At 37.4% G+C, this 133857-nt stretch overlaps 8 protein-coding genes across 12 annotated transcripts; 4 read left to right on the top strand and 4 right to left on the bottom strand.

The window, feature by feature from the left end:
• Positions 1-1904: 1904 nt before the first annotated feature.
• On the bottom strand, positions 1905-18226 carry LOC120112343 (endoribonuclease Dicer homolog 4-like). The gene is made up of 7 exons (XM_039131397.1): positions 18212-18226; positions 15306-15414; positions 9261-9401; positions 9109-9181; positions 2446-2510; positions 2181-2324; positions 1905-2092 (listed from the first exon to the last, which is right to left on the bottom strand). Exons 2-7 carry the CDS (start codon positions 15336-15338, stop codon positions 1928-1930), a joined length of 621 nt encoding a protein of 206 aa, XP_038987325.1. The 5' UTR covers positions 15339-15414; positions 18212-18226; the 3' UTR covers positions 1905-1927.
• Positions 18227-30859: 12633 nt separating this feature from the next.
• On the bottom strand, positions 30860-34394 carry LOC103706568 (probable receptor-like protein kinase At1g80640). Of its 2 annotated transcripts, none has more exons than XM_008790712.3 (10): positions 33970-34394; positions 33165-33323; positions 32802-33052; positions 32580-32712; positions 32428-32491; positions 32216-32312; positions 32002-32104; positions 31744-31862; positions 31546-31635; positions 30860-31460 (listed from the first exon to the last, which is right to left on the bottom strand). In XM_008790712.3, exons 1-10 carry the CDS (start codon positions 34163-34165, stop codon positions 31296-31298), a joined length of 1377 nt encoding a protein of 458 aa, XP_008788934.2. In that variant the 5' UTR covers positions 34166-34394; the 3' UTR covers positions 30860-31295. The 2 variants fall into 2 exon arrangements, with proteins under 2 accessions (XP_008788934.2, XP_008788933.2); XM_008790711.3 differs by having other exon boundaries at positions 33159-33323; positions 33970-34393.
• Positions 34395-48031: 13637 nt separating this feature from the next.
• LOC120112509 (DNA repair protein REV1-like) lies at positions 48032-49171 on the top strand. The gene is made up of 3 exons (XM_039132062.1): positions 48032-48277; positions 48438-48585; positions 49049-49171. The coding sequence occupies exons 1-3, from the start codon at positions 48111-48113 to the stop codon at positions 49169-49171; spliced, it is 438 nt and encodes a 145-aa protein (XP_038987990.1). The 5' UTR covers positions 48032-48110.
• An 85-nt stretch (positions 49172-49256) lies between these two features.
• On the top strand, positions 49257-86181 carry LOC120112342 (DNA repair protein REV1-like). Of its 4 annotated transcripts, XR_005513847.1 has the most exons (21): positions 49257-49324; positions 50092-50555; positions 54140-54277; positions 54446-54578; positions 54670-54758; positions 54884-54934; positions 55314-55517; positions 58556-58675; positions 61961-62053; positions 65471-65530; positions 65640-65726; positions 65881-65964; positions 66317-66389; positions 73390-73458; positions 76925-77026; positions 77932-78413; positions 79476-79511; positions 79590-80158; positions 82478-82538; positions 85662-85770; positions 85880-86181. XR_005513847.1 is itself a non-coding variant. In XM_039131395.1 (20 exons), the coding sequence occupies exons 1-20, from the start codon at positions 49291-49293 to the stop codon at positions 85701-85703; spliced, it is 2988 nt and encodes a 995-aa protein (XP_038987323.1). In that variant the 5' UTR covers positions 49257-49290; the 3' UTR covers positions 85704-86181. The 4 variants fall into 4 exon arrangements, 3 of the variants coding, with proteins under 3 accessions (XP_038987323.1, XP_038987322.1, XP_038987324.1); XM_039131395.1 differs by having other exon boundaries at positions 79593-80158; positions 85662-86181; XM_039131394.1 differs by having other exon boundaries at positions 85662-86181.
• A 2802-nt stretch (positions 86182-88983) lies between these two features.
• Positions 88984-92432, top strand: LOC120112341 (cinnamyl alcohol dehydrogenase 2-like). Its single transcript, XM_039131393.1, has 5 exons — positions 88984-89163; positions 89255-89368; positions 89624-89851; positions 90604-91043; positions 92019-92432. Exons 1-5 carry the CDS (start codon positions 89072-89074, stop codon positions 92213-92215), a joined length of 1071 nt encoding a protein of 356 aa, XP_038987321.1. The 5' UTR covers positions 88984-89071; the 3' UTR covers positions 92216-92432.
• A 4219-nt stretch (positions 92433-96651) lies between these two features.
• LOC103711951 (transcription factor MYB77-like) lies at positions 96652-98058 on the bottom strand. The gene has a single exon (XM_008798286.3). The coding sequence runs from the start codon at positions 97659-97661 to the stop codon at positions 96918-96920; it is 744 nt and encodes a 247-aa protein (XP_008796508.2). The 5' UTR covers positions 97662-98058; the 3' UTR covers positions 96652-96917.
• A 16542-nt stretch (positions 98059-114600) lies between these two features.
• On the top strand, positions 114601-125930 carry LOC103711950 (ADP-ribosylation factor 1-like). The gene is made up of 5 exons (XM_008798285.4): positions 114601-115075; positions 119868-119938; positions 123641-123760; positions 124425-124543; positions 125585-125930. Exons 1-5 carry the CDS (start codon positions 114616-114618, stop codon positions 125673-125675), a joined length of 861 nt encoding a protein of 286 aa, XP_008796507.2. The 5' UTR covers positions 114601-114615; the 3' UTR covers positions 125676-125930.
• A 957-nt stretch (positions 125931-126887) lies between these two features.
• LOC103711949 lies at positions 126888-132530 on the bottom strand. The gene is made up of 6 exons (XM_008798283.4): positions 132403-132530; positions 132108-132149; positions 129611-129681; positions 128365-128414; positions 127570-127715; positions 126888-127489 (listed from the first exon to the last, which is right to left on the bottom strand). Exons 2-6 carry the CDS (start codon positions 132125-132127, stop codon positions 127288-127290), a joined length of 489 nt encoding a protein of 162 aa, XP_008796505.2. The 5' UTR covers positions 132128-132149; positions 132403-132530; the 3' UTR covers positions 126888-127287.
• Between the last annotated feature and the right edge of the window lie 1327 nt (positions 132531-133857).

The following is a 133857-nucleotide window of genomic DNA, read 5'->3' as shown; positions in this document are numbered from 1 at the left end:
CAAGGAAGAGTTAGAAAGTATTTATCGCTTTGAAGTCGCTTTGCTCTTCTTTGTCAAGGATGCTTCACTCTTTAAAGGGATGGAGCTCTTGATGCCTCTTTGAATCTGCTCAATCCCTTTCTTTGATTCTTGAATGAAGCTCTTGATGAAGAAGATTAGGGCACTTTTGTATTCTTGGGTACTCTTTGATATTCAACTCAAAAGTTGTTCTCTCTGATGAATAGTGCCCCTTTAAATAGCTTCCCACCTCTCTTTGGTCAAGCCCCAATGGTTAGAATTCAAAAACTAGCCGTTACTGACCTTGGAAGGACAAAAAGTACATCTGCAGAACTAGCCGTTACTGTTCAGCCCGTGTTTGGGTCGGCTCAACCTGTCCTTGGGTCGACCCAACCTTCACTTGGGTCGACTCAAACATTCCTTGGGTCGACCCTCTCAGAAACCACAGAAACCTCAATTTCAGCCTTCCTTCCCATGGGTCGACCCAACCATTCTTTGGGTCGACTCAAAGTTCACTTGGGTCGACTCAACTTCTTCTTGGGTCGACCCTCTCAGTAATTCCAGAGAACCATTTTCTTCTGTCTTTCTGTCTTGCCTTTGGGTCGACCCTCTCAGGGTTTGGGTCGACTCAAGCTTGGGTCGACTCAACCACTGTTTGGGTCGACCCTCTCAATAAATCCAGAGAGCATTCTTCTGTTGTGTTTTGAGGTTCTTTGGAGGTTGGGTCGACTCATGCTTACCTTGGGTCGACCCAACTCACTGTTCATTTGTGCCATTTTTGCAGGAGTGTGCCAGATGACTTCTTGATGTGCCGGGGTCGACCCAATCAACCTATGGTCGACTCAAACCACACTTTGCTGCATTCTCAAGGTTAGATTCATCCAAATGAACAATGCCATTTATCCATTTTCAATTAAACAAATATACTGAGAGTAATGAACTTATAAATGAAGTATCAATTTAACTTATAGCATGCTCTAGATAATTGCTTGTTAATCATCAAAATAACACTATCATCCTCAATACCCATACAAATGTATGGTCCAACATATATATATAAGACCCAAAATGCAAAAAAAACCCTACAGAGAAGCTAATCTCACAAAGACCCTCAAAGATAACAAAATACCTAAATAAGCCCAAAGGCTATCAAATAACAAATTGCCTAAATAAGCCCAAAAGCTATCACATGACAAAATACCTAAATAAGCCCAAAAGGCTATCAAAATAAAATCACTCTAACCACAATGAAACTGGCTGGACCATCGTCCTGCGGCAATTGTAAATCCGAGTGATGGGTAATCTGGTACTGGTGCCCGCACCAACTATACTAAGCATACATGCGTTGTATCAGCATGGTACTGGTATGGAGTCCAATACCAATTGTCGAACCTTGCTCTAGACATTGAAGACTAAAGAACACCCCTCAAGATAGTATCTACGGATGCCCAAAAGAAATGTTTGATTTTCCAAGGGTCAATGGTTTATTGAAGACCAACGATGCACTTCTTTGTCAAACAAATAATTGAAAAACCCATAAATTTTTTTTTTTGTTGGAAAAACCATCCAAAAAAATGGTCATTAAAAATACCACAAGGTGACTCATGGGCATGGTGGAAGAGAGAGTTTTATCATGATCCTACTGGAAACATGTGGTAGGTAGTTGTATCATTCAAAATAAGGCTTTGAATCTCAAAGTCAAAACCCAAGATGATGGACTTGTACTCTAAAACCAGAAGTGTACACTGTAGAAATGTGACAATTTTGATAGCTTAAGTTTGATAACTCATGAGAATACCACAATCCACAAATATAAACACATTGAACAACTATACAAAATCATCTCTGATACATAAAAAATGAACATGAAAAGACATGAATTTTAAAAGTAAAAAGAAACTCTGATGTACTGCAAGTTGTAAAACATAACTCATAGGCAGTGTTGAGAGTAAATAAATAAACTCACTTGTCTTGCCCCACAAAGACCAATGTTTTCCAAACAGAAAACCAAATTATCATGCAACCTGCAAAGACCCTTTATATTCTTCTGGAGATTGTTGAAATCATGTACCTTCTCTCTTATCATTGAGATACACTACTCACAACACAAAGATATAAAATAAGTGATGCCTACTTTGAACAAAAAGAAGTTACTTCATGAACATGCATACTTAAAAATTCACCTGGAGTTTTAACTCCTCAAGCTTTTTCCTGGAAGTTCTTATAAGGCTAGAAGCACTATGATCAACGGGATCGTAGAAGTAAACCTTTATATTCGGAGAACCAACTACCTTTTGAAGTTCTAGAGTATCCTCAACAGAGCACACCTATAAAATCAAGGGAGAAAATGAGGCAAAGTGGCAAACTATTATGGGACGAAAGAAAGAAATAAGCAAAGAAAACTTTGTCCAAATCCTATCTCAATTTATGGTGGTATTCTGAACATACCTTGGCATCAAGTAATATTTCAAGACTGTTGATGTATTTGGTACAGTTCGATTGACTGGACCCACCTGGAAATTGCTTAGATGTTTAAATGCAAGAGAAGACATCTAAAAAGGCTCATATATTTAGAAAATAACAAGCACTTCCATTTTAGGCAGGACAAAAGATAAAAATGAAGATAACTGGAAAAAGGAAATTGTTCTGGATGAGACACAATCTTCATTACCAGTCAGCATTCAAACCTTCTCCTATCACATATTCATTAGTGGTGAGTGGAAAATTACAAAATAACAACATATAAGACCAAGCTATTTGACAATGCTTTTAATTTGAGCTTCAGAAATGAATTCATTTTCAGAATTCTTCCCAATAAAATAACAAGCATGCCTAAAGGTTGTATATACAAAAATTAAAAAAGTATAATATATAACTTTCCTAGAAAAAATAGAGAGAAACTGTAGATGACCACAAGTAACAAAAAAACACTGTAGTTCTCGTATGTTATAACTTGAATAACAACATAAGCAACAAAAACCTAGTCCTGCTAAGATGTCATCAGATAAAAAGAACAACTCAAAACATAAGGATTCCAAAAACAGATTCATTCACTTATACCAGTGGCAAAGTCCACTATGAAAAAAGAAGCCTCTTCATAATCATATTACTATACACCACATCAATTCATGTGATCTTAGGCCTAGAGCTCCACCCTTTTGCTTTGACTTGCAACTACATCCCTCTCCTATTAGGTGCCGCCTTCTCAATGATTTGTTTAACAGGGTCAAACCATCTGAAATTTACCTTCTATTTGGTAGGCTTTCTAAAGCCTTCCTTTAATCTCCTCACTATTAACCTTAGTATTCCAAATTATCATGCATCTGCCTCAATATTTTATTCTCAACTTTGTTCAACCCTTGCATGTGCACTTCCTTTATTGCCAAGCATTGTGATTTATATGGCATACCTGGCCATACATTCATATCCTTAAGCAATTTACACAAAACAATAAGAACACCCTATTGGTGAGATTCTGAAGCTTCCTATACCTGCCCTTGGCCTTCCCAAGTTTACCATGCACCTACACAACATTTTAACCTCCACTTTGTTCAGCCCATGAATGTGTGCTTTCTTTATAGACAAACACATTGATTTATACAGGATAAATGGCCTAACATCTATATACTTGGAAATTTACATGAAATATTAACAAAATCCAATCACAAATTTGGCCAAGCTATCTAAATGGAAAAAAACAGTCTCATGGAAGTTAAGGAGAGTATTTGTTCTTACACATACATGATAAATCACTTAGTACCAGATACACAAAAAATTTGTCCTTATGATACTCATCGAAGATGCAAAAAAAAAAAAAAAAATATGAACCAGTCAGTACATAGGATTGTCCTTATGTTTTACCCTTGTCTCTCTTTACCTTTTTTTCTCTCTTTTAGTTTTGTATTAGCTTGGAATCTGGCACCTATAGCTAGGCAAACCTTATTATCATCATGGTCTCAGATCAATGCTCTTATGGTGATTCATGAAGGACCTTGCAAATGATTTCTCTCTCTCCATTCATTTTTCCCCCTTCATTTTTCTTCAGGAGAAGATAAAACGATGGCACCTAAAGTGTGTTAAAAATAGCTTGTTTCAAGTCAAGCTGACCATTAAAATGGACAATGACAATAAGATAACCAGGAACCAACTATCATATGTCTGAATATTTCAATGATCGAGAAAGTTGAATTGTAGCTCTAAGAATACATTCATACATGAACAGCTATATTGTCTTTCATTCTCAAACACGATGAAGAATTTGGATTGTCAATGCTAAATTATGAACCAATCTCATCATTCAAGTCAAGCATGATGAAAAACATTAAGGGAGCAGCCTGCATGGCCAAGGGGAAAAAAGAATGTTAGGATGGTCAGATGTAGGTTTTAAATGGGAAACTGCAGTATAATTATGTACCATAACATATCATTCTAAAATCCAAATCAATCAGTACCAAAGCAACACATATATAGCCAGATCACATTAAAAAAGAAATCCTATTTAGTGCCAATAAGCAGCCGGCTAAATATGTATTGTAGGGACTGCATGCTCTGACTGGGCACTGCAATGTTCGTAGAAAGTTCTTTATATCATGACATGAAAGCACCATCATCATGTGTCAACTCCTAGGGCATCCAGCATGTGCCATGTTTTCCTATTCAAGTAAGATATATCCCTCAAAATGTAATTGTTCAACATCCACTTTTTTGACACCTTAAGTATCGGTACAGCCTATTACATTTAAACTAATTTTATGAGTGATTCTGTTAAAGGGGAAAAGAATATAGTGAGATCATTAAGCAAGCAAAAAAATATGGTGCACAAGGCTGCACATTTGTTCCCTTGAAAATACCACATTTATATGGACTAAAAAGGCAGCCTACCTAGCAATATGGGGCCACATCTTTGGCTTAATTAGCATTTTGTGACTGCACATGCAATCATGCGGCCAAATATGTGTCCTACTTATGTGGGCCTATGTGGATAAAGCATGTTCAAAGTTCAAACTAATGGTTACGGCAGATGTGGGTTTCAATTATGTTATGACTACCAATATTAGCATTAAGTATGAATAATAGGCACCAATTTTCAGTTATTACTGTTGTTACTTTTGATACTAATTATCCAAGAAATATTGACTATTGTTATTTTTTTTCACTCAAAATATTCTATTTATTTTCATATAGTGAAAATACACAAACTGCATATGCAGCCCATGCATTATGCAGTTCCTTGACTTCCCGATACCGCAAAGGCGCAAACCTTTTATAACACTTATTGGTAAGTCATTGATGATGAACTTATTCATCAAGAAACTTGGATATTTCTCACATATGTTCTTAATAAAAAAAACTCCTATGCAATTCCTTGGTTTGTAATTAAGAAAAATTTAAATTTAGCAAATACCAGTACACAATAATCCATTTAGTACTAGTTGCACCATCTAGATCCAGAGCATCCTAATGAATGACATATTGTTTAAATGGTTTATAATAGTACTTGTGATATTTCATGCCTTCTAAGACCATTTAAACAATATTCCACATGAAAGTAAATCATGACCTTTTGTGTTTCTTAAAAACCATTAACTATTCAATATAGCTGTGGGGCCAAAAACAGATTAGTTTATCATCTGACCATATCCTCTTCTTGGACATGGACGTGTATATCTATATAGACCTGGCTAAATTTTGATTTTTTTTATATTTTCCTGATATTTTTCGGAGAAATGGTCAGAGTTTGAACCCTACACCTCATGGAGGACAAGCTTAGGGATGAGGTGCCAACCAACTAGGCTTATATTTTCCTGACATCACATACAAACAGATAATAATGATTATTCGCGAAAACAAAAATGGGACATAGGCTTCAAAGGAGAAATTCAATGTTGAAGATTGAGAAAATGCAAATCTAATCTGTTTATGTGGTCTGCAAGGCATAGAGTGCCTATGTACAAAAAGCTGTCGAAAGCCTCTTGCCGGCCTTGCCTATGCATCAAGAGCTTCTTATATAGTTACAGTGGCAGGATAATGTGCGTTGAGTCATTGACTTTGGGTGACTTAATGCATCACCAACTGGTCTCTAACATATGTGATTTTGTGATTTCCACAAAACATTATAAACCTTGCAGATCACATCAAAAAGTCTAGGTTTGCAATTTTTAATCCTTCATGATGAGTTTTGTTATGGGCATCTAATTCCTCTCTTTACACCATATTTGTATTATAATTGCATCCTATAGATACATAATACATATTTATATTTAGCCACACAAAATAGTGCCTAATGGTATATCTTAGATTCACTTCTAGTTTCAAAGACTGAGATTTCTAATAAATTTACTTATTTATCCCATTATATTTATGTTTTTATTTAACACATTTGTGTTATGTTTGAAACACAGATGGATATTGTGAATATTTGATTTTATAACAATTATTTTGCTTACAGAGAATGTAGAAATCATATTTGACTCCTATCTTTTTATATTTCAAAAAAACAAAACTGACTAAAAGACCAGTCTATATCAATATTAATTTAGAAGAGCTATAAATATATTTGGGTAGTCCTATAGATATATGTATTCACTAACTAGAAATGGATATGACTATGGATATAATCTACTATATGACTATTTGACCAATAACTGATCCGTTACCAGCCACAAGGACTGCCCTTGCTTCTCTCTTTTTTCCCCAATACATGATGTAATACTAGCTCATTAAATAATTTGATCCTGCAGATTCACAACACCATGTTTATTCTAAGAATGGGTTTAATCAGTTTTTTTTCCTTTCAAATTTATGGTTTGCTTTTTAAATGCAGAGAAGTCAAAAACCATTCACAAGAATATAAATTCGCATGCAAATGTGTTGATCATTCACACAGATAAGTGTCTGCCGCAAGTTTTTTATGCGATGTCACAAGTACAAAAGAGTCATGTGGGTACTCTGTGATGGTTCCGATCCAAGCATACCTCAATGCACATTAACTATTAGCAATATTGGCTAGTTCCAAGCAGCCCTACATCCATAAAAACAGCCATCACTCAGGATTATTCACCCTGTCCTTGGTAACCTTACCATAGTTCTCCTCATTGTCTACTAATTCCAAGTCCAACAATTTCTATGAGGTTCTTCATCAATATCTTAAATTGCTGTGATAGCCTACACATCTCTTCGGCCAATTAATCTTCCAAATCAAGGTACAAACCATGGTCTGCTGAACCAACCTGTACCGGTCGGTTCAGCCCGTACCGGACCGGTACCGGGGTATAAAACGGTTCCGACCCAAACTGGGTCAGAATCGATTGGTTCTGTACCTGGACCGATACAGGGGTATAAAACGATTCCGACCCAAACTGGGGCATTTGACGCGTCCGCGGACGCGCGCGGATGCATTTTTTTTAATTGGGAAACGCGCGCGGACGCGCGAGCGGAGCGCGCGACCGCGCGCGTTTCCCCGCGTAGGAAACGCGCCCGAGCGCGGTTCCCCGCGCGGGGCACCGTGCCCACACGGGCTGGCAGCCCGCGTGGGGGCATTAAATGCCACAGAGTGGCATTAAATGCCACTCTGTGGGACGCGCGCGGACGCGTTTTGTTTTTTTTTTTTTTAATTTCCGCGCACGCGGCCACTCGGTACCGGTTCCAAGCCGGTACCGAACCGGAACCGTACCAGTGCCGGTGCTCACCGGTACGCCGGTACAATCGGTCCTGCGAATCTTGGTACAAACTTTGTTCCAAATTTAGCGACCTTCAAATTCACTAGTTTCAGCAAATCCAGAAGTTCCAACTCTAGTTTTGAAAACTTTAGACATTGTATAAAAGTTTGCTGTGTCATATCCAGCCTCTTGGGTGTATGGTGTTGTTACCTTAATTCTAAAGCACCTAAAGAATAATGATTTAAATTTTCAAAACTCATATTTCAGATCACTACAATATCCTTTTTTTGAAGAAAATTTAAGTGCTATATATCATTTTGTTATTTGACGAAAATTGAACACGTTATAATCATTATGGTTATGAGATTTAAGCTCTTGCATAGGTCTAAACTATATTAAAATTTACCTTTTTTTTTAGTTACACTGCAATACAAATTACAAAACTTCTTGAAACTTACAAAATCTAGATGAAAGCAAAACATTTCTGCCTTTGAAGTTTGCTGAAACTTCCAATCATGTTCCAACTATATTAGCACCTCCCTTACTGACAAAGCTTGATTAGGAATTGAACACCAAATTACAATAGTTAACTACGTCAGCCAAAAAAACTCAAAACTCTTCAGAGTTCAGACTCTAATTCAGTCCACAAAACTGAACCAAGATATAAAAGTGATCAGATCTGCAGGTTAAGGTCAATCTTAAGGAAATTTCTCCGTCTGAATCCTCCAACTTTCCAAATGATTGAAATATTCTGAAAGAACTGATTGCTGTATTAGAAGACTCTCTTTATCCTTAAAACTGTGGTGCTTGCAAAAAGCTTGTCAAATTGAAACCTGACCCTCAAGGTAGAACTGCTGAATCATAGATGGCCTGTTTAGGCAAGATTTCTTAACACTAGGATTTGCAGGCTCTAAAAATAACAAATGGAAATTGCACCTTAACATCATAATTATAAACGGAAAAGGATTGGTTTACAAATGATAACAATCAAGGTCCGCAATTTCGGTACCGGATACCGTATCGGCATCTTATCAGTTCAGTACCATACGGTACACTTCTGTGCCTAGCTCTCTTACTCATTTTCTCAATTTTTGACTCAGTATGGACCGGTACGCACCATGGTATGCCTCGGTACAGGTGGTACGGATCTTGTACTGACTTGAATGTATGTTTTGTACTGGTTTTCTTTCAGTACAGGGCGTACCCGATTACGGATCTTGTACTGACTTGAATGTGTGTTTCGTACCGATTTTCTCGTGGTACGATATGCCCCATACTAGGTGGTACGGAAGACCTTAATAACAATATATCAGAAAAATGATTTCATTTCAAAATATCATATAGGCTAGTAAAAGGCCTTACTAATAACTAAGAGTGAGATGCACCAATAAAAACATTAAAACAAAGAAAAAGAAACATCAAAGACTTAGACATGTATACGTAGTCCAATTACCTTTTCCAATGATTGGAGATGCAGTCATGCCAAAAATACGAGGAGATTTGACAGTGTCAGTCTTGTAGAACTCCTAGAGAATCATCGAAGGAAAATGTTATAATCTAGATATTCTGGTGCATAAAATAGTTGTCCATTAATAGTACAAACACCTTCATTATTTGTGCATATGGATGCTTTTTTTTTGCTTGTGCATGATGACACTCGTCAAAAATTAAAAGTGCAATTCGGTCCATCTTGATGAAACAATGTCGCAAATTGTGCAGCAATAATTGTGGGGTCATAACAAGCACCTGTAGTGAAGAAAGCATAGATATGTCAGTTACCACAAAATGGTCATACCAAATTATAATTTTTCTTTTTTTTTGGTGCCGAAGGGGAGGGGTCTGAACACACAATCATATCATAATCAGTGGTTTCTATTTGTAACACATCAAATCATCAAACTACCCAAATAATTTTCCTTCCACTCAAAAAATAAACAATAATAAGTGAGTTTTATAACTTTCCACAATCAACAGATATTAGGTTTCAAAAGTTGCCCTAAAAAGAAATTGTTCGTGAATAAGGATCCACAAAGCCGATCCCAAATGGTTGGGATTAAACATAATGGTTATACTTATGATAATGTAACCAATAGATCATTAGGTTGGTTAGGTTCCAATAACCAAGACATTCATACTTAAAACTCAAATTCTTCATTGAAAAAGATTGGTGTGACTCATGTGATTCACACGAAGATCTTTATGATTCTTTTTTTTTTTTTTTGGTATGTGTGTGCGTCAGTACATTGGATTTTCTGTTGCAAAGCAATTTAAAGAAAATTTAAAATCCCTCTGTCAATTAGAAATAGATAACTGCCATTTTACCAAATTATAAATATGTAAACTGTATTTGGAGGTCGGGCATATCATTAAGCTCATAAGACACAAGCGTATGGAAGTTGAACTAGTTAGCCATTAGTTGTTCATAAAGGATACCTCCACTTCACTGCTCTGTCATCATTATCTAAAGCAGAGAGAAGGCATCACTCATAATGATGATCTTTTCTTTACTAATTAACACTCATGATTATTGCAGATTTTTTACAAAGTAGGGTCGAATGTCAATATTTGAGCTTCCGCAGGAACATCCAGAGAACATTGTGTGCATATAGACGCCCCAGAAAGGTGCCATGGAGTTCATCACTAGATTATCTTTTCACCTACTTTGTCCAGCTAAGCTACTAATTAAAATATTTAATTATTTAATTTAGATTCCATGTAAAAAATGACTGAGATTGTAAAGATAAAAATTGGAAAACATTTTAAAGATGACTAAAAAATGTAGATGTAAAACAAAGCAAAATTACAATTCTCTCCCTATCTGCCTATAATATGCAGCCATAAAATAACATGCACCATGTCGAGATTGGCTGTAGCCACTTTTTTCACATGAACACAACGTTGATTAAACATGTCTGTTTGAATGGTAACACTAAATGAAATTTAAGACCCCACTATGCCCCACCCCTCCCTGAAAAAATATATATATTATTTTTGCGGAAAAAAAAATAGAAATTCTCAGATATCATCTTTACCATTGCAGACATCTATGGCAGTCTACAACTTCACATGCAAGATAGCATTCTTTTCTTTAGCGAAAAGGAAAAGAAAACAATTTGTTTTAGACCTCGCAAGTTTAGAATACTGTTATAACCAAGGTTTGTCGTATCGACCAATATCGATGAGTACTGACATGTACTGGTACTGAAGCGGTATACGGTACAGGGAGCGTACCAACCCTTGGTATGCAGAACCGGATACCATACTAGATATACCGATGCTATAAGAGATGGTACCATCATCGAAGCCGAGCTCGACTTTATTTGCCACTCAGGCACGACCATCATCATCTTGGCCGTTGTCTTCTACTCAGCCAAATCAGCGTGGACGACGTACTGCGCAGAGAAGTGCTCGCCCTCGTCCTCCCTCCCCTAGAGGATGATTTTGTATTAGCTGCATAGTGTATTTTATGTTGATTGTATGCATTTTATGTTTTTAACACTATGTATCTCTTTACTGTAGATGTACTTTCAGAACATCTTTTATGTATTCAAATTTACAGTGAATGAAAAAGCATATCCTTTTGTCTCATTTACTATGCTTCTTGTATGTTTTGACTCCTTGATACTTCACCTTTTTGCTACGATGACAAAAAGGGGGAGAAAATATGATATATTGTAAGTAAAGGGAATCACTAAACAAGAAAACATTTAAGCAAAATCGTCAGATTTTCCCTTCTATAATTAGGAACCTAAGTTCAAGTTTAGAACACTAAAAGAAAATCCAGAAAACTTGAACAAAGTTCAAACAAAATTGAATGCACATGTTGAGGAGGAGAATCTGAAATTCTAAGAAAGCAAACTCATTAAAGACAAATAAGCCAAACAATTGATTGCATGATTTGAAGGCTTATATAATTCCAAATGAAAGGAGGAGCTTTAATTTCAGAGTTTACTGACTCATACCTTTCAATTTTGGATATACTAAATGACTAAACATTTTAATTCATTTCAAAACTTTACCTTGAATCATTCCTTGAATGAGTAATTCACTTTACAAATACTCAATGTTTTGTCATCATCAAAAAGGGGGAGATTGTGGAGTGATTGAGTATTCCCTAATTGATTTTGATGAGCTCAAAGCATTTGAGTATGTCTATGTTGTTCTAATGAATTCAATCTAGTGTTTCAGGTAAATCTTTATGAATTTCTGTCTAAGTGCCTTGAGCTTTGGTTCAGACTATTTTGATTAAGTATTGAACTCTATTTGAACCAAAGTCTGCATCACGAGTCGACCCCAGGATACTTGAAGTTTCTGGCACAAGCTCTAGTCGACTCCGACTGAGAACAGACAGAAAGACGGAACGATGGATTTTCGACCCTGAGAACGAGTTGACTCCAAGAGATTGCGAGTCGACTATGGTGCTTGGCAGTCGACTTCAGACTAGTCCGAGTCGACTCCACTGAGAGAACAGATAGAAAGACAGAACGATGGATTTTCAACCCTGAGAACGAGTCGACTCCAAAAAGGTTGCGAGTCAACCCGTGTGCTGGTGGAGAGTCGACTCACAAGAGGTCTCCGAGTCGACTCCCAGAAGTAAAGACAGTGAGAAACGCATGAGAGTCAGTTTCGGAGGATCCTGTGAACGAGTCGACTCCAGCTGGTTCCAAAAGTACGTCCCAAGGTAGTCGAGTCGACTCCGCAAGCCCGAGTCGACTCGAAGGCCAAGATTAGTTAAAACGACGAAGAAGCAATTTTTCGATCTCTGAGAGCGAGATGTCTTCCGACAGATCTCGAGTCGCCTCTCAACGTCAGCCGAGCTGATGTTTTCCAAGTTAACCCGAGTCGACTCGAGGAAGAAAAAGTAGAAAATGGGTTCTCTGGATTCCTGAGAATGAGCCGACCCCTAAGGCCCTAGTCGTCTCCCAGCTGTTGGGGAGTCGACTCCAGGACAAGGCATGCCACTTTAATTCAACTTGGAGCAGTGGCCGAGTCGTCTCTGTCTAGTTAGCGCGAGTCGACTCCAGTAATAGCCGAATCGATCTACCAGATCGCGCGAGTCGACTCCGATCCCAACGGATACATTCCGATTGTGCAAACTCTCTAACGGCTATTTTTCAAAGGGGATCACATAAATAGCTAGAGTGAACAGTAGTAGACAACAAGAGAATTATTTCCATTTGAGCATTAAAGTTTCAACCACCAAAGCATCTTAAGAGCGAATCCAAGCAAAGGTGGAAGTGTGCATTCAACTCCAAACCAAAAGGCTTCCTTCGCATTCAAAGCTCTACCGACTGTTCCATACAGTCTCCTTCCGACTCATTCAAAGAGACCAGAAATCGCGAGAAGCCCACTTCCTCATCTCAAATTGTTTGAGGGCTTTCTAACTCAATCTTGTTATATTGTGTTCATATTTGCTTTCAGAAGCCTCCTTGTGAACTTTAAACTCTGGTTTTTGTACTTGATTCAATAGGGAATTGAATCAAGGATTGTAAGGTTTGTTTGGTGAGCCAAAGATAAAACCAACGATGTAAGGTTGTGGTTGGTCACCGAAAAAACCAACTAGGTTTGATTGTCACCCCGGGAAAAATAATCGTTTGGGTTCTAGTCGGTGAGCCTGTCAAAACCGACCGAGTTCGTTGTGAATCTCGTGAAAACAACAAGTTTGGTTGTGAGCTTGCAAAACAACCGGCTGTAATCCTAGGGATTATAGGAAACTCCCAAGTGCGGCTTGGGGAGTGACGTAGGAGCAAGTGTTGGCTCCGAACCACTATAACCTCTCTGTGTTTGTATTGGTCTGTCTCTTTCTTTCTCTTCACTCATTGCATCTAGTGATCTAACTAATCCACTTGCAATAGATTTAGTTAATCACTCACCTAATTTTAATTGGTCAATATTTAATCAAAACCCAATTCACCCCCCCCCCTCTTGGGTTGTCTCCTTGGGCAACAAAAATGTTAACTAGAAAAGACATAATGTGACCGCTTTAGTTAAAAACTATGCAGTATGAACCATATACAAATATTCCTTAACCATTAAAGAACTCCGAAAGGCAAATCAGAGCATAGGATTGACAAGTTCGTAAAGCATAAATAACATGACATAGTGGCAAATTCATTATGGAAGCGTTATGTAGATCAATTGCAGCTAAAACTAGAGAAGACAACTTAGCGCTCCTATAAACGAGTCGGCCAAACTTTGGGCTGGTCAAGCTCGGTCGTAAGCAATGTGTTCAAGCTAGATTGAAGCTCAAGCTCGGTATCAAGTTAAGCCTAAGCTTCCATTTTTGCAAGCTCGCCAACCTTTGTTTTTAAAATAGCTTATCAGGCCTAGCCCTAAAATGGAGCTTGATCTTGCCTTCTTTGCTAAAAAAAGCATTAACATTTAGGGGCAAAAAACATCGATAAGTCCACATCGAGTTGAGCCAAGTATTCATGAACCCACTTGGATGATTTACATATATCTTTGAGCTCTATCTACAAAAATGAGGAACAAAAGCTTTGGAACCATAGACTATTAGACACGCAAAGAAGGCCTGATGTCTCTAGGACTAAGTTTATGGAAAGTATGTTGAGGCATGATTAAGTCCAATGGCATTTTTACAAAATCAAACATTCAAGGCGTTGCAGCAATCAATCCTATGAGCTGTTTACCTAGTAAATTTGTTTTATCACATAAGCTAACCACCTCCAACATTGGATAATAATAGTTTCCAGGATATTCATTCAAGTATAACAATAAGTAATATCCTACGCCTAAAAATGAATTACATTAATATATAATTACTTTTAGTGTTTTTTACTGGAGAAATAAAAAGTATATGTTAGGTCCTATGGCTCATCATTTAATATCACTTATTATTCAACACCACACAATATTTTATATTTGTATATGTCAATTACCTTCCTCCACTATCCTCCATTGATTGTCATTAAATGTTCCCATGTTGGAACTCTAGAGTCCACCAATCTAGTCCAAAGCATCTTGGACACATTTTTTTTCTTCTTGCTCCTACTGAAAAAATCCAAACTAATAACTATGTAATCTAGTTAGAGTGGTCTCACATGGTAGCACATTGGTCCTCACATAATTTGTTAAATCATTTTATTTTAATGGTATATTGCAAGAACTCATATCCTCCAAGCATTGTGCCACCAGACCCTTGTACTTTAAGATTTTAGGTAACTAAGACAACGAATACTCTCACTCTGGTTCAACAACATGTTTAAATTATATCCAATGTGAATCCTTCTGATACAGCAAATATGAAGCAAGTAATTTCACAACAAAAATGTTCATGCATCAACTAACACTAATAAAAATGTAAGCTATCAATCTACCAGACGTCATAATTTGTTTAAATAATAATCACCTTAACATAGCACATAGTATGAAGCTCATGAAAACCCATCATCCAAATATAGATGTTGGTAAAGAAATCCAAATCAGTGATTTTAAAAATTATTTTTCTATTCATAGTTGATGCAACAATAAAAGATTTTGGTATGATTTATATTCAAGCTCATCTTTTAATGATGAGAGCCATCTCCGAGTGATCATCTATATAAGAAGCACTTAACATAAAAATAAATATATTGGGCTCTAATTTTGAGAGAAAGGAAAAATAAAAATAGTGACATAACATCAGCTTACTTCGCATTGGTCTATTGCCATTCCATTCATCATGATCCTTCAAATGCCTGAGGCCACCATAGTAGCATCGAACTTTAAAGTCAGTGGAGTTCTCAATGACCACGGCTTGCTACAAAAAAAAAAAAAATATGATGTTAGCTTTCCCAAAAATATCCATGCTGGTTAAGCTTAAATTGTATTAAGTTGAATGATATGCTCTTATTGTTCTACATATAGTATCAAGATTGCACCTCCAACCAAAAAACCAAACATTTTAAAATTTCTCTATGGACCAATTCATCAAGTTATGTTCAATCACATATTCAAGTAATATAATATGGAGATTAAAATATACGATCAGTTTCTGAAGAAGATGATTAAGTTGATTGTACATGGTTATGAAGAACAATAACAGATCCATAAGGTAATAAATTAGGCATCATCAAATTGGCATGATCATGTACTTATACAATAGTTCTTCTGGTGTCCAAGCTTGGATGTTGTTCCTTCCAAATTTACCAGGTGGACCTCAATGAAGTCATGGGTCAAGTCTTGAGTCCAAAAGAGGAAAAAAGAACTAATTTTCCAACCAGCTATGGTCCAAGTTTAGAAAACTGGACAGACACAAATAAACCCCTCCTGAGCTAATTATACCTAATAGAAGTAGTTTTAGGAATCAAGTATGGTTCACAAAAATTCAGTCTAAAGTTAGACCCAAAGGACTAAAGTGCCCGGTTATACTAAATTGTGTCAATGATGCATGCTATTTTTGCAAGTCATCAACATAGCGTAGTACATACCTCCACTGTAACATGTGCACAAGCTTGTTTTGATGCACATATTAGCCTGTGTTGATGCGCATCACTTTGCTACACATTGGCACAAGCCCATTCTTTGTGGTACAGGATCGTAACCTAATTTATTGCTTTAAATACGTAACTATCCATCTTGAATAACCTCTGTTTCAACTCTAGATGGTCTACGACTCTTCCCTGTTCACTTTTCTAAATACAAGGATTTGAAGCCTTGATCTATAATCAAGCCAAATAATGATAACAAATAATTTTTATATACCAGACTATAGGTTAAAAATTCATCCATGTAATATAAGCTTCCCATAATACTATTAGTATTCAAGCATCCCATTGCACCAATAGTAAATGAAAAAAAGGGCACCCCCCAATGCATTAGGCTCCCACCACTACGAGGTTTAGAGAGGGTCGGATGTATGCAGCCTTTCCCCTGCGTTAGAGAGGTTGTTTCCATGTTTTGAAACCATCACACCCAAGTCAAATGTATTGCACCAATAGCACATGTATAACACTTGAAATATGTGCTTATACACAAATGTTGCTTCTTATTCCCTCGTAGTTTTATACCAAATTTCAACATTATTTTCTCTTGATGTGTGTCAAAATGTAATGTAAAGCTAATTTTATGAAACATTACAAAGTTGTACAATGCACAAGTTAAACTAATGATATATCATATTTCTACGACGAATCTCATCCTCATTTTTTATAGATCAATGAAAATTTATATTTATTTGTTTAAACCAGGTGTACAAACAATATAAAGCAATTAAAATGGCTCTATTTTTAAGAAAGTTCCATGAAGGATAATATTATAGTCTGCCCATTGTGAATCTTTTTAAAAACTCGGATGCTTCAAAGCCAGTGATCCCAAGTGTTGACACGATATGAATGATATGCATGTTGCGTCAACCCAACCCCTGATTGATATGGGACACTCTAATTATTGGTTTTATACATGCTACATTCTGTTGCTTTCTTTCAGTAATAACTAGTAGATTTTTATGAATCATGACTTTTTCATGGTGGCATTGGAAGTTACAAAACACTCCAAGTAATGTACTGCACATAAGGAAGCAATCAGCAAGCAAAACTAGGATGATTATAGATAATAGGATAATATTTGTTTCCAGAAAACAATATTTAAAGTACCTAGAAGGAGGATGGACTTGCTATAAACCGGAAGATGAAAACTTAGATAGCTTATCTAGGCATGCTAAACAACTGAACTCCGTGCCACTTTGTGCCATGTGTCAAGATGTTATGGAACATGGGATGTACCAGCGATCAAGGCTAGCACTATCATGGCATGTGACAATTGAAACCTAGCTTATATTTCCATATACTCAAGAATTAATAACATATATTTTACCTTTAAACATAAAATTTAAATGTATATTATATATAAGTTTAAGTAAATTATATATTTATACCTTTAAATATTATCTATTTAACCATTAAAAAGAAAAAAAGATATTGGTTGTTAAGATTGTTCAATATACATGTACTCCTTCAAACTTTCCAACAAACTTAAGGATATTGGCAAAATAGTATTTTGCGAAGTTGTTTTGATACCTACACCCTTAACAAATCTTAAAAAAACAACTACCCCCTTCGAAGATCAAATCAAAGAGTCAAACTCATTGTTGGAACTTGGAAGAGTTCAACTCACTCATGGTTGGACAAGTTCAAAGCTCTTCCAATCTTTAAAAGTGGCTACCTAAGAACTTCATAAGTATCCAAGTATCTGGTGTGTATTTGAGTCAGATATATATCCCAATAACATGCTAATAAAAAACTTTATGGCATTACATGTACACATGGAAAACAGACTAACAGAGTTTTCAGTACGGTTTCAAGAATACCAAAGTTCCAACAACTAATATCTCAACGCCATCAACTCTGAGTATGTTGCGATGGATAATAAGTTCCAATCAACAGTATCAGAAACTAACACCTCTATAGAAAACGTCAAAAATTCGCAAAACCATCATAACACAAACACGACAACTACTAGCAAATCCTCAGAGTTATTCAGAGGGAACTGGCGTTCCCATGACTAAAAGAATAAAAGCTGTCAACCAAATGACCAATAATGCACAAAAAAGCACACACCTGCCGAACGAGGGGACGGTTGGAGCAAGAAACACGCATACATCCTTGCTCGGCTTCCTGAGGAGATGTCCGAGCTCGTACATGAGCAGCACCGCGATGTGGGTCTTCCCGCACCCCGTCCCCAGATACACAATGATGTTCTCCTCCACAGCCTTCTTGCATAGCTCCAACTGGTACCTAGAAATCAATAAAAAAAAATCCATAAACCCATTAAAACCCCCGATGAAATCAATAAAACCAGAAGAAGAGGACACAAATCCACAGAAAGACCCTAAAAGATCAAGAAAACAGGAAAAGGCCTAAATATTCACGGAAAAAAAAGAATCGAGAGAGATGATCGCGGGAAAATCCAGTGGGCATCGGAGTGAAATGGCTTACTCTCTTGCGATGGTTCTCGGATCTTTGACTTGAGGAGGAGCTTCCGATCTCCCGTCCATGGCGACGCTTCCGACAATTCTTCTCCTCCAAGAAAAACAGGGGAGCACGAAAGAACGAAGGAGAGGAGGGAATATAAAGAAGAAAAAGGACTAGGAGGACGTGGGCGCACGCTTCTAGTACCAATCTAAGAAGAAAAGGAGCGAACGTACGCTTTCGTTTTCGTCGCCAGAGATTCTTTAGAATCGCTTCCGGCTTAAGTAAGCGAATTTACTCGGGAAGACAGAGGGGTCGGTCAATGGAGTAATGCCGCCTATCAAGTTAGCTGCGCATAGTTATTTCTATGGAAATGTAAACGTCGGCCGTCGGATTAAAAAGTGAAAGGGTGGAGATGCTCCGCATAAAAATTATGTAGGAAAATAAAAAAAGCCCGTCAGCGGCTGACGGGTAGGAGCAGGTTGGGTTTTGTCTGAAATGACGAACGTGAAACGGGATACTACTAGTATCGCCATTTTGCCGCAGTACTCTGTAAGGTTACCTCTGCGTATCCCGGCCGTCCGATTTAGTGTAGACGGCTTTGATTTATCCACAGGCAACCGGTTGAAGCCGGTCATGCGCGTACCCCCACCACTCACCGGTCCTCCAAGAGTCCCGCAATGCCTCAAGGACTTCTTGGACTCCCGAACACTACGCCGATGACTCCCCCGAATGGGACGAGTTCAGCGACCCCGGGCCCGCCTCCGCTTCGAACAACGACCACGCCCCGGCTTTTGGCGCCGATCCTCGAGCCCTCCTCTTGCAAGGCCCTCTGCCTCTCGGCGTCCGCGCCATGATCTCCGTCGCCTCCTCCTGCGACCCCGCCGCCATGGATTCCGCAGCCTCCGACCTCGAGGCCGTCGTCTCCGCCGGCCACGCCAACGCCCAGTCCGCCCTCGCCTTGCTCTGCGACACCGGCCTCGCCCGCCCACAGAGCCGCCCCAAGTCCTACCTCTACCACCACTTCGCCGCCGAGGCCGGCAACACGCAGTCCAAGATGAGCCCAAAAATCGAGGTCTGCCTGAATCAGCTTAGAAACCCTAGCTGCGATAGCTATGTAGAGAGCCTGCCACCCCGTATGAGGCTGCCCTAAACCCCGCTCCAAGACTTGTCACAAATCACCGCCGATTTTGCTATCATTTTTCCGGTTTTGCCATTGATTTCTTGCCTATTGGCGTCCGTGTTCCTCGCAATTTCGCCCCCATCGGAGCCTCGCCGGAGCCAGGTACCATCGCCGCCACCTCGCCCGGACCTCGCCCTTCACTGGGCCACCTGTGCCGGCCAGAATCGCGGCCGGATTTCCAACCGTGCGTCAACCCTACTTTTGACCGCTTCCGCCTCCCCTGTTTTGGTTCCTAGAAGCTTGCGTTTGGCATGGATAGGTCCGAATCATATGGGTTCGACCTAACCTATTTATGAAGGAGACCAAATTCAGATTTAAAATCCTGGCTTATGTAATCTATTTTGATCTATTTAATAGTTAGATCGGTTCCCAAATCAATGGACAATTTAATAATTAGCATATTTAATATCCACATAATCTATTTAAAAATTATTTAATTTATTTAAGATCTGTTTAATATGTTTAATCTAATTAACTCATTCGCTAATAAATTATGTCGGATTGCATTACTTGTTTCATAAAAAAGTTAGAATTTATTTGGTTTTGATTTTTGACCTATTTAATCAATGAGTTAAGTTTAGATTGACAATTCGATCATAGGTAATCTGACCTGACTCATTTGCCACTATATTAATTCTTAGCTTCTATTGTTTATACATGCATGTTGGCTATGCATGTACAAATATGACATGCACACATGCATAAGAAGACCGACTTGTGTTCAATGTGTTTGAATACTTATAAACTCTAAAGTCTTCTGAACTCTTTCATAAGATCTTAATATTGCATCTTTTATCCCTTTGACGTGTCTTCTGATCTTCACCAACGCAAGCCATGCACACACAGTTTGATACCCTCGCATCTTTTATTTTCAGAAATAATTTCTTTTAATTATTTCAAAACTCGTAAGATAATTGATCTTTTCTATTGATCAGCTGTTAGACATCCTACAAAAGATTCGCCTTTTAAGTCCAAATCTTTTCCCAGACAAGAACAAAGGAAGGAGACCAATCTACAATACAATTATCCAGATCTATATTCTTTGATAAAGAAAGATTTTCCATGGTTAGCTTGGAGCTTTACTCATAGCAAATGGAAGCCAATCATTTCTACCAACTCAAGGATGCCTCAAATCAATGATCTATGGAGTGCCATGCATGATCTCCTCATGTGCTATTTTCTTATACGTCATGTTTCTATATCAGGACACATACCTACGCTCCATTTGGCCCATGGGCTTAGAACTGGAGTTTAACCGAATCAAGAAGAAAATAAATCGAAAATGCTGCATTTTCAGTGGCAACTTTTAGGCAACTGAGAAATTATATGGGATCCAGCTACGAGTGCGTTATAATCTTTCTGAGGTGAAAGATGGTTACGCATGGGCAAGATGAACAGAAGCACAAACATGGCCGTCCGAGAAATAACAGAGCTTTGAGAGAAAGCAGATGTGTAGGAAGGATTAGAGGTGGAGCTAGTAATCTGGATAATATGATCCAGAATGGGGTCAGCCAGAGAACGATTCAATATCCTTCTTGCTTTATCCCTATATATGTTACCTCACATGTTTGCTGACTCTATTCTCCTCGTGTTGGTGAATATAATGTTCTAACGTCTAGTTCATAATGTCTCAATTTTACTGTTGCAACCGATGCCCGCCCTCTTATCTCAAAACTTTATAGGTTGTAGAAATTGATCCTTTTGCAAGCAAGAAGTATTATGCATTGAGAACAAATTCGAAGCGGCCAATTACATTCTCTTCCCCTTATAGAATGTTGCTATATCATTTGCGTATTGGAGGCTTTTAACTGCACTTTCTGAAAGAGTAGATGCCCTACAAGCCAATCGCAATATGTATTGTGAAGGATTTTCTTTTGATTTTCCAAATCATGTACATGACATTTAATATAAATAAAGGCATTGTGTTTCATCATATGCTGTTGATTATATTGTGATGAACCCCTTAGATTAAGGCAATGATTTTGAGGCTATGATGAGATCATACTAGTGAGACCTAAAATCCTAAAACCCTAATCTTAAATATTCTCGCTCATTGGTACATTGAGTCGGGGATCAATGTTTACCGGAAAGACTGGCACATCTTATGTATGCTCGATGCAGAGGGTGATTGATCTCACAATCACTTGTGTGAAGATACTAATACAAAGATGTGGGTGCTCATTAGAGAAATGAGTTCACTGAATTGACCTACAAAGAGAAATCTTATGAAGTTTTACTTACATGTCAAAAGATGATTTTCTTAGTGGGAGTTGTGCAACTGATCCTTTGACCTGAGATCACCATAGTATCTTGTGCACATAAATCCATATTTGGTTTCCACTCATTCATGACAATAAGTTATGTACGAGGTTTTCTGGATATGGTGGATTGTGTACGAAGGTTATGAGTAGGTCAACAAGAAATTAATCACTTCTAGTAAGAGAAGATCGCATTCTATTTATTCTAATCATATGATAATTCAGGAAGCCTTTGATCAAAGCACAATGAAAATTAGAAAGAGTTTCTAATATTTCATTATTTGAATTATCATTAGAAGATTGAAAAATATATGAATATGAAATTGAGTTTGACATATATTCATACTCATATACATATTCGGGATGCAGTTTGTTTAAAGGATTGAATTGCACGGTAACTTGCCACTGAAGGGTATTTTTGGTATTTCAACCAAATTCCATATTTTTCGGATAGACATGACACGTTGCTAGACGTCAATCTTATCTTATAGGTTTGATCGAATTAAAGAGTTTAATCGATCACCAATTAGAAAGGATTCTAATTGTTAAGTTCGGGTTCGCGCAGTTTAGACTTAAATCGATTAGAAGAGTTCTAATCAAGTTGGGTCAACTCGCACTCACACCTATTGCTGGCTAAGTATGGAACCCAATGGGTCACACACAAGAAAACTTATTAAGGGTCTAATTGGATTAGATCATGTTTGCAAGATAGACATCCTAGCAGGTGTTACAAACCCTTAGCTCTTGATTCGAATTGGATTCGAATCCGATTCTTAATTGATCTAATTTGATTAGATCATGTTCTAATATGGGTTAGCCAAGAGTTGGCACCTAATTGGCTTGGTTTGAGTCTAATTGGATTAGATTTAATAAATCATTCAATCTAGACCGTTAGATCTTGATCTACCATTGGATGAAGACATAATGGAGAGTTGGTTTAACCCAATTGGATTGGGTTAGATGATGGCTATCATAATTGACCATTGGATCTTAATCCCACCATTGGATGAAGACATAATGGGTCAAGTGAATGGCGCCTTGCATTGGAGCCCTTAGATCATCATCATGAAAGATCAAGAGGTGAGGCGTGATGGACATGTGATTAGCATGTGATGTTGACTTGGTCAAAATATGGCACCACATGAAAGGACATATCATTTGATACACCTCCTCACTTGATCTGCATCTCCTCTTATTTGATATGGCCCTTTAGATGATGCCCTTTCATGAGAGGATGTGTGGATGGGATGCATCTCCAAGGATGCATCCCTACACCTATTATAAATAGGCTAGCACTTCATGGGTTTCATCATTCCAACTCCACCCCACTCCTCTCTTCTTTCTTTCTTACATTAGTTTCTTTCTTTCTAGCATTGCTTCTAGTGTGTCCTAAGCCAAGACAAGATGGTCTTCTTTAGGACAAAAGGATTAGAAGTGATTTTAGAAGGTTAAAGAAAAATAGAAAGAAAGGAAAGCAAGCCATTAGAGTTCTTTAGAAGAATTCTGCATTAAGTATCAAAGTCTTTGGAGCTTAAGACTTAAATCAAGTTTTCATGTGGATCAACATTGGAGGGTGAACACTTGGGCACCTAGTGAAAATTCTGCACATTGGATTAGCGTTAGAGGTATTCTTCTATTTTTGCATTTATATTATATTATTTGATTGCTTCCATTAAGGTGATCTTGGCTTATAAGGGTTTTATGTTAAGGAACTTTATCAAGAAATTTTTAAAATTCCTAACTTCCGCTGCCCATTATAGCGTGCTAGAACCCTTCACTTTCATCTCCTCAGGTCCTGTACTTTATTAAGAATTTTGTCTAGAGCATCAACCGCCATGACAGATTACAAAGCCGGATCACCTTATTTGAGACCTCTACTAAAGAGCATGCTTCTACTTCTCCTGTAACAACCGAGGACCTCCCCCAAAAAGACTAGCTGAAAGGTATTATTTGGGTTTCTTAGTCCTGTATAAGTACCTAAGATTTTCTCGACGAATAACCGATGGGAGACTAAACACACGCTCGCACGAGTCCTCATATACTTCCTCTATTTAAGTCCTGTCGTCCTCGTCAGGCTAAGGATTCAAATCCATTCAAATATAATCACATGTACAATGATAGGCCCGTGGTCAGCCTCCATTAACGCGTGTTGCAGTGTCCTCTGGTCCGCATAGGCTATGGACTGAGTTCGCTCTGATACCATTTGTACCAATCTAAAATTTCATCCAAAATGGCTAGCCGGAAGGTATTTGGGTTCTCTAGTCCTCACACCTCCCATTCACTAAAACATCAGAGTCACCCTGTAGAGTGGCAGAAATTCACCCTGGCCAAATCCTACCAAATCCCCTAGCTTCCAAAGAATCCAAAATGAAGTTCCAGTTCAGAGCATCATAAGCCTTTAGGAAATTCCAATTTGAGGTCAAACATTCTCAACCTTTGATTTATGACATTGATGGATGATTTCCTGTGCTGCCATTCAGCAATTACTCTCTCTCTCTCTCTCTCTCTCTCTCTCTCTCTCTCTCTCTCTCTCTCTCTGTGTGTGTGTGTGTGTGTGTGTGTGTGTGTGTGTGTGTGTGTGTGTGTGTGATGAAAGCTGTTTGCTCATTACTCACCAAGTGATCAATCACAGTTAAAAGTCTATTATTGCCGGAATTTTAGTGAAAATCTTACAAATCCCGTTCAAGAGTCTAATGGGTCTAAAGCTCCAGGACCCTGAGGATCATCTTTCTTCGGCAGCAACACTGGGTGCCAAATTGAAAAAGGTATATTAACCCTCACCTTTGAACCATGTATGACTTGATCTTTGTTGTTAATATGTTCCTCAGCCTTAGCCAGAAAGCGTAACTCATTTTTAGCCCTCTCTCGACTCTCTCTGATCACTAGCTAGCGGGGTAGATTCTTCTATAACATCCATTACATGTATTTCAGCTAGGCATGCAGTTTTTCTGGCTTGCAGGTCGCCTGATCTGTCACCATTACACTGCTCAAGGGACTGCTGCATGCCGTGGAAGTCCTCAACTTAATCCACTGTTCCAAGTCTCCTTCACAAAGCCGTGGAAGTCCTCAAATATGTTGTGCCACGTCTCATATCGAATAAGTTTAAAGCTACTTCAGGTTTGGGACATTACTTTGACCCAGCAGCATAGATTTACTTCGCCGGAGACATTTTTGAGACAGCTGAGAGACTCTGCTCGGAGATCTGACATAGCAAAGAGGGGAGTGGCATGGGCATATGTGGCATATCACATATGGCTAGACAGAAATGCGAGAATCTTCGAGAGCAGAGGATTCTATTCAAGATCAGTAGTGGACAAAGCCTTGGCACATGCATACGAGCTGGTGAGCGCTGCAGTTGTGAGTTCACCTGGAGGCGACAGGGACATCTGGGGTTCCTCTTTTCCTACAGCGTCTAGGTACGCGACAATACCGATGGTATCTTGGGAGCCCCCACCCCTTGGTTTCCTCAAGGTGAATTTTGATGGTAGCATCTCAGAGGGCGGTAGCAGATGTGGTGTGGGCTATGTGATCAGAGACCACGACTGCAGATTGATTGCGGCTGGAGGTCGGCGTATCTTTGATGAGTCTATCCCAGTGGCAGAGTTGCGAGCGGCATGGGAGGGCCTCGTTCAGGCCAGAGTGCACCTGGGCGCTCGGCGGGTCCTACTTGAGGGAGATTCGACTACAGTTATCGACTGGATTCGGAGTGGGCGTGTTAGGCCAGATCTGCACCCTCTTGTCTATGATATCTGCCATCTTGTGGGAGAGTTGGACTCCTTCAGAGCCACGCATGTCTTTCGAAAGGCGAACAGTGCGGCGGACTAGGTCACCTCATTCGCTGCACACCATTTTGGAGCCATGCTATGGAGGGGATTGGAGCGAGTGCCGGTGGCACTAGAGCATGTTTTGCTTTCTGACTATTCAGGGCATTCTCACGGTTTGTAATGGGATGCCGGTACACCAAAAAAAAAAAAAAAAACTACTGCCTGGGTTGAGAGATGCTACAAAATTTAGAAACAGGGGAGTGTGATCAGAGATTGGATTGGACATATTCATTTACCTAGACAGGAGAAATTTAGTAAGGAATTCATTTGCACTTACTGCCCTTTCCCTTGTATTGAGACAAGATATGGGGTTGAGAGGCCACCGCAGCTTGCAGTCCCTCCATGTAAGTAGGCGATGTGAAGCTCAAAACTTCACCAACGCACTCTTTTGGAGTTTGAATCATAAAGCAAGCAAGCAAGAGGAGTTCAGATTGATCAGAAATAGAGCTTGTTTGCAGCACTTTATAATGCAAAATATGCACCATAGAGGATTCCGACATAAATAAAAATTAGATTTAATTTACTTTTTCAGTCCTGGTTGATATGAAACCCGGACTCGAGTGAATTCCTCAAGGGTCATCTAACTGACCTTGGTGGGAGGATCCAGTCTCATCCTTACAACATTCTCCAATGTATAAAGCTCCATTTTCTTATGAGCAATAAAACAAGGTTAAACTAGATGCATTGCAATGGTCTCGAGAATAAACGAGAATGAATTTATACCACTCTCCTTGGAAAGCAATTTTATCTTTTTTTTTTCTTCTGATAAACAACAATGGACTAAGTAACAAGGGTACCTTGGTGAAGGTGAGATCTGATTACAATTCAATTGGTACACCTACCAAAGATTTTATCAATTTGGTAAGCTGACATCTTCAATTGTATCCAAGTCAAACTAGGTGACCTGGATCGATATGGGGGTTGATCGGCGAAAACAAACTCAGATACTCAAACAATCATTGTCGGTAGACAAATTCATGGTAACACTGGAAAAAAAATCCATAATATAAATTATTAATTTTTCCCCATGATGACGATGTAACTTGCAAAAGAAAGCTTTTTTTTTTTTTCTAAAAAGGGGTATTTCATATATTACGTGAATGAATACACCCAGTAGAATCAGCAAAAACAAAGTCACACAACGCTCTAGAAAATTCGCCCTTCCCTGCCCATAGGGTGTCTTCTGAGTGGCACGCCAAATACGCCGCCACCCAGTCCGCTACCCCGTTGGTCTCTCTAGCCTGAAAGACCACTCCATCACTCACCGTATCCCAAATATCTCGAAGTAAGGGATGTACCTCTCCCTCTCCGCTCAAGCCTTTTTGGACCAAACTAATCACAGTGGCTGAGTCACTGAGAAAGCTACTTCTACTGCTATATTTTCCTCCTATCAAATTAAATATACCAACTACCCACAATATGGTAACGTATGAAATAAATAAATACTACAGCGCATGGCCTCATGCATGCATGCAACACACCATCCTTATCAAACAGTTACTTTCGTTCCCGTGATTGTATTTATTTGAGTCCACCCACCATATGATTCATAGCCATCAAGCGTGTCATTTTCTCTACTGTCTAGGGTTGCCTTGTTCTACACATCTCACCAACTTGGCACCTGCCCTAACAGCAAAATGACTGATGGCTGGATATCCGGAAGAAAAGGACGTATCAACGTAGTATCCTTGGACCCACCTAAGTTGGGAAGTTGCTGGTGGTGAGATGGAAACCTAGATATCTCATCCAAATGTAAGCAGAAAGAATTAATCATAAACTAGGAAACATTTAAAAAAATTATGTTGCCTTTGCTCCATTTGTGAGGTGACTTTTGATTGAAAGTTCTGAAATGACCAGTTATTCTAAGCTATCATTTTAGCTCCCAACCTATGTTACCAAAGGCTATGTGAAATTGCAGAACATTCAGCTTCTTATGTAAGGATTAAAATGCATCCAAAAATAACCAAAGAGTAGCATCTTTTTATCAACAAGTCAAAACATTCATGCTGCAGAGAGAAATTACTAAGAGTTCCATAGAGCTAGTCTTTAGCACCAAACATCTGTCCTCCAAAAACATTGCTTCCACAGTTAAGAATCTGACTATTTAGTAACTCCTCGAAACACATATGTGCTTAACTTTAGGGCATCAGCTACATAGCCACCATTAAAGACACATATCAAGAAAGCCATATCCCATCTGATTCAGTCCATGAATCTTTCTTCTGCATCCAATGCCATCAACGACTGTAGCACAGCGAAAATAAGTTTTTCCTCATGCATCCTCCGACTTCCATCCACGCCTTTCAAAAGTCTCTCCTAATTAAAACTTCTATAAACATACCACGTTAATTGGTTCCATGTTGCCACTTTCACTGATAAACTACAAACCCTGTATAGCTCAACTTTAAGATGAAGGCAATATTGCTACATCTGTTGTCATCATCATTATTTTTTAGTGTCACTGGCACCATCACAAGAGAATTTTCTTTGTGCTTTATAATTTTCTTTTTCTGTTCTTGTCTGAAGCTCTGCCTCCTTGAACCGAAAAAATTGGCTGGAAAACTTAAACAGGATCTCTCACTTCATATGGTATTCCCAGTAAAAGTGCATTCGATAATATTTGTTGGAATAGTCTCCAGACATTCTCTACAACTAAGAGACTCATATATTCATCCCTCCTCTGATTTATCAATTGTCACATCAGTTCACAGATAATCGCCCCGAAAGAATGCATTTCAGATGAACTCTCTGAATTTATTCAAACATCTAAAATAAGTGCATTCTAGAATACTAACTGAGTTCTTGAAATATGACTGTGCACATGTAAGCTGGCATTGGAATTTGAACCAACAACAGAATCTATTCCAGTTCTCATTCTGCACATAATTCACTTTGACATAAAACACTATCATCACAAAAAAAAACAGACAAAACATTATCATTTTCACTTTAATTTATTGTCAATGAAGCAGTGGACAACTCTTTATTATGATCATCATAAGTACACCTGACGTTCTTTAAGAGATATGTAAAATTCTGGCGCATAGTGTGAGATCTGAGTAATATAAAGACAACTCCAAGAACGTAAATTTTGAAAAAATGTGAACTAAAACAAGAAGTATGCTCTCAATTCAGGGCCTTGAGAAGATCCTCCTTACCTATTTTACTATAATGGCACTGCACATTAGGGACATCTAGCACAGAATGTAATGATATTTATCAAGTGACATAATTCAACATATGCAAGAACGGATGTGATTGAGGTAGAAACCTCGAAACTTCAGAAGAAATCAAAAGCTATCCTGCAGTTTGTCAACATTTGAGGACCTCTTCCTTTCATCTTCTACAGAAATCCTTTTACAGAATGAAATCTGTATAACATTGTGAGTTCGTGATTCATGTCCACAATCTTCCCCAGATACCTTGAAGAGTATGCCAAGAAATCACAGCCATGGGAGCAACAGACTTACTTTCCAATTACCGCATAGACATGTTTGACCATACATGGTAAAACTATTGATAAGCCAAAAATGAGCTTAGATCTGCTGTTGCTACCAGATGAGTTTATTATATTTCCAGAAGCCAGTCTAGGTTAACAGAAAACCTAACTAGCCACTAAAATTCTACTGAATGTCAAGCAGGCCTTCTCCTGGCCAAGTTGCCATAGCTAGAAATTCAGCATCAAGTTCAAGCAGGCCTCTTTGAGGTTGCCCCCGCAAAGTTTTAAATCCTGTGGGATAGGGGTATCCCGGTTTCTCTATGAACAGGGCGCCCTACTGTCTCGCCCCATCGGTGGTAATCGTGGTCATGCATCCCGATAAATATCCTCTATCCCTCCTCCCTTCTTCTTTTCTTTCTTTCCTTCCTTCCATTCTTTTTTCTTCTACCTACCTTTCTTTCCTCTCCTTTTTCTTTCTTTTTCTTATCCCTTCCTCTATTTCTTTTTTCCTTTTTCTTCTTCTTTCTCCTTCCTTTCTTCCTTCTTCCCTTTCTTTCTTTCTTTTTCTTCTCCCTTTCTTTCTTCCCTTTTTCTTCTTCTTTCACTTCTCCCTTTTCTTCATATTTCCTTCTTGTCTTTCTTTCCTCTTTCTTTTTCTCTTCCTGCATGGATAGGTTTCAAGTCTCGACCCTGTCCCGCTCCTGTTTTCTCATAGGAACAGGATGGGACAGCCGGGACACCCCCATCCTACGGAGATTCAAAACCTTGCCTCCCAAAGACTTGTATGCCGACCAATAAGATGAAGTCCATAATTCCTCTCATAGCCATCAAAATCTCTTTTCAAAATTCAGGACTTCTAGATATCCAGTTAATTTTGTAAAATAACTTCTGATAGCATGCAGTACCTAAGCAATGACCTAGTGAGGTCACTTAGTTGCTGCAAATTTGCAGCAGCAGGTACTTCTTGCTAAAGCACGCTATTGAGGTTAAAAGGTATAGAACTAGCATAACATCTGAGAATACACTTACATTTCGTTTTTTATACTGGAAGAACAATATCTTTCAAACTTCCTTTGCTTCATATTTTACAAGTCAATTACAAATTTGATAGATCACGAGTATCAAATTAATTCAGTTCAAAACTGATAAGTCATGCTGGTGCCTAGGCATGATGAGTCTCAGAACAATCTAGAAATATGGAACCTTAGAATGGTTTTGGAATACGCTACAAAAGTCCAATTCTGTCTATCCACCAGGAAAGCATCCGTTTATAAAAAACCAGCAATTTTTTAACAAAGCTGTTGTGATACTTCAGTTTCCAGGTTTTGAGGGTGAGTCAATGAGTAGCGGCTGGTGGAGTTCAGAACTAACACCTAGCAGTGTCATTCATTTCACAATGTCTGTCACTAACCAAGCAGATTGAACTCATTCTTTATTTCACAGGAGTGCAGCCATATAGATCCAAAAAACAAAAAGCTGATTACTTATTATGATATCAAGAGATTCTGCTAATATAAAATCGAACAAAACAAAGATTAGACTAAACACAGGAGCACAGGAAGTAGAGTTCAGGTGAATTTTTTTGGACAGCACTTAGGTCAAAAAGCTCACTGAGTGGTTGTCCATTAATACCAGGAGTTTCACATGTTTTAATTGAAAATTATTTCTCATGAACTTCAGAATTAAGAACTCCAAGTGAAGAAGTTAAGTTTCTTCAAAATTATCTGCAAAATGATGTCAGACTAACTCATATCTGTACAAGCAAATTTTCTTCCCAAGTGCAAAAAAGCAACCTGAGTTGATCTTTACAACAGTGATGGAGGGAATGAGATTTTTCCTTCAAGTGAACCAGCCCCCATTTAGTGAACCAAAATGGAAAATGGAAGAAGTGGCTGCAAATGACTAGGGCCATATTGTAGGCAAGAAATGGGGCAGATATGAGTAAATTAACCTATGCGTCAATAATTGTAGACCTCGGTACTCCTTGCAGGCTTGCAACACTCATCAAGTATGTCACCCACGTGTATGCTTAGTGAGAAGAAGACTTATGGCTTGCACGAGGAGATGGCTCTGCAATTCTCAATGTCCCTCCAAGTTCTGTGGGCACCAGAGGAACGAGCGAGTGAAGTACATCAGTTATCAATGGCCTATAACTTGGTTCTGGCTGGACACACAGCACGGCAACGGCAGCAACCTGCACAATGACGTGATCGTTCTGGTTGGCAAGGACCGAAGTTTGTACTTACATAGATAAATAAGACTAGGTTCAGATAACAAACCTGGTATAAGTGTTTCAAATCCATTGTATTCCTAATCACCGGGTCCACTATGTTTGGAAGCTTTGTTCTGTCCGTGAGCTGGGGCATGGCCTACAGACAAGAAAATCTATGTCAAAAAATTGCTACGTTCATATTTGAGATCGGATACACTTAATGGTCCAATTGAAAATTGGGGATAGGCAACATTAAACCCAATACCCATGTGACAATAGATTGGCATTGAGATGGTGCCATTTTTTCAACCGGTTTCCTTCCCATCAGAAGCTCTAGCAGAACTACTCCAAATGCATAAACATCACTTTTCTCAGTAAGCTTGCCTGAAAATTCAGCAATGCATAAAACATGTGACTTTAATCCAAAAAAAAACCAGCTGCGCTGCATATATATATATAACAATTTAAATTCAGATTGGTCGGAGGAGAGAGAGAGAAACAGGATAAGAGGGATCTAGTATACCATCTAATAAGTACTCGGGAGCCACATAACCCAGAGTGCCCGAAAGGTTGACACTGCCTTTGTTATGGTTTCCACCAGTCACAGCAAGGCCAAAATCTGAAATCTGGACCCAAAGGCAATTCAAGAAAAGAGAATGAGAACTTGACTTTCTAACCAAGGAAGAGGAGAACATTGATTTGAAAACGATAAAAAGACAAAAAATATTTGCAGATACCTTGGCATTAAACTCTGAATCTAGAAGTATATTGGATGATTTTAGATCTCTATGAATCACAGGTGGATTGCAGTGCTCGTGGAGATATTCCAACCCTCTGTGTTGCATCAAAGTTATAACAGCAAAAGAGGCAACTGTAGTAGCTAAATAACTGTTAAAACTAAAAACTAAAAACCATAACCGGACAAGTGAAAGTCATTTAACATATAAACCTTGCTGTATCAAGTGCAATTTTCATGCGAATGTGCCAAGTTAAAGCTGACCCATGAGATGGCCCTACAAAAGTAGTAAAAAGAGAAAATAAGCCAAAATTCAAGCTTTCTTGCTTCATTTCGCTAGAAGGGAAAGATAAGTACAAGAATACCATGCAACTGTGTTTCCAGAGATCCATTTTGCATCAAGTCATAAACAAGAAGCCTTGTTTCTCCATGAATACAGTAACCCAAAAGGGAAACTATATTTGGATGCCGGATTCTTCCGAGCAAATCCAGCTCATTCTGATCATAAGAAAAGGGAAAACTTGAACGCGATGACATTAATCACAGGGAAGACAGAAACAAGCATGACTTGGATCTACAGATCTCACCTCAAACTCTCTTTCACAATCCTGGCCACCACCATCCAATTTCTTCACTGCAGCAAGAAGTCCCCCATCAAAGCAAGCTTTATATACACAGCCAAATCCTCCTTCTCCCAAGATATTGCTCTCACTGAATTTATTAGTTGACGATTCTAGCAATGAATACTCAACCATAGCCCACAATCCTTTCTTGCCAGTCATCTTCAACGAATTAAACTTGCTCAAGATTGGACCTAGTGTGAGCCCTCTAGCACCATCTACAATGTTTAATATTTTTGACATGTTAAGTTCGAATGAAACATAAAAGCACAATTTGGAGAATCATGACGGCAGATCCAAATGAAAGGCAAGAAGAGAATAAACCTGAACTTTGAATATTCTTTGAATCGAGAGTTTGGCGATTTCTTCGCCAAAAGAGACAGGCCCAACATGTTGATACAATGATCGCAGCCACGGCAACAGAGGCCAGAACGATTGCAATAATCAATTCTTTGTGCAAATGGTTGTGACGTACTATGATCTGCATCCCTGCATTCAGAAGATCACATGATAGATGGACTTCAGCAATGCTCCGAGAAAGAAGGAAAAAAAGTGCTGTTGTTTCCGAAGTATGTGATTATTCTATTTTCATCTTTAAAAAAACAAATCTTGGATCACTCGAGAAAATATAGAGCTTCAAAGAAAAAGAAAATCAAAACAAAATGCAAAACAAGTCATTATGAAAAAAAAAAAAAAAAAAAACAGTTAAGAAGATGATCAAAGGGGGAAAAACTGTTCCTTCCTGATGGCTTCCAAAAAGCTGCGATCTTTGAAATAGTACGATCTAAAAACACTGGATTTAGAGAAAAAACAAGCAGCCTTTTTTTTCCCTTAAACTTGCTGGCATTCTTTAGCCTTAAAAGAGAAGTTGCTCGTGGAGCAGCCATGGAATCAAAAAGCCATCTTTGCAACGCTCCACAGGATTAAAATAAAAAGGAGCGGCCTTTCTCCCCTAAACCAGCCAAACATGCTACCCAAAAAGACATGTTCAAAATGATGCCAAAACTTCAAGAAATTTTTAAAAAAAATACACTAAAAACAGGCAAAGATTCACAAGATGTGATAGTGTGGAAAGCTTAGAAATTTTGAATCCCCCAAAAGAAAACAGCGAAAAAACAGAGAGATCAGCGAGCACCTGCTAGATTATTCCCTATAGGAGATGGTGCCAGAGATGAAGGAGGTACAGAAATGGGTTGGATTTGAGGGGAGTGAAGGGGGGAGATGAAGGGAGAGAGCATGGGGGAGCCTCTGCCATGGGTTACAGCTGGGAAGAGCAAGGAGGAGTAGACCAGAATGCATGGAAGTAGAAGAGGTGATGGTGGCCTCTTCATGTCTCCGCCCCCCGCCGATAAAAAAGACAGCAAGAAAATTTAGGAAATCTCCAAAACCAGTTGAGGATATCAAGAGACCAAAGTGCGGAGGGAATCCAAATGATGAAACATAGCAACAGCCCAGTTTAAATCGCTTTGGTTTTTTCTGTTTTGAATTCCTCTCTCTCTCTCACATACACCTGGCCTTTTGAGTTGGATCTTTTGAGGCTTGTTTTCTTGGCTTTCTAAATGGCTCTTTTCCCTTTTTTTAAATAAAGGTGGGACAGGGACCTGGTGCACGGAAAACAGGAGACCACTTTTTATCTCCGTGGGGCCCAGATAAAGATGCAATCATGTGGCGGTTACCAAAGGCAAGTGGAAGATTGGGCGGGGGAGACATACGTACAAAATTATTAGACCATAATTTTATTAAGCAAATCATAAAAAATTCACTAAATTTTATTTTTATTATATTTATATTTAAAAAAGAAGAGAGAATACATGCATTTTCGGGGTAATGGTGAGTATATCACTTAAAATTATTTAATTATTTTTAAAAAAATCTGATATAGCATTTAAATCTCAATTAAAATTAATAATTTGACAACATTATGTTAAATTATAAATTAAACGAAGGCTACCGCACACGCCTTCCTAACTTTTTCGGATTCCAAGAGATGTAGAAAGATGGTGGATACATGGTTTCAAGCTCAATTGTGGGTGTTTCTCTCTTTAGAAAGCTGAACAAATAGATTTAAATAAATATAAAATCAAAATAAATGTTAAAAAAGTAATTATAATTTTTTAAAAAATATTGAATATAAATATAATTCACCTATGAAGAACTTTTGTGATTTATTTTATTTTATTTTTTTAAATTGCAGTTCGACTAATATGAGTTCACAATATGAGCTGAAATGTTATCCTAATACTTCTTTGGAGTGATGACCAGGGAGGAGTATTCTAATTATTAGGTCGTATTTTTAGGTATGCATTATAACTTAACAATAATATGGGTTTAGATAGCCACATCCTGATATGGATATCAATCCTATTTATTGTGCTAGGTAACGGATACAAAGAAGGATTAATGACAGCTGTCCAGGATATTGGACAAACAAGCTTTTAGTAGTATATCTTGAGTCATGAGTGACATTGCATCTGCCACCCATTTTTCTTCTATAATTGGATTTTCCATCATAGGGTGCCAAAAAAAGAGGATATAAGATCACCTGAATTTGTATTTGTTTTTTTTTTTTGTTGCGATAATATATGTATTCTTTCTTATGATGCATGTAGGTATTCTTTTTTTTTGTAGATGTATGTCTAGTCCCAAATTTAGTCCTTTTAAATCTTCAGATTATGTTCCTATTAGGCCACATCCCGGAGATATTAGAAAAAAGCTATTAGAAAAAAGCTATCACTACTGGGAATCAAATGCAATTAGTGCCACGTATCTCCATTCAAAAATTTTCAAACACTAGCACTCATATTTTCTGATAGGAGAAAAAATGGATCGTCTAATTCACAACTAAAAGGCCGCCCAGTTTCTGCCCAGAATCGTAAGCAAAGAAAGAAATGATCAGCATTTACTGAAACATGTGAAAATATTTGTCTCAATTTGGGACTAGCAGCACAAGCCCTTCTTCAATCCGTGATCTAGATTTTAGGTGTCCCCTAAAATTAAAGATACATCTCTTTTTCTTTTTATTTTTCTTTTTTTTTATAACTTTGATGTATTATATAATTCTTATATAGATACATCTATAAAAATTAGAGTACAATATATCCCTGGTAGACCCAATCAAGCAATGTTGGCTTTCTTACAAACCTATGCTGCTTCAAAAAAAAAACTTGTCTAGATAAATTGGCAATAATTTTCGACTATTTCTTTGCTTCAATTGATAATTTGAAGACTTGCGCATATCCAGCTACCCTTAAAAAATTTCTAAACATATTGTGGATCTCCTATTAATAAACATTGACCAACCCATTGCATCCATGACCCCATACATGAAGAGACAAGCTGCATCATGATGATGATCATAACTCAAACCATCAACGTTGGATCCCTAGCTTGTGCAGAAATTCCTATCTAAATAAACCATATATTTTTTATCCATTTGTTATCCAGGGGTTTGAGCTTGAAGGATTAAATTGCACTCACTGTTGACCACCAAAATTTGCACTCATTTGGCACCAAGGAAACGTTACTTTCTCCATTAGAAAAAAAAATAAATGTTGGCTAGAAGGCACAACACAACACAACACGGGCTACCGTCCCTCATGCAACATTAGTCATCAAGCTGTCGGTGCTGACTTGGAATGCGACGCTCTCGACCATGGCTCAAAGAAGCGGCTGGAAAAGCTAACAGAGTCGTAGACTCGGTTGCTGCTTATGTGGTCAATTACTTTGAAAGCACTTTGTAAGCTGTAGAGAAAGAAAGATGCTTTATGTATTTTAAAATTTATTATTTTTTTAATTTTATTGAATGTATTCGTATTTATATCGTATGACATATCTATTTTTAGAAAAAACGCGGCTTGGAACATGAGGAGTAGGAGAGGAGTGCAGGACGACAATAATCACAGCCATCCATATTAGAGGCGCACGTGGAAAGATTAGGTTCGCACGACCGGGGTTCTAGAATGTGGACCCACAGCACCATTTAAGCCCCCAAGGAGTTTCCAGTTCAAAACAAACCGACAAGGGTTATCACCCAGTGGTGGTAAAATATTGGGAAGCAGATGCTAATAGCCTGAGTTGATTATCTAATTCTCATAAAGAATCTTCGAACACTGTAATAAGAAATTTTACAAATCACATCTAATATTTAATTTTGTCGAAATGATATATAGTTTTTTTTCTTTCTATCGCTATTTACAAATTAATCCAAAAAATATCGGTCATGTTTTACGATGAATCATCATTGATCACTCTAAGATTTGTATAGATGGATGAATGATGGAGTCTGAAATGGTTTTAGATCGGTACGATAAGTGATCCAATGATAGAGTCTGAATGTATCCATCTCTGACTGGTAGTTAGTGTGGCGGAGAAAGTCACTTGGACTTGTTATTGATGATGTATTTTCCCGTCCTAGCTTCACCAAATTTTGGCCATTTTTTCTCTTCTTCCTTGAGTAGTTAAACCATAAAATAGAGGGAGATTGAAAATGTAGTTCACTATTTGATCCCCTTCAATCAACGATACATAGTTCAGCCCAATCAAATCCATGACTTAGATGGTTAGTTTTTGGATGAGATTTGGTTTAAGAACGCACGAACACATAACCAATTTTGATTGAATTGGCCGACCTAGGTCAAATTTGATTCAATTAAAGCCAGTCACCCTTATAAATAGATGCAACAATATTGCTCGCAAGACAATTATTTTAGTGTACTCAAATCCAAAACAATTGCCAAGTGATTGATTCACATGTGGCCCGCAAGCGCTCTGCGTACCGTGCATGCAACGCTGGAATCCTACTACTTGAAATATTAGAGAGATAAACGCCACCTTAGTCCCATGGAATAACAATGTATTTCCTCGTGACACCACCAACTTGAGAGGAAACTTACAATGTTGACTGTTTGCTTTAGTTTACTCAGGACCCAACATTTTCAAAGAGACTTAGGCTGGACCCCATGAGGGAACTATTTTAATTATAGGGGGCCAAAGGCAATTTGTCACCTTTAATTTCAAGTTCACACTAGCACGTATATAGCTATGGTACATGCTTGAGATTCTGCTAGTGATAGATGTATGATCATGGATGCATGCATGTGATGTTACTGTGTCTCGCTTGACTTCATCATGTTAGGCACACCAATCAGCATCTGAGATCACGTTTAGGTTTAAGTAGGTGCCGGGTCCAAAAGCAATTGTTTGCGTTTCTTTCTCTCTCTCTGTTGTTTTTTTTTGAGAAATAAGTGCTTGTAAAATTTTCTGAATCTGTTTTTGTTCCAGGCTACAAGAATACAGCGTCTCTCCATACCAATTGGTTTCATGGCCCAGCTTTATTTATTGAGCACATGATCATCCTCCCATATGTGGGTCAGACTTGTTAAGACTAGTGAAACAGAAGGAGAAAAGGAAAAAGGGGGAGGGGGGGGATTTGCTTTAAATACCAGTAACAAAATTCACATCATTTTTTATTGAAAGTATACTCATCAAAATAGAGAATTTAGTAATTTATAATGACCTAAAATCTTGCTTAATTTATAATATTATTTGAATTTTTTGGCCTTATACAAATATCCAAGATCTTTTAAGTACATAATTAATCTGGTACTAAATATACCCTAGACAAGTTCTCACATACTTTTCTCATTTGAGTTCTAATATCCTCGCTAAGTTAACCGTCTAACTCCATCAAATCCTAAAATTTAATCACAAATATCATAATTGGCTTATGATTTCATACTGCATCATCTTTCAGTCTACAAAGATCATGGACAGATTTGCTCTGATATCTTTTATAATAATCTAGGATCTTATCCAGAAAAGGCTTAGTCAGAAGATATTATTTGAATTTTTTTACTTGGTATGGATAATGAAGAGCTTCCCAGGAAACAATCTTTCTGGAACTAAAAATATGCATGCATGAGTCCTCACATGCCATCCATATGCACTAATATGATCAATATGCATCAGCATATTAGATTTTGGTATCCCAGCATCCATATTGATATTGTTTTGTATTCATCGAGTAACATTCGGGTAATCTTTCAATTCATATTTGATGTTTTTCTAATATAAAAACATATCTAAAAGTTTTCTTCGAAATAATATCCATTCGATAATATGAACTTCCTGAAAAAAACATAGTATAAAGAATTCAGTCTTAGGGTGAGGACAAGGACCTCCCACAAGTGCAAGCGCTCGGTTGGGGATGGAGGTGCTCACCATCCAACCGAGATAAAATTAGGTGGTTTGAGATTTTTCTTTTGGTGCACTCAACAAATCAATTGTCTTTTCTTTTCATTAGATAGATTTTTCTTTTGGTTTGAAGCATGCATACTCCAAATATTTAGCTCTCTCATCTATTGATCTACATGAGACCCGAGAACTCAATCATCAGGAGAAATTTCAAGTATAAAAGTAGTGATTTCAATATAGTATCATAAAATATATAAATAAATCTATCTCATTCTATCAGCTTAAACTTTTAGAAAAAATGGTGATTTCAACAACTAATGAATAATTGAAGTATGGCCAACATGGGAACTGCCGGTTAAGTTTTACTAAATTTTTAAGATATTGGAAGCATAAGAATTTTCTAAGTTCAAACATAAAAAGATATGATGCAAAGAATACTAGCGGGAGCAGTTGAGTAGTTGCTATCAAGTAGGTCGGACAAGTGTTTTGACCCTGCTTATGGATGCGTTGTGTGTTTGTGCTGGCCCAGCCGCCACGTCAAGGTGAAGGTGATTTTTTTTTTTTTTTGGCTAAGATGAAAAATTTACACTATTCTAGGCTTCTAGTATAAATTCATCAAAAAAATAAAATAAAAAAAATATTGTATCCTAGAAGACTCCTAGAGCAAATGTCAAGTTGGTTTAGAGCATATAATCCAAGTAGCGAGCACGAAGGATGCCACCTAGTCTGCAGCCCTATTAACTCTATGATCGATATACCTCGCAGCGAAGGAGATGCTCCATCTCACCAGACTCCAAATATATTGTACGGAAAGGTGCGCACTGACCTTTGGCCTACCTCTTGATCCAACCAATTATCGTAGCAAGGTGAAGGAGTTGTATCATTGTATGTGAGTATGTTGGCCAAGACTTCGATTTCCCAACAACAAAATCCAAAAGGTTCAGAGGTCTCTCTCTTTTGACATTGATGCAAATGATGTGCTGGATTTCGGGCATCACTTCATATTGTTTTGGGCCAGACTGTCGGACAACTTTTGTTTAAAAGTTGCCGATGCCAGCCATTTGCACAAATATATTCTTTCTATCTCATTGTTTGGGAAGTGATCCATGTCATTTGAAGGCTTGAAGCAGAATCATTTTGATCTTTAATCTTGTCAAAGTTTTTCTTCCTTTCTTTTTTCCAGTTTTCACTATTTACATAACTTTAATCTTTAATCTGGTCAGGGCGGAAATCATTTTGATCTTTAATCTCCGGCCATGACGGCCCCCACTAGTTTGTGATTATGGCTTGCTAATTGAGTACTAGTAATATGACTCGAATTGGTTGTTCTCTCTTGCTTCTCTTTCTTCAAAAATCTTATTACAATTGACTTCGAATTGAACACAGCAAGAGGGTGTACAAAATGCACAAGACCGACCGGACAGGGAAAAAGAAGAACGGCTAATAAATAAGCACGATGGAGAGGAGCAAAACCAACAGCTTGTCAGGCGGTGGGAGGAACTTTCTTGACGATTCCGCGTACCCTTTCCAACCCGTGGGTTTCCTTCATTGGGTGCCTCACCTATGTGTAAGTACGTTACTTCGGTGCCACCTCAGTACCAGCAGACTAGAAAGCACTTTCATCGTGTGTGTCCAAGCGGGGAGCATCCGGTTCCCATATTTAATGGACGTCCATGCGTTTTGAACCTCGACCACACCGGTAAAAATAAAGCTCTGTTTCATCTGTGCTATCACCTTGGTGACCCCCTTGGCCAGCTTATGCTCCTGCTCCGCCAACATCTCAATCTTTGCTAGCCAATGGGTTGGGCTTTGGGCAGACCCGGTCTAGGATGGATTCATGTGGAACAAACGTTATCTATTTTTAGCCTATCATGACCCAATCGTGTTATTTATAAATATATTTAAATGAATTCAGATTTTTAGCTCGACAAGGCTATCAAAAAGTTAAATAGAGGTGTGTTAGAACTCGTATTAGTATGTGTTTAGTCCTATAACAAATACTAGATAGATTTTAGATATTCATACAGTACTAAAAAAAATCTAGTAATATCTTTACATATCTTTTCTTAGACTTGTAAGGTCACATTTACTAATCCTACACTTCTTCCAATACCTTCTTGTCCTCGTTCTTCCTCTTTACCATCCTCTATAGCTATGTCCTCATCAGTAATCTCAGCAATACCCCGAGTAGACTCAACTATAACTTCTAACCCCACATCCAACCCAAAATCCTCCTTATCATATCATCATTATCTTCCTAGGTGGATGGAAGTGTAGGGTTGCTTTTACAAAGTGCAGGTCCATATCATCTATACTATGCTGCACATACATTGCCGCACTGTTCACCCTCTGATGGTAGCCAGCATGGCCAATATATCTTTGTCAGCTATCGACATCCTCAATCTATCAAGTAGCTGCCCTAAGATTAAGTAACAGAACTACTCAATTTTTTGACAACCCAACTTCTTGATCATGCTTTCGATTTCTATAATGTGTTGAAAAAATTAAAATGCGCATGCGGCCTGAGATTCGGCCGCGTGCGCATTTGAATTTCGCGACATGCCCGTTGGGGCATCCACGAAATCTCCACGGACGGCGTGAACGCATCCGCAAAAAGACCAAAATAGCCCTGCTTAAAACCTCTATAAATACCTTTTGATTTCATCTTGTTTAGGACACGAAAAATTAGAAAAAAATATCAAAAAAATTTGGAGAAAAGTTCTTCCTCTTAGCCACTTCTGATTTTTATTTTTGCAATTCTATTCAGTTTATTTTATTCTTTTTATTTCGTTTTTTGCTGCATCTGCAAGTCCGATCGAATTCGATTTGGCTTCTTTCGAGATGTACCGAAAAAGAAGTTTAAGATCGCCGTATCTCTGAGGAGGATTGCTAGGAGACCCGTATGTAGGGGCAAACACTTCTTTGGGACAGCGTGCGTCTACGCGCTTCGACTTGCCTTCAATCAAGCTATTTTTTTTTTTACTCTTGTTTTAAATTTAATATTAATAGATCGGTAGGATTTGCAACTTTATGATTTAAATATATTAAATGAATAGATTTATTTAGTGCTAGAATTATTTTTTTTTTGATAAAATAAATTTATTTTGATGCCGAAGAAATATATATATTTTTTCTTCTAAGAATTTCATTAATTGTGATTATAGATTTATCTGCTTATTTAGGTGATATATTGCTAACAATCCAAAGAAGTGTTTGGTTTATTTTTTTATTAGTAATATATAATTCAGTAAATTATTCTAAAAAGGTAATAATTTGTTTAACCTTCAAGAAATTTATCATACCTCCATTTGGACTCCTCAAAGAGTAATTTACAGATCCTATTCAAACGAAAAATTCGAAAATTGGTTAATACATAATAATTAATTCATTGAATTAACTTATTAGATCTTAATCAATTATTCTAATAAGATAATAAATTTTATAATTCATTGAATTGACATTTTAGATCTTAATTACAATAATTGATTTGTTATTATAAAATTAGTAATCAATTATTTTAATAAGATAATAAATCTTATAATTCATTAAATTGATATTTTAGATCTCAATTACAATAATTGATTTGCTGGCACAAAATTAGTAATCAATTATTCTAATAAGATAATAAATCTTATAATTCATTGAATTGACATTTTAGATCTCAATTACAATAATTGATTTGCTACCACAAAATTAGTAATCAATTATTCTAATAACGTCATAAATCTTATAATTCATTGAATTAATATTTTAGATCTCAATTACAATAATTGATTTGCTGGCATAAAACTAGTAATCAATTATTCTAATAAGATAATAAATCTTATAATTCATTGAATTGACATTTTAGATTTCAATTACAATAATTGATTTGCTAGCACAAAATTAGTAATCAATTATTCTAATAAGATAATAAATTATATAATTTATTAAATTGATATTTTAGATCTCAATTACAATAATTGATTTGCCAGCACAAAATTAGTAATCAATTATTCTAATAAAGTAATAAATCTTATAATTCATTGAATTGACATTTTAGATTTCAATTATAATAATTGATTTGCTAGCACAAAATTAGTAATCAATTATTCTAATAAGATAATAAATTATATAATTTATTAAATTAACATTTTAGATCTCAATTACAATAATTGATTTACCAGCACAAAATTAGTAATCAATTATTCTAATAAAGTAATAAATCTTATAATTTATTAAATTGATATTTTAGATCTTAATTACAATATTTGTTTTGTTAACACTAAATTAGTAATCAATTATTACTAATTCAAAAAATTCAAACAAAAAATTCAAATTTAAGTTTGCACTTAGGCTTTTTCTAAAAATTGAATTTGTGTAATTTCTAGTGACTATATCCACTAACTAATAGTGTCAAAGAAAAGCTTGTCAAAAAAGCATACATGCTTAAGAAAAGTTGGTACTTAAGTGAGCCTCGTGCTCCACCACCGATCTAGAGTTGATCTGGCTATTAGTTTTTAGATATATCAATTAGACATCCAAAGTTCAATATAAATATTAGTGCAATCTATTGACATAAACTTTTTACCTTTATTCAGGTGTGTCTCTTTTCTAACTTTGAACCTATGGCTTCTAACACTAGTGACCACCTTAGTGTCAAATCTGAAAAATTTGATGACCATAACTTTAGGAGGTGGCAGAACCAAATGCGGTTCTGGCTCACCATATTAGGGTTGATCTCAGCCATAGGTGAGAGCATTACTGAAATTGATAACGGGTCCAACCCAACTACTTCACGACCTACTACTCGCCAAAATCCAAACCCAAACTGGAGTTCGTCCTCCTCCCAAACTTAACCTTCTGCCTCCACCATTTATCTTCCCAGTGCTTCTATAAGAAGACTGCACCTCTTCAATCCAAGAAGAAGGGTCCACACACAACTAATGCTCAAATCATAGGCTCACTAGGATTCTTAGCAAACTATACCAGGCCAGACATAGCATATGCTGTGAATAGACTTAATAGATATACTTTTAATCCAAATAGAGATCACTGAACAGCATTAGAGAGAATCCTTAAGTATCTTAAGGATTCCAAGTCTTATAGTTTGTACTTTAGTAGGTTTCTTGCTGTTCTAGAAGGCTATAATGTTGCCAACTGGATCAGCGATATTTTAGATGTTAAATCCACCACAGGATATGTCTTTCTTCTAAAAGGTGCTGCTGTGTCTTGGAAATTTACTAAACAAATTTTGATATCTAGGAGTACCATGGAGTCTGAACTGAAAGCTTTAGGCACCACTAGCACTGAGGCTGAGTGGCTCAGAGATCTACTAATAGACATTTTTGTAGATGAGTCACCTTTACCACCTGTCTCCTTACATTGTGACTGTAAATCTGCAATAGATAAGTGCAACTAAGAAAATGCCAATGTAAAAATGAAGAGGCACTTAAAAGTGTGTCATAAATCATTAAGATACAAATTGAAAAATAATGTTATTGCTTTAAATTTTGTAAAATCAGAAAATAATTTGGCTGATCAGCTTATACAAGGTTTGTCTAGAACAGTAGTTCTAGAGTCGTCGAGGGGGATGAGGCTTAGCCCATAAAGATAGATCACCACGGTGGGAACCCAACCTTAAAAGGTTTAATGGGTAGAAACAAACCGGAGTGTGACTAAGAGGAGCATTGTTTTATATTTTCCTCATCCCTATGGTGCTAGTGCTTATAAAAGCAAGCGGTAGGATGAGTTTGTTTATATAACTCTTAATGAGTCCGAGACCCAAGAGGCATGAGCTTCCTTGCTAGCTTCCTTATTAGGACTCACCTATATGTGCAGTCGTGAGACCGCGATTATGAAAAATGGACGATTTTCTAAAAAGCATATGAAAGATACCTGCGCATGGCCATATTAGCACAACCCGCTTAGAACCCTGATCGGGCTATATTATGTGTGCTGTTGATTTAATCTGAGCCATGGACCAAGGTTCAAGGTTAAGACCACCTTGGCTCTACAGATGTAATCAATTGTTACTAAGTGAATGTTCAAATCGAAAGGTACCTACATCTATTACATAATATAAGATATATAGCATTTTATTTTGATTTTAAAATTATTTAAATTTTTGTGGAGGATTGTTAGAAACATTTAAATGCGCATACGGCCCGAGATTTGGCCGCGTGCGCGTTTGAATTTTGCGAAACACCCGTTGGGGCATTCGCGAAATCTTTGCGGGCGCATCCTCAAAAAGACCAAAATAGCCCCACTTAAAACTCTTATAAATACCCCTTGATTTCATCTTATTCGGGACACAAAAAATTAGAGAAAAATATCAAAAAAATTATGGAGAAAAGTTCTTTCTCTTAGCCACTTCTGATTTTTATTTTTGCAATTCTATTCAGTTTATTTTATTATTTTTATTTCATTCTTTGCTGGATCTGCAAGTCCGATCGGCTTCGATTTGGCTTCTTCCGAGACGTACCGAAGAAGAAGTTTAGCGTTGTCGTATCTTTGAGGAGGATTGCCGGGAGACCCGTACGTGGGGGCAAACATTTCTTTGGGACAACGTCTACGCGCTTTGACCTGCCTTCAATCAGACTATTTTCTCTTACTATTGTTTTAAATTTAATATTAGTAGATATGTAGGATTTACTATAATAGATTTCTTTTGATACTCACCCCATCAGAGACTAAGCACCTTGTGACTCTAGAAAAAATTGCAATAGAGTGGTATGAACTTTACAACCCAATAACAATCACATCCACATGAATATGATAACAGCTTTTAGCATATACATAACTGATGGTATAACAATAAGGTTCATATATCAATAATTTGGCAATTGAATGATTGCTTTAAAGATATATATAAAGCATGCTAGCCCGCACGCCGAGTATTACCAGTATAGCTGCTCAAATGCATGCATTATATCACCATAGTAGCAGTCTCGATATACCTATCATATATCACGACAGTTTTATTATACATATTATGTATCACTATAGTTCATTTTTTTTTTCATAGAGAAGCCCTATGGTTTCGCTTGAGTCCAGTGACCCTAGGACCCCTATCTCTGTTCAATCTGGAGAAGAATGTTTTAAACGGCCGGTCCATACCATCTAGGCTGGTCTAATGGATCGAACCTTACACAAACCCATAACATTAACCCCAACATGGTACATTTTGTGGCATGAATAATATTATAACACATAACTCTGATATGTAGAAGAAATAGGAAGGCAAAAAATATTAAGGAAATGCCAGTCACCCCATCATGTACATTAAACTTCTACATCCTATGATATATAAAATAATAATTGACTTAAAAGTACTTAATCAAGTCACGATTGATCCTAATATATACTATATCGAGCACCAAACCCTCAAAAAGGCCAAATTTTCAAAACCAAACCATAATGAAGGAAAAATTACAAAATCCTACAAAAAAAAAAAACTTATTTTCATTAGACTTGAAGTAGTGGTCTAGAACGTAGAGTACTGACTCAAAATAAAGTGTTCGGTATTTCCAATGATTGAATCTCTTTGCTTGAGCACGGTCGCACACCAGTCAGCGAATGAACCAAAGTTTGAACAAAATCGCATGACCTTGATTAGCGTTAAAATCAGGGTAAGATGGGAAGGAGATGCAGAGAAGGATAAAAATTTGAGCCTTTTTGATTTTGCCCTCAAGTAGTTAGTGGGAAATAATAAGTATCTCTCCATACTAACGGTAAAACGATATTGGCATAGTAAAATAATTTCAAAGGTTTAATTACAATTTTTTTAAAATTATAGAGGTAAAGTGTTTCTACAATAAAGATCAAAAAATATTGTTAAATAGATAAAAGTTTTTTTTGCATGCATATCCTCCAAATATATAAAATTATATAAATATCTTCATAAAATTATATGTAGGTATACCCTTGTAAAATACTTATTTTGTATGTATATTTTTCTTTTACTTTCTTTTTTATATATGTATCCATACTGAACACTGTTAAAAAATAAACGATTTTAAATTGAAATGATTGAAAGATCTTATTATGGGTAGATATGCAAAAAGAAAACTTTATATAAAAATACATGTAGATAGCAACTTTGCGAGGGTATTTATGTATTTACGCATATTTAGGAGGATATACACTTAAAAATTTTTAATAAAAATAATCAAAATCCAAAAGATAATTCATTAATGAAAAAAATATAACAAAAAGGACTATATCATGTTAATATCAACTCTTATGAAATCAATCACGTTGCTTTTACGAAATTCTCGCCTTAAAAACAAATAACAACTTAATTTTTACAAATTACTAAAAATATTTTACTAATCTAAGTATCTATAATTAATTTAAATTTAATATGTTTTAATCTTGTAAAAATAATGAAGAATATGTAGATGTTTTAGATTTAATAATGATAATTATATCAAAATCAAATTGGGAATAGCACTATCAAAATGATCACTTAATATTTCAACTTGACTGAGTCAAAATCTTAAAAAAAATTGACAATGTGACCTGATTTTTTTTTACTTATTGATCCAATTGAATCATAAAAGACTTGACAAATTTCAACTGAGTTTTGAATTTTTTAATAGAATATTTGAATATATACCTTTCTAAATATGAGAAATTGTATAAATACTCTCGTAAAGTTGCTATTTGCATATATACCCTTACAACTTTTTTTTTTTTCATATCTACCCATGAGGATATTTTCAGTCATTTTAATTTTAAGCCATTTATTTTTTAACGATATTAAATGGTATAGGTTTATATGTAAAAAAATATAAGTATAAATAATAATTTTATGAAAATATTTATATAATTTTGTATATTTAGGAGATATACATGTTAAAAATTTTTATAAATAAATAGTTTCTATGGTACGGGAACGAAAAATTTCCAGGACAAGCCGGGTAAGCGAAGTCCGTAGGTCGGTTTATTAAGTATTGGGTACGGGAACGAAAACTTTCCAAAATCCTCTTCGATTCTTTCGATTCTTTTGCCCGCTCTTTTTTCTTGTCCTTCTTGTTCCTTCTTCGGGAAGGCGACCCATTCCCCTCTCGGGCTCTCCCCCGCCCCCCAAAAATTCTCACCATGGCCTTCGAATCTCCCTCTCACACCGCCGCCTCCTCCTCCTCGTCGGCCTCCGGCAACGCCAAAAAGAGGAAAACCATGTCCGACTCCTCCGGCCCTTTTCCCCGAATCAGAAACCCTCGGAACTCTCTCCGCCCCAAGAATTCCCCCTTCGCCGATTTCGGAAGGTGCCTTCCCTTCTCCTAATCCCTCTCACTTGTTCCAAACTTCCATGGTCTCTCTCTCTCTCTCTCTCTCTCTCTCTCTCCCTCCCTCTCCTTTTTGGGTACAATCTCTCTTTCTTTTTCTCCGTCGTCATCTTTCCGTTGTGGATGATTTTTGCGACAGTTATATGGTGGAGAAGAATAAGAAGCTGCGAGAACAATTCGATTCGGCGGCTTCCACTTCATCCCTTCAAGATTCCGGTGATGGGAAGAAGGGCATCTTCCATGGGGTTTCTATTTTCGTCGATGGATTCACTGTTCCCTCCAGTCAGGTCTTTCCTTCTCCCCTTTCCGTTTTCTTTAAACGTGCAGTTTAATTTGATCCCATGCGAGGATAAAGTAATCTCAATTTTTATTCGATTCAAGGTGAATCATAACCTTCTAGCTCTTCAGATAATGAAGAATACCCAGAAACAAAGCCTCCTTTCATTCGTAGCAGGTAGCATGCCTATATGGCCTCCAGCAATGGCTATCATTTGTACAACAATTGCAGATCTGCAGTGACCACTTATAATTATACGTGAATAATATCACATTTTGTCCACTTAAAACCACAACACTCCTTGACTCACCACCACTGACCCGGATCTTCTTCTTCTTTTTTTTTGGGTGGGGCTGGGGGGTGGGTGGGGTGGGGTTTGTAATTCTAGTAATTTCTAATAAATGCACGTAATAGTTTGTTCGGCACTATTTGGAGACCGGGCACTGACTTTGATTGGGGTTACTGGTTGTCAGGAACTAAAGGCATATATGCTGAAGCATGGTGGGCGGTTTGAGAATTACTTCTCAACGCATACAGTGACTCATATCATTTGCAGTCACCTTCCTGATGGTAAAAAGAGGAACTTCAGGTATTAAGAACTCTGATGGTTAAATCTGCTTCATGTTGTTCATTTCCTTTCTTGATGCTTAACTTATAATTTTTTAATTTCAGGGCATTTAGCCGAGGTCTCCCTGTTGTGAAAACTGCATGGGTGATGGATTGTGTGGCAGCTAATAAACTTTTGAGTTGTAAATATTTTTTAATCCTCTTTAAAATGCATCCATCTCTTAAGTATCTCTTGCCATGCAGCTCTACATTTGATTCTCTCTCTATATCTATCTCTGAGATCATTTAAGTGAAAAGATTGGGGCTATTCATTTTTTTCTAAGACATGTTGAAGTCATGTTTTGTATTTGTTTTTGGCATTTTGCAGTGTATGTTCATGGTCATGAGTTCTAGTATTTTTTTTTTCTTTTTCCAAATCTTGGGACGAGGGTAGTCACTTGCCTTTAGTGGCTTCCAATTTTTTCCATTTTCTTCATGGATAGAAATAGGAAGGACCTGAATATTTATATGCTCGGTCCGGGGAACATGATACTAAGATTGAATTGATACCACCATGCCCATGGTCATGTCTATAATCTTGCTTATGATGGTATATGTTCTTTTTGAGATCTATATTACATAATGCTGTCAGTGTTGCATTATTATGTTTATGTGGATATGTGGTTCAAGCATGTTAGCAACCTGAAAATGGTTATTACCATTGCATATGATTAGGTTTAGTACATATGAGTTTGGGGTATGTATCCAGAACCCGCTGCATCTATTATGCAGACAATGCAATTTTGTTGGGCGTGTGGATGTGTTAGTGCATGAGTAAGGACGTTAAGCTGGAGTACATGTGCTATTAGATCTTTTTGCCATACGATTTAAAATACCATGTCTCACCCTGAGATGATTCAAAATTAGTTTCACCATGTTTTGGCTAATGACTTTTCTCTCTTCTTTTAAGGGGTTCCTTACCAACTAGAGGAGCTTGTGAATAAAACCTCTAAACAACAGAAGCTTTCTTCTTTCTTTTCTCACAAAGGCATCCTGAGTTTGAAAAATGCTGAAACTCCTGTAAATCAGAATGTGAAATTTGATGCTGAAGGCTCATTATCGAAGGACGAGGGACCTAAGGACACAGTATTATCTGCAGAGGACCAAGTTTCCGAATGTAGAGAGCTAGGTAGCAATGTGCATGACAAAACCTGTGAAGAGATAAGTACAGAGGCAAAATTTACTGATCTGGAAGATGAGCACAGTGTTGTCCAAGCATCTGATACAAGTGTGCATAGACCTTCGTACATGGATAGTAGCAGTTGCATGTATAGCAAAAATTGTAAGGAAGCTTCAGATATAAAATGTGCAAGAGCTTCCAATCAATCACACTCAACTCTCACAGATCCAAATTTTGTTGAGAATTATTTCAGGGTAATATGATAAAAGTAATATTTCTTCTTATATGATTATTGTCTTTTTATTTCTGCTTTTCCTAGATATTATTTTTGATAATTTGCTCTCATAATAGAGATGCCTCTGTTTCTTCGTCAATGCTTTCATAGACACATAGTCCTAATTTCAACATGGATTGCATTGATGGGACATTCATTCATATGTTCTAGGTGGTGACATATGCGTCTATATGGTTTGGCAATCCTCTGTTAAAGTAGTGTTGAACTTTCCTGATATTTTCTACTACTTCCCTGCCTCTGCTGTGTATCAGACTTATCTAATTTCAAATCTGTCATCTCGGATAACTTAATTAATTTGCTCATCATAATCAGAGACATCTTGAACTGTAAAAGAGGGGCCTTTGAGAAATATCCAGAGCTTCACCTTATAGTGTGGTAGCTGCTCTGCGAATCTTGTGGCATGTGAATGACAAATCAGTTCTTACTGGCCATGTGGTACAAATATTAATTAAAATCTAATAGAGAGGTGCAGTCATTTTTCCTGAGAACTGAATTTTAATGATGAAATATTCGTGCTAACCAATGTTGAGTAGATATCTGTAAGCTGTTCAATATTTTGCAGAGAGGTGAATGATATTTGTTTATGTCAAATTCCAGATTCCTAGAAGTAGGAGGTTGCATTATTTTTCATATTGTAGATCAGGCTATACTTGTCTGGACATTGAATACTACTTTAACATTTACTTCAATCTTTCCAATAAATTCTGCTTAATTTTGAAATATGTTAGCAATGCATTGATAAAGCTGGTCCTGCAGTTATATATGAAGAAGTTATGAGTAAGAAGGCATGCACGAGGGCTGCAGTCTGACTGTCTGAGCTAGGTTAAACTTTTGAATATCATCTTTTTAACCTCGTAAAATGAGTTTTTTGTTTACTGATGTGATCAACGTACTCAGACATGTAAAGATATGCTTTCCAGTGTCTATATGAGAGACACTAATTTCAGTCTGTGATGCATACAAGATAGAATTGTAGTCTAGCATTACCAGGATCTTTTGAATTTGTTCCTTGACTCATTAATATTTTTTAACTTAATATACTGAAAAATTTGGAAGGCCATGATCTAAATGCTCTTATGCATGATAAAAGTTGAGGTTGGCTAATATATGGTAAACAGTTACAGCAGTAGGCAGAAGTTCCACCTGCCCACTGCTGAATTATTGGCTTATTGCTTTTGATTCGATCTAAGTAGCAAAAGAAATTGATTATTTAGGAAAATTTTCAACCCAACAATTTACCACTGACCATGTCTTACCATATAATAAGATATGGAAAAAACTGTCAATATTTTGTATAGTTTGAGATGTTGATCAGTTAAGATTGAGGTAAGATGTGGAAGAAACTGCCAATATTTTGTATAGTTTTAGATACTGATCAGTTGAGATTGAGTCAAGATGTGGAAGAAACTGCCAATATATTGTATAGTTTGAGATGTTGATCATTTTTGTGGATCTAAGATTAGGTTAGCTTTAAACGGTCCATCCAATTGCTGATCAATTCCTTTGTCCTTAGAATTCAATAACTTATGTATGCTCGTTCTAGCCTTTTAACAAAATGTTAGTTTATGCTTAGTGCATATTATAAAATCTGTTGATGGATGGTTAGGGATTGAATGGAATATGACAACTATATAGGACTTGCAGTGTCTTTCTAAAGGTTCTCTATTTCTCAAGTACTTAATTTTTATTCCTCTAAAAAGAGTACTTTCATCTTTGTTTTTCGTTCCTTTTTCTTTTCCAATTCTCCATTATTCAAAGTTCGAAACATTAGAGAGAGGAGTTCCCCTGAGGGGAGATCTCAAGGAAGCAGTGATCCCAATAAACTCTTGCCAAACAAGCTTTAAATTATTACTAGCTAGATGAGCTAGCCAATCAACAATATGTTTGATTTTAAAACATTTCATCTTTTTCTCCGTATCACTTGTGTGCCTTAATAAGATGCATCCATGCCAAGATGATTATTTCAATTTTTGAGACTTGTCCTCAGAATATAACTGCCAGTACATGTGTATCCTTTAACCATTCTTTGATAAGCATGTCAATTGCTTGTCAAAAATGTTTAAAGCTTCAGAATCTAGGGCGTAGAAATTGTGGCAGTTTCTGTGTAAGCAAGCTTAGATTCAGGCCTTACATGCTCTCCTCCAACGACCGAGTTGTGATCACATTTCCATGATTTGTTCAGAAAACAGCATGGAACAATTACTTTCTCGGTGGATTAGTTGCAATTCCATGTGTTCGCCTCTGTTCCTTAGGTATTTGATGTCATAAATGTCCTATAGCTTTAGAAGTTCTTATTTTGGTTATAATGAACTAATCCAGTGCTTTCAGAGTTCAACAACTCAATAGCAAAGCTCAGGGCTTTCTTTACATTTAGCTGATAATACTGATTGGGCAATGTTGTCAAAGGCATGCCCAAGGCGCCACTTCATGCCTTGTATCGTGGCAATGTGCCTTGACAACTTCTGCAGTTGCTGCTGCTGCTGCTATGTTTCTGTCTGTCAGAAATAGGGGACAGAACTGATCATCCCATTGCTTTCTCCTTGACAGACCATATCCCTTCGTATATGCATAAATCTGAACTGTATTCATTTGTCTTGATTAATTGATAATATTAAATATGTTTAATATTATGTATTCGTTATTATTTTTGTTTATATTTTTGCACCTCTTTATACCAAGATGTGTGCCTTGTGGCTAGGCTTGGCATCTTAGTGTGCCTTGAACATTTGACAATTTTAACTAGGAATTGTGTTTTGATTTATCCCTTTTGCACTTTGATCCTCAAAATATAAATGCAATTCCCTATGTTATACCTGCTTGTTCCCCTCTTTGTCTAGATGCTTTCTGGGGCTAGCAAAATCTTGCTGGCTTCATACCCAGTTTTATGAGCTTAGACTATGTTGGTGACCTATAGGATTGTTCTTTACTCGCTAATTAGCTTTCTAGGTTTTGTGACAGGTTCTTGTCTTTCCCAAAATTGTCTTGGTTTGGAATTTGGCATCCATTTTGTGGGTTGAGGTCAAGTTTAGATTTAATTGTAAAATATCTTAATTCTTAAACCTTTTGGACCATACTTTGATCTCTTAAGTCAACTTATGGGAGATGGGTTGAAGCTTGTTGGTTTTACAATTTTAGCTGATAATTATATGGTTATTTAAGGCTTGTCATTGAGGCACAAGCAAACACTCATGCATGCAGGCATGCATATGGGCAAGTAGTTTCTAAAACTTATAATGCTTTGTTCGGAGACATTTTAATAGATCATATTCAATGGTTTCATTTTATATCTGCCACTCCGAATTCAACATTGGGTGTAAAAGTTTCCTTTTCTATTCTTTTTGCATTATAGATCTACCTTGTGTATCTGCATGTGCCTGTGCATGCATGCATGCATGCGAGTGTATGCCTGTGCGTATGTATGCATGGGTTTGTGAATGCATGACACTGTTTGCATGCGTAATGTGTTTGCAATTAATCTCTGAATTTTGTCATATAACTGCAGCGATTGTTGAGTAGTTTCAGCTTAAGCATTTGGTGCTGCAGAACTCTAGGCTGCATTTTATTGGAACCTGGAGGAATCGGTATCGCAAACGCTTTTCCAATATGCTGAGTGAAGTTAAAGGCGGCAAAGCTAATATTAACTCTGACATGCAGAAACATGCTATTATCCATATAGACATGGTAATCTGCTTTTTATCACTTTTGGAACATTTCATACATAACTTGTATATTGACTAATATTAGGTTTTTGAAATTTGTTTTGAATTCTTACCTCTGATGTTATTGTGCCTAGTGATGTCTTGAGCTATTTCGCTTTTATCCTGAAACATCCCCTTCCTTTTTTTATAGGACTGTTTCTTTGTGTCGGTGATCATTAGAAACTATCCTGAGTTGATTGACAAGCCTGTAGCGGTATGCCATTCAGACAATCCCAAAGGAACAGCAGAAATATCCTCTGCAAATTATCCTGCGCGAGACTATGGTGCCTAATTTGTTGCCAAATTACTTGCTAGAGATATGACTTCAACCATCATGGATTATGATGCCCATGTAATGTATGTGTTGGCTTTCAGGTGTGAGAGCTGGGATGTTTGTGAGAGATGCCAAGGCTCGCTGTCCTCACCTTGTCATTGTTCCTTACGACTTTGAGGCCTATGAGGAGGTAATGATTTAACAATTTTGATGCTGTTGTCATCTAATACATATTCTTCATTATATTGAAGCCGCATTATCATCAGATATTTTTTGTTATGCTTGCTTTAATGCTCTTATTTTGATTTGCTGCAGGTGGCTGACCAGTTTTATAGCATATTGCATAAGCATTGCAACAAAGTTCAGGTTTGTGATGCCACTCCAAATTAATTTACTCATCTAAGGCTTATAAACGTTGTCTTAATAATCATGATATCACATGTAGGTGTTTGAAAGCTAAGATAAACCATAACCATGGCTACCTAGCCTTATCCCAGATATCTTTGGGTTGTTTTTATGGACCCTCATGCAGCAACCATTCCTATTTAGCATTATGAATATCCATCTCGTAGTCTGACATGTTTCTTACCAACTAGCTGTCACCATAACATCGATCCCACCTTTTCTATCAAAGCTTTAGACCAGCACTGTTGCTTTGCTTCTGTATATGCAAGCTAAGATGTAAGTAAGTATTTTTCATTACTATTTTTGGCTTTTTTGCTGATAATCTGCTGGAAAAATGCAGGCACTAAGCTGTGATGAAGCGTTTCTAGATGTTACAGAATGTGGAAATAATAATCCTGAGCAAATAGCATCAATGATTAGGATGGAGATTGCTGGGACAACAAGGTGTACAGCAAGTGCGGGGATTGCTGAAAACTTACTCCTGGCTCGTCTGGCTACCAGATCAGCTAAACCAAATGGTCAATGTTTCATCCCATCTGAGAAGGTACGATTTTGCCTGCATGATAAATTAACTATTGAGTCATAAATTTTAAAATTGATCCACATCGTTAGGATAATAAAACGAATTATATTCTTAAAATCGAAATGCTTTATATAATAATCATCAATGAATCATAAAATAATCTTCAAACAAGTTCAAATATTTTATAGTCAATTATAAATTTTCATTTTCTAAGATCCTCAGCCTCGCTATTATGTTAAAAAGTTATCGTAAAATGAAAACTTAACTTATCGATTTGTTTATTAGGAAAAAACAGAAATCCATGCTTTCATACATAACAAATTGCTTATGAACTAAATATAATAAAGAATTTTTGTCAAAGATCTCTAAAAAAGCCAGAATTTTCAGTCAACCTTCTATCGTATTGCAGCTATTACATGTTTCCCATTCTTAAAATCGAAGTTACAGAATGTTCTAGGGGAAAAAAACTAAATACATGATGTATCAAAGATAGTTGGTCACCTTGGTTCTTGATCTACAAATGCTGATGTTAAGAGGGCTGGTTCTTTGTTGCTTCTTGAAAAGAAGAATGAGAGAGGAAAGAAAGAAAAGGAAAAGGAGAGGTGTGAATTGACTCATTGGTTTTCAGTTTAACCATCCAAATTAGAAACTCAAACCAGGGACCGTCCTATGCATTGCCTGTTTGAATTCAGTAAACTGCAGATCCTGAGAAGTCTGTGTTATGGGACTATTTGTTTCTAACTATGAATCAGACTGTCAGGTCAAAATTTTAATTCATCCAATTGTCTTGAGTAGAAGGATCCAATGTTTGAGTGCATAACCAATTCTAAAATTAGCGATCAAGATGCCTATCTCACTAGGATTAGAATTGTTGCCAATCTGAAGGTCGGCCAATCCAAATCCGAATCTTCAAGTTTTTTCCGTAGGCTCAGATTTTCCGGGGAGCTGGATGGGCATGTTCTTAAAACACTAAATCCGGGGGTTAGGAATGTAATTTGGAAGTGCAGTTTGGACATCTAAGATTTTCCGAATCTTCAAGTTTTTTCCGTAGGCTCAGATTTTCCGGGGAGCTGGATGGGCATGTTCTTAAAACACTAAATCCGGGGGTTAGGAATGTAATTTGGAAGTGCAGTTTGAACATCTAAGATTAACTTAATAAGGATCAAAGGTCCAGATTGCTTCTGGACAGAAATTATTGGTTTATATATAGTGTAGTTTGACAGTTTTTTGCATTTGATATTTAAAAAATTTCTTGCAGTTTTCTAAACAAAATGCATGAAAATGTAGAAACATTATCAAAGATTTAAAACTTTACAACATACTTCAAAGTTACATGCAAAATACCTGGTTTATTTTTCTCTACTTTCTATACTTGTCCTTGTGTTCATTTTTTATTTTTTGGCACATAATGCTGAAACCATAATTAAAAAATACCAAGACTGCCAAAATGAAACTCATTTGACTTAGCCAAAACTGATTTAAAAAATAAGTTCTCAAAGGTCCAATAAAATGATCCAATAGAATGATGTAACGTCATAGAGCATGCGTGGTAGATATTGTTGGTTCAAAAGGAAAGACTATTTGATTGACAACTGTTATTCATCGAACATGGAAATATAACACAGTGCATGCAATGCATACGGCTAATTCAAGATGAAGGAGTATATGATGGTGCATGATTTGCAAGGAAAGGATATTTGGTATATGATTGCCATTCATCAGCTCTGTTATATGTGTGTTGATAAATGCACTCAACCTTTTGTTTGATATATTCATATTTTCTCTTTGAATATTGATATTATGGTATCTGCCTGGCCTTTTGAAACTTCTCACAGACATTTGCATTTGAAGTGTATCACTTGAATGGTCATCTTGCCACATAATTTTTCAGAAATTTTTGTATTCTTAATTTAATAACCATTTCTCAGATGATAAAGTTATAAGGATTGTGCATGCTTATGTCCTTAATGTTTTCATTGTGAGAACCAACTTGGGCGGTTTTTTCTGGGGCTTGTTCTTGCTTATTTGGTTCACTTAGTGAACAATCATGTTTTGGTGTCCTGCAATGTTCTACAGACAAAAACATTATTTAATAATAAATAGTTTCCATTTTTTTGGAAACTAGAGAAGATAGCTTTGAGAATGAGAAAATAGTTTTCAGTTTCTTATCCTCTTAATGCCCTTGGGTATAATGGTATAAATAAGAGTATCTCCTGAGCCAGTAGTACCAGAAGAACTTTGGAATTATGCAAGACAAATAAGAACATGTCATGGTCTTCAGAACTCAATGAGATTGAAAAAAGTGAACTTTATGCAATTGTTCTACTTACAAGAATTCAGTAAGTTGTAAAATGTTCTGTAGCACTGGTGCTTGAGTGATCTGATGGTAGGTGAACACCAAAAACCTAGGCAAACTAGTCTTGGCATATCATAAGGGACAAAATTGGCTTGATCCCATGGATGATGAGGCAGAATTTCTAATCCTAAAGCTGTTGTGGTTATCCGTGGAGGCTGCAGGTCCATGTCTTCTTTCACTAATGTTATTTGGACATGATTGTATTTGACTCTATAAATCAAGTTCTGCATGTGCTAATTATCTTAAATCATAACTCCATGAACTCTGCCAATATTACCAACATTTGGAAACTGAATTTTAGTATATTCGATAGTCATTATGGTTCATGGATTTGAAGTGTTAGTTTTATTTTTATGCTAACGTAAATAAAACTAATCAGTCAATTTTTGAATTGCTGTGATGAACTTTTTAATAGTGCGACAATCATCATATATTTTGTCATCATCAATCTGTGCATCTGAAGATTAAATTGGCAGTAGCCTTTTTCTATCTTACCTTCAATGTTTATGTAATTTTTTTATCTAAGTGTTCTTATGCGACCATGGTTAATGTTTAATCTAATTTCTAGTTTTGTGTCACTGGTTGCTGCTTGTTGCCATATTATAGATTACCATTTTGTATTGACTATTTCAAGGTGAGATAACATCCGCTTTGGTCAGTGGACTCTTTTCTCACATGATGTGGTCATACTGCTTGGATTTAGGTTGATGACTATTTAAACAGTCTTCCTGTCAAGGCACTTCCAGGCATTGGGCATGCTCTAGAAGAGAAGCTGAAAAGCAGGCAAGTTCAGACTTGTGGCCAGCTGCGCATGGTTTCGAAGGTTCTTTACATTATCTAACAATGAATTTTTGCATTTGAGGGTTATTTCTTAAGCAATTCCTTACATGTGTGAGAAATATTTTCGTAATTGTTATATTACATTTTTGGTCATCTATTATTTGACATGAAATGCTGACTTATTGATTGCAAATCATATGATATCCAGTCTTTCACTAGATTCTATAAGTATTAAGAATGTTTTCAAAAGTGGAGTGGTTCTTAAACTACTAGGATGGATGGATGTTCTAATTGAAATGCTGTTGGGCTTCTGGTTCGACTTGATTCCTATGTTACAACCGCATGATGTCATAAGGATTAGAGAAAATCCAGACGTTAATCGATCATATGAGTACACATGAATGATCTTTCTTTGCCATGTTTGCCGTTTATTTTTCACCTATTTTTTGTAAACTTTCTTATGGATTTTTATACACAATTTTGTCTCGTGCTTCATCTGATCATAGTATGTAGTTGATCATCTGCCCTTTCGACCCCCTTTCCCTGTGTTATTTTTTGTCCAGTGATAGTTCTTTCTTGTCCTTTTTCTCGTTAGATATTTGTTAACATTGCAAATTGCTGAAAATTGAATTTGAAAAATTAACGTGAAGAACTAAAGATAACAGTTATTATTATTATTAAAATTTTGGGCTTAGTGGCTATAATTAGCGATTGGTACACCTAAATTTCAGTTTGGTTAAGAAAGGATGTCTCCAGTTGATGCACAATTCGGCTGTTAACTAGTAAAAGAAATTAAACCTTTTACAATCAGAATAGTCATCTTTGTAGCAAACCATCTTTCTCATCTAACCAGGTGGATTATAGATGAGCAGGATGATTCAATATATTTTTGAGATATTATTCAAGTTTCTGCTCTTTAAGAACTGCTGAGTGATCTAGTTGCAAACTTGCAGCTGTCCTTGGTGGGATCATGAGATCTAATCTGGTTTTCTGAAGATGTTAGCCTGTTTGTTGTGTCAATTAAAAACTGTATTCTCTTCTTACTCCAAAAGAAGTCTTCTCAGAGATCCATCATTGTGTGACACCATATGCATGGTTAGGAGAAATGGGTTCTTGTTTATCTCCTTCCATATCACTCTTTATCTTTTACTTTATCCATCTACCATACACAAGTAATCATGAATGTTTTATGACTTGGCCATCAATTCTCTGCAGAAAATATCAAAAAACAAACTTAAAAGGAAAATACTTAAATTATCAGCATATCTTATTCTAAGGCAGATTGCTTGCTTTGCATAGATTTCGTCACTGCATCATCTTTGTAAGATCTAGCTTTGTTTTCCATCATTTATATCATTACAACCTTATGTTGCTGATGAGCAAGGCTCGAAATATCAAGGGTGCAAGGGCGTTCCAACTAGGGTGGGTATGGTCCACATTATGCTGAGGATCATGCCGACAGGGGGTATAGATGGTGTTTATAAATATGGCCAGCACACCCTTGATGTGGCCTCTTTTGGGTTATTTTCAAACTTACAGAATTTCTGGGTGTAGGTTTAGGGTTGCAGAAATCATTGATTTCGATCCCGGATTCATACTCTTAATGCATGAATCCAATGATCAGACAATATTTAATCCTCATTTGGAGAAATTTTCACTTGATTTTTCAACTAAGCACAAAATTCAACTCAATTTTTTTAAAAAAGTAAGGAAAAAAAGGAGGGAAAGGATTTACATAGAATGATTTTCTTGCCCCAAAATCAAAAAACAAGCTTCAAGCCTGCAGTTCAATATCATTCATTAGACAGTCTTTCTTTTCCACCTCGCGTTGTTCCCACCTTCAAATGGAAAACATTTTCAAAGGGGTTGTTTTAGCCATCCCAAGTGGTATCAGATGTAATTGCTCAGTTTTGGACCAGTTCAACTCAGTTTTGATCTGAATTGACCTTGATCTGCCCCTAAACTGATTTTTACTTGTACAGCTCAGGGGTTGACATTACATTACAATGGGTGCATACTACACAGTCTGCACCGACCAGTCAAACTTTGGTGACAAGTCATGGACCATTGCATAATTGGGCCATTGAATTGCTTCTGTAGTTTTTTATGACAATAGCCTGTGTCATTGCTAATCAATTGTCGGATTATGTGAACAAATGATTTAAGTTAGGAACAAATCATCATATTGCCAACATTTTATTACAATCATCTAATAAACGTGGATTCTTCTTTCAGTGGTGATTCTCCGTGATCTTCATTCGTTCATTTAAAATGAAATATTCCATTTTCAAGTTAATGGCAAGATCTTCGATAGATTGGACTTTGATTATAGGATTCTCGACTTTTAAATGATTAATGTTCAGTTTCATTGACTCTATTCACTCAGAGTGCATCCTTCACCTCCTTGCTTAAAATGATACCCTTCACTACACATGTGACTTTTGCCGTGAAGCGGACCATGGGAGGAGCAAGTGTTTCTTTTGCTTAGTCAAACCAGTAAGCTCTTCAAAGTTTTCATCTACCTATTAGAGTTTTCATACCTCCAATTTGACATGGGGAGTTATATTTCAAACTCACTAATATATTGCTCAAAAATCCTAGTTGTTATTCATTTTGGTAGGTTTTTTTAATGATTTACATTTAGTACTAAGCAGTGGAGATAAATAATGATCTCAAATCGATATTTTGATGCCAATTAATCTTATTTGCGCTGGATGATCGAATGTCGGGAGGTTTGAATCGATTTCATCTAGATCTAAGAAGTAGATGTGGAACCACACTGGCATAGGGTTGGTACGCTATGGTTCGCTGTATCGAATCCCGTACCGGCGCCACACTAGCATAGTGTTGGTACGGTATGGTACGAATTTTTTTGGCGACCGAGGGTCGGTATGCTATCCGTATCGGTATCAGTACCGAATTGGTATGGTACGGTACGTCCGATACCGTCTGATTTGGTATGGTACGGCATACCATGTGGAGAGGATTCTGATCGAGTTGATAGCCGAAGGTAGGAGTGATTCCTAAAACTCAAAGATTTAAGCTGGCATCAAATTTGGAGATACAATATGCTCAAGGAGAAAAGCACAAGCAAGATCCCGTTTATTCTTTCATTCATCTCAATCCATATGAATCTAATTTGATGAACCAACGAAAAACATGGCCTATCGTTGTTACTGTGATAATAAAGTTTTTTTTCTCTCTAACTGTTCTTTTCTTTTCTGCACACAACTATATATGTATAATTTTTAATTCCTTATATCTGGAGTCTGCATCTATATGTGTTCTTTCTAAAAGAAATAAGTTGTCTACATTTCATCTTTTGTAGGAAGCCCTTCACAAGGACTTTGGTACAAAAATTGGTGATATGCTGTGGAATTACTGTCGAGGAATTGATAACCGAATGGTTGAAGTTGTTCAGGTTTGTTGGAAGGATCTCATTATATGTTTTGTGTGGCACCATCTGTGCTACTAGATGAATATGCATAGTGAAGTATTCTGTTTTACCAGTCAGCATGCTTTACTTTTATCTTTGATGGAAATTCATTCGCTTCTATATACTTTAATTTGGTTTCTCTGTTGAAAATTTTTGTCCAGTAGTCTGATGGTATCTCTCTTCTCGTAGAATAGTAGTTTCTACAGTTTTTGAAGTTGAGTTGATTGCTATATCAGATGAAATATGTATCTTTATATCATTACGTTGATATTATGTGTCTAATAAAACAACTATATCATTAAGATGCTTCTAAAAGTTGAAGGTTCTTATTTCAAAATAGTTGTCTTGCATTAGTTTGTTGTTTACAGTCTCTTTATTCACTTGTTTATTTATAATTCTTGCTGCCTGTTTGTAGAAAACTGCAACAACCCTTGTGCAAATGCAGTATGTGTCAAAGTGATGAATGCTTTTGTAAAGCACCCTCAATCATTTAAGTCTGATTGTTGTAATTGAGGTTCGCCATTTTGATGCCGGATCTTGTGCCAGTACCATGCTGGTACTTGGTTTGGTGCTCGTATGATTATAGTACACTCGATACAAGATGATATGCACTGGTACGGGGAACCATGGTTGTAATGTTAACCATGATCTAAAATTAATGTTGCTTCTTTTGTGTGGTCTGATTTATGATATTTATCGTTGTCAGTTCTGATCAAGATTCTTTACAGTTCATACATTGTTTAACTTAGGTTTTTTGCTCCTTCTTTTTCTTTCACATATTTACTTCTTGGCATGAATGGGGTCATGCTCTCATTTTTACTGATCCTTCTGTAAAAACCTGAGCCCTCTTCCTAATTGGCCCTATTGGCTTCATTATATATGCCTCTATTTCTTATCACTTAAGTTATTTAGTTGCGACTTTCTAATTCAACACTTAACTTTTTACTCTTATGTTACCTAGTTTTACCTGACACTAATTTGGACATTCGAATTTAGGCAATGTACAAATGCACATACATTGCATCTTTATGATTGCTTAGCATGATAATCTATACAACTTCACCTATATTACATGTATATTTTTATTAGTTTTTGAAGTCTCAAATGCATGCTATGATTATGCAGACCTTTTAAGCACGTTTCTTCTCCATCCAAACTCCTGATTGGGTGCAGACTGCAGAGCCAAGTAGAGATCAGGGGTGGGTTTAACTTCCTTTACTCCCATTCCTTCACAGCCCAACTCCTTCAAAGTTTAAAACTGGCTGCTCCCCTCACAAGTTCCCAAAGAGTGCAATAACAAGAGGCCCTCAGTGTATTTGATGAATTCAGATCTCTTCTATTTTTGATCTCAATCTGTTATCTCCAAATTTGAATACTTAGTGAACCGTTGAAACACTCAGCTCTACAGTCCATCCTTGATGTAGGAGCACCAAATATTAGTGAGATTATGGTCATGGATGTCTTTTATTGAGGTTGTATCGATTAAATAGCTCTTCCAATATTGAAGATTTTAAATAGTCTAATTTTCTCGGGGTGATGAGGCCATGTCATTACAACCTCTTCCTCTTTTTCTTATCTCATCCATGTTAATATCAGTACACCTCTCTCCCTCTTTCTCTTTATCTACATTATCAATCAACCATCAAAGGTGCTCAGATCGGGTGGGATGGTCTTATGGCCCCATTTCATGTTACACCTAAATTTTATTGATTTCAACAATTTTGTAATTTAGACTTAACATTTATCAAGTTGAGCTGGTCTTGGGCCAGGTTATGGACCCGTATTGAGGAAGTAGATGTGGCGGAAGTCCAGCTTGACCCAATGCTGTGCTAACTTTTGAAATCTAAGCATAAATTGATGAGAATATATCAGACTCAAAGAATCTCAGCAAATCTAGACAGAAACTTGGGATTTCATGGTATTTATGTTGAACACCAAAGATAGGGGGGAGAGCAAAGGGTTGGGCCAGTGGCAAAGGGAGGGTTAGATCTTTGTTAGGGGTTGGGCCCAACTAGTCATCTCATAGTGATCCCCCCCCCCAAAAAAAAGGAAAATCAGTGTGGCCAACATGGCAGCTGAAGGTGGCGACCACAAGATACACAGTAGTGATGGGTAATAAGGCATGCAAGTTCAGCACACTTGGAGCATAGAAAGAGACAAGGAGAGTTGTAATTTGCACCCTCGGTTGCCAACATGTATGTGTACTAGAAAATAGGAATGGAGGCAATGGGAGGCACAAGAAATAGAAGAGTGAGAGAGGGAGAGTGCAAGAATCTGGGAGGAGGGTTAAAGGGGAAGAGATCAATTAGAGGTAGGCCATTTGGGGTCAGGGTTATGTCAGGTTTAGGGTTTCATGATGAGTAGATAAAATATGCTAGACATCACTTTAATGAAGTTTTTTTTTTTTAAATTGAGTTATATAGCATGTATATCTTTTTCTCAGCATAGGTTCATCTCGAAACACTATTATATTTAGGAACAAGGTTTAAAGTATCAATGTTGGTACAGGATGATTCTATGTGCCAGCACGTCAAAAGTAAGGGTATTACACACGTCAATATGATATCCATATAGGGATACAGGTACTTAATCCTTGTTTAGGACTGAGATTTTAAGCCTGGCCTGATCCAATAGGTCAAAAATCTAAACCTAAGCCTGCCCAAACATCGTTCAAGTGGGTCAGGTGGGAAATGCCTGTATATCTCTCATTTTTCCTTCTAAATTTCAGAACCATGCATTTATCACCCGGCCCTTCTAAGATACACTCATTCACTCTTTGTTTTTGTGTCACAATAAGAAATATATCCTATTTCAAGAAAGCTACCATTTTAAGGCTTTCTAGTTATTATTTTAAGCACGAGCAACAAGGGCATCTTACAAGAACATTTAAAGATAATTGCTAAGCTGTCAAGATGATATTTTAGGATTTATTATAATTTATTTAGTGAATTATATATTTATTAACTGAAAGTTTTCATTGCCCCTCCCTCTCTTCCCCACTCCCCCTCAAATGAAAAGGAGAAAAAAAGAAATCTGATGGAGCATTCTTGACTCTTTCCCTGCTCCTAATCCTTTTAGGATTGCCTTCATCGCTTGCTATGTCCTAAATTTAGTCTGAAAAATCTGTAGCTTTTAACATATCAACCTTTATCCCTCTTGGTGTAGCAGTGATGAATGGACATTGTCCAAATGTTGCTCTACGTGGTCTATGTTTGGCTCATTGCATTTTTTTTGATAGCTGCCAGTTACTTAAAAAGTATGAAGTTCATTTATTACTGAAAATTTTTGATTGATATAGTGCTTTCATTCCTTCTCTGTTTTTGTGGCCGTTTTTCAGTCTGATAATATTTATTTATTTTTACCAGCTTCTTGTCTTTTCATGCATATACATGCCATTTACAGGAAACAAAGTCTATTGGTGCTGAAGTAAACTGGGGAGTTAGGTTCGACGGCTCTACAGATGTGAGTGTTCTGCAGAAGCCAAAGATTATTTTTTCTATATCTATTAAGTTTATTTCTTTTATATTTACTAATATTCTGCATTTTATAATTTTTCTTTTGGCTATTTCAGTGTGAAAATTTTCTTATGAATCTTTGCAAGGAGGTCTCACTGCGGTTGCAGGGATGTGGAGTGCAAGGACGCGCCATCACTGTGAAGGTATTTGCCAAAATTATTCTTCCTTTCAAATTTTGTCTATCACTTTTTCGCATTTTTATACCAAAATAGATGTGCTCAAGAAAGGCTCAGGGATTTCTAACTTCTGATAGATGATACATGTCAACACGAGATATTTTTTGATGCATTTCTTTAGGTGAGAAAGCGGAAGAAAGGGGCTGAAGAACCAATAAAGTTCATGGGATGCGGGGACTGTGAAACTATGAGTCGGTCCATGACGGTAATTGTTAATACTGATGAAGGAATTGTCCCTTTTTTATTGCTTCTTTTTTTTGTTCATGCATGTGTACTTGTGCAACTGTGTACGTGCATGTTGTTTGTGTGCTATATTTGATATAGTGTGTCAGAAATTCGGGAGAAGAGAGAAAGCAAGAAGAGTTGCGATTTAGCGCATTTGCAATCTATCATATGCATGAATTTATTTGTTATATATTAGTAAATACAACGTATTAGTTTGTCTTTGTGCATGTACCGGCACACTTCACACTTATGAACACATTTATACCACAATGGAGCTTTCTTTTGGAAAGAAGCTATTTATTCTTGTTAGACTCATTACTCTTTTTTTGCAGATTCCTGTTCCCACTGATAATGTGGTTTCGCTTCAGAGGATAACCAAACAAATTTTTGCATCGTTTCATATTGGTATGTCTAGCACTGAGGATTTTTTTTTCAGAATTGTGATTTTTCATTTGCTTTAAGTAAGGTGAATATCCATATTATATCAAATTAGTGATATATCCTTGCATCTAGTTATCAAACCTTGCCTTTTTTTTTTAAATTTGTATGAGACCGGCTTTAATATTAGAAGATATGTCAACGTTTTGAGCAAGGTCCGCCGTACCGGGTCCGGTAGGCGTACCGGTTGCCTACCGGACCGGTACGGGCCGGTTCGTACCGTGCTCCGGGCGGTACGAACCGGAAAGCTCTTCCCCGCCGGAACCGGGGAAGAAGAAGAGAACCAGAGAGAGCGCGGGGAAGAGAGGGAGAGAGCCCACCTTCGGCCGCCATCGGAGAGCTGCGGAGGGGCGTCGGAGGCCGGTGGGGGGCGGCGGAGCCCGCGGGGGCGCTGCGGAGGCCGCGGCCGCGGCTGCATCCACTGTTTCGAAAGAAACAGGGGATGCGGCCGCGTTTTTTAATTTGGGGATTTTAAGTGAAGTCGGCAAATCGGTTGCCGACTTCACTTAAAATCCCCAAATTAAAAAACACGGCTGCGGCCTCCGCAGCGCCCCCGCGGGCTCCCCCGTCCCCCGCCAGGCTCCGCCGCCCCCCCGGCCTCCGACGCCCCTCCGCGGCTCTCCGATGGCGGCCGAAGGTGGGCTCCCTCCCTCTCTTCCCCGCGCTCTCTCTTTTTCTCCTCGTCTTCTTCGTCTCCGGCAAGAAACCGGCCTGTACCGGTTTCCACGGCTCCGCCGTACCGGTAGCTGGTCGGACCGGTTTGTATCGGCCGGTACGGGCCGGTTCGGCATACGCTGGTTTTGAGACTTTATGCTGATTGTCTCTCAATTTTGCGACAAATCTTTCTACATGGATATCCAAGTTTTAGCATGGGAACTTCAAGCAAGGGAGGGAGTGCATGGAACCAAGAATTTAGGTATCATATGTGATGCCAAGGTTGGCCAGGGGTTGGCTTAGCTTGTGTCAACACGTAGAATGGCTCAGCATGTTGCGATTCATAGGCTAGTTGCAATGTCACGATTTGGTATGCGTGAGCATGAGCATTTTTATTTTTACTTTCTTAAATTGGCTATTTAAACTTATTTCTATTTTTTTTAAGATTGTTTTGTGCATTACATGATAATTTGAAGCTATATAATGTCCTACAATCAATAATGAAAGTATGTATGCATGTTAAATACTGTGTAGCATGTTGTTTAAGCTAATATGACATCCCAATTATGGTAACTATAATATAATTATAGCAAAAGTCAATGTTTTAAGACTAGGTAGGTCTACTGGATTGACCCACCCGACCTGCAACTACAACCTGTAAGTCTTCATGGGTCGGTTTAACCTCAAGCTCAGGTGAGTCACCAACCCAGGTTATTGACTCGGTCAACTTGTTGTTTTGACGTGATTCTTAACCTCTCCGAGTCTCGACTCTAAGATATCGAAAGAAGGGCTTTTTTAGGGCACATTCTCTACTCTCCTCTCCAATCTGTAGCGATGTAGAACTCTGGCCGTTAAAATCGGTTGGCCAGCCCACATTATACCAGTCCAATCTCCCAAGTCCTCCCTCCCTCCCTAGGTCTCCATCAAGTCTGCCCTCGACTTGGAATCCTCCCTCCCTTTCATCAATTGGTCAGTACTCGAAATGCCTCCTCGCTAAATCACTCGATTCGATGACCGAGCAGGAGGACTCCAACAATGAGGGAATGGGATGGATGTTGGCTAGAGGGTCTGCTTCACTAGCTAATTCTTGATCCGGATCTTGCTAATGTTGATGGTGGGGAAAGGAGGTTGTTCTGGTGGAGGGGGAGAGAGGATGTTATGAAGGTAGGTTTAGAGTCTACTGCCCTCCATGTGGGAGTTTGAAGTTGCCACCACTTTTGAGGTTGAGTGCTACCGAGGTCGTGATGGGTCATCACTGGGTGAGCAAGGGAGGGATTGGTGGTTGGATCAAAGGAGGGATTGGTGGTGGATGGATCAAAGGAAGGACGGATGGTGGATGGAGAGGGCTTGGTTAGGGTTCGGGATTGGGAAAAAAGTGAGAAAAAGAACAAACGAATTCGGAGAGGGGGAGTGGGAAGGTTTTATTAATTTATGGGTGAATGTGTTGGCCCATGGTTGACTGCGGGTTGACTTGCTGATCTGCGACCTGGACACCAAAATGGTTTGATATTCAAGCCAAGTTTCAGACACTTTATATTTTATAACTATAGAATTATAATAGCTTATCTATGACTGAAAAGTAACTATAGTATTAACTATTGTGTAATTTTGTAATGACTAATATAACCATATAAAAACTATAGTATAATAAAAACTGTATTAAAACTATAGTATTAGAACTATAGTGTAGCTTTGGTGCAACTACATCACTTCTACCATACTATGGTATAATATTATAGCTATCTCATATCCATAACTATGTTATAACATGAAATATGAGACACCTCTTAACTTTCTATAGCCATCAAAACAGTCTCCTAGTCTATCTTTAAAGCAATAAAATTCTTAAAATATCAAGGAAGCATTTTAAATTTTTTTGTGTTGGTTCAAGTCATCTAGATTGCAGTTCAATGTGGGGCTTTATGTTTAGACACCATTCCCATTTTATTCTTTGCAGGTACCTTGGCAAATGTATACCTCGTGCTGGTCTAGGCTAGTGCATGCTAGGTGGCATGGACCTTAGTAACACAAATCTTCTGCATAGGGTGTTGCAACGACTTCAGAATCTCCTTGGAAATTCGTTCTGCACGTGCTTTCCCACATCCGCACTCACACCCGAGTCTGCACCCACACTTGTACCTCTACCTACTTTTGGTAGGTAAGGCTTGGAAACCTTGCTTATTGTTTACATAAGCTTATGCAATCATGGAAGAACCTGTCTTACCTTTTGGGTAACTACCCTATTTGCCAAGTAGCCTATGCTATGAGTGTTGGCATAGTCCTTGCATCAAATAGAGTAAACACCATAAACCATAATAAGCCCTTTATTTTTTGGTCTATTCTTCATTACCCGCCAAAGTCCAAACAATTATTTTTTGTTCTAGACTAAGGCTTTGTTTCATTCCTGAATAATCTGGTATAAGCTTGAATAAGGTCCACTTATCCACATTTGTTCTGCCGAACAACTTTTTTGGCACCATAATGAGGCAGAACGAAGGAGGGGTATTTTTGGTATTTCAGAAAATCTGAAAAGCAATTTTTAGGTACTTATTCCTCCTTAACCCAAAGAAAAAATTGTTTTGAATCTATAGTTTTGTCTGCTTGAAGGAATTCAGAGTACCATAGGTTGTTTGTTTATTTCAAACATCTGTGGAGTACCAAAAGGAAGTTGATCAGAGGGGCAAAAGGGGGATTTTAAAAAATGCTACTCCCTTATTCCTCTTAACTTGGGAAATGTGCTCTCATAAAATGGTAGAACAGTTCAATTCCCAATTTATCTCTTTTTGCACCAAATTATTTTTTATTCCGCTTAACGAGTCAAAGTATTTCCACAGTTAAAATGGAGCTTCTGGGTTTTGCTAAGTATGACCTGTACACACAGGTAGTGGGCCATCCCTATGTTTTGCAATGAAAATTAGGGTTCTTTTTTTCTCATCCCCACTATCTGTTGATTATGAATTTTCACTAATTGATGAGTACTTGCCTCCAGAAGAAGGATTCATTTGACGTGGGATGTGGATGCATTCCTGCATGGAATTTTTTTAGATTCAGCTCTGAAATCAATATCGGTTCTCACAACATTATCAGATTCAAACATTAACCTTTTTTTACAGAAGAGAATCAGAGCGATCCTAAATCTAAATTTTGCTTGATTCCTCTATCTTATCTTTCTATAGATCTTCCAACTTGTGTTGTATTTATTATTGCCTTTTTTTTAGCAAAAGCATTAATGGCTATTAGAAGGGTAGTTCTATAGATGCATATGTTGACCATGTATAGTGGAATTGCATCTAGTTTCCATGTTACATTTAAGAGATCCTAGCAAGTTCCGCACTGGTTGATGTTTGATAGGATCCACCGTTTTCTTTAAAGATGAAACAAGTAGTTTAAAAACTTCATATTGTATTGGCTTGCCAGTCTGAGATGCAAAATGAAAATATTTCTTCTATATACGGTGAAACTAGAAAAATGAAAGTGATGAATGTTGAATCCAAGCTTGAGTACAGTAAGCAATCAAATTTAAGAGCTGATTAAGATGGTTTACTGATGATATTGAATTTCATGGATGTCCCTACTATATAGAGGATTGGAGGTATATGTGGTCTCAAAATTAATGCATGACTTTGGTGAAGTTGGAAGCGGATGCAATTTCTTTAAGAAGGATATAGGTTTTAGATTGGAAACCATAAAATAAGAAGCCCAAACAATTGAAATAGGTGTAGTTATGGGTTTAGCAAAATAAATTCTGCTATTCATACTACATATGAAGGGAATTTATTTACTATAAGCAAGGACCAAGGCAAGGTCTACATACTGGCTCGTACCACCTTGTACTGGTGAGGCACCATTATGGTATCGCGGTTTGGTTTAGTCTGTAAGCCAAACCAGTCCATATAGATTTGGAAAGAACGGAACTGCCCATACCATCCAAAACTGACTCATACCACCTGGTTTTGGTCATTATCATGGTTGGATTGGAGGTATACGAGGTCTCAAAATTAATGCATGACTTTGGTGAAGTTGGAAGCGGATGCAATTTCTTTAAGAAGGATATAGGTTTTAGATTGGAAACCATAAAATAGAAGCCCAGACCATTGAAATAGGTGTAGATATGGGTTTAGCAAAATAAATTCTGCTATTCATACTACATATGAAGGGAATTTATTTACTATAAGCAAGGACCAAGGCAAGGTCTACGTACTGGCTCGTACCACCTTGTACTGGTGAGGCACCGTTATGGTATCGCGGTTTGGTTTAGTCTATAAGCCAAACCAGTCCATTTAGATTTGGAAAGAACGGAACTGCCCATACCATCCAATACTGACTCATACCACCTGGTTTTGGTCATTACAATGGTTGGGATTTAGAAAACAAGTATTGGAAGTTTGTGTTGGTATGGGGTGCATACTATGCTGTGCCAACCAAACTGTTCCAAATTGTTAATGTACCAATATGGTTCCCAATACCGGTTTTATGGTCCTTGGGCCAAGGTGTCACAGCCGTTTTGATTGACGAGGCCTGGCAGGTGCTGCAGCATGTTGGTCTACAACAGCCATGCCATGCTAGGTGTGTGCTGACCAAGGTTAGTATTAGTACCAGGCACTGTACTAGCAAAGTACTGAGTTGGTATGTTACGGAGACATAGTATATTGGGTTGTGTCAGTCAGTGACTGTTACCCCCATATTCAAATTTTTATTTTATAATTTTATTATTTTTTATGATTTTCTAGGGCATGTTTGGAATTGTTTATTGTTTTTGTGTTTTTGTTTCCCTAGAACTAAGTGAAATACCACATTGAGCTTCTTGTTGGAGATAGCATTTGCACTGAAGTTTGCTTCTATTTTCACTTTTTTGAAAGAAATAAGTATCTGCCGCTAGAAGCTCTAAAGGCTTTACAAAGAAAGGGTTTATCTTCATCATATGTATTTGTTCAGTCTAGTTTCTTCCTTGATTTTTGGAAAAAAATTGAAAACACAGAGCAGTATCAAATGAGCACTTAGGTTCTGGTGGCCTTAAACACACCCAAAATATAAGTAAAAACTGCTAAAAAAGACAACAAGTGCATGCATCTCCCCCCCAGCATGCTGCTATTTTTTGTTCTCGACTATCCTAATTATTTTAATTTCATTTTACCCAAAAATACATTTTTTAATGAAACAATAAGTGGTAAAAAAGCTTTCTTCACCAATGCATAGATCATGGTAAGATATACAATGTATAAAGAAACATGCCAAACCACAAAATTTTGGCACAATTTCCTCTTTTTTTAATTTTTGGCCACTTTCTGCATGAAAAACGATAAGTAGTTGAAGAGTGGAGATCTGTTTGTGGCTTGAAACAGGATGTAGTGGTGGGGGATCCCCTTACTAGCTAACTCTGTCCCTCAAATCTCTCTCCCTCCGAAGTCAAGGAGGGAACAAAGGATAAAAATGGTTGGGAGACTGTTTGTCTCATACATCTGACAGGATGCAGGAGAGCCGGCTGGTGTCAGTCGTTACCAGTCTAGTTCTGCCACAGAACTAGATCGCATTTTGTGCTGGTTCCTGGCTGGGTCGGCACAATACAGCTTGGTTAGGGCTGGTCTAGCCACATGCCTAGCATCAGCATGTGCACATGCCCGTGGGCACCAGTGCTTGCTCCTCAATCTTTGACTGCGAGTATGCTTGATCAAAATTTCATCTACCAAGTCTTTTCATTTAAAATTATAAGAAAGCATTATTAGTAATAATAATAATTTATCACTATTCTAAGTGGCATTTTTCCAAGGAAAAAATGTTCAATAAATGTTTGCATATGTAGGCCAAAGCATGTCAATGCATTGTATAGCATATACATGTAAAATATGGCTCAATATTACTACATGGGTTAGTTGCGCAGGCTACTTTTTGAAGCAAGAGTGATGGCTTTATTGCAAAGTATGCAATCTAATTTGTTTTTGTGGGCTACTTTAAATGTGACCTCTGAACATAAATTTGAATGATAATAATACTCTTTGCTAGCCTTACTTTGGCATCTTTTATAGCATATGCCTAAGCTTCCTTTTTTTAATTCTTTTGTTCCAACTATTACCTACCAGAATTTGCTACCTTTGAGTTTTTCTTTATCTTGTAGTTAATTTGTAGTTTTCCTTTTAAAAGCATTGTTAGCTTGAGCTGGTATCTTGTCTTTGGCTTTCTTGCTTTCTCTCTATGATTATATATTTATTTCAGATCATTGATGTGCTGAAGAGAAAAATATGATGCATATATAAGTAGTTGGCTTATGCTTTTTGTTTCTGTTTTATATGCACTGCTTAAGTATTTTCTCATTCAGATGTCAAGGAAATTCGTGGCATTGGCTTGCAAATATCAAAGCTTGAGAGTGTAGACATATCAAGACAAGGTATTGTGCAAGTATAATGCTTTTTGATCTTATCATATGTTTACAAAATATTATTGCAAATTCTTGATATAATCGTGTTTTTACAGTTTCAGAAAAGGAGGATATTTGGAAGCCTATCTGCTATATTTGCAGCTTCTAGACTAATCATTCTAATATCATATCCTGTAGCTATGTTTTAATCTGAAATATAAGCTCAAGGGAGCTGTCTCAACGATTCTTTTCCTTTTTTGATACTATAGGCAATCTCAGAACCTTATCACCTGTTATTTTGTCATTTATAGATAAGAAAAATGTGGGTCAACAAAGGGGGACATGCACCTTTGCCTTTAGTTGATCCCAATTAATAGTCGATAGCCTCACCGGCCAATAAATGAGAAAATGAATGAAATTGAAGCAGTACGTAAAGTTTGAACTGGAATAATAAAAAAAGAAGCATTGGACCTTGTCCTGATTGGACCGGATTGAGTTCGATTGACCGTCCTTCTTGTCTAACCTTTTCAGAAGCCTAGAAATTTGTCAACTTCAAATTTTCAGCAGAATGACACAACTTTTGAGATTTTATTAAGCTTAAATTTGCTTTTAAAGACCTCTTTTTGGCAATATACATTGACTGCTAAGAGATATTATTGACGCAGCATGTTCTTTGGAGTTTCATGGTCTATTCAGCTCCATTGTAATTGCATCCTATAAGAAATAGAAAACATTTATCAAGAGCAGTATCGATGAAGCTAGCCCCTATTCTTTGGACATCATAACAGTAAGAATAGAGATTGTCCTGTCTTAAACAGGGAATCAAAATTTGTGATTATTGTCGAGAATCCAGAATTTCCAGTTCCAACTTGCAATATTGGTTCAGTTCTCTAACCTAGAAGTTTGATAAAACTCGTTATTAGCCCGCAAATGTCAAGCATCTTTTCTTCTTAGTTACTTCTTAAAAGCTATTGTTGTTTTCATGATATTCAACTATTTTGTAACCAAGCCTTCTCCATCTTTTTCTTTGAATCATTACACAAAGGGAAAATAGCCTTTAGCTTATTGATCAGGCTCCAACAGTTATTCTAAATCAATAATCATTCACAATTGATCATTTATTTGTTTTAGCATTATGATTCTTCAATATACCTTTCCTACTATATAGTGACTTGTATGTTCCTTGGGTAAAAAGGACAAGTTGTTTGGTATGAAGAAATCTTTTGTTTTACTAGTGGTAAACTTCCGCAAGTGATTCCTTTCATTTGCTAAAGTTTCATGCCAATTGCAAGCTCGCAAGTACTTATATCTTTTAGTTTTTTAGTTACACTTCTTGAGTTTTTTAGTTTGAAAGCACTATAAGGTACCTAATATTGGACCTAAAAAGGGTGGGGGTTATTATTTCAAGCATAAGGTAGTAATGGCATGTGCAAGGTATGCCGTACTGGTACCAGTTCGAACCGGTTCCTAATCGGTCTGTTGCCTATAGTCGCGTGGTTCCTAGTGCTCGTGGGCGTGCATACCGTACCGTACCGGTCAGAGGCCGGACCGGTACGGTACGTGCTGAACTGGCCGGTACGGGCCGGTGGGCATATGTAACATATTGTCTTTTGATTGCTTTGTGAGCTATTTTTCCAAATTATATGATGCACTCAGGTATTACCTTATGAACTATAAACCACGACAAAAAAATATTATGATTTAGAGAAGTGCTAAAATATTCCATTCAAAAGAGGGTACGTTCAGCTGCTACTTCTATTATCTAGGCATCCATGCAACATCGCAATGAAAAGACATAAAAAAGGGAAAAATCTCAACAGCAATGGAACTATTAAGTCATGACAAATATATTGTAAAGGTGTAGATTTTAGCAACATCTATTAACCATAATGCATATGACACGAGTTGGCATTTGGTGGAACAAGGTTGGGTACTGTTTTTTTGTATGTGTGTTCTGAATCCAAATCTGAGCCGGTAAGAGCAGAGAGAGCAGAGATCTGATTTCAGGACCCAAACCTAACCCGATAGCTTATTGAATCTATTTTTCAGATGCAAACCCTACATTTTGGGCCAGTTTTGGATGGGGTTTAGTTAACCCCCCCCCCCCCCCCCCCCCCCCCCCCTCTCTTCCTTCCCAAAACAAACACACTTGCACACAGACACATTACGTACATTCATCTACATATGTCCACACACATGTATGCATGCGATCTGCTTTTCTTGTTATAAACATTGGCGCTAGATCTTAGTTTGAGAGTTCGGTAGAGCTGTAATAGTGGGATCCATTCATCCATCATCCATGTGTATATGTATATGCACATGCGCATGTGAATGTGCCCATTTTGATCCCATAACTTATTCCAGCCAAAACTCTGAAACTGCTACAAACTTCATTCCATCAATCCATCCATGTATGTGTATATGTATATGCACATTCGTGTTTGCACGTGCGCATTTTGGCCCCATAACTCATTCCATTAAAAACTCTAAAACTGAACCAGTACTAGGTTGAGGCTTAAAGCTGAAACTGAAACTTTGGTTTGGAGTGTACACACATGCATGAGCGCATGCAAACTTGTATGCATATATGCTTATGTGCATGTATGTGTGTGCATGTATTTTGGCCTCACAACACATTCTATCCAAAACTTCAAAACCAATCATTTTTTTGGTTGGAACCAAAATCTGAAACTGAAACTTTTGGTTTTGGTGTTTTGAGTAAACCCTTGGAGAAATTTTCTGGCCCTTTTTAGGTAAACAAAAGAATATTACTAGTCCATTAATGCTGATTGATGTTTGGCCCTCTGCTAAAACAGTTGGAATCTATCATAATATTTGATTCATTTGTCCTGGATAGAAGGTGCTTTATAACATCTCTAGTGTCATAAACAATTGATTCTGGACTCCAGGAAGCCTTAGAATCCTAATATCTGGACGCAACCTCTATGACTGACTTTAATTCCAAAGTATTTATGTTTGCATGTATGTCTGTATATATTGTGACTTCAGAGTTCAGACTCAAGTCCTGTGTCAATGGCAGTATCATAACATGTAATAACTATGGCAGCTTCTCATGAAAATGATAATTCCTTCATCCAATGTCCAATTCGAGTACTTAAAATAAGTTTTCGGTCTGTGCAGGTTTTGACATTGAAATCCAAACTATGCCTTTTATGGTCTAACAATTTCTTAGGTGCTGCAAATTGAGGGCAGACTACTCATGAAAATTAAAAGCCACACATGCTAATTTGGTCTAGTTTTGCCTTGGGTGCTGTTTGTTCAAGAAATCAATAAGCTCAAACTTCGCATCATATTCTATTGGTTTGAGCTAGTTCTGTGCCTTTTTTATTTTCCTGCTTTTTATTGAATAAAAAAGTTGGTCCAAATAAGCACACATTATTTATTTTATTTTATTTTATTCTTTGGGGGGTGGGTTGTTATGCTGATTTTGTCAATAATTGCTCTTCTTGTTACTGCTGATTCACTGCTTTTGAAGGGCACGAGGAGAATACACTTGAATCATGGCTCACATCTTCATCTGAAAAGATCAAAACACAATGCAAAAGAATCTCCTCTTCAGTCAAACAGGACACTGGAGGTAAATGGCAGTCACTTAACTCATGGAGCATGTCATTTCACATAAATGATTTTGTTTATGTTAATACGAGTATATGCTCAAAATTTTACAGTCATTTTTGTTGTCTTTTTCATCTTCTTTTATTTGGAGTTTTCCTATATGTGTGTATAGAGGTCATCTGCTATCTTTGGTCTCAATCCTACCATCCAAAATCATTGATGGACACTTCATATAGGAGGACATTGATTATTACATACATCAGAAAAAACTATTTTGAAACAAAAAATCATCTATTTTGGAGATCATTTGCCTATGCATCAAGTGGTCTAAAAATATACTGTTTTAATGGCTCGATACGATGTTTTGCATGATTGATAGTTAGGAAGCATCCGGAACTTTTGAATTTTGGTACATACATGTTTTATGATATGTAGACCATGATCAAGGGTGTTGATTTTTTGATTTGCATGACTTATGATATAGTTTGCCACACATACACTACCACAACTATTGATGATTGTGCTTATTTGATGTATGGGTAGGAGGTTTCCAAAAGACGTGGTTTTTGGTCCATTGATAGTTTTTATGATTCGCTATTTAGAATGTACATTGTTGATAATGAGTTGGTAGGTTTGAGGCCTCAATCCTTCCGAAGGGAGAGTAGGCTGACCAAGATTTGTCGTCTTGGTATCGGATCCTGTAATGGTGCTACACTAGCACTGTGTCAGTATGGTATGATACGGTACAAAATTTTTTCGGCGTACTGAGTGTCAGTACACCACCCATACTAGGTGCAGATACCGAACTGGTACGGTATGGTATACCCTACATTGCCTGGTTCGAGCCGGTACACAAGGCCGACTATATGTGTGTGGTTTTTCTTCCTGATCTAGGGCAGTTGATAAATTATTTTTGTTTTGTCACAGAGGTATTGGTGGCTGATGCGGAATGCCAATCAAAGTGCAGAAATTATGAGCATTCAAAGTCAATTTATACTAATGGGACAGGTTCTTGTCCATCAGAAATAAATCTTGGCAGTTCTAGATCTCATGAAAATAGAACTTCAACATTGCCACCATTATGTTATCTTGATATAGATGTTGTAAAGAGTCTCCCTCAGGAAATAATTTCAGAAATGAATGATATGTACAAGGGAGAGTTATGTGCTTTTTTGGAGAAACATGAAGAGGACGGCAGAGGGAATGCCCATTTGTCTACCAAATCCACAGCAGAAGAAAATGATACCATTTCGGCAGCAAGTTATCAAAGGGTAAATTGTGATACCAGCATAGACATGACTGTTGGACATAGTGACCCTGTAAAACTGAATTCAAGTGCAAGAAATGAAGGCAAACAGCCATTATGTTATCCTGCTGTTTCCATGTCTAATCTTGCATTTGAAAGTAAGGTCAGTCCTTTGGCCTAATGGAATTGCATAGTTTGTTAATATAGGTAGAATTTTTGTTTTATCTTTAATTTTTCCCCTTATATCATTTAAAAAAAAACATTATTGGATTTAATTTCACTCTGCAAATATGTCACCTATCTTATCCGCTTTTTGTAACAATGTTGGATCAGTTTCCAGCGGTCTGTACTCACTTTGTTGCTTATCCCGGATGATATATCTAGCATCAAAACTCTCTCATTTTTTACGGAGAAAGAAGGGCAAATTATTTTTCCTGGTTCACGCGTAGCAACTTGTGTCCTTGATCTAGGTTACTGACAATTGAATTTGTAAATCTCTTCTGATTAAACCATTTGAGATTTGAAAGCTCTTCAAGTATTTTGCCAGCTTCGTTTCACTCCAACTTTGCTTTATTTTTTTATTTGGATTTTACATTATTTAATAATTGTACATATAATCACTTTTTGTTTGATGTAACCATGATTGATACCTCTCAATAGAAGCTATTTAGAATCTGTTCAACTTCAACTTTTATATTGTGTTTTTTAAGTTTCATTTGGGAATTTATGCTAAATCTTAATTCTATTTCTGTAAGTTACGTGATTAAGCCACACTATGAAAATTTTTTCTAGACTAGAATTCTTGTGGGGTTTTAATGTTAGAAAATTCTTAACATGTCTTCTTTAAACTTTGCCTAATATGTTTCTAGCTGGAACCTACTTTCATTTTTATGGAATTTCTGGATTTTACTTTCGTAAAATCTTGATACTTATTTAACATGTTCTTTTTACAAAGAAACTATCTTGATCTGGATTTCTGCTTTTTCGTTTTGTGCTTTTAGTCACTAGTGTCTGCCACCACAGAGGCATTTTTGGCTGGTTATTCAATCTTCAGAAACTACTTGTTATTTTTTACGATGATAGAGACAATGTACATTAGTTTTGTTTGAAAATGCATGTATTAAAATGTACAGTATGCTGTATCGGTGGTCATAACTTATTAATGGGTTACCATCACGTGATACTTTATTCCATCATAATCTCTGCTTTTGTTTAATTTCACCAGGTTTTAAATCCAGAAGCGAATGAATTTACCGCAGGGGTATGTCTCTTCTGTTTTAGAATTTCTATATTTTCATTATACATATATATGACACATTATTGAATTGGCTATTTCTAGAAGAGTATGACAAGGACACCTTGCAAAGTTCAGTCAGCACATGCTTCATGCTCAAGATCTGATGATTTACAGATGAGAACGACAAATCTGGTAGATTTGATGCCTAATTCTTTAACTCAGGCAGATGCTTCGGTTCTAGAACAGTTACCTGAAGATTTGAAGGCTGATATTATTGAGTCACTTCCTGCACACAGAGCAGTAAATTCTGTGGGAAATGACCCTATTGGTTTTGTTCGTGCATTCCCGAACAATGTAGGAGTTCAGAATTTAGAATATCCGAAGACCCATCTTTGGTTAGAAAGTCCTCCAAAATGGGTTGTGATGTTCCAGACTAGCAATTGTTTGATTTTGAACATTATTGCTGAACTGTATACCAAATCCAGGGCAAATGGCCTTCTATCTTCCACTTTCCAGTCCATGTTTTCTTTCCTTCCTTTAACATCTGAATCGTGCAGTGAGGAGTGGGATGAAACACTTTCCAGCTTGTGTGAACTTCTTACACAATATGTCAATTTAAAGATTGAATCAGATATTGAGGAGCTCTACAATTGCTTTTGTTTTCTGAAAAGGTATATTCATGGTGATCATTACTTCTCTTTTGGTGCCTACCAATTAACATTATTCTCTGAGTATGAATCATTTACAATGCTTGGATTTTCTTTATTGAACTATCTTCTCCGGCAGGAGCTATGATCAGCTGTTTCCCTTTGCTTGTCTTCATATAATTTTTTTAAGTTTCCTATTGTTGCCCAGATAGACAACCCAAGAGGGGGGGGTGAATTGGGTTTAAAATAATTTGAATAATTAAAACGATGTGGTTGATTAATTAAAAACTATTGCAAGTTATTTAATTAATGCTAAGTGCTGTGAGTGATGTGAGGGGAAGAAGAAGAGAGACAATCCAACACAAACACAAGGTTTTATAGTGGTTCGGAGCTAACCCTTGCTCCTACGTCCACTCCCCAAGTCTCACTTGGGAATTCACTATAACCCCCTTGGATTACAGCCGGTTGTTTTCCAAGCTCACAACCAAACTTGTTGTTTTACGAGCTCACAACGAACTCGGTCGGTTTTCCCAGGCTCACCGACTAGAACCGCCCCGATTGTTTTCCCGGGATCACAATCAAACCCTTACACACGTTGGTTTTAACTCGGCTCACCAACCAACCTCAATCCCCTTGATTCAATCCCCGATTGAACCAAGTAAATACAAGTTGTAGAAAGAAAACAGAAAATGAGCTTCTCAAAAAGCAGATGAAAACAATATGAACAATAAATGAAGTTAAGAAGCCTCAAACGCTTTTAGATTGGAGATGAGGAATGGCTTCTTAAACTTCTGGTCTCCTCTTGAAAGAGTAGTCGACTTGAATGCAGGAGAAGGAGGCTTTAATTGCTGGGAAGATGTAGTTGGAAGCAGTAAATGCAGATCTTCCTCTTTTTCGTTGAAGAGCACGTTGCAGAGCTTGAATGCTTGATTAGTTGGAGTGGAATGGTTGTTCTCTGCCTTGCTACAGTCCTCTGTGGCTATTTAAGCCAACCCCCACGGAAACTAGCCGTTAGAGTGCTTTTTCTGCCCGTTCTGAACACTCTGCGCAGCCCGACAATATGACCGTTGGTGGGTTGGAGTCGACTCGCGCGATCAGGAGTCGACTCGGCTGTAGCGGGAGTCGACTCAAGCTTTTCCGGAGTCGACTCGGCAACTGTTCCAAATTTGAATTAAAGTTGCCTTCACGACTGGGAGTCGACTCGTCTTGACCTGGAGTCGACTCGCCAACTTCTGGAGCTGACTTGGCAATTTTGGAGTCGGCTCATCCACTGAAGTCCGTGGATCCAATTTTGAATTTTGTCCACTCGAGTCGACTCGACTGTCCTGGGAGTCGACTCGAATCTCAGAGCCCGAACTCCCGATCCTCTGTCTTTTGGCTCGTCCAGTCTTGGAGTCGACTCGAACTTCCTTGGAGTCGACTCGGCTCTCAGTTTCCGAAAGATGGTCTTCTGCCTTTTGACGTGAAGCTGTCTTGGAGTCGACTCGAGCTGTCTGGGAGTCGACTCGAATCTCAGAGGCAGTAACTTGGTTTTCTGTCTGTCTTGGGGTCGCGGTGTCTTGGAGTCGACTCGCGTATTGCGGGAGTCGACTCGAATCTCAGAGTCCATAAAATGCTCTCTGACTTTTTCTTTGTGTACCGCTGAGAGTCGACTCTTGCTTTCTCTGGAGTCGACTTGCCACCTATCGGAGTCGACTCGCGTTCCACTGGAGTCGACTCGAATCTCAGACTCGAAAACTGTTCTCTGACTTTTCTGCCTGTGACTGCTTGGAGTCGACTCTTACTTCCTTGGAGTCGACTCGGTGAACATCGGAGTCGACTCGCGCACTTCGGGAGTCGACTCGCTGACAGGTTCTGAGTTGAAGCTTTCTGTCCTTCTGTCTGTTCTCAGTCGGAGTTTGACTCGTACTTATCTGGAGTCGACTCGAGCTCGTCCCAGTGAACTTGATACGCTTGGAGTCGACTCGTGATACTCGGGAGTCGACTCGAGTCTCAGACATTGGTTCAAACAGACTCCTTAACTTATCCAAAAATTATGAACCAAGTCTTGGGACACTTAGACAGGATTTTCACTGAAACACTCAATTGAATTCATTAGTAATCAAAAGATATACTCAAATGCTTTGAGCTCATCAAAATCAAATGGGGTTTTAATCAATCACTCCACACCTATGTCAACATCTTTTTCTTGTTTTCATATGGCTGGTTGAAACTAAGCTTTTAAATCCAGTGGGACAGGGCTGTCTTGGTTCAAACCAACCCATCCTGATTTGATGCCTATTAATATTAAAAAAGCTATCAAGTTTTCCCTCTCTTCTGATTAGACGTTATTGGTTGATGCAGGTGTTCTTCAATGTCGCATTTGTTGTTAGAAGTATACAGTAATGTACTTCCTCTGCTTCAGGTATTGTTCAGAAGTTTCAACTTTCTATGATTGTAGTATAAAGTGAGTTTAAGTACACTTTATCAAATGGTGTTAAGATTCTAGATGTATTCATGACGGTGTTTTTAGTTTGCTATGCTATTAGGCCTCTTTTTCACTTCTTTGCATCTATCTGTTGCTTGGCATATCATTTTTGGCCTTTCTTGGAGCCTGTATGTGACATTATGGTATAACAGCCTTTGACATATCACTTGGCCTTGATGAGAGTAATAAAACCAAGTTCATTATATAGGTAGAAGTGGCTGCACAGTCTGCTATGGTGACTCTGTCCCTACATCATCTCCATCCCTGCTTCGTCTTTCAGTTCCCTTTTTTCTTTTCCTCTTACTGTGTATTACTTCTCGTTTCCTTCTGCATTTATATTCTATATCCTCTTTATTTTACTTTAGTTAGTCATCAATTAAAGGTTTGTTATTGTTTGTTTATTGGTTAGATTTTACAGACAGATCTGGTGCTATCATGTGCGTTTAAATCGGTACATAGCATCCATAGCATCTGAGCGCCAATGCTCATCTTTCTATAATATTTCATGCCTCTATTGTTCCTGTTCCTATCAAATTTTTGTTTGTTGTTTTTACCTGATTGCTTCATTCTTCTTTTCATTTTGTTCCTATGAGATCAACATGGATATCACTTTTGGTTTATTCAAGTCATTAGTGCTGTCATGAAATGGATACGGTCCTGTACCCGCTCACAATCCAGCTAAGATTCAAGCTGCCAAGTATTGTATCTTTACCAAGAATAGAAACTGCCTGGCAGTTCCAGCTGTTTGCATATGCTTGTTGCAGAAATCTCCATGAGATTCATATGCTCCTTGAAATGTGGAAATCAGTACCTTTTTGTACTACACCCATGTCTCCTATTTCTGTGATATTTATGTTTCTCTTAGTGATCCCTTGGTTCTCATCCACTAGCCAATGCATGCCCTTGAATCACGTCAGTGCTTCAGGTGCTTATTAATATAAAAGCTCTGTATATTTTAAATTAATGAAATCATATTGGACAAGGACAATGAACTTCTAAAGCATGTATAATCCTTGTAAGTTATTGCCATGAAGAAGACTGTAGTTAATGAAGTCGTATTTCCTCCATTTGAAATTCTTAAACATTCCAGAAAATTTTATATTTGATTGGTAGTATATTGTAATCACCGAAAACTTAATTTCTTTATAATATGGTACGGTTCTTGGACATGTATCAGAATTGTACCAACATGTTTGTGCTGTGCAATACTAGTTTTAGCCCAATTATCCTACTGAGACATGTTTCAAATCTGCAGTCAGGAAATGTTGCACCCTTGTTTCACTCGCTGTGTTACTTTTGTCTGCAAATTATGCCCCAGCTTATGGATTTCGTAGTAATTTCCTAGATGTTTTAAAAGACCACCAAGCACTATAAAATTAATTATCCAGTAGATAGGAAAAGACTATTGTAAACTGTGTAGATGCAAACCTCTTGGCTATTAGATGTATCTATATTCTTCTCTCTGCCTTTTGGAGATGCAATGTGGACTAAATTTTGGAGGGCCCTATGGTAGAACCAGTTACTTCCTAGAAAAACAACCTACACACACACACACACACACAGAGAGAGAGAGAGAGAGAGAGAGAGAGAGAGAGAGAGAGAGAGAGAGAGAGGTGATCCCCAGGTAGCAGGACTTATGACACCTAGCAGAAAACTGAGTTTTGTTCATGTTGATTTTTGACCAAACCGAGTTCCAAGTAATATAAATGCTTGTCCCTAATCTTGAACGGATTTGGGTTCTCTTCTGTGCTGACAGGTTATCTCCTAAGTCAAATGGTAAATGGAGCTGTTCCTCATCTTGATCAAGCACCTGTATCTATTCTGGATTTTTTCAGCCAACTATCAAGTGCTTCTCCCTCTTAGTCTATCATGACCATCTCACATGATAGATTATAGCAGCAATAATCTCCTTTTTTTAATTTTTTTTCTTGTTGCAAGCTCATGCAAAATAAAGAAGAAATAAGAGGAAAGAAAATCTATGTTTGAGATGAAACTGAGCACATTAAAATTGGTATCAGGTACCTGATCAACTTTCTGCAAGTACTTGTTAAAATTTTCGGACGTATTTTTTTCTTTCTTCTCCTTCTGTAATCACAATTTTTTTTTTTTGTGTGTGTGTGTCTGTGTGTGTGTTGGGGCCGGCGGGGAGGGGGAGGGGGAGGGGTGTTGGGGAGAGGGCCTAGATATAGCAGTCTTTCGAATGGCCATTTGGAGCTCTCAAATTGGTACAGTTAATGGACAAAAAAGACATTGTTCGTATACCTCTGCTTGCAATATTGCAGTCCAATACCCAGTAATAACTTTGATAGCATCCACAGAATTCCATTTTCAAGCACCTTAGCATTGATCTTATAGTTCTGTGGTGCTGTAATTGTCCTCAATTTTTTAATTAAGGCGGTTTATGTCATAGCTAGAAAAACCTAATTGATTTCCTTGGATAATCTTGCCAGCCCTCAAAATGCTTATAGTATCTTGACAGAAGTAATGTTTAGCATCCCAGCAAACTGGATACAATGTAGAGAATCTATCTGGATGAGTATCATTTTGGTTGACAGAGCACTTTGTTAATCTCAGTGTATAACCTTCCTCAGTTAAAATTCTCTTGAACAAATAACTGATTCAGCCAATCAGTGGTAATCATTGGGAATTTTTTTCCTGAAAATAGACCTAAAACCCTCCTTGATATCCTACTGCTCCTGGCTATAGAATCATCTCTTTTAAAGACATTTGATATGAGCTAGCGAAAATTATTAAGCCATAAATTTTAAACTTTCAATGAGATTTTTTTTTCTAATCAGGAAAACTTATGTGATATATAAACATTATTGTGCAACGTTAGTTTTTACGTGCCTTTTTCAGTTCATTATTAGACATTATTTTGGTTTTAATTTGATATCTAGCTTAATACAGACTCTGCAACATTTTGTCTAGTGGTTGCTGAATGCATTTCCTAAATATTGCCCCTTTTTTCCTTTCTATTGAACTGATTTTTGGCATGTGGATGCTCCATTTAGCAAATTTGATAAATTTAACTTCATCTGATGTTACTTCTAATATCAGGCTTCTGTGAGTGAGAATTATGGAGGAATATTCAAGCTTTAAGCTAATGGTACATCAGCCTATGTTGTTCCACAAGTATATACCAGTCTAACAGCTGTAGCTGGGAGAAGTGAGTCATGCAGAATGTTACAATTGCTTGTGTTTTCCCCCATTATCTCTGATAGTGTTAAAAGTGAGCGATATGCTGGAAATTTTGACATTTGGCGGATAAATGTTAGGATGACATGAAACTTGAGAAATACCCATCACTAATCTCCACTCTGATGAGGATTCGTCACATAGGGAGGCCGATCCTGCAGGCGCCTGGACTGTTACTTCTCATGTAAATAAATTAGTGGCTATTGAGTTTTTTTTTTTCTTCCTTTTTTTCTTTTTGTCCTTCGGCGGATGCAGAGGCTAATGCGTTTTTAGAGTGCCAATTGTTCCTGTTCTGTTTGTCATATAATTATTCTTTTATGATTATGTTAAGTATGTTCCACATAATATTGCTTGATACAAGACAGTTGTTTATCTTCATTTTTATTTTGTTTCATAGATATCTGTGAGGTAATATTTCCTGGTGAAACTAAAATCTGCTTCTTTTATTTAATAGGAAAAAAAAAGTTTCGAGTTGTGCAATTTTATGGCATAAACGTGAGAAAGGGCCACGCAAAATATTATAAAGAACAAGAGTTTGCCAAAAAAACTTCCCGTACTTGTAACAAACTTTTTGGTTAAGATGAACATATTTCTTAAACAAAAAAGTTGATTGGTTTTCAAACATAGGAGATGGACATCATCTTCTATGCATATATATATATATATATATATATATATATATATATATATATATATATATATATATATATATATATATATATATATATATATATATATATATATATATATATACCTTTTGGACTTCATTTCCATGAGATTTGTAGATGATTGCTTGCTAACTACAAGGGCGTATTTGGTAGAAAAAGATTTCATTTCGGGGAAATGTGGTTGCATTAAGTTTTAAGAAATCTCGGCAGAGAACTAACACGTCATGGAGGGAGTGCAACAAGCACAGAAGTTTACTAGCGAGCTGTGCCATTGCCGCGGTGGGAGAGGGAGGTCTTGAGACAACCTCAAATTCATACACACAGAAAAAACCTGAAGAGCCTGCTTCTCAGCTTGTTTCAGCTCATTTGCGTCCCTGCCTCTTCCCGGTCGCTAGCTCTTCAAAAATTAGGCCTTGTGCTTGGCTCACCACTGAAATAACAATAACAAAAACTAGTAGAAGCCGCAGCATTAGGAGTGACTAACTCAGTAATCGAATTTGGAAATAAAAGGATAAGTATATCCCTTATTTACAGTTCTATGGCATGGAAAATTGGGAAGCCGAAAAATGAATATCTTGATACCTCAACCCAACATTATACTATCCAATAAATATATCCCAAACATTTCCACTACATTAGGATTCTTATCCAACCCAATGTTACACGATTCACAATATCTAACCCAACTATACTAAAATCTAAATTTAGCTAAAGATGGTCTTAGCATGGGAAATATAGAGAACTGATTGCATTAGGTTAGGCTTTCCTCAACTTGGATACAACCTGCTTGACCAGCCACTACTGACTCCCGACGTTTAGCAAAATAAAACTGAAACGAGACTGATTGGGCCAATAATTTCCACCATTGTCATTATAATAAAAAAATAACAGTGTTGGGTGAGATGTTCGTTACTGAGGGGATATCCGTATTATAAGAATTTTGTCTGCTGTAATACGTATAATTGCAGCCTTGCGGATTAGAAAAATAAGAAAGACATTAAATATATCTGTATTATTTGAAAAGAATCACAAAATTAATTCCATTCGTTGATTTAATAAAGGAAAACGTGCGTGTCACTCGTAAGACATTTGATGTTACATGCAAATGATAAACCTTGCTGACTTGTAAGCTTGCACCAACAGTTAAATAGCTGCTTAGTTTAGGCGTCCCATATCAGAAAGACTTCTTTGATGTGAATTTGTCATTTGACTTGGTAAGCGCCAAAATTTTTTGGGAGCAAGACGTTATTATAAGGTTGTTGGGAAGTCGCATGATCCAAAACTTCTAAACTTTCCCAAAGGGAGTTGTTGTGGAAGAGTTGTTGATCTGTTATACATACAATTAATAGCAGTTGGTGGCTCTAGTCAGGCCACATAGCTAAAGATTAGATGAAAAAAAAAAAATCTATAGCAAAGACTCCTTGTGCTGTACATATAGATGTTGAATTTGTGCAGATTATATTTATTTCAATTTTCTCTTTTCTTCCTTTTATTACACAATCTATTTAAAAACAATTGATGATCATGCTTGTAAATCTCAATTTTCTAGACATCAAGCTAGGGCCAAAAAAATTTGGAGAGCTAGTAGATATGGTGTAAGTTGGTGCAGATGGCATGCGGATCATTAGATGCAAAACAAAGTGCATGCACTCCTTTAAAATTTCTTATAGATTTACTTGATGCAGGCAATTTATCTGTAGTTGCTTTTAGAACCTATATAAGATGGGAAGTCGCACCGGATTTGTGGGGTCAGTTCCTATCTTCATCTTTTTATTTTTTATGAATGGTTTGGATGCATAAAACTCCAAGCATTTTAAAATTATTATCAAGTGAGTCAAATATATGGTAGTTGAGACTCTCTCTTACCACTAAACATTGTAGAAGTGAAAAAAATAAGACAAGCTCTTAAGATAATTTAGTCTAATGGAACCAATAGCTTTCTTTGATCAGGTCTTACTAGCCACCAACTCTATTTCCTTTTTCCACTTGCTCTTAACAGAACCAAATTACTCTCAAGTTTTCTTTCATATGAGGGTCATGATATCACTTAAGCACCTAAAGCATATGGGATTCTTGATTTGCTGGTCAAGTCCCCATCATCTTCACCAATTTATCTGGCCTGACCCATCATTAAGCCATTTCCTTATGTTATATTTTTATTGATTTATAGATTTTTTTTTTTTGCAGTTTAGCTCCTAATATTTTTCATACTTGCATATATACTATTCCCCATCCTCTTTATATGTACATAAAAATCCTTGAAAAGTGCTCCATTTCTACAAATTGGCCATTGCTCTATTCATACTAATGCATGGCACGATGTACATATTGTAGAAGGTGATACAATCATACAAAGATGGGGAAATATATGGAACAGCATACATTCTGACTTCGTCCCTACCTACCAAACACCACCAACCCCACATACTTGCCTTATAATTTTAAGTTTTTGGTGAGCAACTCTATCCTCTAGCTTCATTTTTTCCATCTCAATATAAATGACATCGTCGTCAAGGCAAAGGAAGGAGCAACCCAGAACAATCACCACCCCATCCTTCGTTCTATTCTTCTTCTTCTTCTTCTTCTTCTTCTTCTTTCCAGGAAATGGCCAGTGCTGGGTCCAACAACAGAGTTATCACAGGGTGGGCAGCAAGAGATGCCTCAGGAGTCTTGACTCCTTACACCTATACACTAAGGTAACAACAATTCATTCATTCTTTCAGCCTTCCTATTCTCTCCAAATCCTATACTAACTCCTCATTTTTTTGGTTATTGGCTCAAAAACAGGGAAACCGGCCCGGAGGATGTGCTCATCAAGGTGTTGTACTGTGGGATCTGCCACACTGATATCCACCAAGCAAAGAACCACTTGGGCATGTCCAATTATCCAATGGTCCCTGGGTATCTATTTCTTTCTCTTTCCTCCAAAATCTTCTTTCAATATATCGAGCAGCTAATGCTAAACCAACATGAAAACAATCAAAATAATCCTAAGAATCAAAGGTTAGTTCCCCAAAGCTTTTGCTTACGAGGAACCACAACCTTGACACCACTCTAAACAGCTTCCAACCGTGATGCTTCATGAATCTTTTCATATTTTTATGTGCGATTACCTGCTTTATTTTTTAATCTATGTTTATTCGAAAACTTTAATAGACATGAAGTTGCTGGGGAAGTGGCTGAGGTGGGATCTAAGGTGAGCAAGTTTAGAGTTGGTGACACGGTTGGGGTCGGGGTGGTGGTTGGCTGCTGTCGAGCATGCGGTCCTTGCAAGGCCAACATAGAGCAGTACTGCAATAAGAGGATTTGGTCATACAACGACGTCTACACTGATGGAAAGCCCACCCAAGGTGGCTTTGCTCCTGCCATGGTTGTTGATCAGAAGTAAGTAATTGTTTACTAAAAAGAAACTTACGTCCAAGAGATGCTCCTTCTCCCCGGTATTATGTTACTGCCTTCTACAAATGCAAACTCTATAAACTTGCATGTACCTTGACACACACACACACACATATATGCATGTATATGTGAATATATACTTGAAAAGAAAACAACAAATGAGTATCGAAATGCCATCCCAATTCCATCTATCAGCTTTTCTCTCATTCACATATTTGAGTTGAATGTCATGTCATTCTTTGCTTTGTTAACTAATATTGGGTTTAGCCTTTGTTATGTCATTCAAGCCATTTTGATGGCTATAATAGAATTAGACAAATAAGCTTTTTATATTATATGGACGCTGACGCAGCCGACTATAACAAATTATCATGACATCAATCGTTATTTCACTGTTAATAGCTAATATTCTATTTTTTTGAAAACAACAATCAAAGACTTGACTTCGTCAAATATAACTGGAACAATGCTTTTGAGTACACACAAAATTAAAGTCTTGGAAGGGCACGTACCGAAAGAATCCAGCTGTGGAGACTGATGTGAGCCAAAGTGGGTGTCCACGTCATCTCTCTCTCTCTCTCTCTCTCTCTCTCTCTCTCTCTCTCTCTCTATATATATATATATATATATATATATATATGTATGTATGTATGTATGTATGTATGTATATTTTGCAGTCAAAAGTTGAAACTAGGACCTGGATTTAGATCATTGGTGACTTTTATGGTGAACAACAGATTTGTGGTGAAAATACCGGACGGTTTAGCACCAGAACAAGCAGCACCACTCCTGTGTGCAGGCTTGACTGTGTACAGTCCCCTGAAGAGTTTTGGTTTAATGAAGGAAGGGTTGAAGGGAGGGATCCTCGGCCTTGGAGGAGTAGGTCACATGGGAGTCAAGATTGCCAAGGCCATGGGCCACCATGTCACCGTCATCAGCTCCTCCGACAAGAAGAGGGAGGAGGCCATGGAGCACCTCGGCGCCGACGCTTACCTCGTGAGCTCCGACGCCGATCAGATGGCAGCCGCCGTGGATACTCTCGACTACATCATCGACACGATCCCGGTGTTCCACCCTTTGGAACCCTACCTCCCTCTCCTCAAGGTTGATGGCAAGTTGATCATGATGGGAGTCATCAACCAGCCGATGCAGTTTGTGACTCCTATGATCATGCTAGGTCAGTATCCCCATTTTCTCCGGGCAATGACTATTTTTTCTGCTTTGGTGCAACTACATTATGCTTATATATTGTTAGCATAATTTTAGAGATCACGTAACAACCAGCATCACCTATAATATTTTTTTTATTAACGTGATTTTATAACAACCTATATTATTTTTCATTGTTAACATGATCTTGTTAGAGTGATTTTAGAAATTACATAACAATCTGTATCACTTATAATACTTTGTTTGTTAGCATGATTATATATCAACCTATATTATTATTATTATTATTATTATTATTATTATTATTATTATTCTGCAAATATTTTAACATACATCATCCAAGCTGCATTATGCTGGGTCAGCAGGCCGCAAAAGTGAGTTGTTTTTTATCATGGATGTCATCAAACTTGTCACTAGATGCATGCCGAGCATCTTTTGGTATCTATTTCATTTAGCTATGTGTGCCAATCTCAAAGGTTATTCAGCACATATATTAAGGCAAGCTTGACGGCATCTGCTGCTGGTGGCCAGTCACTGTTTTTGGTTGCTAACAAATCAACCTGCCTCCTCTTTAATTTTGTGGCCCAAAAGGTCAAATCATGAAGGTACCGTTCACCATTGAAAAGTGTTCATAGAACAAAAATAAAAACAAAGATTTCTATTTTCTCCCCAAAAAACTTATGAGAGCATCCAATCTCCGACCTCTCACCTACAAAAAAGTCTCGGCCATTTCGAGCCCCATGCAGAAGCTAGGGGAGAAGGTACTAGTAGTACGAAGTTAGGAGTGCAAAGATAGAACACTACAAATATTTCATGAGTTTGGTAGAAGTCATCCTCATTCTTTCTCCCTTGCCTACCATTTCATTTCCTTGTAATCTTGCAGGAGAGAGAAGTTTTCAACAAATTGAGAAAATTTGTAAACTTCCATTAGTTGTTTTAGTTCGCACTAAACTAATAATTTGGTGGGACTTAATTTTGACAGGAAGGAAATCTATCATAGGGACTTTCATTGGGAGTATGGAGGAGGCACAGGAGATGTTGGAGTTTTGTAAGGAGAAGGGGCTGACATCCATGATTGAGATGGTGAAGATGGAATCTGTGAACCAAGCAATAGAGAGGCTCGAGCGAAACGATGTCAGGTATAGGTTTGTTGTGGATGTGGCTCGCAGCAAACTCTGAACATAATCCTCAAAACGGTCCCAGAAACCAATAGAAGGGTCTAAATCTCTTTCAGCTAAGAACTTGGTGGCAAGTTTCATTAAGTTGTATTTATTCTTCCCTTGCGAGTGGTCATGAAATGGTCAATAAGAATTAGAAGCTACCCTGTAATTTTTTGTGAATGCTACTATTCTTGAGTATGTTGCGATTGCAGAAACCTCCTCCTGTTCTTTTCTTATGTTCAAATGGGGTTGTGTTATGCATTTGTTATCCATGCTCCTATTCTAAAATTATCCAATGTGGCATAAGAATCATCCATTGGAGTAGGGGCATATTCAAGTACCCAAATTTTCATGGAGCAAGTAACTCAAAGGCCAAACGATGTTATTGGCGTTCAAAAAAAAGGAAAACACAGAGTACGCAATCATTCTATTTGATTTTGTATAAAAAATTAATAATAAAAAGAAATGACTATGTACATGTATAACCTAAGAGCTCACTTAAAAAAAAAAAAAAGTTAATTGGAGGATATTATTTAGGTTCCTTAGTCTTGTATAAATACTCAAGATCTTCTCGGTGAATAATTGAGGTGGGACTAAACACATGCCCACACGGATTCTTACAGTATCAAATTAAAACATCCTATGCCGGGATGATTTGATAAAGCCATATGCAAAACAATTTGTATTTTGCATGCAAGGTCCGGCTCGATTAGCAAGTAACTTGGGCTCAAAATCCAATTCCTTCCTTCACAAACATGCCTGTTTATGTAATGCCTAATGTTGAATAATTTTAGACTAGGAGGGCCCACCACCCCATCTAGACTGGAACCCAGGTCCTGGACAAACCGAGCTATTGCTGGCAGAACCAAGATTTCGTATAACTGGGGGTTGTAGTGAGATTTTTGATGCATTTTGGAATCAAACCCCCGCTCCTTCTCTAAAGCGGTAAAGATTTGTACCATCCAAACCAAGGTTCAGTAATAGCTCGGTCATTAGGGCTACGCACAGACTAAGCTTAGGCACGAAAAACAGGCTCATCTTGCTGCCCGACTAAAAATGAATATAGTCTAGGCCCGATGCCCAGCCCATGATCAACTATGCCTGATCAAATTGTACTATTATACCTATTTGTCTATAAAATATGAATATATATCTATTGGATGAATGACTATGTTGGCTATTTAAATGTAAAATTTATAGCAGAGTAAAACAACCATCGTTATCTTAGAACTACTGTAAAGCTCCTTCAACAATTGCAAACTACCATTTACTCTTGTAATAGAGCCATTAGCAAGGAGCTTGAGTTTTAGAAATTTATTTGAGCCAAGTGCCAAATTTGATGTAACCACTCATTCAGGCCTGGGCTCCATTTCACCCCTCCACCCATCCATTAAGTTAATGAACTAAACGACGTACAACAGCAAGACAACAAAATATAAACAATTATAACATGCTAACATATTATAGGAAATCTTGTTTCATTTTTTTACCTTTGCTATAGATTTTAGTGGATCTTGATTTGAAGATATTCTAGGAAAACAATATATTGTTATAATTCTAAGAACGCGATTAGATTTTGTTCTTTTCTTAACTTCAAGTGAAGTCTAGCTATGACCCTAACCCACATAGGAAAATAAAATCAAACTAAACCAAGGAAATTGATCGAAGATAGTTTTATCATAAAATTACTAAAACCGTCTAGAAAGGGAAATGACAGTCTTTTTCTCGCTGCTAGTTGGACTTTCAAAGTTTCCTCACTCTCTCTATCTCACTATGTATGCTTCTATTTTTTTTATTTTTTTTCTAAAACGGGTATTTCATACATTATGAGTACGGATATATTACAAATCATGAAGTGTCCGGGGCAATTCTCCCTCTTCGGTTTATATGGTGCCCCGAAGTGGCAGGCCACATAAGCAGCCATCCAGTCTACGATCCCATTGACCTCTCTATACATATGCTTGGCCTAAAAAGCCAGTTCATCTCTCACCGTTACCCAAATATCTCGAAGCAAGGGTGCCTCCCTCCACCACTGCACAGGCCCATTTTCTTTAATTCCTTTAAGATTGAACACGAAAGGAGATATGTTATGTAGTCAAATTCTTTCTTCCTCTCTTTATCCATTTATTGTTTTTTTTGGATTTTAAAGCTCATCGTGGAGTTACCACTTATCGTCTATTTAACATTAATAGCAATAATTACTGGATCGAGGCAAAAGTTACACTAGAAAATTCAAATCAGATGGACCGATGCGGAATGAACGGATGGATTGCATTCGAACATGTACATATAGGCAATAAGTGGGCTCAAACCAATTCTTGCTTGATTCACCCTTTTCTTGTTCACTTGAACTTGGTCGCAAGAGGACTAATGGTAGAGAGATAAAGATTAAGGGATTAGTAAAGTATGAGGGTTGGGGACAAAAATATCTATAGAATGTGAACGTAACGCCGTTTGTTAGAATATTTTGTTACCATCTACTTAACCTAAGGATGCATTATAAGCAATAAATTACAGGGTTTCAGACATTAAAATACAAATGCTGAAAAAAGTAAAAATTGATACACAAATACAAGATTTTGGGGATGAATCTGCAAAAAATCCTTTTTGTTGTACAGGAGATAATAGGTATTCAATAGCAAATAACAAGATAAAAGTGATGAATTTTTTTCTTAAATTATTATTCGTTGAATTAATGTTATTTCTACCTACTGAAATGAACCTTTTTGGTTACAAACTGGAATGCACAATTGGAATATTCATTTAAATAAGCAATAGAATCATAAAATAACAGCCATTATTTATGCTAGGTAATTAACATACAGTAGAATAATAGCTAAATAATAACCATATTTTTAAATCTTGAATGTAATGAATATATGTGGTTCTGCAGAAGGTCTTTAAAGTGTTGAGACTAATTAATAGATTTTCCAGCGTTGGTTGTTGCTATTGGGAATCTTCTAATTAATGGCTTGTATACCCATCAAATATCAAGTTACAGAAGAAGAAGATATGTTTTTAAAGCCTACATAATTTTCACGTACAAGTATAGTTTTGAAACTTGAGGTCACAAAACAAGTGCTCGGATGATATCCCCTTCTATCCACTTACACAAAGGGACGGAATTTGATTTTGATTAAAGTCGGCTTTTAAAAATAGATGGCTATAGAGTAGAAAAGGTGGGGACTATCTCTTTCTAATAATAAATATAAAAAAAAACAGAACAACACCAATTAAAATAATGAAAAAAAATGCACAAGGATATGAGTATCAAATATAAAGGCATAATAAAAATTTAAGGTGCGGATGGCTCAATTCACCCGTATGAATACTTCTTTTAACTACAAATACTATCTAACCTACCTTGAAATTTTCACAATCTTTGAATACAACTCTAGTGCTACTCTGTCATCCATGATTAAGTGACATAGCACCATCCTTGCTTTTTAGAGTGGTTCGATAATGTTTAGTGTGTTTGTGGCGCTATTAAAGGATGGTTTGGCACAATTCTAATGCGATTTCAGCACAATCTGGCCATTTAAGTCTATTAAAGGATGCCTAAGTCTATAATTTCATGTCAACATAAAAGAAAAAATCAAAAATTCCAACTAACATGCATGATGATATAAAATGTAATTTTGTATATAAAATAAGAAAATAATCTATAAGATCTTGGGTAGTCATTGAATTATTAACTTGACTGAATAAAACTTTATTACTAGCAAGTCATCGTAGACAAATCTGACTTCTTAGTCTAGAAGTGCTTCTGGGTTGGGATGGGTCGGTTTTGTTTCGATCATTTTCTAATGACTATTTATAAAAACTGCTTGAAATCATTACAAAATATTTGGTTTGGTTTGCCAGATTGGTATTATATCAAGCTAATAGGCTGAATTAAATCTAAATATAAAATTTTATTTTATATATAAGAAAAACTAAACCACTTTTCCTCACTCTATATTTGAATTAGCTTTCTAAAAACTCAAACAGAAATCATAAACTGAATTTTCTTTTCTGTTCAAAACTTTCTTAAACTGATACGAAACAAAATTTAGAAAAAACCAATATAGATTAAACCGAATAAACTGATTTGGATCAGGATTCCAATTCGATTTTTTTTTTTTCTTTTGTTTTTCTTTCTCACTCTCGCTCGCCGCGACCCATTACGTCACCTGCATAATATTCAGGTCAGAACCACACACATCGACATCACCCTGCTCATCAGCACGAGACAAGCTCGATTATATTAACCATTTCTACGTCTTATTTTTTCTGATGATTTTCTGACCTCGATCAGGTGTTGGGACAAATAAATCATAGCCCACGTCCGCTAGATACATGTGTCATCAAATCAATTTCTTGGTATAAATCATGGCCGAATATAACCTGCAGGACTTCCCAAGAAATATTTTACCATCATCACCCAATCCTTGCCCTTCTCTCCACACCGATTCGGACACAATAAAACGGCAATATTTTTACTCTATCCAAATTCAAAATTTCTTTTTCCACACATCATACGCAAAATAATAACAGAACATGAGAAAAAAAAAGAAGAACTAATTGAACTCTGAATGTAATATGAAATCATAAAATATTAAACAGAACACTGTTCCTACTCTTATACTATGCTCCTTTTTTTGGTTTGCCCATTCCTGATTCACAGAAAACTTCCCTCGGTGATAGCAAAATGAGAGAAACAACACCTACCTTCCTTGAGCTCAGAGATGCCAACCCACGGGCACATCATACCGCCTCTTCCCCATCTCCGCCATGAAACTCCTCACCTCCTCACAGATCAACCGATCCATTACTCCGGTTCCCTCAGGCACACCACAACCCCTCCCCTCCATGTAACCCCTCACCTCCCTCCTCACCATCTCCCTCATCGCCCCCTCCATCTCCGCCGGCAGACGAATCCCCCCTAGCCCCGCCGCCTGCTGCTCGCCGGAATCCGATCCACGTCCCGGCAATGCCAGCGACAGCACGGTCATCGGATCGTCGTCCCCGCTGGGCGGCGGCGGCGGCGGCGGCGGCGGGGAGGGGGAGACGGAGAAATCGCTGACGTCGGATCCGGAGGGCGTGCTGCGGCATCGCTTATTCCGATCGTCGTCATCGTTGGAGGCGGGTGAGAGGGAGGCTAGGCGGCGCTTGAGGGTGGCGTTCCAGTGGTTCTTGACCGCGTTGTCGGTGCGGCCGGCGAGGAGGCGGGCGATGGTGGCCCATTTGCTGCCGAAGCGGCGGTGGGCCCTGACGATGATCTCGTCCTCCTCCGCCGTGAAGGGGCGGTGCTCCACCTCCGGCGACAGCTGGTTGCACCACCGCAGACGGCACGACTTCCCCGACCGCCCCGGCACCCCCTTGCTTATCGCCGACCAGTTCCGTGGACCGTGAATCTCGACCAGCCGCCGCAGCGCCTCGTCCTCCTCCGGTCCCCACGGCCCCTTTATCCTCTCCTCCACCATCGCCGCCGCCTGTAAGTCCACCAAACCCCTCCTCACTCTCTCCAATTCTTGATCGATACTATTCGAGTCTTGAAAACAAACCAGGGGTCAGAATGCGGTATATAAAGACGGGGACTGATGGTTTCTTCGGGGGTCAAACAGGGGGGCGATTAAAAAAATGGGGATGCAAAGGGGAACGCCGCCGCTGTGTGGGCCGACGCGGTTTGCTTCGATAGATACAGCTGGCAACCGGACACGTGTGGGTGCGGTACGTGTAACGGACTACTGGTGGTTAAAGGCGTTAAAAAAAAGAAAAAACGGGCGATTGTAGCAGGAATTCATAATAACCGTTGATCGTTGGATATGATATGGTTTGCGGTTGGGATTTATGCATAACTGGTAACGGAACGGTTCTTTTTTTGGAGCGGGGGCGGAGGGGTTTATTAATCTGAGGCATTCTGCTATGTTTGTTTGTCTTAATTAAAGAATGAGTGCTTATCCACTGTCACTCTTACTAAATGCGGGAGCGTATTTGTCAAATTATGTATATAATAGAATTAATTTTGGATAGAGTGGTCGCACTGCAGCTGTCCATTTTCGGCGGCTTTCCTTCTTGAGCATATCTCAAGCAAGCCCTGAGACTTAAAATATTTTATGGGAATGCTCTCATTTAAAAAAAAAAATAAAAAGTGCATCGGCTAAAAAAAAAAAGTTTTTTTTTGCACGAATATTCATCTAAAAATTCAAATTTGTATAAATTTCTTCTTAAAATTTATATTTATTTTTTATCTTTATAAAATACTATTTTTACACAAATATCTACTGCTAACACGGTTAATAAAAACTATATTTATTTTTATTAAAAATAAAATAAAATTTTAAAATTATTTTTTTGCCCTTCATTGCGATCAATTTTTTTTGGCTAATTTTTTAATAGCATTAGATGACATAGGTACATATACAAAAATAAGGATAAAAAATGAATAGAATAGCAAAACAAATATTTTATAAGGATACACATGTAAATATCAATTTTGAGGAGGTATTTATGTAAAATTTGATATTTAAGAGGATATTCATGCAAAAAAAATAAAAAAAAAAAACATATGCGCATCAAGATATAGAAATAATTTTTTTTAAAAAAAAAGGACCAGATGAACATGTCTGTCATCTTTGCTTTCTTTCCTTCCTACTATTGTCATGCAAACTCCGGTGGATGCAGCCAATAGGCTTTACGTCCTTAAAATCGATGCATTGCAACAAGCCAGCCATCTTCTTCGCTGTTACGGTGGAAATTCCTAAAGGGTGACGCCAACAGTCTTCAAACCCGCACCTCATCAGCCTTCATTCTCCAGCCTCCACCAATTAGCTTTCTGGAAAGAATCGATTGTATGTGTTTCACTGTATACTATTCTCAACTTCTTGACAAATATACCCACGGGATTGGGTTGTTAATGTTAAGAGATGGACCAATAAAAATGCATTAATAGGGTTTTTTTCAATGGATATCTTTCTAAAAATTTCGATTTACTTGAATACCTTTTTAAAATTTATATTTATTTTTGTACCCTTGTAAAATATTATTTTTTGCACAAATGTCCTTAATATAATGGTTTTTCTAATATCATTAATAAAAACTATATTTAATTTAATTTAAAATAAAATAAAAATTTGAAATTACTTTTTTGTTTTTCATCGCGATCGCCTTATAAATGTTTCTTTTTGCACATCTACTTATTAAGAATATTTTAGTTATTTTAATTTGAAACTGTTAGATGGCGTGGGTATATGTGAAAAAATAAAGATAAAAAAAGGTAAAATAATAAAAACAAGTATTTTACGAGGGTATATACGCGAATATCAATTTTAGAAGGATATGCATGCAAAATTCAATATTTAGGAGAGTTATATAAATAACATATAGAATTTTTGTATTAGAACATTACAATCATCCGATATTCTTCTTTTAATTTGCCCTATTACAGCACTCTTTAGGGTTTGAACTAGACAAATAGAACCCTGACCAAACTTAAGGAGGAAACGGGATCGAACCGCCTTCCTACATCTAGTGACTTTTCCCGACTCAATCAATTGAACCCTCAAGGTAGGAGTAATATTATCAGTCACATGGATAATTATGAATTAAATTTTTAATCAAATGAATATATCATAGCCTTCATGTATTTTTTCTTGAGTGCATCAAACATGCCGGATACTAACCCATCTTTAGTCTTTGCATAAAAGGCATATCATAGGCCTTGCTATCTTGTTAGTTCAAGCTAGATCAAAGCCTGCCAAATGAGTCATATTTTAGATTTCACATTATGGTATTGGTAAGGGTGGCAAAAATCTAGCCTCCACCAATCAACCCACTGGAACCCAATAGGAATATATAGCTTTAGGTGATGCTTCTTTGAAAACGGGTCAATTCTGGATCAACTCAATTATATATTCCAAACTACTTGAAACTGATCTCAAAAATTTGATTCGGTTTGGTTTATCAGATGATGTTCAATGTGTGTGTGTGTGTGTATATATATATATATATATATATATATATTATTTTAGATCAGTTTCAAATTTTTGAGGTTGAGTTGGGTCAGCTCCAATCATTTTAAAAACAAATGTTTGTATATATATAGAGAGAGAGAAAAAGAGAGAGAGGTTGGTCGATCGGTTTAAATCAATTTTTTGAAAACTCAAATTAAGGCCGAATCAAATTTTTTTGATTCAAATTTTTTTCAAACCAAAATCAACCTCAATTTTTTTAAAAAAAACTTATATAAAACAAATTGAAGAGACCGGTTCAAATTGAATTTGTTGTTCAAGATTATCTTATTATGTATCAAAAAGATAATTTTAAAATAAAAAAATATTCTCTCTTGAATCCATCTATCCATTTTTATACCGGGATTGCTTCTCTTATTTATTTATTTTTTAAAATATCTCACTGGCTTTCAGTGGTTAACTCCAACATGTACCATCCCTTCTTTTCAGAGGCCTCATATATAAAACTAACACACAAATTAGACTCTCTCTTACTGCAAATAAATTGGGCTCTTTTTCTCTGACTCAACTCCGAAACAGAATAAACTATTCAACTCCTAAATAAATTAGAGACTTTATCACTTGCTCCATCCCTCTCTCTCTTTCCTTCCCTCAAGTATTGCGATCGCTAGCGTCATTCTAAAAGGAAGAAGAAATATACATCTTGCGCGCGTCGTGAGTGCATCGGAATGAAGCATTTACTTTTATCTTTTGTCAAATAAGCCCGTGTGATTGGGTTCCTATTGTCAAAGGATGCATCAGCAAAAGGGTATACTTGTTAATTGATACAAATAATATACATACATATGTACATACAAATAATATATTCTTTTCTACTATTATAACATAGGGCACAATCACTAATCTTGAAGTCATTTCATTCTTCCATTTGCCTTTACTCCCTGGGCTATAGCTTTTCTAAAATGGTAAAAGAAAACATATTAATCCTGAGTAAGCACCAAGCATACCTCCAATGATTCAAATAATCGCTAAAAATGCTTTCATCTTTTAATAAATGCATCCTCTTGGTATGGGCGTGTGTGTTATTTTAAGTAGGATAAGTGGAAGCCCGATTGGAATTGTCGCGAGGGTAGGATTGTGCCCACTTCCAGCACCCAGTGACTTTTTCTTTTTTCTTTTTTTTTTCTTCTTTTTTCCTGATACTTAGGGAGGCAAAAACCACCCAAGACTTTATTAAAAAAATTGGTAATTATAAAGAGGATGAGTTGTAAAGAGTCTGTCAGATCAGAACTGCATGTGTCAGTTGTAACTAAACAAACTTATAAAAAAGCAAAGAAGATAGCAATTTGTTAGACATGTATAAGCTAGAACAGAAACAAAAGAAAAAGGATTATGTGACTGTGTCATCTTTTGAAGAGCATAGCAACTCCAAAATACTTTTTTTCCAATACCTCTTTTTTTCCATCAAGCTTTTGTTGAGGAACATTCTAGTGTTCTTTTCCTTAATTAGTTGGCACCATAATGCAGAAGTGCAATTATCAAGCGACAAATAATCAATTAAATTTTCAATAGAATGGATATGTCATAGCCACCCATATTTTTTCTCAAGTGTGTCCCACATGCCTAATATGAGTGTTAAAGTGTAGCATTACATCAAAAGAGCATAACATATGACTCACTATCTTGCTAATTCAAGTATAATACAATTTAGCATATCTCCAAGATGTAGCTGATATCTCTCTTCCATATCTCCAAGATAAACCAACACTTTTGCCGGAGAAGAGGGCTGCCTCGGACACTCCGTAATTTTTTATTTTCTAACTTTATTGAATGTATCCGTACTCGCCATTTTTTTAAAGAAAAAAAAATACTTTTTTATATTGATAATCGAATTATGTATAGTTTTTTGAATTAGTACCTCACCTTTCTAGCTGCTGCCCCCTGATTAGAATGCTATATAGATCAGCCCCCACCCTAACTGAACCATGTCCTACACCTCACCTTCCTGTTCTTTTCCCTGTCGCTGGTAAGGCTATAGTTTTTAAGACAAGAGCCGCACGTTGGAACTGGGTTTGTCAATCGGTGCATCTCCTTGGCAATTCTAAATTTACTTGTTATCTTCTCCATCCAATAGTATCCGATAGTGAATATCTGTCAAAATGAACAAGACCGTGTCTATCTCTCTCTGAAGACTTCAAAGCGACAGCAGCATGCTATTGCAGGCTTGGCACATGGTAGCTTTTACATTTATATCTAAATTTTTAAATTTTAGTCAGCATACATATTTTTAATCCTAATTCGGTTGACCTAGACATTGGGTTTGGCTTCTCCTAACCCAATCAACTTCAAATAGTCTGAATCAAGATTAGGGAGCTCCAACCCACTTTTTTTTTTTTTTTGCCACTTCCAAATAAATCCTCTTTGCCAAAAAGTGAAAGTAAATTTACACGTTATCTTCCCTTATAGACAATTATAATAATTTATATAATTAATTTTTGATAACTTATTGCTAAAACATAAGTTATCTAAGCTGATTATGAGGTTTTATAGTTACAATGATGCATAACCTATATAGAAATGCACGTTTTGATGTTGACTAGATCAAGGTTCAATTTGCATGCTCAAGCCCGAGTTAGAATCCTCTGTAGTACATGTATTGCGCTGCAAATAGCCCTCGATGGCTGCCACATCATTCAATCATAGAGACCAGTAGCGATAAAAAAAATGATGTGTTGTGTATCGCATGCAACACATGGCATGTAAGGTTGTGCCCTGTTTGATTGCCGTCTCTCTTCATAATCGGATATGATATAACAGCTATCGAGGGCTGTGCAATATTCTATGGTGCAGAGGAGGATCAGAGCTTGTGTGATGTAGATCAAACCAAGCCCAGCTAGATGACGTAACTCTTAAATCTCGCTTGCAAGCTGGAGGGCGCTTTGTCGGTTTTATTATTATTCGCAACTGTTTGGTAGCTCCACAAGGAAAACGTGGTGTTTCGCATCACGTCCCAAACTTCAAACCAAACAAATGTTTGTGACACGTGAAAAACGTGGTGATAAATAACGAGTAGCTGGGAACCTTGGCCTTTGGCGAGTGCAAAAGTATTCCGTGGTCCCAAAAGCTGCTTTACCGGCAAGCTCACTACCAGTCCAAGCGAGCATCGCAAGGACGTCGAAAAAAAAAAAAAGGGGGCAAAGCTTAAAATTACATCACATGGTTGGTTTAGCCCACTCAAAGGATTTGCCTAACATGATTTTTAACTCCTGTGGAGATTGGTGCCGAATGCAGTAGAGTTGGTGATGTTAGGAGAAATTATACTTTACACCGTATGCACCAATATGATGTGCATCATGCCAATCACCAAGTTGAATCCATGTCCATGGAAAGAAGACATGGTACTTTGCATGGTGTATAATCGTATGGTGCGCGTGGTATAGGCTATAATTTCTTTGATGTTAGTTGTCCTTACTTGCACTCAGCCAATCATTGTCCTAGTCCCTTTACTCACTATTACTGAAAATAGCTTCACTGCTTGATAGCATTTGGCTGCCCATAATTCAAGCATACGCAATTCAATTACAGGCTTCAATTCAATTGCTTGTAATTGGAATTGCAATTGGAGAAAGGGATCTTGATTAGTTATGTGTAATTGAAAACTACAAATGCAATAACAACCGTTGACTCTTTGGCATGTGTGACACTACTATGTGTGACACTGATGAATACATAAGCAACCAGGCTGATGATGCATCACAATATTGATTTGGACGGGAATGAAGCTTATGGGCTGAGCTAAGATAGCGCTGTTTGAGTTGTTGTTTCGACTGGGGTTATAAACCGCAGCCCAGAATAGCCACGTGTCAAGAAAGATGCTTCAAATTATTCGCCACTTCAAAATATTATATCCTACACCACGTGCACCATGCCAATCACTTTATCTCGTTCCTGTAGGCCTCATTCGTCATGCATGAAAGAGTAGATGCCCTATAAGCCAATCATTTGATGGGTTTCTCTTTGTAATCCTCCAAATCATGTACTTTGACACTCGATATATATCAATAAAGGCATTGTGTTTCATCATTTGCTGCTTATCTATTTTATTATTGGATGATGAACCCCATAAATTAGGACATTGGTTTTAGGGTTATGATGAGATCATACTAGTGAGACCTAAAATCATAAAATCCTAATTTAGAATATTCCCAGTCAAATTGGTATATTGAGTCGGGGATCAATATTACCAGAAAGACTGGCACATCTTATGTATGCTCAATATAGAGGGTGATTGATCTCATAATCACTTGTGTGAGACACTAATACAAAGATGTGGGTGCTCATTAGAGGAATGAGTTCACTGAAATGACCAGCCATGAGAACATCTTATGGATTCTTACTTAATTATCAAAAGATGGTTCTCATAGTGGGAGTTGTGCAAGTGATCCTTAGACCTGAGATCACCATGGTACCTTGTGCACTTGAAGCTATGTTTTGGTTTACCCTCATTCACGACATTGCGTTGTGTACGGGGTATTCTGGATATGGTGGATTTTGTACGAAGGTTGTGAGTAGGTCAACAAGGAATCAGTCACTTCTAGTAAGAGAAGGTAACATCCTACTTACTCTAATCTTATGATGATTCAAGAAGCCTTTGATCAAAGCAAAATGAATATTAGAAAGAGTTTCTAATGTTTCATTGTTTGAATTATCATATAAAAGATTGAGAGAGACATGAATAAGTGATTGAGTTTGATATTGATCCATACTCGAGCACTTATTCAGGATGTAGTATGACTGAGGGATTGAATTGCACAGTAACTTTCCACTGAAGGGTATGTTTGGATTTGTCCAATACATTCCTCATCTTCCGGGTAGACATGATACGTTGCTAGACGTCAATCATGTCTTGTGGGTTGATCGGATCAAAGAGTTTGATTAGATCAAAGCATCAGAAAGGTTCTGATTGCTAAGTCAGGTTTAGCACTAAATTGAACCTAAATTGGATTAGAGGTATTCTAATCAGGTTAGGTCAACTTGCACCTGCACCTACTGCTGGCTAAGATAAGGAACCCAATGGGTCACACACAAGGAAATTGATCAAGGGTCTAATTGGATTAGATCATGTTTGCAAGATGAACATGCTAGCACGTGTTGCAAACCCTAGCTCCTGATTCAAATTAAATTCGAATATGATTCTTAGATTTGGTTGATCTAATATGATTAGATCATGACCTAATATGGGTTAGCCAAGAGTTGAAACCCATTTGGCTTTAATTAGACCTGATTTGATTAGGTTTAATGTTTTCTTTAAGTTGGTTAAACCCAATTGGATTGGGTTTGATAGGGCCTTCACTTCTGGACCATTGGATCGCTTCCTGGATGAAGGATCTGGTCCACTGGTTGGCGCCTTCATCTGGACCATTGGATGGCTTCCTGGATGAAGGATCTGGTCCACTGGTTAGCGCCTGAATCTGGACCACTGGATGGCTCTCTGGATGAAAGATCTGGACCGTTGCTCAGCGCCTGAATCTGGACCACTGGATGGCTCTCTGGATGAAAGATCTGGACCGTTGCTCAGCGCCTGAATCTGGACCATCGGTGATGGCATCTTACTTCTGGACCATTGGATGGCACCCTGGATGATGATGTCTTGATCTGGACCATTAGATGGCACCTAGATCTGGACCCTTGGCTTTGGTTCACTGCATTTGGGCCCTTGGATCATCAGGATTTAAGAGGGAGATGTGAGAAAGAAGTTGATACACCCTTCTCCTTAGCACCCCATCATGATGGGATGCATCTCTTGGCACATGCCTCATCATGATGAGGTGTGTGGATGGGATGCATCCCTTTATGATGCATCCCTCCATCTCTTATAAATAGGAGGTGCCTTGGGGTTCTAAAGATCATCCAAGAAAAAGCCTCTCCTTCTCTCTCCCTTATCCCTTCTTTCTTACAAGCCTCTCTCTTTTGTCCTAACCCAAGACAAGAGGGTCTTCTTTAGGACAAAAAGGCTAGTGAATGTTTTAGAGGTAGAAAGGAAGAAGTGAAGGAAAATCAGCCAATTAAATTCTTTGGAAGGATTGAACAATTAGAATCAAGTTTTGGTGGAGCTAGAGTCTTGAACCCATTCCTGTGTGGATCAACATCGGAGGGTGAACATTTGGGCACCTTAGGACATCTTCAGACATATTGGATATAGCGTGATAGGTATTCTTCTATACCAAGATTATATTTTCTACATTATTTGGTTATACTATTAAGGTGATCTTGGCTTATTAGGGTTTCATATAATGGGTTTTATAAGAAAATTTTATAATCCCGTATCTTCCGCTGCGCCCTAGGGCACTGGGAAACCCTAACAGTGGTATCAGAGCCACCCTTAATCAGTTTAACCAAATGATAATACATGCTATTATCTTGATGCTATGAGATAGCTAGGTTGTTTGTATGCATGATTAGTTTATGCTATGAGATAGTGTTATATTCATGTTGTAGCATAGTATAATTGCTAGTACTAAATTATAGAATGTGCAATGAGACCAATATAGTAGTATGAAAACTTTGGGCTGACCCATTCTGGAACAATCGACTCAGTTGGTGTCTAGGAAGGAAGCCACAGGTGGTTACTTAATTAGGACCTCACTCTCTGAGTGAGGGGTGCCTCCCACCTGCTTTCCTGGCCAATTATTTGATTGTCCTTTATGGTTGAGCTTAATGTTAGTAAGATACTACTATTTGAAAGCCCTCACTAAATTCATAATTAAGTCGTAGTGTTAATTGCTTTAAGCTGAGCCATTCTGAATCAATTGACTAAGTTGGTGTCTAGGAAAGAGGCTACAGGTGGTTATTTAATTAGGACCTTACTAAGTAAGGAGAGCCTCCCATCTGCTTACCTGGCCAACTATTTGATTGACCTCTATGGAAAAGCTAATTGCTGATATAACACTATAAAGGTCCTTCCTTCATGCTTAGATATTATTATGTCAATATCTACGCTAGCTTGTTGTGATTCCCACAAGGCTAGTATTAGGGATTGATATTGTAATATCTTGGTGCATATGATGCATATGGCATATTTTAATATGTTGCCTTGTTGTGATTCCCACAAGGGCAGCATTATTCAAATATGACTGTATAAAAATGAAGGGTTTGACTTAACTAGACACAATAGTTTGTTGTGATTCCCACAAGACTATATGTGTGCTAGAGGACAGAATAAAGTTGGGAATTGCATGGGATGCAATTGGAAAGAGTTTCCTACCTTTGAACTTATAAGGGCTTGTTGTGATTCCCACAAGGTCTTTTATAAGGAATTTGGATCTCAACCCCACTAAGAAAATTAGTATTTTCTCGTTCATCATACTTGAGGGTTATGATATTCGACAAAAATAGTGGGAGTAACAATTAGATAAAAGTCCTTGTCTGATTGAATACATGTCATCATGATTGGTCTGCTTATATTAGTGTTCTTTGTAATTATAGATTAATTCTGCAAAAATGGCATCTTCACTCTCACTTAGAGGTATCTTAGATACAAACAAATTGACTGGTCCCAACTATGTGGATTGGTTGAGAAATTTAAAGATTGTTCTCACACAAGAAAAACTTTCCTACATTCTTGAAACCCCTGACCTAGGGTCAGCAGGGGAAGGTGCAACTGAGGAGGAATTGGCCACATATCGTATGTGGAAAAATGATAGTTTGACTGTCAAATGTATCATGCTTGCTTCTATGAATAATGAATTGCAGAGGCAGCATGATAGCATGGATACTCACTCCGTACTCCTTAACTTAAAGGAGTTATATGGTGAGCAGAGCAGAACTGCTAGATATGAGATATCTAAACAGTTGTTCCGTGCTAGAATGATCGAGGGATCGTCTGTGCAAGACCACTGTTTAAAGGTTATAGACTTAATCACTCGATTAAGTCAACTTGGTTTTGCTATGGACAGTGAGCTCAGTCAGGATTTGATCCTGCAATCACTACCCGACTCATTCTCGCAGTTTGTCGTGAATTATCACATGAACAAACTGAATTCCTCCCTGCCTGAGCTTCTAAATATGCTGAAAACAGCAGAGTCTCACATCAAGAAGGACAAGGGTCCGATCCTTCTTGTTGGTGAGAGCTCAAAGAAGAAGTCGGGCAACAAGGGTTCAAAGAAAAAACTAAACCCTAAGAGTCGCATCAAAAAGAAGAAGGGAAAGAAAATCTCTGGACCCGGTACCTGTTTCCACTGTGGCAAGACGGGGCATTGGAAAAGGAACTGCAAGAGCTTTCTTGCAAGTGTGAAGCCTGATGCAAGTGTTGCATCAAAAGGTATGTTTTTATTACATGCCAATATGACATTAAGTTCTTCTGATTCTAATGCATGGGTATTGGATACCGGTTGTGGTTCTCACATATGCAAATCTTTGCATGGACTGCAGAAAATTAGAAGACTGAAGAAAGGTGACTTCGAGCTATATGGCGCTGGAGGAGAATCCATCCAGGCTGAAGCTGTTGGCACCTACATACTGGAGCTACTCTCCGGAAAGTTCTTGAAGCTAGAAGACTGTTATTTTATGCCAAAAATCATTAGAAATGTAATTTCAATTCCTTTGTTGCTTAAGAAAGGATTCGAAATAAATGGAAAGAGCAATGGTTGCTCTATTTCTTTATCTAATGAGTATTATTGTCATGGTACTATGGAAAATGGTCTTTTAGTATTATGTCTTAATAATGTTATGTTTCATATTGGCAAAGATAATAAAAGAAAAAGAGAAAATATTAATAATACCCTCCTCTGGCATTACCGATTAGGTCATATTAGTGAGACAAGGTTACATAAGTTGTATAAAGATAAATTCTTTGACCCTTATGATTTTGAATCATTAGGAACTTGTGAATCTTGTCTTATGGGTAAAATGACCAAGTCTCCATTCTCGGGACATGGAGAAAGGGCAAGTGAGTTGTTAGAACTCGTACACACTGATGTGTGCGGTCCTATGTCAACTCAAGCTAGAGATGGATACTCTTACTTCATCACATTTACTGATGACTTATCAAGGTTCGGTTTTGTGTATCTAATGAAACATAAATCCGAAGCCTTTGATAAATTTAAAGAGTATCAAAGTATGGTCGAAAAACAAACTGGAAAGTGTATTAAAATCCTTCGATCTGATCGAGGAGGAGAATACCTTTCTAGTGAATTTTTAGACTATCTTAAATTAAAGGGTATACTCTCTGAATGGACACCTCCATATACGCCACAATTAAATGGTGTAGCTGAAAGAAGGAATCGTACCTTATTAGATATGGTACGGTCCATGATGTGCTTCACAAATCTTCCAATTTTCTTTTGGGGACATGCCCTAGAAACTGCTGCATTACTATTAAATAGAGTACCATCTAAGTCTGTATCTAGCACTCCATATGAGATATGGAAAGGAAAGAAACCTAATCTTAAGTATCTTAAGATATGGGGTTGTCATGCTTATGTCAAAAGAAATTTTGGACATAAGCTAAGTGCTAGATCGGACAAATGTATATTTGTAGGTTATCCTAAAGACAGTTTAGGATATATCTTCTATGATCCTACCGAACAAAAGGTATTTGTTGCTAGGCATGCCACTTTCTTGGAAAAAGAGTTTTTCTTAGAAAAAGGCAAGGATAGAAGAATTGAACTTGATGAAGTTCAAGACCTACAAGGTGAGACACATAATAATCCTCAACCAGATGTACCCATGGAAGAGGTACAGCCACTACACACTACTCCTCTCCGAAGGTTAGAAAGAGTGCGAAATGCACCTGAGAGGTATGGATTTATCATTGAGAATGATGAAGCCCACATCATTGATAACGATGACCCTCTGACCTATTCGGAAGCTGTCAAGAGTAGGGACTCTGACAGATGGCTAGACGCCATGAAATCCGAGATAGATTCTATGTATACAAACCAAGTGTGGACTTTGGTTGATGCACCTGAGGGAGTGATTCCAATAGGGTGCAAATGGGTATACAAGAAGAAGATAGGAGCTGATAGCCAAGTAGAAACCTACAAGGCCAGGCTAGTGGCAAAAGGTTTCAGGCAAAAACAAGGCATTGATTATGATGAAACTTTTTCGCCAGTAGCTATGCTCAAATCTATTCGGATTATGCTTGCTATAGCTGCATACTATGATTATGAGATCTGGCAGATGAATGTCAAAACCGCCTTCCTTAATGGTCACCTTGAGGAAGAGGTTTATATGACACAGCCAGAGGGATTTGTCTCAAGAGGGAGAGCAAATCAAGTATGTAGGCTTAAGAAATCCATTTATGGATTAAAGCAGGCATCTAGGAGTTGGAACATCCATTTTGACATGATAGTCAAAGAGTTTGGCTTCATTAAAAATATAGATGAACCTTGTGTGTACAAGAAGACTAGTGGGAGTGCTATTGTCTTCTTGATATTATATGTGGACGATATATCGGTCAAGACTTGGCTATCAAAGAAATTTTCCATGAAAGACTTGGGTGAAGCATCCTATATACTTGGTATAAGGATCTATAGAGATAGATCTAAAAGGATGCTAGGTTTGTCCCAGTCTAGGTACATAGATAATGTGCTGAAGAGGTTCAGCATGGATGGAAGTAAGAAAGGTTTCTTACCCATAGGACATGGCATACAACTCTCTAGGAAGATGTCTCCTAAGACATCTGAAGAGAGGAATAGAATGAGTTCTATTCCCTATGCTTCAGCAGTAGGGTCGATCATGTATGCTATGTTATGTACCAGGCCTGATGTAGCTTATGCCTTAGGTATGGTAAGTAGATTTCAGGCAGATCCCGGGGAGGATCATTGGAAAATTGTGAAAAGCATTCTCAAATACTTGAGAAGGACTAGAGATGTTTTTCTGATTTATAGAGGATCAGAATTGAAACTAGAAGGCTATTCAGATTCTAGCTTTCAATCTGATCCAGATGATAGCAAGTCAATCTCTAGATATATCTTCACTTTGAATGGTGGAGCAGTGAGTTGGAAAAGTTCCAAACAGCAAACTGTAGCTGACTCAACTACTGAGGCAGAATACATAGCTGTTAGTGAAGCTGCTAAGAAAGCAGTCTGGATGAAGAAGTTCATCACAGAGCTGGGTGTAGTTCCTGAGATTGCCGGACCAGTCCCAGTTTATTGCGATAACACTGGAGCAGTTGCACAGGCTAAGGAACCAAGGTCTCATCATAGATCCAAGCACATTTTGAGACGCTTCCACCTTGTTCGAGAGATAATCGAAAGACAAGACGTCAAGATTGAACGAGTCGACACAAAGAACAATATAGCAGACCCATTTACTAAAGCTCTACCACAGCAGCAATTCAATCGTCACCTCGATTGTATGGGGTTAAAATATAAGGGCGATTGGCTTTAGTGCAAGTGGGAGATTGAAAGAGTAGATGCCCTATAAGCCAATCATTTGATGGGTTTCTCTTTGTAATCCTCCAAATCATGTACTTTGACACTCGATATATATCAATAAAGGCATTGTGTTTCATCATTTGCTGCTTATCTATTTTATTATTGGATGATGAACCCCATAAATTAGGACATTGGTTTTAGGGTTATGATGAGATCATACTAGTGAGACCTAAAATCATAAAATCCTAATTTAGAATATTCCCAGTCAAATTGGTATATTGAGTCGGGGATCAATATTACCAGAAAGACTGGCACATCTTATGTATGCTCAATATAGAGGGTGATTGATCTCATAATCACTTGTGTGAGACACTAATACAAAGATGTGGGTGCTCATTAGAGGAATGAGTTCACTGAAATGACCAGCCATGAGAACATCTTATGGATTCTTACTTAATTATCAAAAGATGGTTCTCATAGTGGGAGTTGTGCAAGTGATCCTTAGACCTGAGATCACCATGGTACCTTGTGCACTTGAAGCTATGTTTTGGTTTACCCTCATTCACGACATTGCGTTGTGTACGGGGTATTCTGGATATGGTGGATTTTGTACGAAGGTTGTGAGTAGGTCAACAAGGAATCAGTCACTTCTAGTAAGAGAAGGTAACATCCTACTTACTCTAATCTTATGATGATTCAAGAAGCCTTTGATCAAAGCAAAATGAATATTAGAAAGAGTTTCTAATGTTTCATTGTTTGAATTATCATATAAAAGATTGAGAGAGACATGAATAAGTGATTGAGTTTGATATTGATCCATACTCGAGCACTTATTCAGGATGTAGTATGACTGAGGGATTGAATTGCACAGTAACTTTCCACTGAAGGGTATGTTTGGATTTGTCCAATACATTCCTCATCTTCCGGGTAGACATGATACGTTGCTAGACGTCAATCATGTCTTGTGGGTTGATCGGATCAAAGAGTTTGATTAGATCAAAGCATCAGAAAGGTTCTGATTGCTAAGTCAGGTTTAGCACTAAATTGAACCTAAATTGGATTAGAGGTATTCTAATCAGGTTAGGTCAACTTGCACCTGCACCTACTGCTGGCTAAGATAAGGAACCCAATGGGTCACACACAAGGAAATTGATCAAGGGTCTAATTGGATTAGATCATGTTTGCAAGATGAACATGCTAGCACGTGTTGCAAACCCTAGCTCCTGATTCAAATTAAATTCGAATATGATTCTTAGATTTGGTTGATCTAATATGATTAGATCATGACCTAATATGGGTTAGCCAAGAGTTGAAACCCATTTGGCTTTAATTAGACCTGATTTGATTAGGTTTAATGTTTTCTTTAAGTTGGTTAAACCCAATTGGATTGGGTTTGATAGGGCCTTCACTTCTGGACCATTGGATCGCTTCCTGGATGAAGGATCTGGTCCACTGGTTGGCGCCTTCATCTGGACCATTGGATGGCTTCCTGGATGAAGGATCTGGTCCACTGGTTAGCGCCTGAATCTGGACCACTGGATGGCTCTCTGGATGAAAGATCTGGACCGTTGCTCAGCGCCTGAATCTGGACCACTGGATGGCTCTCTGGATGAAAGATCTGGACCGTTGCTCAGCGCCTGAATCTGGACCATCGGTGATGGCATCTTACTTCTGGACCATTGGATGGCACCCTGGATGATGATGTCTTGATCTGGACCATTAGATGGCACCTAGATCTGGACCCTTGGCTTTGGTTCACTGCATTTGGGCCCTTGGATCATCAGGATTTAAGAGGGAGATGTGAGAAAGAAGTTGATACACCCTTCTCCTTAGCACCCCATCATGATGGGATGCATCTCTTGGCACATGCCTCATCATGATGAGGTGTGTGGATGGGATGCATCCCTTTATGATGCATCCCTCCATCTCTTATAAATAGGAGGTGCCTTGGGGTTCTAAAGATCATCCAAGAAAAAGCCTCTCCTTCTCTCTCCCTTATCCCTTCTTTCTTACAAGCCTCTCTCTTTTGTCCTAACCCAAGACAAGAGGGTCTTCTTTAGGACAAAAAGGCTAGTGAATGTTTTAGAGGTAGAAAGGAAGAAGTGAAGGAAAATCAGCCAATTAAATCCTTTGGAAGGATTGAACAATTAGAATCAAGTTTTGGTGGAGCTAGAGTCTTGAACCCATTCCTGTGTGGATCAACATCGGAGGGTGAACATTTGGGCACCTTAGGACATCTTCAGACATATTGGATATAGCGTGATAGGTATTCTTCTATACCAAGATTATATTTTCTACATTATTTGGTTATACTATTAAGGTGATCTTGGCTTATTAGGGTTTCATATAATGGGTTTTATAAGAAAATTTTATAATCCCGTATCTTCCGCTGCGCCCTAGGGCACTGGGAAACCCTAACAATGCACTCATCTTGGATTGCCATCCCACTCACCTTCTCAGTTTGTTCCTGTGGTGCACCTGGTGTAGACTATAATTTCTCCTTTCAATGTGGCATCCATAACCTCATATGACACCATGGAGATATTTACCCACAGCATATTACAGAACTGGGAAGGGACTGGCCGTTAGCAGTGCTTATCTTAAATGTGGCTCTTAGAGAACACCATTAACCATCTCATGTTTGACATCTATATATGACTGTCAGCGAGTAGCTTGGGTTTGCCTTTTGTATTGTGCTTCACAACAGCTTGCTTGATTATTACATGAGCAAACTTAAGAAAAAAAGGAGGTTCGATACCTTTGGAATCGAATCCCTCCCTCTTGCCCAAGTTGGCAAGGGGCGGTACCCATCCGAACTAAAGTTTGTTAGTTGATCGAACCTTTTGATCAAGCTGGAATCAGGAAAAACGTCCACAATTTCAAGCAATGCTGGCCTAAATATGTATCCGACTTTGGGTTCTAGACTCGGTTTATCTCTCTTTTAGTGGTGCTGCAGAGAAGAAGAGAAAAGAAATGAAAGAAAACGAGATAAGGGAATAAAAAGGAAAAGAAGAGAATCTCGAGCCTTGAGAAGTGAAGAGAAAAGAAAGAATTTGGAACAAAAAGAGAAAAGAAGGGAACAAGAGAAAATGGATTTCTCTTCTTCTCTCTGCCAACCGAATGGGGTATTTGTATTCATTCTCTTCTTTTTTTCTCTTCAGTGCTCTCAATCCAAACAGGATCCTTGCGGTCCTCCAAGAGCTGCAGCAAGAATAAAGTACTTGGCATCAATTCCACCTTTATTCTATCTCGTCATCAGAATCCTATACCCCGTCTTCACGCCACACACCTCTCGTGAGGCTCATATTGTTGGTATTTCCTCGTCTCACTCGCCCAGCCATCCTAGAGTTGGTCTGAGCTCTCCTGGATTCAGCTTACAGTTCCATCCTTCTGCTGCTGCGATGGGTCTGGCGATCTCGAGGATGGTGAGGATGCTGTTTGCGAAGCGGGAGATGAGGATACTGATGGTGGGCCTTGATGCAGCCGGGAAGACCACAATTTTGTATAAGCTGAAGCTCGGAGAGGTCATCACCACCATCCCAACTATTGGTATGTAAAAGGACGTTCTCCAATCTGATCGCCACCCTGCTATATTATTTGAAGTGGTCGTATTTTTCTCTATATATCCACTTGAAGATCGAGCAACCATGGTTTGGACTTGTGTTCAGTCCATGCACACTTCACAATTTTGGTTTTCTGAAGTTCTTGGTAGTTATCATTTTTTCCATGGAGGAGTTAGCGTCGAACCTAATTTTACAGTTTCTCATATTGATGATTGATGCCATAAGGACAAGACGAACATCAACCTAAGTGTTGCTTCATGGATTGAAAACAAGATACAAGTGATGACTCGATCATCCACAAATAAGCCTCCTCTTCGATCTGATTTTTTTTAGTGGTGGTGTGGCTTTTCTTTGTGCAATTGATGAACATCCTCGTGGAGCAACAATACTGTTAGACATACAACTTCATGATTTTGTGGATGTCTACAGTTGTTTGGTTCCTGAAAAATGTAATACTGTTGGTGGGTTAGATAGATGTGGAACATGGATTGTGCACCGACCAGAGCTTGCTTACATTTTAATGTTAAGATGGCAGTCTGTTATATTATGCTTTTGTGGCATGCTGCTGCTTTTCTTATTTTTTATTTTATATGCTTCACAATATTCCAACAGCATATATCAATTTCTTTTTTTTAAAAAAATCAACAATAGAATAGTTTTGCAAACACTAAACGATTTCTTGAAATATGAACTGAAATATATAAATTAAGTATACCAAGGGAGCTATGATTAATTACGCATCACTACATGTTTTCATCCTGTAAGTTTTCTATATAAATTTCTATATAAAATTTGGGGCATAGCATCCATAGTGACCCGTGATTAAGTTTGCACGACACATCGCAAACAAAATATAAAGGTCGTGTAATTATTTCTTCAAGGTTTTCAAAACGTCTAATAGGTATCCGTCATGTGGAGCTAGTCTCGGGTACTCATTGGGTATCAAATATTATATCTTGAATAGTTAATCAAACTAAAAATAATCATATTTTGAGAAGTTTATCAATAAAATATCTAATATGATAATAGTTAACTATATAAAATAATCTATTAAAAATTGAACCGATACATTTTGTTTAAAAATAATCTATGATAATACGTGTTGCTCTGTTTCTGTGACGGGTGACATGGGGCATTCTACTTACCAGAAGAATCTTGGCGAGGAGGGGGGTTCCCATACCAGCTGACTGCGAGGGATGCCCGAGGGAGGAGGAGACCATTGGTCACGTTCTGTTTACATGCCCATGGGCGCATCAGGTGTGGGGCCTCGTAGCGACCTGCCGGCAATCTTTCATCTCTACTGAAGCCTTTTTGAGTCAGTTAAGGGACTCAGCTCGGAGATTCGACGCGGCAGATAGGGGAGTAGTATGGGCTTATGTGGCATATCACATTTAGTTAGACAAAAACGTGAGGATATTTGAGGGCAGAGGATTTTATCCGAGATCGGTGGTTGCTAGAGCTTTTGCAGATGCAGCCGAGCTAGTAAGCGCTGCAACTGACTTTTCATCTGGAGATGACAGGAATACTTGGGGCTCCTCTTTGCTCCTCCCTCGCATAGGTATGCGATGATACCATTGGTATCCTGGGAGCCTCCACCTCCTGATTTTCTCAAGGTGAATTTCGATAGCAGCGTAGTGGAGGGCGGTAGCAGATGTGGCGTGGGTTTTGTGATCAGAGACCATGACTTCAGACTGATTGTGGCTGGAGGCCGGCGCACATTTGATGGATCCATCCATGTGGCGGAGTTGCACGCGGTATGGGAGGGTCTTGGATATGCTAGAGTACACCTGGGTGCCCGACGGATTCTTCTAGAGGGTGACTCGACCACAGAGGTGGACTGGATTCGCTGCCAACAGGTCAGGTCGGACTTGCACCCATTACTCCGGAACTCCTAGAGCATGGGGGAGGAGTTAGATTTACTTTAGATTTCGCATGTGTTTCGGAAGGCGAACAGGGCTGCGGACTGGGTCGTCTCCTATACAGTCCACCATTCTAGTTTTTCATTTTGGGGTCCCTCCAATCATGTGCTGCAGGCATTAGATCGTGTTTTACTTTGCGATAGTTCTGGGCTCTCTCTCATCGTCGTATGTGGTAAGAAGCCGGTTCACCAAAAAAAAAAAAAAAGTACATAAATACTTAAACATGTTCGAGCATATCACTAGGTTTTGCTTTCCAATTCAGAAAAATATAACCAAAACTAATATTATATATGCATACATATATCCATGTATCTAGATACGCATATATTTCTGTCTCACACACACACACACACACACACACACACATATATATATATATATATATATATATATATATATATGTATAGGGGATTGATAACCTACTCTCTGTTATGGTAGGTTATCAATCTACCCATTTTTTCGTGGACAAAAAATACCCTTACTTTTTATAACTCTTAAGGGTATTTATGTCTTTTTACAATTCCATATTAATTCACCCTCTCAACCCCCCAATTAATACTCTCTCCCTCTCTCTCTTTCTCTCTCCGGTGTATATATGTGTGTGTATGTATGTATGTATGTATGTATGTATATATGTATACATATACATTTATATATATATATATATATATATATATATATATATATATATGCATATACGTACGTATATATACATACATATATCTATATATATATATATATATATCTATATGTATATGTATATATATATATATGTACATACATATACATCTATATGTATGTATATGAGAGAGAGAAAATTAATTGGGGGTTGAGAGGGTGAGTTAATGTGAGATTGTAAAAAGACATAAAATACCCTTAAGAGTTATAAAAAGTAAGGGTATTTTTTGTCCAATGAAAAATGGGTAGATTGATAACCATATGTATATGTGTGCATGTATGTATATAGGGTTGGGCGTAACAACGTGAGATTTCTCCGCCGTGACTGTGTCCTCTTCCTTCGCGTTGTCCCCTGCCCTCTTCTTATTTTTCCTCCATTTTTCTTGTTACCTTCGATTCTCCCGCAGAGAGATTCCAAGAAGCCTAGTCCTCAGGAAAAAAAACCCTATGTTCCCTCCTTTTTAACATCCTATATGGATCTGAGAGCCGGAATCCGGTGGCAGAGGTAAGGATTTCTTCTTATTTCTTCATTTAATTCATTTGTATTGTAGGGTTTTCCGTCTCACTACTGTTGATCGTAGTCCTTAATCGTGATAGCCTTCGTATATTCTACTCGGCTTATTGTTTTTCTCTCTTTTTCTTTTCCCCGTATACCCATGAGTTCTCTAAGTTATGAACCTGGGTTGCATTCCATTTTTGAGTATTTTAGCATCTAGCATGATTACATGTCCCATCATTATGTTGACATTCCACGTTAAAACCAATTTGGCGAAAATATTATGACCTGAATAGCATAAATTGATATACCTTCGGAACTCGTAATCTCTTAAGTCATGTTTTTGTACAATATTATGTTAATGATATAATGCTTCCCACGTCCATTAAGATTTACCTAAAATGATCTATTTCCTTTTTGTTGGTGGAAACAAAATAATATATTTCTAAAACATTATACTCCACAAATAATGATACTGCCAGATCCTTTTCGTATTCTCTAGAATTAGGTAATTTGTAAAAGACCAGAGCTATATATAGTGGCATAGCACTGCAATTTTGGTAAGTTCCTGTCACCTCATGCTCATGAAAACATTGTTACTTGATACCCATCATGATCATAGATGAATGTGCTATACTTTGTATTCACATGTTTCTTTCACAACTCTTGAGATCAAATTCAACATTTGTTTCTGGAAGCATGCAAATAAGATGAACATGATGCATTCAGAGGACCGGATATTTTTTTTATGGTGGTCAACAAATTTATTGAGATACAGATAATTTGTGGCATGGTTCTATTGGAATGACAATGTAATATCACTTAATATATTGCTACCAAACTAGCACCAAGAGAATTACTAGATAAATTATCATGCATATGTTTCCCACTTGCAAGACTCAAAACTAGGATCCATATTAAGGTATGTACTATATCGACCAATGACCAACATATATCCATACATTGATCACTAAATCCTTGATGTATGCATATATTCATTACATATATATTATACACAAATTGGCACATTCTTGTAGGAGCTTAACTAAATAATGTGAGCATTAGTAATCATACAATAATGCAATAGAAAAAATCTTGAAATGTATAAGATTATCTGCAATTTAAAAAAGCTTACTGTGCAACATATTAAAATTGCAATTTTGTGACACTCATTACTTCCAAACCCATGCAACTAATCTTGTGGCGGGCACACCAGCTAAGATAGTGCCATGTAAAGGAAGTCAGCAAAGTATTGCATTGGGTGTTCCTAATTTCTGATGTATCAAGGAATTAATTTGTTCCTAACATAGTAATAGTAAGTTGGGTTATTTCCATAAGGAACTTAAAGGTGATTCATAGTAGTTTATTTTATTTAGTCCCTTATGTACTTTCAGTTTATATTTGTAAACTTGTCATTTTTGGGATAATAATTCATACTAATAGTTGATGTTTTCATTTAATATGCAATTGGATAATTTGAATCATTTTTATTAATTTGTGTCTTGATCTTGTAAAATTTTACTCTGATGAGAGGTTGCTTTTAATATAGGTGAGTTACCATGTAGACATGGATTAAGTGTTTTCTTTTTCTCTAGTTGTTCATTGTCGACCTAGTCTCTATTTGAGGTCATTAATGAAATTGCATAATCTTTTTTGTTCTATTTACAATTTCTTCCACTACATAGGTTTTAATGTGGAAACTGTGGAATACAAGAATGTCAGCTTCACAGTGTGGGATGTTGGGGGCCAAGATAAGGTATTGTTTTTGAGCTATCAGATATTGATGCTTCTAAAATCCTTTCTACATGACTTGTTGTCTTTTACATATCTGATTGGATATGCTTCTAGACTTGAGCAAAATAAAGTTAATATTAGAACGATGCATTTTAAAGACATTTCTTGCATTTATAGTTTTAGGTTTTTAAGTTGAGGAAGAATATTATACTAATGTTTCCTCAAGACATGTATACAAAACCCAACCTTCTGCAAAGCCTACTGCTCTTCCCACTTGCACTTATAGGAGGAACATAAACATGACTAACGATTTTATTCCCGGTCCAACAAGAATCAAATATAGTGTTTTTGTTGCAAGGAAAGGGGACACTTTGCCTATAGGTCCCTGGTGTCAACTACTGTAACAAGGACAAATTATATGAAGCCATGGATGAAGAAGCCACCATGAGAACATATGAAAGTGACATTGAAGAAGATAAATAGGATTAGTTGGACCCTACACTAGCTTCTAGTTGCACCAAAGGAAGTTGCAAAAGATTGGAAAACTTTATCATCATTTATGGGGCTTTAGCACCATTGCGACACTGACTATTAAATGTTTTAAATAAGATTTATTTGTTTAGATGTTGAAGGCATTTGCAAATGAAGCATCAAAAGCACTATCAAATACATGTGGAGCTTATTCTTTGCATAGATCACAAGGCTATAAAATATCTAAATTAATAGAAGAAGCTCAACTCTTGGCGAGCTAAGGGGAGTAATCTCTCCAAGAATTTACCTATCGCCTAAAGCACAAGGTCAAAATCAAAAACAAGGTGGAGCTATGATGCTTGTTTGCTCTCTGCCATGACCGCCCAAATTGTAGGCTTTGATTAAACTAAGGCATAATATGGAGATAGTGAAGCCTTTTGTAGTATTTGCAAAGCACTCTGAGTTAGAGAAGGTAAAAATAACTAAGGTTCCTTTTGTAAAATTGGTATTTCAATGCTAAGAGGCTTTTGCACCTTAAATTTATCATTAGGGCTTTCTTATCCGTAAGCTGCAAGCTAAGGTAATGGTAGGACATGTCAGTCGAGAAAAGAGCTTCGCTCTTTTTTAAAAAAATGATTCTATAGGAAGGCAATGCAGCATGACATTACTCAAGATATTAAAACTTGCTAGATTTATCGACTTTAGAAGATCATAGCAATCTTTATTGTAGTTAGTGACCAAAAATGTCCTAAAATGAGATTATTGTGGTTTCTTTCTAAAATTACCTAGAATTAGAATGAGAAATGATATCTAGGTATGTGGTTAGCCAATTTCATCACATGGCTTTCTTCATTTCTTAGCAAAAGGCTTCCAATGCATCCTAGATTACAAAGATTTTTGTTAATTAACTGCACATATGGCATTGTTATTTCTCAACTAGCTGTTCTAGACCAACATATAAGATTTGTAAGTAGTCCTAGAAGATCTATAGGCCAAAAAAGGGACCAAAGTTCATCTCTAATGCATCTATCCTCAAATAAATGGCTATGTTGAGGTTGTAAATCTAAGTTTGACAACTTGCTAAGATTTATTGTGACCGACCATTATGGTGGATGGGATTTAATCCTTTCTAAAGTGGAATTTGCTTACAATTTGGTTATTTCAAGGTCATTCTTGGAGCTTCACCATGCATATTCATTTACCTATGAACATTGTTAGTCTAAACTAAAGCTAGTAACGAGGGAGGATCCTTTTCCCAACATATTAGAGACATCCATGCAAAGGTGTACAAAATCATCAAATGAGCATGTTTTGTACTAGTAGTGTCCCAATCATAGCCAAAAGAAAGTGCTTTTCTAGGAAGGCAATTCGGTCATGGTTTGTATCCACTTGAATCTTGAAACCTTACATAAGCTTTGGCTGAGGAAGAGGAGACCATTTCAGAATTTTGATATGACTAGAAGTCTAGAATATAAGGCCTTTCCATCGGTGCTATTTGAAAACATGAAGTTCGACCTAACTTTAGTGCCTTCTATGTAAATGTTTGCTTTGTGTGTCTCTAAGATCTTTGGTTTCCATGAGAGACCAAGCAGCATTGGCCATAGGTTAAAAGAGTCTTTATGACCCAATTATGGTGATCAGGTTCTCAATTAATGACCATTGTCAAAGAAGACGAGCATTACCAATAAGGATTCACAGTAACTAAATCTAGGCAACTTTGAAGAATACCAAACAATGCATTAATTAGAGTCGATTCTTTTCAAGATAGGAAATGCAATGTAGGTTATAGCTGCACCAAGGCCAAAATAAATCTATTATCTCATGGTTTGTTGTTGGATTGACTTGATGTGGAAATCCTATGGTTAAAATTCTCATGTTGATCTTGCACTAGTAGTTTGTAGAAACCTTGTTTATGTTAGGTCTAGATTGAGATCTAACATTGGTTCTCCTAGTGTCTAATTCATTGCACCTACTTGGCCTGCATATAAATCCAGGAGTTACTTGTATTTGCTTAAATGTGGATTTGCTGAGTACTTTCTACTAGCATTATTTATTTTACTTTCCACTAGTACTATTTGAGTCGTAGATTGGCATTAGAAGTCATGTGCAAACCCCAAAGGAATACTTAAATCCTTATAAACAAGGTTCTCCATATTGGTGTGTACTGTCTCGTGTCAGGCATATCATACCATAACAATACCGAACCGATACTTGGTATGGGGGCATATCGAGTGTCGGTATACTGAACCAATCCATACTGACATTGTACCAACATGGTACTAGTACTGGTACCAAAATCTGTATTGCAAACCTTGCTTATAAGTTCCCTATGTAAGCTTCATTATTCATGACAATGGTTAAAGCAGTACCTTAATGGTATAGCATGTATTGTGTCAATATACTGTATATCTTTTGGTGTTGGCACAACAATGTAAAGTATTGTGTTCATACAATATTGGCCTTAAGAAAGTGGGGGAGGGGTGGAGGGGTTATATTGATACCAATGCCTTATTGGTAATGATCGGAGCATTACATAGGTTGGCCATGCCAATGAGAAGGGGCATCCATCTTCTCTTCTCTTTTGCTTTGTTGGCCATCCCAAGGGACCCCGGAACTAATTACATAGGTTGTATGTGGTGTCATTAATAACTTAAGTTGCCACATCGTGGCTCATAAACCCTTAAGACTTAATTAGATTACTTGCTAAAACAGAAAACAAAAGATTAATACTGAATCTGAGGCCTTGTAAAACTGAAAATAAAAGTATTCCCAGTGAGCTAAGTCCCATTAGCATTAGACTGCCTTTAGAATTATGTTTTTGGAAAAAGACAGCATATAAAAATCCAACAGGTAGCACAAGAATACGTCAGAAAATAATACACATTTAGATTTTGGATATTTAACATTATTGTGCACCCAGTTATAGTAATAATAATTTAATGAAACAAAATACTGTTCCAAACAATTACTGATCAGTGGTCAATTTTGCCATAGTCCAAAGTGATTGTTTTTTCAAGAAAAAAACAAATTTATTGTACCTTTGGTGATGCAATAATGCCAATTTTATTGATTTTATACCATATTTCATGTATTTAATTTTATATATCAAGAGTTATGCTAGTCTGAAATTAATTTTCACATGTATTCCGTGAATAGCTATGGCTCTGTCTATTTTTTTCTTTTTATTTCTCATGATTATAGCTGCACTTTAACACGCTGCTAATCTCTGTCTTTTGGTACACTTATCGGATAGATTCGACCTTTATGGAGGCATTACTTTCAGAATACCCAAGGACTCATATTTGTAGTTGACAGCAATGATAAAGAACGGATTTTAGAAGCTAGAGATGAGCTACATCGGATGTTGGGTGAGGTCAGTACTTATCTTCAGTGTTTGGGTACAAATTTATACCTTCATCAACTCAACCTTTTTATCAAACAATCACATTCTTTTGATTGCTTTACTACTATTGGTATGCTGTGGATATAAATATAGTTAGTGTTGATGTAAAAGACTTCTCGCATATAAAAAGCATTTGGCATGGAACTATATCCGTTTATCTAAGGAATATAAATAGATACTAGACAGAGACATCTTGATCAACATAGAACAAATGTACCAGAACATACACAGGTTACTAAAATCCAATAGCTAGCAGTAAGGTACACCATAAATCATCAGGAAAAGTTCCATGAATTGTATTGGAAACCTATGAGGCTCTTCATCCAAAATTCTGAGTTAAACTTAATCTAAAATAGTTAAAAATAAAGAGAACTGGAGTGTTTGGATAGATAAATAAATGGAGATGATATTACATCTAAAACCAAGGTTCACCATATGGGTGCACCACTTGCATTCTGTTATTCTTAAATAATCTAAATCTTACCTTTGTTGTACTTTAGTATGGTGCATCTAGGGTGTGCTATATGTGCAAATACTGTACAAAATGTGGTTATGTAATCATTAAAGGCTCGCTTGGTGATTTATTGTGAACTTACTCAAGGCAACTAACTGGCATGATTCTTCCTTGCTGTAGGATGAACTACAAGGTGCAACATTGCTTGTGTTCGCCAATAAGCAAGACCTTCCAAATGCAATGAGCGTATCTGAAATTACTGATAAGCTTGGGTTACATGCACTTCGCCAGCGCCGCTGGTATCTTCCCGCTTCCACTCTGTACTCAATTAGTCATATTGCAAGATATGCTACTTTATCAGTACCTTATTTTCTGTAATTTCCCAAAACTTATTAAACCCCAATTCTGGAAAGGAAGGTGCCATACAAATGACAAACAACAATTACACATACATCAGTTGTATCTGTTTTCCAAATAGTGTGGTAAGGATGCCAATTCAATTCTTAATGTGAAAAAAAAGCAGACAGGAAAGATGGTGACAAAGCCATATATTAGTATAACAAACGCATGTCATGTTGTGCACATGGATAAAGAAACGCTCATCAGTGACATGCTGGGTAATTGCTACATTGAATGTCGCACATGCACATACTTGTTGATTATATTCATGCTATACTTATCCAAAAGACCTACAACATTAGATTCATGCTCGATCAACTATATACCTGTTCTACACAAATTGATGTGAAATATGTGTAAGTGTTGATTGAATATTTAGCTCAGAATGATAACAATTTCTTTCAGCCACAGCAATAGTTATATAGCCTTGCCCTTGTTATGGAATTGCATAGCCATTCCTGTTCCTGATGTTTGTTCTTCCTTTCTGACTGCATATTTGTCTTCACTTTGCCCTGTTTACACTTGAGTACAACTTTTAATCAATTCATGCAGTGTGAGCTCATTGGTTGATGATGAGAGGAATCTTCCTTCTGGTAGAGTTAAACATTCACTATGGCTGTCATACAGCGCAGTTGATGTAAGAGAAGAAAATTGATGATATAAGAAAAGAAAATTGATGGCCTACTATAATTAATTCTACAACTTGATACGGTCGCTTATGTTTTCTGATAGAAGGTGGCTTTGCAAATTTGCTTATCAACTTCAACGAGTGAAAGTGGCCATTGTGTCTGTGACACCAGAAATTAGAACCATCGCTTACAATCTATATTCTACTAACAATAAATGCTTGAAAGCTCTTACCATTTGGTTCTTTTTATTTTCTTTTTAAGCATTTCTGGTTTGGGAAATGTACTAGAGCTTATGGGGATTCCTTTGCACAGGTATATCCAGAGTGCTTGCGCCACCACAGGGGAGGGACTTTATGAAGGCCTTGATTGGCTGTCAAGTAATATATCTGATAAGACAAGATAATCCATTTCTTCTATTACTAGACAGATCCAGTGTTTCTACTGCCTGCTACTGTGATTTCCTATGGCCATAAAAAGGGTGAAGATAATTTCTATATTGTTTAACATGAACAGCTTATTTTTGCTTATTTTTGTTCCTGTTGCTTGTATATGAAGCTACCTTATGGTGTGGTATTCTGCAACTTTGTGATGGATTATAATACAAAGGTGTATCAGTGTACATGCAGCTTTATAGGACGGATAATTATAACAAAGGATAGTGTTAACAGAATGGGAGGTTTTATAACTTACAACAGCTATTCTTCCCCCTGCTTATTGGGCAGAGGAACCTGTTCCCAGAAAACTAGTGGGTATTCGTTGTGTGCTATGTACCATATGGGTGCGACAGGCAGCTGTTCATGGACAATACTTGAAATCACGGTATGCCGTGCCGGTCCAAACTATACTAATATTGTGCCTGGTATAGGGTCCAGTACGGAGACGACTAATTTTGTTTGAAATGGTATGTTGATATGCAGTACCTCTATAGTTCCTGAAGCTGGAATTCCAGGTGGACCAGGTACAGACATATAAACAATTTCATGTTCAATTATAATCTATTTTGTCTCAACAAAAAAATACCTTTGAAAGATAAACAGCCTTCCTGATCCCTACCAGGCTTCTACCTTTCTTGTGTCAGAAAGCTTCACGGAATCTGGTTAAACAGGCGCCTTGACATTAACCGAGCTGGGATTAAAACTTAGAAATATATCTGGTTCTTTCTTTAGCGTACGGGCCTCAACGGCTGGGGAGAGGTCATTTTAATATAATCGTTAGGAAAGTCTATCTATCAGGTGCGAATTCTTGGGTAATATTTCGGTTCCTGTTTTGGTTCAGATTCAGATATAAAATGAGGCATTTAGTCCATAATAAAAGGTGAGAAGAAGAAAGCTGTAAGCCATCTAATTAAAGTCTCTTCATTTAACTATACCATGCTTCTACGTTCTTGCATCGTGACATTCACTTCCCCTCGCATAGAGGATTCAATCAAGCAAGGTAAATTTGCAAAGAAATATGTGTTAAATGGGACTCGTGGGTAAATTCAGGACTCCAGAATACCAAGGGCAGCAACATGCATTGTTGAGCATAAAGTAATGGCTTTCTTCCAATCACTCCGAAAAGAGAGCAGGCCCAGAACAATAACTCCATATGCTGATAATAAAAGAAAAGACGCAGCTGAAAATGTTACCCCAATATCAAGCTGGAACGTAGGTACAGAATAGAAAATTAAACCATTAGGTAGGACTGCATAGGACAACAGCGTTTAAGGATCAGATCGTGCATCACTTGCTTCTATTCCACCAAAGGAAAGATGACTCAAAACATGTAAATTTTTCATACAGTACCAGCTCATATATGATAGACAAATTTAAACAAAACGCTCGGTACTTCAAACCTATTCTACAACTTTCATAACCATCAAAATTTCCGGTCTCGTCATTCAGTCATGTACAGCTTCCACAAAAACAAAGCAATTTCAGAAGTCGCAAAACCGTGCAAGATGGGTAACACTGGTTATGAAGGTGAGCTTGAAGATGGCGATGGATGTCGGTAGGTGCCGAGAGCTAACTGCACAGTCAAAAATCCATAGACCGAGGGCCTGACTGTGACTTTTTTGCACCCTTTTTCTTGGCCTTCTTGGTTTTCCCTGAACCTTTGTCTTGGTCACTGGCTGAAGGAGGCTGAGTTCTCTGTAAATGTTGATGAATTGCAGAGAGTGGATCAATCTGAAATGTAGGATCATTCAGGACTGCTTTCAACTGTGCACCTTCCCTTTGCCTGATAACATAAAGCTGCATCATCTACCAAAGGCAAAAGAGAGTAAAAAAAATTTGAAACCCAAGTTCAGGAATACTTACACTAGCTTCTGCCTAGTCTTGCAGTTAATCTTTAAGCTGGTTTCTCTGGAAGGCTGCTTGGGGGCATTCAAATCGGGAAGAAACTCAGAAAGGGCTGACAGGTCATATGCCTTCAACTTCTTCTGCCGGCTACGTAATCTCTTTTTCTGAAAATATGAGCATCCTCATTTGCCAGTTGACTCACAAAAGTTTCAAAAAGACGAAAATGTCAATGCATGAATAATAGAATTGTTATGAGTTGCATCCCATTGTCTCACATCATTTACAAGCAAACAGTTTGATTTCAGATATTTTAGTTAGTGCTTAAGTAGAGCACGAACACCTCAATACATATAGAGCTCACAAAGTACAGCTTAATTGACTTGAGTGGCCATTTCAGGAAATCAAGATGATGTAAACAGAATAACAAGGTCCTAGAATATACATGATATAAAATTGAATCCCACTGTGAGAGTAAGAAAAGAAATCAAGGTATCAAATAAAAACTAATTATGGATGATATGTTGTCTATGTAACCGAGAAAAAGTCAAAAAAAGGTATAATAAAAAGTCAGCACAGCTGAAAATAACTGGGAAAACGGAAACAGAAATAAGACCGCATGAAATTGTAACCAAAATTAGCTCTGATGCAAGCATGGTGACCACAGCTGAACGAATTTTGAAATTTTATGACTCCAAACACCACAATGATTAAACTCAAAAAGTTAGATACCTCGAACATTATTAGAGACGCAAAAAACTCAGAATAAATTAAATATATAAAGTAACAAGAATCAAGAAGGAAAAGTAATATTACCTTGCTGATTGCCTTTTTAGCACCTAAAGCAACTACAGCATTTCTAACTTCTGAAAGTTCAGATAAGAGTAGTCAGATATGAGGAAAAAAAATAAAGGAAAAAAATCATGGATATTGCATTGCATATCCGCAATAGATCAAAGTAAAACAACCCTCATAATTCTATAATATTTTTACAGAAAAGCAACCATCAAAATGATGCAAAAGACGAAGAAAGAAAATAAAACAAAAAATACTAACCAAAACCAAAGAGCAAGGATTACAAAGACAAAAAAACTAAGCATTGAGAAAACTCCACCAATATAGTTTATATACAATTCCACTTTTTGTTGTCCAATAAAGTAGGAAAATAATATTATTCATGAATTTATAGTTCATAATACTAGGGTTGCTGTACCAAATTGAACCGCGTGGTTTGGTCGGTACCATACCATACCAACCACAAACCAGGAAATTTCGTGATGGCATGAAATAGAGCTTAAACCAGTGTTTCGAGTATAAACATAAATGTACATGAAAGGAGAGAAGTACAATATATGCAATTATGAAATGTACATGAAAGTATAAAGATTTAGTGTTATTACCAATATTAAACAAATTACTCTACTCCCATATTAGTTATCCACATGATGTCAACTGGAAAACATGTTGAATGGTTTATATTTGATGCCCCAAATAGCCAAACTCAGTCAATGATGCATGAGAATGGACTAATCTATACTATGCATGGTCCAATGATCACCAACCCCAAGGATGTCTATATAACTCATCTCAGAATATCATAAATAATGGTTAAAAAGTATTAGGCACAAAATGTGATCCATTTAATTTTCAAATTTTTGAAAGCATGGTCCAACCATATGGAATCGCCTCAAAGTAATTGTTGTGATAATTTCACCTTGTTAAATGTCCAAACATAGGTGATTTAAACCATAAAGCAGGTCCAACTTTGCAAAGGGACTTAAGATGAAAAGCTTTAACAAAAAGCTCGGTACCAACATAGAAGACAAGGTGTCAAAGAAATTATTAAGGCATAAGAAAAAGAAATTCCTATGTTTTGAAGTTAGGCCATGGAACATTGAGATGCCCAAGAATTTGAATATCACATAGTTTCCAAATTTACCTACTTCATATGTCCTTTCCTTGGTCCAACCAATTTACCATGCTTTTTCTTTCAGCGAACAAAAATTACAATATAGCTTAGCAATCTGTTCCATAAGAAGGGCACATGAAAAAGCAAACTTACTTGCATAAAACTTAAGTTTCTTTTCAACTTTGCGCTTGAAGCTTTTGGATTCTTTCCCTTCAGAATCAGGCCTGAAAAAGCAAATCCACAATAAACAAAATAGACATTAAACAAAGGATATCTGCAATATGCAGGATTAACTTTGCAACTAATTTTTTTCAATAAGTGAACCTTGGTAAGTCATAAGATGTTAATAAATAAACAAGGCATCATTATGTAATAAGGAAAAATACATAAATGCTGTTGTTTGAACGGATCAATATGTAAGGGATTGTTTTAGGGACACAAATTGTAGGGTACTAATTTAAATGGAGAAGGATTACTTCTCTGGAGATGGGACTAAAATCAAGGATTTCTGGAGTTATATGTGTATTATGTGACTATGAAACTATGTGTAATGAGAATCTCAGTCTCCAAGGAGTTCATAAAGAACTTAAAAGAAATCAAAAGAATAATAACATTTATGATAATCACATGAAACTATGACAAAGCAAGGAGTGAATTCTATTTTATGTTGTCAGGGATGCAAGATCATCAAAAACATTATGTGAATGAGAAGGTCATGCACCATAACTTATCTGCTATTTATCTAGTGCAAGTGTAGGGCACATCAAAATTATCCAGTTTAACCAAATGCAAATTGCACTATTCTTTTATGGTTTATTGATTATAAGATAAGCTTGAAGGCGGACTTCATTCCAGGGAAGCAACTGGTGCAAATGAGTTTCCAATTCTTTTCATGTTATGGACCAGTTCCATTCCTGAGGGCATAGATGATGCATATTGATTTGCATCCATTTGTTGGAAAGCTAGCTCCAAGCCTCACAACAATCATTTTTCATAATTCCTAGTTACGGCACTATAGATGCTTAAACCAGTTTACAATATTTATAGAAAACTAAACTATGACGTGAAGTCTTGTCAACATTTTAAGCCATTCTTATGTAAATCTGTTCAATTAACACATAGGATTGCTAAAACTGTTTTAGTTTCATAGTTTTGCCTTTATGATTCTTTTAGGAACCTCCATAGATGCACACAAAATGTCCAAGTAATTTAACGATCAAATTTTGAAGTAATAAATGATACTGCTTCATGTTAATAAATGATACTGTTTCAGTTTATTTCTAACTTGAACCTATTATTTCTCTTTTAGAAAAACATGTTAATACATTTCAGCTTATTAGTACATTTAATCATCCAGCTAGTTGTTACCGCGACAGGTACAAAACGTTTTTCACCTTTGGATCTGTAGTCACTTTAGGTGATCTCTATCAACTCTGGAAAGTGTTCTCTAAAAAGTTGGCTTAAGGATCTGATACAACCAAGGTCCACTGAACCGGTACCGGGACATATACCAGTCGACGTTCGATACAGTTTGGTACTGGTTCGATACTGAACCAAACCAGTAGGGCAGTGGCAGATGGTCTATACTTAACATAGTTCGAAACCAGGTTGGTTGGTGCCGGTTCGCACCAAATCAGCACCGAACCTGGCGGTAAAGGAACGGTTCTGGCCAGTCCAATATCGGTTCCGAACGATAGAGGCCGGAACCGCATATGAATGACAAACCGACCAGGTTTCGCACCGAGTCGGTTCGGTACTGTCGGAACCAAATGGTTCGGCCCAGTTCGGCAGACCTTGGATATAACGTCTTAGCTTAGAAATGAATAGGTGATACTCTACTTACTTCTAACCTTTAAACAGCAAATATTTTATTATACTGATTTCAGAGATCTCCTGCAGCTGCAATTTATCCTGCGTTGTACAACATTGTACCCTTCTTCATCCCAGCACCTTTTAGTTACCTTCTCATCAGTTTTCACTGGACTATTATTGATAAAATATTTCTTGGGTCCTTTTTTCGGGTAAGCATCACTTCAAGTCATGCAGCACAAACACTCAGATCTGATTGTTCCATCTATTATGGTTAATAAACTTGCATGGCAACAAGTTTACTAAGATAGTATTGTAACTAAGAGAAAACATGACCAGAGGAAAAGCCCAAGCCTATGTTACCTGAGCATCTGGTATCAAAACAAACTAATAAATATAAGAAGAAACCTAAAGCAATAGTTAATAATTCAATGTATGAAGCATATCAAAGAAGGTGGAGTAAGTCAAAGGTAAGTAACGAACAGGCAGCATCCAATGCTAATTCATAAATCGATCTCATCCTCCATGCCTAAAACATAATGCAAAACAGTAAGGTACGAGCCTAAGCAGGTCATCCAGGTGACCACGTTTTAGAACAACATGAATAGTTTCCATAGTACGTATATACAATGACATCATAACAGCTAAGTACCCTCATTAATTTAGCACTAACCATTCTTCTAAATGAAATTTCAATAGACATTCGATGAGAATGCTAAATACACGATAGCTAGGAGAGCATAAACACGAACTAAGATCAAGGAATTTGTAGACTACAATACATACAGTGCTTCATCAACTCAGCAACACCGGAGCATAGACTGAAGCAACAAGAACTCACCTTAAACCAGTCAATCCCATTGGAACCAACACCTTGCGAGCGCTGAAAAAAAAAAAAGGGTTTTCATTATGAGAGATGCCTACAGATTTTGACAAACGGAAAGGAAGAACTTTGCATTGGTTAATCCGAGATTAGTCCCACAGTCACATGGTTGACAAATTTGTTATATGGCCATGGGATTATTTGCCCCCAGCCTCGACCGCAAGGGAACAATGGTGATCCGGTACGAGAAAGAGAAAGAGAGAGAAGGGGGAAAGGAGGAAGGGAGAGAGCGAGAGAGAGGGAGAGAGGGTACCTGAGGCGGTGGTATAGGTGGTTCGGCGGCGGTCCGGCGATGGAGAGAAGGCGGACTTGCTTCTTGTAGGGCAAAAGCCAACGGAGAAAGGAATTGTGGAGAAAATATTTTTCATATTTATATATTCTTAATTTTCGGGCCGGTTCTGGGCCTGGCCTAGGTTCGGGCCCAGTCTGAAGCTTGGTTGGACATGAGATTTGCCCAGCCCGACTTAACGGGCCGGGCTTATTTTTTTGTTCGGGTCTAAATTCACCCAGAGCAAAATGATAAAATAATATATTTTTTAGACCATACAATTAGAAAATTTTGAGGGAAGAAATCTTGTAAAAAATATAGTTTTGTTAAAAAAAGTTATAAGTGGAAATAATGACCATTATTTATGTTATATGGTCCCTTTTAACTAGAAACAATGGAAAATAATGATCGTTGTATTCTCCATATTATTTAGTTTAATAACATAATGGAGGGTGGCTTAAACCATTACAATGGTTATAATGCTATTATTTGAAAACAATGGTTTTCATACCATTATAGATATCTGTTCAAACTAGCAACCAAGTTTAGCCAATTGTCCGTAGTCAATATGAACACAGACTTGCCCTGGTGTTTCGAGACTACCGAAGGAAGGGCATCTGGTCTGCTGGTACTCAGGTGGTATTGGTGTGATGTACACATACGTGGAAGGGGCTGTCATGTTAGTGGGGCTCCTCCGCAGATGAGGAAGGTATAAGTAAAACTTGTCTACCCATATCGAACATTCTCTAGCGAAAAAGAGACCAAGTGGGAGTTGCTACGTGGGTGAGATCCTCCTCACCCCCCTCTTTCCTTTTTTTTCCGAAAAAAAGAAGGGGGCCACCCCCACTTCGGGATATTTGGGCTATGATGAGTGATGCAGTGGCTTTTTAGGCCAATTATATTTTCAGAGAGGCAAACGGAGCCGTAGACTGGATGGCCTCGTATATAGCTAGTCACTCCGAGGCACCCTGTGGGTTGGAGAAGGAAAGCTGCCTAGAGCGCTCCGAAACTAATTATTTTCTGACTTTATTAGATATATCTGTACTAGAAATATATGAATCATTCCTTTCAGTAAAAAAAAATAAATGAAATACCACCAAAGGATAACATTTTTCACGATTGAAGCTTAAATTGGGCCTCAAGCACAAAAAAAAAAAAAAGAAATTGGGCCAGTGCTGCATAGAAGCTTAAGAGTTTTGGGCCAGCCATAAACGAGGTTGCAGCTTAAAAGTCCTCTTCAGGGGTTTGTTTGTTTGTTTGTTTTGTTTTGTTTTGTTTTGTTTTTTTAAAAAAAAAAGGAGGAGGAAGGGACAAGCCCACCCCCGCGTAGCAGCCCCCACCCCACCAGGAGAATGTTCGATGCGGGTAGAAATGACCGTGTGTTGAACATTCCGGCCGATTTTACTCATATCCTCCCCACCCATGGGCCCGACTCAGTTA

The sequence above is a fragment of the Phoenix dactylifera genome, chromosome 11 (genome assembly GCF_009389715.1).
Source record: "Phoenix dactylifera cultivar Barhee BC4 chromosome 11, palm_55x_up_171113_PBpolish2nd_filt_p, whole genome shotgun sequence".
Taxonomy (NCBI): domain Eukaryota; kingdom Viridiplantae; phylum Streptophyta; class Magnoliopsida; order Arecales; family Arecaceae; genus Phoenix; species Phoenix dactylifera.
Note: the sequence above shows the minus strand (reverse complement) of the source record. Positions and strands in the feature narration are given on the sequence as shown.

Bases quoted from the DNA above. Each gene is read 5' to 3' on its own strand.
- LOC120112509 (XM_039132062.1), top strand. From the start codon at position 48,111: ATGGCCTTCGAATCTCCCTCTCACACCGCCGCCTCCTCCTCCTCGTCG. The intron at 48,278-48,437 runs GTGCCTTCCCTT...TTTTTGCGACAG, and splicing joins CCCTTCGCCGATTTCGGAAG to TTATATGGTGGAGAAGAATA. The intron at 48,586-49,048 runs GTCTTTCCTTCT...ACTGGTTGTCAG, and splicing joins TCACTGTTCCCTCCAGTCAG to GAACTAAAGGCATATATGCT.
- LOC120112343 (XM_039131397.1), bottom strand. From the start codon at position 15,338: ATGATGAATGGAATGGCAATAGACCAATGCGAA. The intron at 9,402-15,305 runs GTAAGCTGATGT...TCTTCACTACAG, and splicing joins TGGCAATAGACCAATGCGAA to GTGCTTGTTATGACCCCACA. The intron at 2,511-9,108 runs GTAATTGGACTA...AGCAATTTCCAG, and splicing joins ATCTCCAATCATTGGAAAAG to GTGGGTCCAGTCAATCGAAC.
- LOC103711950 (XM_008798285.4), top strand. From the start codon at position 114,616: ATGGATTTCTCTTCTTCTCTCTGCCAACCGAATGGGGTATTTGTATTC. The intron at 119,939-123,640 runs GTATTGTTTTTG...CTTATCGGATAG, and splicing joins ATGTTGGGGGCCAAGATAAG to ATTCGACCTTTATGGAGGCA. The intron at 123,761-124,424 runs GTCAGTACTTAT...TCCTTGCTGTAG, and splicing joins TACATCGGATGTTGGGTGAG to GATGAACTACAAGGTGCAAC.
- LOC103711951 (XM_008798286.3), bottom strand. From the start codon at position 97,661: ATGGTGGAGGAGAGGATAAAGGGGCCGTGGGGACCGGAGGAGGACGAG.
- LOC120112341 (XM_039131393.1), top strand. From the start codon at position 89,072: ATGGCCAGTGCTGGGTCCAACAACAGAGTTATCACAGGGTGGGCAGCA. The intron at 89,164-89,254 runs GTAACAACAATT...GCTCAAAAACAG, and splicing joins CCTTACACCTATACACTAAG to GGAAACCGGCCCGGAGGATG. The intron at 89,852-90,603 runs GTAAGTAATTGT...GGTGAACAACAG, and splicing joins GCCATGGTTGTTGATCAGAA to ATTTGTGGTGAAAATACCGG.
- LOC120112342 (XM_039131394.1), top strand. From the start codon at position 49,291: ATGGATTGTGTGGCAGCTAATAAACTTTTGAGTT. The intron at 50,556-54,139 runs GTAATATGATAA...TTGGTGCTGCAG, and splicing joins TTGTTGAGAATTATTTCAGG to AACTCTAGGCTGCATTTTAT. The intron at 66,390-73,389 runs GTATGTCTAGCA...TTTCTCATTCAG, and splicing joins TTTTGCATCGTTTCATATTG to ATGTCAAGGAAATTCGTGGC.
- LOC103706568 (XM_008790711.3), bottom strand. From the start codon at position 34,165: ATGAAGAGGCCACCATCACCTCTTCTACTTCCATGCATTCTGGTCTAC. The intron at 32,313-32,427 runs GTTTATATGTTA...GATGCAACACAG, and splicing joins ATTGCACTTGATACAGCAAG to AGGGTTGGAATATCTCCACG. The intron at 31,636-31,743 runs GTATTGGGTTTA...TCTTGTCTGTAG, and splicing joins GCCAATCTATTGTCACATGG to GCCATGCCCCAGCTCACGGA.
- LOC103711949 (XM_008798283.4), bottom strand. From the start codon at position 132,127: ATGGGATTGACTGGTTTAAG. The intron at 128,415-129,610 runs GTAAGTTTGCTT...CTGAACTTTCAG, and splicing joins GAAACTTAAGTTTTATGCAA to AAGTTAGAAATGCTGTAGTT. The intron at 127,490-127,569 runs GTAAGTATTCCT...TTATGTTATCAG, and splicing joins AAGACTAGGCAGAAGCTAGT to GCAAAGGGAAGGTGCACAGT.